At 39.6% G+C, this 143,194-nt stretch overlaps 7 protein-coding genes and 3 long non-coding RNA genes across 23 annotated transcripts in view; 6 read left to right on the forward strand and 4 right to left on the reverse strand.

The window, feature by feature from the left end:
• Nucleotides 1-1,601: 1,601 nt before the first annotated feature.
• Nucleotides 1,602-4,056, reverse strand: LOC129348234 (uncharacterized). The gene is made up of 3 exons (XR_008600699.1): nt 3,931-4,056; nt 2,882-2,977; nt 1,602-1,774 (listed from the first exon to the last, which is right to left on the reverse strand). It is a non-coding gene; the product is annotated as an uncharacterized LOC129348234 (long non-coding RNA).
• A 773-nt stretch (nt 4,057-4,829) lies between these two features.
• Nucleotides 4,830-45,420, forward strand: LOC111574163 (glutaminase kidney isoform, mitochondrial-like). 2 transcript variants are annotated; one of them, XM_023278715.3, is made up of 18 exons: nt 4,830-5,246; nt 18,490-18,580; nt 19,765-19,883; nt 25,200-25,329; nt 27,141-27,220; nt 28,228-28,391; nt 30,418-30,476; nt 35,534-35,566; nt 36,423-36,481; nt 36,677-36,743; nt 37,062-37,112; nt 37,439-37,615; nt 38,539-38,670; nt 39,726-39,818; nt 40,161-40,222; nt 40,351-40,427; nt 40,521-40,584; nt 41,490-45,420. In XM_023278715.3, exons 1-18 carry the CDS (start codon nt 4,984-4,986, stop codon nt 41,635-41,637), a joined length of 1,869 nt encoding a protein of 622 aa, XP_023134483.1. In that variant the 5' UTR covers nt 4,830-4,983; the 3' UTR covers nt 41,638-45,420. The 2 variants fall into 2 exon arrangements, with proteins under 2 accessions (XP_023134483.1, XP_023134402.1); XM_023278634.2 differs by having other exon boundaries at nt 4,831-5,246; nt 18,484-18,580.
• A 6,385-nt stretch (nt 45,421-51,805) lies between these two features.
• Nucleotides 51,806-63,368, forward strand: LOC118470957 (uncharacterized). 2 transcript variants are annotated; one of them, XM_035952656.2, is made up of 3 exons: nt 51,806-51,899; nt 52,051-52,084; nt 57,367-63,368. In XM_035952656.2, exon 3 carries the CDS (start codon nt 57,423-57,425, stop codon nt 63,360-63,362), a length of 5,940 nt encoding a protein of 1,979 aa, XP_035808549.2. In that variant the 5' UTR covers nt 51,806-51,899; nt 52,051-52,084; nt 57,367-57,422; the 3' UTR covers nt 63,363-63,368. The 2 variants fall into 2 exon arrangements, with proteins under 2 accessions (XP_035808549.2, XP_054864375.1); XM_055008400.1 differs by lacking the exon at nt 52,051-52,084 and having other exon boundaries at nt 51,876-51,899.
• A 25-nt stretch (nt 63,369-63,393) lies between these two features.
• On the forward strand, nt 63,394-68,581 carry LOC129348303 (uncharacterized). Its single transcript, XM_055008405.1, has 2 exons — nt 63,394-65,260; nt 66,117-68,581. The coding sequence occupies exon 1, from the start codon at nt 63,394-63,396 to the stop codon at nt 65,251-65,253; it is 1,860 nt and encodes a 619-aa protein (XP_054864380.1). The 3' UTR covers nt 65,254-65,260; nt 66,117-68,581.
• Nucleotides 68,582-69,528: 947 nt separating this feature from the next.
• On the forward strand, nt 69,529-79,387 carry LOC129348304 (uncharacterized). The gene is made up of 3 exons (XR_008600820.1): nt 69,529-69,677; nt 71,826-72,193; nt 79,250-79,387. It is a non-coding gene; the product is annotated as an uncharacterized LOC129348304 (long non-coding RNA).
• stat1a (signal transducer and activator of transcription 1a) lies at nt 71,421-95,796 on the reverse strand. 6 transcript variants are annotated; one of them, XM_055008404.1, is made up of 25 exons: nt 95,639-95,796; nt 91,623-91,753; nt 89,982-90,126; nt 89,805-89,900; nt 88,953-89,036; nt 88,799-88,877; nt 88,580-88,671; nt 86,261-86,412; nt 86,028-86,186; nt 84,068-84,160; nt 83,043-83,102; nt 82,943-82,963; nt 82,743-82,833; nt 82,460-82,501; nt 81,019-81,108; nt 79,467-79,565; nt 79,257-79,392; nt 77,144-77,199; nt 76,937-77,034; nt 76,728-76,867; nt 75,161-75,349; nt 74,998-75,073; nt 74,537-74,633; nt 73,778-73,816; nt 71,421-71,997 (listed from the first exon to the last, which is right to left on the reverse strand). In XM_055008404.1, exons 2-25 carry the CDS (start codon nt 91,748-91,750, stop codon nt 71,968-71,970), a joined length of 2,292 nt encoding a protein of 763 aa, XP_054864379.1. In that variant the 5' UTR covers nt 91,751-91,753; nt 95,639-95,796; the 3' UTR covers nt 71,421-71,967. The 6 variants fall into 6 exon arrangements, with proteins under 6 accessions (XP_054864379.1, XP_054864378.1, XP_054864376.1 ...); XM_055008403.1 differs by having other exon boundaries at nt 76,937-77,031; nt 88,953-89,039; XM_055008401.1 differs by having other exon boundaries at nt 88,953-89,039.
• Nucleotides 95,797-102,508: 6,712 nt separating this feature from the next.
• LOC111574834 (growth/differentiation factor 8-like) lies at nt 102,509-109,949 on the reverse strand. The gene is made up of 3 exons (XM_023279662.3): nt 109,574-109,949; nt 107,767-108,137; nt 102,509-105,536 (listed from the first exon to the last, which is right to left on the reverse strand). The coding sequence occupies exons 1-3, from the start codon at nt 109,899-109,901 to the stop codon at nt 105,156-105,158; spliced, it is 1,080 nt and encodes a 359-aa protein (XP_023135430.2). The 5' UTR covers nt 109,902-109,949; the 3' UTR covers nt 102,509-105,155.
• Nucleotides 109,950-110,839: 890 nt separating this feature from the next.
• LOC118470920 (uncharacterized) lies at nt 110,840-113,489 on the forward strand. The gene is made up of 2 exons (XR_004848100.2): nt 110,840-111,698; nt 112,024-113,489. It is a non-coding gene; the product is annotated as an uncharacterized LOC118470920 (long non-coding RNA).
• Nucleotide 113,490: 1 nt separating this feature from the next.
• LOC111574914 (mucin-22-like) lies at nt 113,491-116,125 on the reverse strand. The gene is made up of 4 exons (XM_023279773.3): nt 116,055-116,125; nt 115,370-115,441; nt 114,499-115,261; nt 113,491-113,681 (listed from the first exon to the last, which is right to left on the reverse strand). Exons 3-4 carry the CDS (start codon nt 115,241-115,243, stop codon nt 113,632-113,634), a joined length of 795 nt encoding a protein of 264 aa, XP_023135541.2. The 5' UTR covers nt 115,244-115,261; nt 115,370-115,441; nt 116,055-116,125; the 3' UTR covers nt 113,491-113,631.
• A 1,467-nt stretch (nt 116,126-117,592) lies between these two features.
• LOC111574756 (protein Shroom2-like) overlaps nt 117,593-143,194 on the forward strand; it is a 37,634-nt gene continuing 12,032 nt past the window's right edge. Inside the window, exons 1-7 of one of the 7 annotated variants that reach the window (XM_055008653.1) lie at nt 117,593-117,950; nt 118,727-118,953; nt 122,089-122,237; nt 138,637-138,654; nt 139,194-139,316; nt 139,405-141,730; nt 142,026-142,075. In XM_055008653.1, the coding sequence (XP_054864628.1) occupies nt 118,768-118,953; nt 122,089-122,237; nt 138,637-138,654; nt 139,194-139,316; nt 139,405-141,730; nt 142,026-142,075 (2,852 nt within the window). In that variant the 5' untranslated portion in view covers nt 117,593-117,950; nt 118,727-118,767. Of the gene's footprint in view, nt 117,951-118,726; nt 118,954-122,088; nt 122,238-125,979; nt 126,105-126,135; nt 126,260-128,251; nt 128,386-130,578; nt 130,621-138,217; nt 138,314-138,636; nt 138,655-139,193; nt 139,317-139,404; nt 141,731-142,025; nt 142,076-143,194 lie in introns of those variants that run through there. The other 6 variants (XM_055008654.1, XM_055008655.1, XM_055008656.1 and 3 more) reach the window with 6 other exon arrangements.

The following is a 143,194-nucleotide window of genomic DNA, read 5'->3' on the forward strand; positions in this document are numbered from 1 at the left end:
TTCGGCTCGATTTTTGAGGTTGTGTGATTTACGTTTGTTTATACCGTAAATCTTAATGCTGCTCTGCAGCTAGGTTAATGCTAACGTAGCATGTAGCTTCAGCCGGCTAGCGCGGCTATTTATGTGTATATTCTTTCAATTCTAGCCTTATTTGTTAATCTACTCCAGCCGAATCGTAGGCAACATTGTAAATACTTAAAGCGGTGCCTCACTTTCTGTTAGTTTAGACTTTTAGGTCACTTTTTGTTACTTTTGAAACCGGGTGCCCCCGCAGCCATCTTTGTTTTGAATGGATGCGGATGCATTCACATGAATGAGGTTTAGACCTGTTGCGCAACAATACTCCCAATACTTGAAATGAAGTAATTGTGTATTTAATACAATTTAACACAAGGCTCGAGGCCTATTTGAACTTAAAGTGCACTTTTATACATTTGACTTTACACCTTTGAAATTAATTCACATTTAGATATTAAACTTGTAATGAAGCTTCATATTAGATCAATGGATGTAATGTCTATTCACATTGAATAGAGTAACTAAATGCTGTGCATTATAGCATTTCAATGGTTTTGTTTATTTAAAACTGTATTTATTTTGGTTATTTATTTTGTAATTTACTTTTACTGATTTATTGTCTTGGTTTATTTTATTGCTTTACTAATTGGGATTTTTTCTCCTGACTCCTGTTTTAGGTCAGGTTTTTTTTTGTTGTTGTTTTTTACCCCCTTTCCTTCTGAATTAATTCTCCTTGATGGCGAGCTATCCCGTCCCCTACCTCCTGCTGAGGTAGGACACCTTTTGTTGTTTCATCGAACCTGGATCAAGGATTATTTTGTTCATGGACACTGAACTGAAAAAAAGACTTTGAATTCCGAACCTCTCAAAAGGAGGCTTTGAACTGAACTTTGAGCTGTAATTCCCGACCTGGTGATCTTTTGTTTGGTTTTGAACTTTCGAACTGTATTGGTTTTTGTTTTATAATTAATATACATAATATAATATTAATACCATAACTAATATTATATTATACTATATTAATTGATTATACCTGTTTATTATCTATATATTTATATTAAACATACCTCATACTATTTCACCCTTACTATTGTTATTGTTACCCTGGTTATTATACAATACCTTTTATTTATACGCAAATCCAATTACAAATTTGGAAAAAATGACTGACCGACCGAAAATTGTCCTCCAAATAAGACCTGGGTCATTTTAGGATTGTAAACTTATTACAGAAGTTGTGCAAATAATAGGTTCCTGTGTGCAAAATGAAATGCATCTTATTTGTTTCAATGCAGGAAAATTCTTTTGAAGTGCAGGTTGGTTTCAGCTGGAAGCCACACGAGGGCAGCACTTACACATTTTCTTTTCTAATCCAGCTCACATCCTCTAACAGCAGCATCAGAAATTGCTTTATGATTATTATATCCTTGTAAGCAAATTGTGGGTTTAAAAGCTACTGTAGAAAGTTTTCTGTAGCTTGAGTCAGACAGTCATGTTATTCTGTTTTATGGTGAATCATCTTAAAGAGCCAGAAGACATGTGCAGCTGTTGCATTTAAAAGCATTTATACAGCAGAGAAACAATTGTAGTCATGTGTTTGTTTTTTATTTTCGGGTGTGTAGCGGTGGAGAAGGAAGCAGCAGCTGAAGTGCGTTAGGGTTTCCTGCAGGAGAGAGGAGGGATGGTGGCATTGTCATCACAGCAGGCATTGTTGTTTGGCAGGTCCACCACCAATGCAGTGACAGCTGTGGATTACCTGAAACAGAACAGAGGTGAGCTTTATTGGACTGACTCAGGCCTTTGTCCACACGTAGCCGGGTATCTCACAAAACGAAGATATTTTTCTACGATTCGGCCTATCATCCACACGAAAACGCAGATTTACGTCATCAAAAACGATTCTTTTTAAAAACTCCGACCAAAGTGAAGATTTGCGAATTCTCCGTTTTATGCGTCTGCATGTGGACACCAGTAACCGGGGTTTTGCATTTCGAAACGTCACCGCCTGCGACAAAATATGTTCTTACGTCACATATGCGACCTGTGTTTACATTGGGTAACAGTATGGATGCTCTCACGAGGTTTTGGACGCTGTTTCTTGTACAGGCGCTTTTTACTTGCTTGTTTTTACAAGCCCAGATACTGCTCCACATTCAACAACACAGGCGAAGGACGACGTTAAGGACGGTTATTCTCCACCACCTTGCTAGGATTTGGGGAACTACTGCCACCTAAAGGTCCGGCATGCTTATGAATGTGCTGAAAAACGCACTTATGCGGTTAGGTGTGGATGAAGTTTTTTTCTAAAAACGAGGTGGTGTGTACGTACGTTTTTTTCTAGACGGAGGGGGAAGGATATTCGGTTTTACAAAAACCGTGCTACGTGTGGACAAGGCCTTAGACTGTGGTGGCGTGTGGGTTTATTGACTGGCCGACAGACTTTGGACTTAGACTATAGTAAGTTAGTAGACAGTTGGTTCAGAAAATTCAAACTGCTTAGTATAGAAATCTGTTAATTTTCCCGTGTCTGGTCATTCCTTTGCAGGACTCGAACCTGCAGCCTCTGAGTTGCTAACCGTTCCTCCATCTCACTGAGCTATTCCTCCACACCCCTGCACATTGACTTTTTGTGTCTGTGTCTCGTTGACCCCCACCGCAGTCCCTGTTGCAGTGGGTCCTTTCAGGCTCCTGGAATCGAACCCACATCCTCAGTGTGTGAAGCTATATCCGAGATGCATGTGCTATACTACTACACTACCAAGCCGTGTGACAATCGGAGCCTTTCCCATTGTGCTTTTGGTCAAACCTTTCAGTCCAGTTTCTTACTATAATAAGTTAGTAGAGAAAGTGTCTTTATAGTTACATCGGCTCTTGGGTCAGAAAATTCAAGTATGTGCAGGTAAAGATGTGTGAGGAGTTTAGAGATGGCAGGAGTCATCCTCACTAATTCAGCTTCCACCTAGAAATAGAAAGATCACAAACAAACACACTGATACTCTCAAACGTTCAACCTCACAACCTCAAAATATCTGTTTAGGAAGTGTTGTGTTTCTAAATTGTGCTGAAAGCATTGACAGACATTCTCTTACAAGGTTGTGTAAAAAGCAGCCTGTCCTCTGAGCTACTGAGAAATCTTCCTGAATAAAGTTTCTACGTGTAAATCAGCTCAACAAAAACTAAAGCCTCAGTCAGAGATAACAGGTATCGCAAATTATAAACAACTTTCTTTGTTAACTCAGACTTTCTGCTTCAACCTCACATAAAAAGGGGAGTTTAACTCATCAGGTGACTGAAAATGAACGGCTTGTGCAGTTCTAGATCCAAAAGTAGGATGTTTCATCTCATGTTTTACTACAAATACATGCAGTAATAAATAAATACAATGGCTGGTTGTTAGTTTATTCACTATTAAAGTCACTTTATATACTGGATTGAACTTGAGCAGTTGAAGAGAGAAGGAATTTAATGAAATTATGGAGATTCAGAGAGGTAATGTTGTTCAATGTTAAGTTAAACGTGGTTTAATTCAAACCAGCTGAATGTTAAACTTCAGTGCAGCTGAACGGGTTTCAGTTAACCTTAAAGTAAAATAACTTTTTTAAAAGCTAAAATACAAAGCAGAGAAATACAGGTTGAGACGTTCCTTCTAATAATGAGGACAGCTGCATCAGCAACTAACACAGGTGTTCAGCGGTAAGTTAGCCACCTGTGTTAATTAGCCCGCTAGCTAACTTAGCCGCTTAGCTAGCTAACTTAGCCGCTTAGCTAGCTAACTTAGCCGCTTAGCTAGCTAACTTAGCCGCTTAGCTAGCTAACGCGTCCGGACCAACTGCTCAAACACGACAAAACACAAGTCGCTGCCTTAACGTACAACAAAACAACGCTACTGGTTAGAAGTATTTATCTTCTTACCATGTTTTACTCCAAAAACAAGGTCAACAGCAGCCAGAGATGCTACCATACGTTCCGACCATAGATATATATAGAAGACTAGATCCGCTAGTGAGCTGTCTGACCAATCACTGGTCTCTGGCTCTCAGTCAGTCTGACCAATCACTGCTCTCTGGCTCCGCCCTCTGAGAATCTTGGTGTCGTTTGGCTCCACACTTGCTGATGACCACTTCCGGTCTCAGAAAATGAAAAACTGACCTTTTTTCGTTTCTGTCTCTTACTGATTTTATTTTTTTGTTATTCTAAATATAAAATGAAAATCAGAGCATTTTTTAAATTTCGTATATCCCTCTTGGATCATGAAAAGGGAAAACGCCTTGTATTTCAATTTTATTTAGTATTTTAAAACGAAAATCAAATCACCACTCCTTTTTTGTTTTTCATTACCCGTTTCAGAACAGAAAATCCAACTCCCAGATAAATACACGGACCAGATTCACATATCACTCTGTAAAAGGTCAGTTTACACAAATTTAAAAAACACCACATATAGTATTAAGCTAATTTTGACAGTATACATTCAAACTGTAGTATTGTGTAAATATGTCAGATATAATTTCCTTGGGTGAAGTTTTCAAGCTTTATTCCCCCTTTAAAATCTAATCTAATGGCTCTCCTGTGCCGTTTGTAAACTGTTGCGGAATATTTTAAAACATAAAAGTGAATTTATGCTCGCAGTTGCTGAAAATGAGGGTTAATTAGAGGAAACGATGGCGATAAACGATGAAAGCACGACCCGGACCCGGCCAAAACAGTGGGCGAGTGAGCTCCGGTGATTGACAGCTCTCCTGGCCAATTATACGTGCACGGATGGAGTAGTACTGTCCAATCAAAATTCAAGCGGCACGAAAGGTTGGTTGAGTTCCACTGAGGAAATTCTTCTGCTGTTGAGCCACCGGGAGGAAAACCGTTACTCGACCGAGAAATCTTACACTCTCATCGCGATCGACTAGACTTCTCAGCTCGGTGTTACAGTAGCTGTGCCGCCCGGACAGTCCTCTCCACGGAGTTGAAATGTTACATTTTCGGTCCACGGTAGCGCTCAAGGAGTTGTTTCACAGCCAGCTGAAGCGGCCGCTGACCGGGAGAGTCGGTGTGAAAGCGGCACCTGCAGCCGCCGCCTGTTTCAGCAGCGTCTGCTGGGATGGGAGGTCGCCGTGCAGAGGGAGGGCGTTTACCGGCTGGAGAGCCCCGCAGCACTTCGCCAGAAAGCACGGCTTGAGAGGCTTTTGCTCAAAGGGTGACAATGAAGCCGCCAAGGACTCCACGACAGAGAAGTGAGTAACGTTAACCAGCGGGCGGCCGGACTCTGTGGGGAAATCATGCATTTTAAACAGCGATAACTAGCGACGGCGGACTGTGAAGACTCATGGGAGCAATTACTTAAACTTTCTTATTTAAAAAAATTAATCTGTATCTACACACAAAATGGATGCCGAATTATAGAGCGATGCCTAACATCACCCTAAGACTGTAACATGATAGTTTGTGTTGCAGCTGTTTCATTTTAAAGCAAGGTCTATTTGAACTTGTGCGTTTTTACTACAATGTTCGGCACAGCGACTAGCTGTTAGCCAGCTAGCGCCGATGCTGTTCAGTCAGAATGACGAATTAGCCAGCCAACAAACGACTAGCCAGCCCAGTAGTTTGTGATTGCCAGACAACTTTAGGTGTCGGGGCAGTTGTTGAGAGGAAAGATGCCCACAAGTGACTGGTGACACCTCCGGGGTCTGTACGGAATGACCGGACAGCTCGGTGCGCACCGGTGATTAGCAACGGAGGCAGCTTAAAGCAACGGCATCCATAATCGGACAGGTTTGCTAGCTTTACCGCGGTACGGTCATTCCAAGATCACAAACACCCACGTTTTAATGATATTACCTGCCCGTAAAAGAATGCAATTCTCACACATTTTACAACAGTGAAAAAGCAAAATAAAGGGCTTTAAAATTAAGTCCTGTCCGGAAATGGAAACAGTTAACCAGGCATCGTGACCAGCAGCAACCAGGAGCTACAGCTGCCATCCTCCAGTGTCTTAATCAATGAGGCATTAACCTGTGAACAGGTTCTTATGCCCTGAAATTTTTTATATCACCGTAAACACAAAGGCTGTGTCTGTTTCACCTCATGCACCGTGTTCAGATCCCCCTAAATGAGACACACCAAACCTTAAGTCAATGTCTAATGAAGGTCAGTCAGGATTTCATCCAGCAGTGCAGCTAGCAGTTACCTTATCAGAGAACTGACTCAGTGTGGATCAACCATGATATGTAAATAATAGGACGAAAAGACAAGAGGCAGAGTCAGACTACTCTTTGTGTTCGTGAAGATGAAGACAGACGTTGTATTTAGACATGTTGAATGGTTTTATTTCCAAGTATAAAAATAAATGGACACACTTGAATTCTGATTGCATCACTCACGTGTGGTGAAGACATAGCTGCCATTAGCTGTGTTGTCTGACGGAGCTAATTGTTCAGCAGGTGAAATAAGTGAGTCCTGATGGAGAGGTGAGGATGAGAGGCTTTTTGGTACCTGACTGCATGCAGGTTGAAATCATTTCAAAATCAGCCCCACACACTGATAAGGACCTGTAATTCTGCTTGAAACCCCCTGACGTCAGCGATCCACTTTGTTGGATCTTTTTTAGCTTGAGAAATGCTTGTCCACGCAAGGTCGTAACAACAAAGTGCTGCGTCACATTGGCAGTGAAAGTTTCCTTAGGAAGAGAAGCACCTTTTTACTCAAACCTAAACTCTCTGGTGCTGTAGGGGCCATCGATCAGTTCCTGTGGGTGTAGAAATGGTCCAAGGGGTCTTTCATTACCACCAAAACCTCTTGTTTTAGCTTCATTTCACATGACTAGAACTACAGCTAAAATATATACAGAATATATCCCCTTTGCGCCTCACAAGTCGAGTCCTTTTCCACGTTGTAAACTGATCCGTTCCAGTGTTTGGAAATAGCATCCCCATCTTCCAAGCGTGGTATCCTGATTTTCCTAGCTGGAATTCTGAATGGACAGCTGGTTTTATTCCTTTGGGAATCAAGAGAAAGAAAGACCTGACTGGCTCTACAGGCAGCCAGAAAAGACACTGCAGCTGGTCAGTGTTCACGTCTGTCCTACATTTCCGTGTCTAACAATGATTTTCTTAATCACTTTGGCATTTATTCAAGCAGAAATGTCGAATATTTTACAGTTTCAGGTTTTCAAATGGGTGAAATGGCTGCTTTTTGTTGCCTTGAAGTACTTTATAGTAAGCTGATTTGGGTTTTGGATTGTTGGTCAGACACCAAACCATTTTAAGTGCTGATTATTGTCTCCTCTAGCCCCTGTTGGTGGGTTTAAATTGCCTGTCATGTGTGAGCATCAGCCAAAGTATGAGAATTTATTATATGAGGCCAAGAAAAACAGCAGAGCCTGATACATGAGAAGCTCGAAGCAGGAGGGCATCTTTACGTGAAGCCAAATATTCCATATTTAAGGAACGACTATTAGAGATCATTGATTAACTCTTGTTGACTGTAGTCTCGTCTGTTTGCCAGCAGCTTCCTGTCAGATGCGTTTTATTTTAATGAGCTGTAAAGCAGCCCTGAATGTGATGTGATGCACCTCCACTGCTGCTCCATGTTTTTCCTGCTGGACGTTTAACATCTCGGCCCAACAAACCCAGCTCTGTGGACTTTACGGCTAAAACAGATGATTATTGTCTGTTAAATCGATTTTGTAGTCTTTGTACATCAATCTTTTAGTCACAGTAAGTAGTGAACAATGTGTAGTTTGTCATCTGGACACATCTTGTTGTGTTTAACCCTTAGATGCTCCAATGATTGGACCTTAAGTGGGTCAGATCAATGTGTCTTTATGCCATTTTGGTCATTTTGATTAAGAATAATTATTTGTATTATATTTTTGTCCACACAAGAATGATTTCATTTTGGAAATATGTTTGTTTTTCACTTTATAACACATTTTGATAAGTGAAAAAGAAGAATATTACACAGAACACCAATAGAAGGATGTCCACGTCCATTTTGTTGACATTTTTCCACTTTTTTCCTCCAGCTTCTGCGGTTCTCCGTCCCTCCATCACCTCTTGTTTGATTTTTACCAGTGATAAAGAGCTTTGTGTAGTCCTACAAATATCACAATTTCTTTTATAGTGTAAAAGATAGCTTAAAAATTGAAATGGAATGATATCAAAGATGTGTTTTTTGAGGAATAGCTGAAATATGAAATGATAAAAACTTTTCATTGCAAAGATATTGAAAGAAAACAACCTCACCGGCTCATTTCTGACCCACTTATGCATCTAAGGGTTGAACAACAGTGTGATGAAGCAAATATGTGACATTTTTGCTAACTTTTGCAAAACATTCGCTGATAAATTTTGCACACATTTGGCCTATATTCGGGGCATCTATCATGATATGTTTGGATTAACTTTAGCTGCCAAACACAGAATCAGAGGCATCCGTGCCGTGTGTCCTAAATATATTTATGGAGTGATGAAGGCATTGCAGAAGTTGGCGGTTTGCTGTCGCGTTGCAAAATCCGTATTTGCAAGTGCAAATTTCAGCCACACAATAGTTGAATTCATCTTTTTTAGAGCAGCTGTGATGCCAGCCACCGGCACCAGCCTGTATCCTCTCTTCAGAGAGTTTCCATGCTAATAAAATGCCTCATTGCCCCTGCAGGACAGAGTTGCCCCATTTGTTTCCATTCACGGACAATTTGCTTAAACTGCCGGCCGTGTTCCAGCAGTCGCTTTGCTCAGCTGCCTGGTTGTCGCCGTCATCTCGTTCCCCTGGTGGCTAATGGGGGCTCCACTGCAGGCTGAGTAACCGGGTTCAGAAAAACACTTTGACCGCTGTTGAGTTTTCTGTTACCAGTTCTTGGAAAGCAGTTTCAAGGAGCATCGAGTCATGTGACCGTGTAGGTCCTGTGGTGGTTGCCAAGGCGCTGCATCACAACACATCCAAATAAAAAGGTCACAGGTGCTCTGAACATGACAAAATCCCACTCTGGCATTTAGGGTGATGGCTGGAATGAGAAAAGGCTGTTACTTAGCGTAGCGTTAATACTAGCAGAGAATTTAATCAATTTATTGTGCTCATCAACTAAACACTAAACATTCACTGATTCCAGCACCTCCAATGTGACGATTTGCTGCTTCTCTCTGTTTCACATTATCATAAAATGAAATTATTTATGGTTTGAACTGTTCGTAGTTAATCAATGGAACAGTATTTTGCCAGCTGTTTGGGCATTTATCGCGCAAAAAGACCAAATATTCCCAGATTGTGGAGTCCCTAAATGTTAGGATCTGCGGCTTTTGTTGTCGTCTAAATATCTTTGGCTAAAGCTGAAAGACATTTGTTAAAATAATAGAAGTTGAGCTGTAAAAACGGGTCGATTAATGGTTTAGTGTGATATGATGTTCATTAGTGTGTAAGTCGTTTTGGCAGTTGATTGATCAGAAAGAGACTCGGAAATTGCACTGAGAATTTACCTTTTCTTAAGCTTCATTTATTGATTAATTAAGCAGTTCCTCCAGGAATTCACGATGTTGCAATCACACCAATTCACGCGAATTCAACCAGTCTCCACAAATTCTGCACGACCTTGCAATTTTGTCCAATCACCGCAACTTTTCTGCAATTTTGGCCCACCTCTCGTGAGTTCTACCAATCATAGCAGTCCCCAGCACAAACGTAACGCACTTTCGTCACCGAATGCACTTCCTTGTTTTTGGTTTGAAGATGCAGACATGTCTTAAAGCCGAATGTCCACTAGATCTGTTTGTCCCACATGTAAACGCACTGCATCTGAAAATCACACGCATGGTGGGCGGTCACTAGTGGGCCACAACGTTATCACATGACAGTGCTTTCAGCTGGACAGTCCGGCAGATGCGTTGGACAAACGTAGCGGCTTGGCCGCAAATTTTCTCTTTTATTTCCAAAACACTTCAATGAAAAGTATTTTTGAAAGCATTTGAGGCGAGAAATAAGCTGTGCAGCAGCTGAATCTGTCGTCATTTTAGTTCACCGACGGCTAGTTTAGACGTTTGACGGAAGTTTTGTGACGGGTCGGATCTCCGCATCCCACACTGAGTTTGCATGAAGTAGAAGTCAAGTCTAGTTTATGCAAATGAGCAAAAAATGCAACTTTTTAGTAATTGTCACTGTTTCATTGTGACAAATACGCTTAAAATATTGCAACTTACATCGCAATTTTTTTTAGAAAAGCTGCCGCGAATTCAGGCGTTTTCAGCAACAAAGGCCTCAACAATCTCAAAAAACGCCCACGAAATCCTGGAGGGACTGATTAAGGAAATAATCTGTAGATTAATGGACAATGAGAGTAACTGGGAGCTGTGGCCTTATAAGATAAAATACAAATCAGTTTGAATGATCAAGCAGCAGGTAAGCATGGAGAAACTAAATAAAAATTTAATATACCAACATAAACAGGTATTAGACAAAAATAACATACCATGTGACTGTGCCATTAACCAAAAATGATAATTTTCAGATTAACCTGCAATGAAAATATTCATTAGCGGCTTCAGTGCTGCTGCTCTCTGACTCATTACACCACATGTGGAATACCAGCTTTAGAGGTCAGTGATTCAGTTCAACACAACATTAATGAACCTTTTTAATGTAATCTACCAGGCAGAGTGTTGGACATCCCAGAGGCCAGACAGGATTCGGCCTCATCTCCAGCCTGGTGATGCGGGTCCCGAGGCTGAGCGCTGGTTAGCAGGAGGTTAAACATGTCAGTAATGCAGGCCAGCTCGTCCCGCCTCCGTCATTTTTCCACAGTTTTTTGCACTAAAGCCTGCGAGCTGGCGTGCTGCCCAGCAGTTGTCACAGCCTCCAGGAGCAGATGAGTCAGTCACACAGATTGATTTTTTTCTTTTTGTGCAGCGCCGCCTCTCAACACTCCCGGTCTGACATCTGTGAGGCAGTGAAACCAGCGGCATCGATCAGAGTAGATAAATACAGCAGATACTACTGACAGCTCTATCAGCAGACCTCCACTGGGCAGTAGGAGCATCTCTGGCTGCCTCTTCAGGTGTCAGGTCACATTAGAACTGTTGAATTAATCGCCACCATCAGTGTAAATGTTAACCCATTATTTAATTACATGAGGGGGAAAAAAATTAAAAATTCTGGCTAATTTACATTTGAGTGATCAACATTTTCCAGATCTACACGACTAGTCAAAAGTTAGGACACAGCTTCTCATTTAATCTTTATTTTCATGACTATTTACATTGTAGATTCTCAATGAAGGCATCAAAACTATGAATGAACACATATGGAATTATGTAGTAAACAAAAAAGAGTGAAATAAATCAGAACATGTTTTATATTTTAGATTCTTCAAAATATCCACCCTTTGCTGTGGTTACTGCTTTGCACACTCTTGGCATTCTGTGGATGACCTGGGTACTTCCTAGATGGTTACTGGTAGGTTCCCATTTAGTTCCTAGATGGTTCCTAGTAGGTTCCTGGTTAGTTCCTAGATGGTTCTTCATAGGTTCCTGGGTTGTGCCTAGATGGTTCCCTGAGGATTCATTCAAAGTTCTTGAAATTTTCCAGACTGACTGACCTTCAGTTCTTAAAGTAATGATGGACTGTCGTTTCTCTTTAGCTGATTGGTTCTTGCCATAATATAGATTCTAACAGTTGTCAAATAGGGCTGTCAGCTGTGGACCAACCTGATGTCTGCACAACACAACTGATGGTCCCAACCCCATTAAGAAGGCAAGAAATTCCACAAATGAACCTTGACAAGGTGCACCTGTGAAGTGAAAACCATTTCAGGAGACGACCTCATGAAGCTCATCCAGAGAAGGTCAAGGGTTTGCAAAGCAGTGATCAAAGCAAAGGATTGCTATTTTGAGGAATCTAAAATATCAGTCTTGTTTTGACATATTTTCACAATTGTTTGTTTGCTACATAATTCCATATATCTTGCTTCATCGTTTTGATGTCTTCAGTGAGAATCTGCAATGTAGAAAGTAGTAAAAATAAAGAACAACTAACAACCATTTTGACTAAACAACCAATAGAATTAAGGAGAAATGACCTCTTTTAAACACCATGGAGGAGTGCTTAGGAAAACAAGGAGACACAAGGTGGAGGGCGATTCTATCATCGCCATTCATCGAATTCACCCATTGTGACTGAGGCCGTTGGATTGTGTCGGTGGAGATAAAACTGCGAAGGCTTCGTGTGTGGATTGAAAACGCATCCACAGCGCAGCACATTGTTTTCAGCTTCTGGACAAACTGAGCACATCGAATCACAGCTGACCTTTAAAAACACATAGATGGGGGGGGTACGGGATGAGGAAGCTCGAGCACTAATGAGAGCAGCTGAGGTGGATTAATGAGGCGATCCAGATGTTCCGGTGTCCACCTCTGTCCTGCTGCTGCTCCCAGAGGTGAAATCTCACGGGCCTCATTAACAAAACAAGGATATTATTTAAAGCCTCCTGTTTCACTGCTCTCCTGCTCCATTCTGATGATGATTTTACATGTTAGCAGGTGTTTAATGTGATCATTTAATGTGTTTTTCCTGCATTTTAATGTTCCTGCAGCGTCTTAGAGCAGTGATTCTAACCAACAAGTGCAAAAAGTGCTTATTGTGATAGTTTGAGTTCAAGTAATGTGGTGTTAGTCAGGTTTACAGAGCAACTTCACAACTTGAACTCATTTCGTTCATGCATTTCTTTTTTGTTGTCGTTAATTTCTTGCTCTGACAGAATTCTTCCAGTATTTCTGCGGTACTGAATAATCTGGAGATGTGTGTATGCGGCGCATCGTGTTCATACTGTTGCTGATGAGTGTACTGTAAATGCCATCAATGTCACTGTTACTAATTCACTATTATTCCCTCTGCACACTCTCTCCCTGTTGTTGGTCTGCTTGCTTTGCATTTGTAAGTATGTCTCTCTTTTTTATTTTAGTTTTAGTGATTATTTTTTGTCGTTTACCCCTAAAAGAATCAATTTCCCAGTAGAAGTAGAGGTTTTCTATGGAAAGCCCATAACTGCTTTTACCTCAAAATGACCTCACTTCCTCCCAGTGGCTGCGCTTAACTTCCCTCTACCTCCCCCCTCCATCCTCCCCTCTACCTCCCCCTTCCATCCTCCCCTCTACCTCCCCCTCCATCCTCCCCCGTCCATCCTCCCCTCTACCTCCCCCTCCGTCCTCCCCCGTCCATCCTCCCCTCTACCTCCCCCGTCCATCCTCCCCTCTACCTCCCCCTCCGTCCTCCCCCGTCCATCCTCCCCTCTACCTCCCCCGTCCATCCTCCCCTCTACCTCCCCCTTCCATCCTCCCCTCTACCTCCCCCTCCGTCCTCCCCCGTCCATCCTCCCCTCTACCTCCCCCGTCCATCCTCCCCTCTACCTCCCCCTTCCATCCTCCCCTCTACCTCCCCCTCCGTCCTCCCCCGTCCATCCTCCCCTCTACCTCCCCCGTCCATCCTCCCCTCTACCTCCCCCTCCATCCTCCCCTCTACCTCCCCCTTCCATCCTCCCCTCTACCTCCCCCTTCCATCCTCCCCTCTACCTCCCCCTCCGTCCTCCCCCGTCCATCCTCCCCTCTACCTCCCCCGTCCATCCTCCCCTCTACCTCCCCCTCCATCCTCCCCTCTACCTCCCCCTTCCATCCTCCCCTCTACCTCCCCCGTCCATCCTCCCCTCTACCTCCCCTTCCATCCTCCCCTCTACCTCCCCCTTCCATCCTCCCCTCTACCTCCCCCCATCCTCCCCGTCCATCCTCCCCTCTACCTCCCCCTTCCATCCTCCCCCCCTCCATCCTCCCCTCTACCTCCCCCTCCATCCTCCCCCCCTCCATCCTCCCCTCTACCTCCCCCTTCCATCCTTCCCCCCTCCATCCTCCCCTCTACCTCCCCCTCCATCCTCCCCCCCTCCATCCTCCCCTCTACCTCCCCCTTCCATCCTCCCCTCTACCTCCCCCGTCCATCCTCCCCTCTACCTCCCCCTTCCATCCTCCCCTCTACCTCCCCCTTCCATCCTCCCCTCTACCTCCCCCTCCATCCTCCCCTCTACCTCCCCCTCCATCCTCCCCTCTACCTCCCCCTTCCATCCTCCCCTCTACCTCCCCCTCCATCCTCCCCTCTACCTCCCCCTCCATCCTCCCCTCTACCTCCCCCTTCCATCCTCCCCTCTACCTCCCCCTTCCATCCTCCCCTCTACCTCCCCCTCCATCCTCCCCCTCCATCCTCCTCCCCTCCTCCCAGCCCACACACACTCTCTGATGTGTATTCCCTCCTCACCAGCAGGCATCAGCCTCCATTAGGGAGCTCAGAGACGGACCGGCAACACTGAAAAGACGCGACGACATGCTAATTCAGACGGCGTGTCAACTGTTTTTAGTGTCAATGCCGTGTTCCACGCACGTTGAAAAGTCAGAATCTCAGGAAAAAAGCCTCGCATACCAGATTAATAGGAGTTATTTCAACATTAGGTGACTTTTTGATCAATCGAAGCACCACATACTTTCTTCTTATTTCAGTTCTACAGCAAACACCATGTCGTCGCTCAGAGTTCTGACTTCCGACGCTGAGTGGAACTTGGCACAAAAAGCCCTGTGCTAAAAATCTGTCAGTCAGATACGATTAACTCTGGTCTGACTGGGTCCCAATGTTTCCTCTGTTGTTTTCTGCTGCCGTGGTCCTCAGGAAAACTCCTGATTCAGTTGCAAAGAGATGACATTAAAACAGAAGCAGATTTGTTTAGAGATAAAATCACTTTCTCACATAAAATAAATGCACAACATTTTTCTTATAGTATTTATTTAAAGGCTTTTGCAGCCAAGATGGCAAGAACAACATTCTGTATTTTCAGATGCATGTTAGTTGAATTTTTCCTGAAACATATTTATTTTTAAAGTTTTAGCATCAACCCTCTGAATCCCAAACAGTTTCTGTTTTGTGTTGTATAACAGTTCATTTATAAAAAACACAAAAACAAAAGTTGAGTTGTTTTATTTTTCCCAAAAAATACATTTAAGTCCTCACAAGTGTTAAAATATTTAGATATTTTAGTACTTGCATTTTTACAGCTTCATAAATTAGACCGTTTTGCCTCTACACTGTACAATAAAGTGTAGAAAAACGTTTCACCCTGCTGAATGTGTCTTCCAACAACTTGGTGACGGTTTGCTCCTTGGTTTACCATTTTTGAGCCATACTCTGTTTTAGTATAATAATAGCTTTATTTATATCGCACCCTTCAGAGCAGTTTTCACAAGGTGCTTTAACAGTTAAAACATGCAACACAAAGACAATCAAGCAAGACATGAGGAGACAAGGCAGAGCAGTCAAGGTAAATAGTAAAAATGATAATAAGGTAAATGAATAGTTAGCTAGATTAGCACACATATCAAACAAGAATGAGATTGAAGGTTAAGATTAAAAGTAAGAAATTAAAAACCTAAAAATTCGAGATGACATCACAACAAAGAACCAGACAGCTAAAATTCAAATAAAACAAGAGAGCATGTATAAAATAAACAGGACATGAAGCCAGAATAGAACACTAAAACTAATCAACACTACAAGTAAACTTCACATAAAAGCAAGTCTATAAAAGTTGGTTTTAAGAGGTGATTTAAAAGAACTCTGCAGGTCTGATCTCCTCAGGCAGGAAGTTCCAAAGTCGAGGGTCCTGATGGAGAAGGTTCAGTCGCCTTTAGATTTAAGCCTTGACTTTGGAATGACCAGAAGGATCCACCTGAGGATCAGAGACCCTGGCGAGCTTTAAAAGTGATCAGCAACATCTTCAAATCAATTCCAAAATGAACAGGGAGCCAGTGGAGGGAAGCTAATTGACAAAATAATTTCTGTTTTCCGAGTCACGACATGACTTTTCTTAGCATCTGGTGCAAATATTTTTTTTGTCATGTTTTTGAGCAGGAAATGTAGAATAAAGGGATATTTTTTTGCTCTAATTGTTTCGGTTTTCCAAAGGAAAGACAAAATTTCAAGCCCACCAACAGGTTTTGGGATTCAGAGGGTGGAAGTGATTTATTTCCTAATGTCTTTACTTTGGATGAGGATGTTTGCGTATCTCAGTTTTTCAGTGACGCAGGTTATATCTAATGCAGCGGCTGGTTTGAAACTTGAGTCACGTTCATCATTTGACGATTACAACCACAGACTATATTAACAGATCCGGCCTGTTAATATTCCATTTTGTCTAGTAAATGTCCTGATGGCCACTGCTGCGGATTAAACCCAGAGGAAACCCTGCTAAGGCTGAAATCACAAACTGCTAGATTTCTGCTGTTCTTTCGGTTTGGCTGCTGAGAGGAGCCACCTGCCAGCTCAAGCTTTACCTTCAGACATCCTCCTCCAGCGCGCAGGCCAAAGCCCCATCATGCATTGCAGGACAGCGTGAGCCTGGGCGCCCAGAGCTTTGCACAAATCCAATTTGGTGTTGATATGAATCATAGCAGAGAGCCTGCTGTGAGCTGGTCGCCCCGTCTGCCTCCTGACATGCTACTAACTTTCCTCCCAGAGTCGACGTGGTGTGGATTCACTGCTTAGAGTACCAGCCAGGCACTGAAGTGTATTTAATTAGGAAAGATTACAGCAGTGTGAAGACTGTGGATGACTGATATGATCTTTATATCGTCAGCAAACAGCCTTTTGTTGCACTGACGCATAGAAAACTGAATAGAGTCTGAAAATCATATGCAAAGTGCTCATCATGTCTGTTAAGAGGCCTGTAAGCGTGTTCATTTAAGACCTAAAGAGTTGAGTAATCAGTAGCCTTGTTTCCATAAATAGTATCCATAAGAAGTGAAATGGCACGTAAATTTTAAAGGTTCCTGAGGTGGTTTTCAGTGTGCTTTACGGGAGACGGAAGCCCCTTATTTTATTAGCTTTTATAGCTGGAAACATTCCAATACCAGTTAATATGACAGGATAATTACATGCTTACAAAAGCACTCGGAGAGCTCAGTACTCCTCCAAGGCTGCTCAGTCGTTGTATCATTTGCGATGGATGAAATCTTTATAAAATTTGTGGAGAAATCACAGCAAAATAGAATGTGACCAAATAATATAGACGTACCTACAAACAAAATTACCTTGTGCTGAGCACAGGCGTGTGTTACACACGTGTACGTTATTTATGGATACCGAATCACGTGACCTAAATATATAGACGGCGGGAATTGATGGGACTCGGAAACACCCCCACAATTTAATGAATTGTTCCTTGTATCATTTCCGATGGATAAGTCCCGATAAGATAATAGGATCACAATCATGTGATCGTCAGCAGGCAGCTGACGTAGCGTTCACTTGTTGTCATAGTTACAGTGATGCCATGCCGCTATCTCCCAATGATACAGAAGTCTTTAACAAATCCATGGATCCAGACTATGAGCTGCATCACTGCCAAAATCTAATTACTTGGTCCTTGTGTCATTTCTGAACTTCCCTGAAGATTTCATTGGATTTCTAATCAAATTTTTTTCCCTGTTCTATGCAATTTGGACCTTTTTTTAAATTATAATTTATCAGTGATTGATTGATGAATTACCTGTGCTTTGTTAAATGAAAAAAAAATCAACAAGACGTGGTGAGTAATTTGCTCAATTTATTATGTTTAACAAAACCCACAGATTCAGTTTGCTGGTTTACGAGATGAACCTGAATCAGTCATCAACACTTTTCTCTTTGGAGGGAATTAATAGAGCTCTGGTGTTGATGTGGCCTGATGACTGGCTTTTTTTAGCCGCCACGCTGCAGACTGTTAGGATTCTGGTGGTTGTTTTGCAGCCTGCTTCCAGTCCGGTCGTCACAATTCACAGATGGGGCTTTTATTCTGCTGAATTGCGCCAACAACGATGCCTGTAAGGCGGCATCATCGCATCTGTCAGACTGTCGTGAAATGTTTGGGATCTGAATGTTCTGTCCCCAAACTAGAACTGACAAAATGGAATTATCCATCCATTCATCTGTTATCTACACACTGCTTAAATGATAAATTCCCTGCTTGTTTCAAAGCTTTAGGGGTTGCATTCACTATGTGAGACTGCAGAGTGAATTATTTACTTAACTTGCATGTTAAGTAGCTTTCTAGGCACATTCCTGGCTGGTATTCAAGCAAGGTAGGAAATTAACAGATTGCTTTACTCTGGCCTTATTGCAGCACATAAACCTATGGAAAAGTGTTCTCAGGATGTAACTGAGTGTAAGAGCAGAGAGCTGCCAGGGTTTTCTGTTAGTACAAATCTTTTCCACGGGTTCTTGTACCAGAGTAAGGCCAGGGTAAGGTCATGTTTTCCAGTGCAGTATTCCAATGTTCACTCACTGCTTCTCCTTGCAGTATAAAAGCTTCTTGTCCTCCCTCTGCTGCAGCTCCCCTCCATGTTTCCATCTCAGCAGGCCTCACTGCAGAGTTGTTGTTCTCACTTTTCTGCCTGTGTGTTTGTGTATTTGTGTTTCCTGCAGGAGAAGGAAGGCAGGAATCCTGCCCAGCCTGGAGGACTTGCTCTTCTACACCATCGCAGAGGGACAAGAAAAAATCCCCGCACACAAATTCACCACAGTGAGTTCTTCCAACAGGGAGGATGTTTGAGAATCTACGTCTCAAATGTGTGTTTGATAACGACAGGAGCTACAACTGAAAAGATCTTGAAGACATTGTTGATAGAAAGCCAAGAGAGAAAATAACGTGTTTTTTTTGCGGTTTTTTAATCTTTATTCACATTTCGTGAAATTCATACAGTATACATAGTACAGGTTTCTGCTTTTTCCTATTTTTTCAGTTGCCCAATAGAACAGCAACATCAAATAAAGCAGAAAAAGAAGAAACAAGCAAAACCAAAAAAGAGGAAAAACTAAATAATAAAAATAAACAAGAATAGCACTCAGAGAGATCAGTACTCCGCCAAGGCTTCTCAGTTCTTGCATCTTTTCTGACGGCTGAAATCTTTACAAAATTCGTGGTTCGGAACGGTGGATTTGTAGTCGGATCGCAATCATGTGAGGGTCAGCAGGCAGCTGATGTAGTGTTCACTTGTTGTCATAGTTAGTGACACCATGCCACTGTCTCACAATGATACAGAAACCTTTAACAAATCCGTGGTTTCAGACTATAAGCCTCATCGCTGCCAAAATATAAGCACTTGGTCCTTGTGTCATTTCTGACCTTCCCTGAAAATTTCATCCAAATCCGTTGGTCCATCTTTGAGTAATGTTACTAACTGACAGACAGACAGAACTAGCTGTTTTACGAGTCCTAAACAAATAAAAACACTTATTATTAGATATTTACTTATGTTTTCTTCTCTGTCAGCATCGAATCTCTCCCTCTTTTAAAAGAAGCTCTCCAGAGACATTTGTTTTTTATTCATTTTGGCTGATTGATGGCTTCTGTTTTTTAGTAATCTCGCTAAGACAGCCAGACAAACATATGCCGATCGTCACATAACTCCATCCTGTTCATTGGGAGAGTAATAAAGTGGTAGAATAACAAACGAGCATTTCAAAGTCTGTACAATATAATTAAAACTGAAAGAGTGAACATATATGAGACTTGTGATAAATGATCCAGATGTTAGCAGTAAATCATTCTTGTTCCTTGTAAATCTCTCCCTCGTCCAATCGTGACCACAGTAACGCCTTTTGTTCAGCTCTTCGGGAGGCTCGCTTCACGGCTTGTAGCTCTATTGATTTGTTGTCAGGCCGCCTTAATCATGATGTTCCCCTTCCTCCTCCTTCTCTGTTCAGGCTCTTAAAGCCACCGGGCTTCGCACAGGAGACCCCCGGCTGAAAGAATGTATGGAGATGCTGAAGGTGACCTTGAAGACCACCTCAGATGGAGCGCTGGACCGACACCTCTTCAAAAAGTAGGCTTTTTATTTCTGTATTTGGTAAATAAACCACAAACATACATTTTGCTTTGAGAATGGCAACACAGTCAAATGTGAGTTTGTCTAACGTCCACGTAAGAAATATGAATCTGTAAAAAGAAGCAATCTGAGTGCCTTTCAATATATTGTAATATGATTCCCTAAACCAGTCTCTTCATCCTGCTTGCTGCTCCACCTTTTATTGTCAACATCAATGTTTTATCACCGTCTCGGTAAGAATTATTAATGCTGGTCGAGTCCTCTGCACGTCCCTGCAGCTGGAAAGGGTCACTGGGTGCCATTCATTATTCATCACCCTCGGTTTGCACGTCATCGGCATCCTGTTGAGGCTTTCACCCGGTTGGATTTAGTTCTGTTCTCCCTGAATGCTCCTGATCTCTGCCTCATTGTGCAGGTATGACAGAGAGAGTCCGTTCAGTGGCCTACATCACAGCCATGGTGAAATAATGTTGTTATAAAAGCACGACCTCCTGTGAGCCATAAAGCAAAAAGCTAAGAACATGCAGGTGTTTTTGATAAATTTGCTGCTTTGCTGAGACACCACAAAATCAGTTTTTGTCTTTTATGAAACCATAATTAAATTTATCAGTCATGTGACTGAAAACATTTTTTAGTAGTTTAGTAGTAATAGTTTGAACTGATATACATTAAAGATGATGTTTTAACAGCATGTCATAGCAGAGAAGCTGCCATTCATAACTAAACTTCTTCAGTAACAAGGGTGGCTATAACTGAATATGTTAAAGAGAAACATCAGTGATTAAATGATCTCTTCTGTTCATGTGGGATCGACTGATCAGTTTGTCTCAGTTTTTTTTAGTATTTCACTGTTCTATCACTTTCATTGCCCACTAAGGTTCAGATCTTAAATTAATAATGTTTTACAGACTCTGTTTCAGGTTAATCTGTGACTGCCTTTTAGCTTAGCCGCTAGCTGTTAGCATAGCGTTAGCCACTGTGAGAGAAGCTAATTTCCAGGTTTGTGGCGACAGCTTGTGCTTCTTGTTCAGTTTTTGCAGCTTGAGAGAAATGTCAAGTGCAGTACTCCGCCAAGGCTGCTCAGTCGTATTATTTCCGACAGATAAGTCCCGATAAGTCCACAGCGATGGATTTGTAGTAGGATCGCAATCATGTGATCGTCAGCAGGCAGCTGATGTAGCGTTCACTTGTTGTCATAGTTACAGTGATGCCGTGCCGCTTTCTCACAATGATGCAGAAATCTTTAACAAATCCATGGATCCAGACTATAAGCCGCATCACTGCCAAAATCTAATCACTTGGTCCTTGTGTTGCTTCTGACCTTCCCTGAAAATTTCATCCAAATCTGTGACTCCGTTTTTGAGTAATGTTGCTAACAGACAGACAGACAGACAGACGCCAATCGTTGCATAACTCCGCAGCGTTCCTTGGTGGAGTAATTATTGTTTTCCAGACTCTGCTTCAGGTGAATCTGTTGCTGCCTTTTAGCTTAGCCGCTAGCTGTTAGCATAGCATCTGTGAGAGAAGCTAACTTCCTGCTTTGTGACGACAGCTTGTGTTTCTTGTTTAATTTTTGCTGCTTGAGAGGACGCTGAAGTAGAGCATTCAATTTATCAATAACTGGCCAATGAAAATACTGATACAGATAATCGTAAGTAATTGGCCAGGCCTGTGATGCGTCTGTTCCTAATCAGAGAGAGTTTAGCCACACAAAATGGGATGTGTGTGGAATGAAACATGAACCACCCCCACCTTGCAGCCCTGCTGCTGTGTGACCCCCCCAGAGGAAACAGCACCGAGACAGAGCTGGGTGACGGCTTGGGAAGTGGCAGCGTAGTGAGTGTGGACATACGACGACTCCCCAGGGAGCTGAATCGTCACCGAGCAGACCCCAGCGCCAGCACTCCTGGCCGGGATCCATCACTTCCTCTCCCAGGGCTTATTTATAGAGCTCAGCCGCACAGAGGGAAGCACGTGAGCGGGGGTGGACTGTGTGTTTTCTCTGCAGGGATCTCATGCTACAGGGATTAGTCAGGGTTTGATGCAGTGAGATAGCTGCGCCACAAATCTCTCTGCTACCGGAGAGCTATGGCTTCTACCTCACTGCCTCGTTACATCTGTTTACTACGGTGTCTGTGCTGCCTGGTCGGCCATGTTTAAAGCACCGGGACAAGATCTGGAAGCAAAACTGATCCAAAATACATGCCAGGGTAGAAATGTGCAGATATGTTCAGGCCTTGTTAGTGTTTGTCTTCACTTGTTGCCGTGAGACAAAGGAAAGGGTTTGGTCAAAGAGACTGTTTTCTTTTCCTTTATAGAACTGCATCTTTGTACATGTACAAAGTTACAAAGCTGGAAGTTCACACCATAGGGCAGGTGTGTCAAACTCATTCTAGTTCAGATTAGTCCCACATGCAGCCCAGTTTGATCTCCATTAGTGGACCAGACGAGTAAAATCACAGCATAATAACCTATAAATAAGCACAACTCCAAATGTTTCCTTTGTTTTAGTGCAGAAAAGGTACATTCTGAAAATGTTCACATTTAAGGAATTATCTTTTTACAAAACATCATGAACATAAAACACAAGTGAGACAAAAAGGAAACACAAAACGACAAAAACATGAGACAAAACACCAAAAGTCGGACAAAAAAAGACAAAAACAACTGAAACAAGACAAAATATTACAAAAACGACACACAAAACAACAAAAGAACAATGAACAATCTAGTACTTTGCTTTATGATCAAAACAACTTGTCACAGTCTAGAAATTATTTAAAATTTATAGTTTTACAAATTTACAATTTGCATATATGTCTCCTCTGTAATTTTTACACTTTACAAAGTCGGGCCAGATTGGACCCTCTGGAGGGCCGGTTTTGGCCCACGGGCCACATGTTTGACACCTCTGCCGTACGGAGTTACACAAAAACACTGCTCCCTATCTGCCTGCTGAGTGGCTAGTTTGGCCGTCAAGCAAAGACTGTTTACATCGGTGTATTTTTATGTACATTTTTGAAGCACTGCCTAGAAAAAAATTAAGAAAAGTTTAAAAAAAAAAAAAAAAAAAAAAAGAATCAAATTAAAGACATGGTTGAGGTGCTTTTTACTTCATTAAAAAAGATTTCCTGCTGATGAAGTTCTGACGTAGCCAACATTTAACTCTGATCAGCTGTTTATCTTTGTTTTGTTGTTTTTGTCACCAGACAGCATAAAGTTTTCCCGAATTCCTCGATACATTTCCCCATTTTTCTCAAGCCAGACTTTTGTTTCTTTTCTTCTTCTTCTTCTTGGAGGTTTTTCAGTGTTTGGCAAACAGCTGGTTTTGTTTCCTTCTTCTTCTGTTTTGTTTATTACAGTCATGCATGTCACAGTTTACACCACCACGGAGCTGTTAATGGAAACAAGCTTCACTAATTTTTTTCTTTTGTGACACTGAAATCAATTCAAATGTTTTCTTCAAATTTACTGACAGTTATATAGAAACAAGGCCACTGTTTCCTTCTGGACATGTAAACCTGTTATAGGAGACTCTAAAAATGTGATCGTAAACCTGTTTATCTACAAGAGATGGGTCTTTAAACAAAGGAGCAGAAATCCTCTTAACATGCTCATCAGCTCAGTGTGCACTCGGAGTCTTAACAGTTAGTGGGAAGTTTTACCCTGGAAGCAGAGAACCACAAAAGCAAATAGTTAATATTACATTTTAACATTAGGATGTAGCTCATCTGACATTACTGCATTTGTGATCTTTGTTTTGAAGCTTTAACTGGCATTCTGTGCATGATATTTTACTCTAGTCGCAGTTCAAACAGCAAGATTTATGACACTGAGGAGTCTGAATATGTGACATAAAACTGTCTGAGGCTCTAAATCACGGGTGTCAAACTCATTTTAGTTCAGGTTAGTCCCACATTCAGCCCAATTTGATCTGAAGTGAACTGAACCAGTAAAATCATAACATAATAACCTATAAATAACCACCACTCCAAATATTTCCTTTGTTTTAGTGCAAAAAAGTACATTCTGAAAATGTTCACATTTAAGGAATTATCTTTGTTACAAAACATTATGATCAACTTGAAATTTCTAAAGAAAAATAAATTCTATTCCAACAATATTATGCCTCAGTTTGTCATGCACACATTATAACTTCCAGATCACAGAATGTCTACAGAGAAACAACATTTAGTCACAGGTATCTGGAACTGAATGATACAGTATTTTATCTTTTGGTCAAAATGACAAAAAAGACAAAAAACAACAAAAACAAGACAAAGTATTACAAAGAAAATGAGACACAAAGCAACAAAAAAACAAGACAAACAACACAAAACAAAAAAAGACAAAAAAGTTACAAAGCAGCAAAAAAATGGACAAACAACAAAAATAAGACAAAAAACACAAGCGAGACAAAAAGGAAGCGCAAAAGGACAAAAACGAGAAACAAAACAACAAAAAGACAAAATATTACAAAAGTGAGACACAAAATGACAAAAGTGAGATACAGAATGACAAAAAATGAGACAAACGACACAAAACAAAACAAAAGAAACAAAAAATTAGACAAAAAAGTTACAAAGCGGCAAAAAAATGGACAAACAACAAAAACGAGGAAAAAAGACAAAATGACAAAAACGAGACAAAAAAGACACAAAATGCAAAAATGACCCGCAAAACACAAGATGATAAAATAACACAAAAAACACAAGCAAGACAAAAACAAAACACGAGACAAACGACAAAATTCAGACAAAAAAGGCAAAAAAACAAGACAAAATATTACAAAAATGAGACACAAAATGACAGAAATGAGACCAACAGCAAAAATCTGACCAAAAAAAAGACAAAAAACAAGACAAAATATTACAAAAATGACAAAAGGGAAATTATTTTAAATTTATAGTTTCACAAATTTATAATTTACAGGTAATGACTTCTCCAGATTGGACCCTCTGGAGGAGCGGTTTTGGCCCGCGGGCCGCATGTTTGACACCTCTGCTCTAAATGTTAGGAGACATAGAAATTTTGTGTTCAGGGTAATAAAATGTTAAATATATTAGCATATGTGCTATAAAAAGCAGGAATGCCACCTCCAGGTAACTCACATCTGCAGCTACAGTTCTAACTTTCCAAATACATGTTTTTTTCCATTTGTTTGTCTGAACATTTAGGGGTTTTTTGTTTCAGTTTAATTTTCAGTCTGACTAGGGTAACACGAACACTATGTTTCCTCGCAAACTCCTTCAGTTTAGTTCATTTCCCCACAGGCTGCTGGAAACTTACATTTTTGTCTCCCTCCTGTCTTAGATGTGTCCAGAGCAACATTGTGCTGCTCACCCAGGCCTTCAGGAAGAAGTTTGTCATCCCGGACTTCCAGCCCTTCTGCGCCCACATCGACGAACTCTACGACAACGCTAAAAACCTGTCAGGAGGTCAGGTGAGCGAAGCCCGCAAGAAAACCTGCCGAAAAAACAAGAATCGCAAAGATTTCTTCCATAAGCAGAGATATTGTTCAGTTTTCACAGTGTAGGATTCAAACCTCCCTTGAATCATGATAAATTAGGTCACTTTAACTTCAGCTTATGTGACTGGACATGATGATGAAGCAGTCCTGCTGCTTTACCACAGCGTGAGATTCTTTAAATCAGTGTATTTTTACTGACAGAGGCAGAATGTGTAGTTCCCAGCAGCAGAGTGATGTTGGATGAATCCGGGCTGGATTTTGTTTTCCCAGCTGAACCGCAGATTCTAGAGCTATTAGATCTGTCTGCTGCTTTTGACACGGTTAACCACCAGATCCTCCTCTCCACACTCACTGAGCTTGGTATCTCATGATCAGCCCTCCGCTGGTTCATGTCCTTCCTCTCAGGAAGATACTTCAGAGTATCTTGTAGGGGAGAAGTGTCTGAGCTGCACGGTCTATCCACAGGGGTTCCTCAAGGGTCAGTGCTCAGTCCCCTCTTCTTCTTAATACAGAGGGTCCTTGGTTTCCGACATCCTCAACCTACGGCGTTTTGTCGTTAAATCAGAACTGGTTCCATGGAACTAGTTGGCAAGCCGAGCCGAGTGGACGAATACGTCGTCACATGGCGCTATAAGACAGCTTTGTTTACATTCGCCAGTTGGACACCACCTTGGATTGTGCTACATTCGCTAACTTTTTGCCCTTCATTATGTAAGTCAAGGACCCCCTGTACACACAACCTCACTTGGTGCAATAATCCACTACCATGGTTTCTCACACCGTCTCTATGCTGGTGATACCCATCTCTTCCTGTCTTTCCCCCCAGATGACCACACGGCTCTCATCATGCCTTGCAGATATCTGGGCGTTGATGAAAAAAACGCCACCTTCAACTCAACCTGTCCAAGACTGAGGTCCTTGTCATCCTAGCTAGTCCCTCTAGACAACAAAAAATCAGCATCCAGCTTGAATCAACTCAAACCCACAAAGTCTGCTAGAAACTTGGAAGTCATGATTTCATGATTGATGAGCAACTAACCTTCAAGGCTCATGTGTCGTGTCGATTCCGATCAGATCCTTCCAGTCTGAACATGCAGCACAACTCCTGGTCCAGGCTCTTTAATATCACGCATCAACTACTGCAAGTCCTTACTGGCAGATCTCCCTTCGTGCACGGTCAAACCTCTGGAGCTGATCCAGAATGCAGCAACACGTCTGGTTTTCAACCATCCGTATTACCCCGCTGTTCAGATCCCTTCATAAGAATTCAGAACTCTGACACTTGCATTCAAAACTAGAATGAAAACAGCTCCCTCCTACCTGAACTCTCTTATTCAGGTCTACACTCCCTCCCTCCAGCAAAAGATTCCGGATCCAACTACCACAACAGGGCTGGTTGATAGCTATACTCTTCTCCTCTGTGGTTCCCCAGCGGTGGAACAAAATTCTGTCCAATCTGCAGAGTCCCTCTCAGTCTTTAAAGAAGACTAAAAACCCAGCTCTTCACTGAACACAAAAAAGTCCTATTATGTCGGCACTTCCTGTCGACACCACGGTCCTGTTAGCACACTAGAACTTGTTTTATGGCTCTTCTCCAGGTTGTCTTCTCCTGATTAGACCCTTGCTTGTCAACCTTCAGATGAACGTTGCTTTGGATAAAAGCATCAGCTAAATGAAATTGCAGATTCAGACTGATCAGAGTATTTGTTGTTTGAGTATTTGTTGTTGTTTATAACTTGTGGAAGTGATCCTGAGACTGTGTTTCCTGCTGCTCCATGCTGCAGGTTGCGGACTACATTCCCCAGCTGGCCCGCTTCAGCCCAGACCTGTGGGCCGTCGCCCTGTGCACCGTGGATGGACAGAGGTACAGTTTCAGCGTTTACACACAGCTTTGTTTTTTATTTAATGTACAATGACAGAATATTTCACGGTTAATATTTTCTTCAGCACATTTGTAGACGTTTGATAGGTGGTTCTGTGCGTTTCATGTGGCTGTCAGGCATCAACAAGAGTCACAAAACTTCTTTTATTCCTAAGGTTTTAAGAAAAATACCAATCTGCAGCATATTTTTAATTTATTTTGTCCTTTTTCTGCCTCTTGCTCTGTGTTTAGCGCACTTTGTGTCATTAGCATTTCTGAAACACAGTGTACATTAGAAAGTGCTTTACAGAGCAAGAGAGTAACCAGAAAATAGGAGAGAAGATCACAATGCATCAGATGTGTTCTATTATTATTACACATCTTTGACTTACCACAATTAAATGATGCTGACTGACTGTGATATTGATGTTTAAAATGTTCACAGCTCCCCTGCTAATACAAGACATTTTTACTCCGCTCTTTCCTTGGAGTAAAAATTATCTCCTTTTTTTTTTAAAAGAGTCCTAAACACATTAAATTACTTGTTACTGCTAAATATTTACTTTTTCTTCTGTCAGCATCAAGTCTCTCTCTCTTTTCAAAGAAGTTCTCCAGAGACATTTGTTTTTTTTATAAATTTTGGCAGATTGTCGGCTTCATTTAACGTCAAGTGCGGGAAACAAGCACAGACAGAAGCGACGGGAAGACGACCTAGTCATTTTTCAAAATAAAACACCCCTCAGACTCCACCAGAAATAAAATATAAAACAAACGGTTTTTATTCTCTCTGTGCGGTTGGGGACCACTGCTCTGGAAGATGCGCTGAATTTATATTATTTTTAAGTGCAATAACAACCGTGATGAGTAATTTGGTTCTCGGTACAGATCAGAGTATTTCCTTCGTAAGGGTTAGAGAAATGTTTAAAGTGTGGTGAATGATCCCTTTAATGCTGGAAGTTGGTTGGTCAAAGAGCGACAACAAATATCTTCTTTCTTTGTCTCTTTCTCAGGCACACTGTGGGCGACACCAAAGTTCCCTTCTGTCTGCAGTCTTGTGTGAAGCCGCTGAAATACGCCATCGCCGTTCACGACCACGGCACCGAGTATGTGCACCGCTTCATCGGCAAGGAGCCCAGCGGCCTGCGATTCAACAAGCTCTTCCTGAACGAGGACGGTGAGGATGACGATGACGTCTCTCCACTTCAGTGTGTTTGCATCGTGATTCAGTCGGCCAGACTTTCACTCCAGACTCCCTGGAAGAGGATCTCGTGACCTGGTTGCCATGGAGCTTTGATAAATTGTTAATGAGAGGCTGCAGCTCAGTAGCTAAATAAAGCAGAGTGGCCGGTGTGTAAGAGACAGACCATAATAACCTGGAACACAGCGAGCTGCTGCATTTGGCTCTTTTATTTATGTACCTATTCTGTCTGTCCTGAAGCTTTAAATTAGCTATTAGTGGAGCTGCAAACGCTCTATTTAAATGAATAAATGATACAAGAATAAGCTTCAGTCGTATTAATATAAATCGATAAACTCCTCAGTGGGAAGTGAAGGGTTTTAGCATTAAGATATGGCTAACCACTCACGTTTCAGATAAAAACTCTGTTTATTTAAACACAAGACACTTGTGCTCCAAACAAGAAGGATAAAGGACCTAGTATCCCTGACCATCACTGTACACACCAGTGATTCCTAACACATCTCTGGGGATCATCAGGTGGAAACCTCCCTTCAACGGTGTTTCACCTATTTAGTCCCACAACACCTCCAGGAGACTAGGCGATTCACCCCCGTAGTGCCAGTTCACACTGCTGCTAAACAATCCAAGCAGCACTGCCACGTTCAGCTGATCCAGGCCTGTTTAGGAGATGCTCCAAGTAGTGAGCAGATGTTACCAGTTAGCTGGTGCAAGATGCTGAAGGCCTAGTGCCAGCTGCTAAAAAGTGACAAAGAAACTGTACTGATAAACTCTCCAAACCGCTCTAAATGCTAATGCTAGCTGCAAGACTACTACAATGTCCAAAGCAACCTTAACACTGACAAACTACACAAGCCAGCTCAGCAAACTTGCTAATGCTTTCCGCTAAATGCTAAAATACTTCCCTACTTCAGCCAAGCTCACCACAGACAGAGACTATACAAGCAGACTTCATCTAAGATGCAAGTACCAATTGCTAACTGCTAATTGCTAATGCTATCTAAAAAGAAAAAACAAAAGACACAGCCACTATCTTACAAGACAAACTTACCTCAGATGGTATCCTTATACACAAGAAAGCATTTTTCCAAGGCGGCGCTCATTTCATTTGTCCAGCTGTGCGATATCTGATCTGAAAAACATGTTTAGATGCCCTGACGATCGTTATTTTAGGATGTCATCTGTCTTTTCCTTAACTGACTGCCATAGGAGCAACTCCAGTTAGTGTTGAAAAAACAAAGAAATACACCAATTTCTAGATTTTTTATTTTTAATGTAGTTTTTATAGAGCGCCATTTTCATGAGGAGAAAAGCACTGCTTCAATAACCTAAATGGATTAATCCATTATTTTGGCGACTGGAAAAGCTCTGTGAACCAAATCTCACGTAGAGCACTAGATCTGTCTTATCAAACGTTAATTCATCAATCTGCATTTTGTTCACACGGAGGATGGAAAAGTCAGATGTAAACTGGTCCTCAAACACTTCCTGTTGTTAACTACAGCTCTAATAATGTGACGTAAGCTGTTGTTTTTCAGCCATTATTTGTACTTAAACAACTACAATAGAAATTATCCAGGTCTTCTAATCATTCCTTTGTGAACAAATCTAACACTTAAACTGTTGCGGATCTTTAATTTACATTCTGCAAAACCACAGGCAGAAATGAAATCCAGGTTCTGTAAAAGTTGTTTTTTGACTGGACTCTGGTGGGAGAGTTTCCGGGTTTCCTCTCTTTGTTGAACAGAGCAGAAACGTCCCTGCTGTTTGTTTTTATGTTTATTTTTTCAGACATTGTTCAGGTTGGTTGCATAAGGAGATTAAAACACGGAGGGGAAGTGGTGTAGCTGTGTCTATTAAGGGTGTTTAACACGATGTTGCACATTCAGTCTTCCTTTTTTTGTGTTTTACCTTACAGAGGTTAATGATACATTGAAGTTTATTTTTATTTCTAAGCATCTTGTTCGTCTGCTGATGTCAACCTTCGCTTTGTTTCCTACAGATAAACCCCACAACCCCATGGTGAATGCCGGTGCTATCGTCTGCACCTCCCTCATTAAGGTAGGCTGCGTTCACGTACCCCATCATAAATTATTTCTCTCTCATTTTGTGAATATCCTCTCTGTAAAAAAAAACATGAAATTGATTGTTTTCTACCTTCAAATGTAGACTTTCTGAGTGTGAGAGGTTTTAGTGAAACTAAAAACAGCTGAATTCTGAGCTGCAGCTGTGAAGTCCAGCAAAAAAAAGTGAAAGAGAATCTGTCAGCAGGATGCGTTTCCACCAGATTACTGTATACAGAGAGATTAAGGTTATAGATAATCATGCTGAAAGGGGATTTGCTTGAAAGCAGAATCACTCAGTGGGCGGAGATGGAGACATCCCAGCATCTCCCAGTTTTAATCACGGTTCTATTAGCCGAGTGTCTCTTTAAATATCCTCCTCCGACCTTCACATCCACACAGGGAGCTGGTTTCACCTTTGATGGAAACACCAGAGCACCACCTGCTGATTGAAGACTTTAAAAAAATCCCAGCTCCTTCCTCATGTGGCCAGCGAGGTTCAACAGGAGCAGTTTAATTACATTTATCTGGCTGCTCTCGGCCAGAAGCTCGAGCAGTCAGAGAACTCGTACGATCAGAAAGTTCTGAGACTGTGCCTGTAAAAGTACATTTAAAAATCCCCCGATAGAAATGTTCTCCCAGTGCTCCTGCAACGCTTGTAACCGCAGAGAGTATTCCATAATAAGCATTGTTTTCACTTTGATTTGGCCAAAAACTGAAGTGATTTCCACGCCTCCCTCATTTTGGGACAGTTTCAGGCTAAAAATGTTGAAATGATTCAAGTTTTAACAGCTCTAATGTGCAGCTGTAAGCTAAAAATGATTGAGTTTTCAGCATCACAAAGATGCTAAATCACAGTTTTAACTGGTGCTGCACAGCTAAACTCAGAGCTTTGGATTTAAACCAGTTTTAAGAAGCACCACAGTTCTCAGCTCAAGTTATATCTGCAAATAGGTTGAGTGACTGGATTGTCAACAAAGGAACACAACATTTAGTCACAGGTATCTGGAAATGAAGGATATAGTATTTTAGTTTATGATCAAAACGACAAAAGTCAGACAAAAAAAGACAATAAAACAACACAAACTATTACAAAAATGAGGCACAAATCTACCAAAAAATGGGCAAACGACACGAAACAAAACAAAAAAGAGACAACAAAGTTACAAAGTGACAAAAACATGGACACAAACGAGACAAAAAAGGGACAAAGCGACTAAAGATAGCCAAAAAAACCCAAGCGAGACAAAAAGAAAACACAAAACAACAAAAACAACACACAGAACAACAAATAAAGTGAAATACAAAATGACAAAATAAGACAAAACACAGAAGAGGGACAAAAAGGAAACACAAACGACAAAAACCAGAAACACAATGACAAAAGTCAGAACAAAAAAAGACAAAAAAATAACAAAAACAAGACAAAATATTACAAAAATGAGACACAAAATGACTAAAAACTGGACAAATGACACAAAACAAAGCAAAAAAGAGACAAAAAGTGACAAAAAAATAGCCAGAAAACGAGAGAAATAAAGGAAATTCAAAACGAGAAACAAAATGACAAAATGCTACAAAAACGAGACACAAAATGACAAAAAAACGGGCAATCTAGTATTTTTTACGTTATGATCTAAACAACTTGTCCTGGTCTAGAAATTATTTTAAATTTATAGTCTTAAAAATTCATAATCTGCAGTTAATGCTTTTTCTGGACTTTTTACACTGTACAAAGTTGGGCCAGACTGGACCCTCTGGAGGGCCAGTTTTGGCCCACGGGCCTCATGTTTGACACCCCTGCCCTAGGCGGAGCTGCAGATCCACCTCTGGTCATCAGTGCTGATCGTCCATATGCAGATGTTGACCCACCCACAGGAACAGTCTCTGGAAATGTTCTGATCAAACCACATAGAACCAAAAGCTGCACATGAAGCTCCTCTTAGTTTGATGTAGGAACGTGGCCTGGATGTGAAGGGAGAGATGTTTAAAAAGATTCGTAGACCTCCGTTAACTTGGTTTTACACATCTGGAAGCAATTTCTGAAAGGTTTATGTGAGAAACGTGGACAGAGCTGCTCACAGCTTGACCACTTTTATGTGAGGAACGTCTCACATCGTTTTGGTTCCTTGAAAATAATAATTTAGAGCTTTTGATTAAACCAAACAGTTGCCCCACAGTGGATAGTAATAACCTCACAAGATCTACTTCAGGTTGCATTTCCAGCACAAACTATTTAATGATCTTCCATTTAATGTTAGCAATTATTTAAAAACATACATTTTTTTTCACAGAATTGGCAGCTTGGTTTCCCCTTTAGTGATAAAAATATAGAAAAGTTCCAATACAGAGTCTCCACTGCTCAGATCTTTGTTTGTTTTATGTTTTCCAGATTGTATTTTTGACCAAAACCTCAGAATTATTTCTTTTCTTTTTCTTTTGGATGAGCACACCAATCATCCAGTGTCTTCTGCTGTCTAGACATTATATGGGGATGATGGTGTAAAAATACAACATTCGGTTAGTTATGGTTTTGGGGGTTTGACATCAGGGAAGAGAATCGATCATTCCCATATGATGTGAAAGCAGTTTTCCTGTCAGTCGATCCCTCTGAATCCCAACCGATCCCTGCTAGATTTGTGCAGATGAAGCTTGAATCATTGATCTGATGATGAAACCAGGGTGGACCCTCTGCATGCCTTCCCTCCCTCAGTTTAGATCAGATTCACTCATTTGCAATGTACCTTTTCAAGGCTCGTTGTGTGGTTTTATGTGTTGTTGCATATTTTCCAGCATTAGGATCTTTGGGAAATTATGACCACAGCAACAGGTCAATGACGTTGGTAATTTTTCCTTTTTTAATTATTTTCTCCCCTCTTTGGTCTGGATTTGTGACAAGCTTTAGCCTTCCCATGGCTGTTTATGAATGTTTAAATGTCGCTTTTTATACTTTTCACCTGCATTCTCCAACAAACACTGTTTATACTCCTGGATTATAAACAGTACGACACAAACACTGGTTTAATAACATACTCCATTCTTCTGTAGAGAAGGAGCTTTTTGCTTTTGTTTCAGTTTTTTATTTATGCTTTATATCCTCAGATTAAAGCTAATTTTGTTTGTCATTAGCCGTCAGTACAGATGCAACCTCTTAACTTTGTCGAAAATGCCAAGAAACATAGTTTTTTGTGTGATAAAACCCTCATTGTGTGTTCACACTGCAGCCACACAGCAAACAAGTCTGTATACGTCTGAACTTAGTTTTAGCATTTATCACTCCGCCAAGGAATACGGCAGAGTTGTGTGACGATCGGCGTATGTTTGTCCGTCTGTTTCTGTCTGTTAGCAACGTTACTCAGTCTCAGTCTCAGAAATGTCAATTTAGCAGCAGAATAGAACAGGAAACACAAGCTGTTGCCAAAAACCAGGGAATTAGCTTCTCTCACAGTGGCTAACGCTATGCTAAGGGCTAGCGGCTATGTTAGAAGGCAGCCAGAGATTAACCTGAAACAGTGTCTGGAAAACAATAATTACTCTGCCAAGGAATGTGGTGGAGTTACGTGACGATCGGCGTACGTTTGTCCATCTGTCTGTCTGTCTGTTAGCAATGTTACTCAAAAACGGATGAACAGCTTTAGCTGAAATTTTCAGGGAAGGTCAGAAATGACACAAGGACCAAGTGATTAGATTTTGGGAGTGATGCGGCTTATAGCCTGGATCCACAGATTTGTTAGAAATTTCTGTATCATTGCAAGACAGTGGCACGGCGTCACTGTAACCATGACAACCAGTGAACACTACATCAGCTGACTGTGATCCTACTACAAATCCACCACTGAGGACTTATCAGGACTTATCCATCAGAAATGATCCAAGGAACAAATGATTAAATTATGGGGGTGTTTCTGAGTCCCATCAATTCCCGCCGTCCGCTACATATTTAGGTCACGTGATGCAGTGTCCATATATAGCGTACACATGTATAACACACGCCTGGGCTCAGCGCAAGATAATTTTGTTTGTGGGTTCATCTATATTAAATATTAAATAGCCATATTCTGTGTTGCTGCGATTTCTGCCACAAACAGTTTTTTAAATTTCAGCTGTCGTAATAATACAACGACTGAGCAGCCTTGGACCAGCACTGTGCTCTCTGAGTGCTTTTCTTCTGACCTTTAGTGCAATTTTGTTGTAACGTGATCATGTTAACATCAAAATTAATTATTTTGTACCCAAACAATTTGGCGTTTACAGGTAGATAGCAAAAAACACCTGAAAGAAAACAGTGAAAATAAGGTGTGATTAGTTCAAAGCTGTGTTTTAATGTATGTCTGTAACTGTAAAATAGGAAGGCATGTCAGGCTGTAGCATCCTACATTTCCCATAATGCACCAACTCTCACCTTTTTTGCTAGACCTTCTCTGCCTCTTTTAAAAATCTTTCCACCTCCACTTCATCATAACTTCTAGTGTTTCTTTGCTGCTGATTAGTTAACTGACTTTAATGTGTTTAACTGGCGGAGTGTCACGTTATTGATCGATTATAGGAATCACCGACTTTGATTGTGTGGCTCGCAGTGTGATCACACCTTAGACTCTGCAGCTTCGTACAGTAAACGTTCCACAGAAGCACACCTTTGGCAGTAATCACCACGGTAATTCAAACAGTTAGAGCTCTGTAGTCTAACGTACGTGTTGTTAAAACAAGACTTTCTTTGGTACTTTTCATGGTAGCCATTTTTCTTTTATTTTCCAAAACCAGAACCCCCTGAGTGGATTAACGGTTTTATTTCACCTCCTCCATCTCCAGCTAGTCTCCCACCTCTAATCTGACTCCATCTGATGTCATGACTGAATGGCCTTTCTGACTGGTCACATGAGTAGTCGTGTAAACTTGCACTGTTTTCCTGTTGTAGCTTAATATCATAGAGATATTTATCTGATGTTGTAGTGCTAATATCGTAATATGGGTAACTCTTTCATGTCTTTTTATTATTAATTGTTTTTGCTAGCCTGGCTTCGTTAAGGAAAGTGATTGCTTCTGTTTGTGTTTCAGCAAGGGGCCAGCAACGCCGAGAAGTTTGATTATGTAAGTGTTCCTGCCTTGTTTAATGTCTTTATAAAACATGCACCTATTGTAAAAGTTTCCAAACTGAAAATTGTTTGAATTAAATCTGGACTGGAACCAGTCTATTTTGTTAATCGATGAATTGTTTGATGTATTAGGAGTCAGAAAATGAGTCTAAAAGTGGAAGTTATTCAGATATCTGTAGCCGTCTGGTTGTCAAAAAACAGCAAATAGTCATATCTTCCTGACTCTGAAGGTTCTGCACAGACAAATAAATGAAGTTAGTAATTCAGTGAAATGAACAGATTTAACACTTCTAGAGTGATTATTTACTGCCATTTCAAAATTCAACATTTGGGAGCAAAGTGTTGTTTCTGTCGGTGCCACCAGAAAGACAATAAAAACAATGAAATATGCAATAAAAATATACAAAAGTGCAGCAGCCGCAAACCTCGCACACAAAGTAGGCAGTAAATGTACTTTTGACAGATAAATAAGGGAATAAACAGAAGAGCATCACACAGAATGTATATAAATAATACAACTGAATTTCTAAATGGTGGTGTGGAAGTTCAGGCAGACTCAGAGACACACTGGAGACTCAGGGTGTGAATAATGTTTACTGATATCAGGAGAAGTGACACCAACAGAGCAGCAGCTGATGCCAGCATCAGTTCTGAGGATTCTCTCTGATCTGTGGGTTTATACTGTAGTTGGGAGAAGGTCAGGTTTAGATTACAGACCAACATGGACACAACTAGTCTGCTTAGTCACAGCAGAATAGACGATACAGGGGGTCCTCCACTTACGTTGGAGTTCCGTTCCTACGGATTGTTTTAAGTCGATGAAATTCTGAATCTGCTGCTCTGCTCTGCAGGTGATGAACTTCATGAACAAAATGGCGGGAAACGAGTACGTGGGCTTCAGCAACGCCACGTGAGTCCTGCAGAAACACACTGTCACCTTTCAGCTGCAGATGAAATCACATTCTGTCGCATCTTTTAAGTGCGAAGGGCTCAGAGTGTCGCGGTTAGATTCAACGTCACGCAGCAACTGATGAAATGGAGTTTATATAAGATGAGCTGAGTCATGGTGTTTAAAGCACAAACCTCCTCCTGCTCTCTGTCCCAGTTTCCAGTCGGAACGCGAGTCCGGAGACAGAAACTTTGCCATCGGCTACTATCTGAAGGAGAAGAAGGTGAGGTCAAACACCCAAGCAACAAAACATGCTGATGGTGAAGCAGCTGGTTAATGAGACTGTTTTAATGCTCACTCTTTCAAAATAAAAGTTACAAATATCACATCTATTGGTCATTTTTGCATGTGACTGTTTGGCTTTTTTAGTTCTACATGTTTTTGTTATTGTTAAGCACTGAACACATTTAATTGCAGCTAAATTGTTTCATCCTTTTTTAATATTTTCCTCCTTTTATTATCATGGTAATATTTGTTTTTGTCCCTTGAAGCTGTGAGATGTTTCGCTGCACAGTTTCTGAACATGTTTTTGTCCTTGTAGTGTTTCCCGGAGGGCACAGACATGACTTCCATCCTGGACTTCTACTTCCAGGTAAGTTGGTGTTAAATGTATACTTTAGTTGCTGATTAAATTTATATTGGATGAGTTGAACCCAGAAACTGGAACTCCGAAGGTAAAGCTGAAGAAGAAACTCACATTGGATGGATATTTTTGGATTAATGTGTTAATTTTTTCATGTATCTGTGAAATACTCTGATTTAACAGACTTTTTAACACTAATATTCTAGCTGTGCAGGCCATCAGAACTCTGAAATACCCCAACAAAGCCACCCTGAATGTCTGTTTGACCTCCAGTTCGTCTTGCAAGTGTGAAAGCAGCATCATAAGTCTTTTCTTTTCATGTTCTTCCACATCAGCTGTGCTCCATCGAGGTGACCTGTGAGAGCGCCAGCGTCATGGCGGCCACTCTGGCCAACGGCGGCTTCTGTCCAATCACAGGCGAGCGTGTGCTGAGCCCCGAGGCGGTGCGAAACACTCTGAGTCTGATGCACTCCTGCGGCATGTACGACTTCTCCGGGCAGTTCGCTTTCCATGTCAGTATCACATCACACACTGAACAAGTTGATAGATTTTCAGGGGTGTCGTCATATTAAAATACGATGAGTCTTTATCAGTCCCACAGTGGAGACATTTAGATGTTACATTAGATGAGGTGGATGGATGGATGGATGGATGGATGGATGTAAAGAAGATAGATGGATGGATGTAAAGAAGATAGATGATAAATAGACGGATGATAGATGGTTTTAAAGAAGATTAATGGGTGTAAAGAAGATGGATCTATCGATGGATATATAGATATTTGGGGAAATTCTAAGTATCCAGTAGCTCACACATGCTACATAGAAGATGGATAGAATAGATGGTAATCACGTTGGTTGATCAGGCATATGGGTTCTGTAAAGCGTCTTGAGACAGTTTGATCTGTAATTAGCGCTATATAAATAAAATTGAATTGAAGAAACAGCAGTACGATGGCTAAAAACGCTGCTATTTACAGAATTGTGCAACAATCATTAGTATTTACAAGAAGGTGCAAAATTAGAGTATTCTAAGAGTACAAAAGGCGCAATGTGAAAACAACAACTGCTAATAATGATCATATAGGAGGGGTGTGATGACTGGGTCTAGGTGGGACCAGTTATTGGTTTACTGCACAGTTGAGTCGAGATGTAATAATAAAAGCATCATATATAATGTATTTTCTAGTATATGTAGAACAATAGATGTTGCACAGGGTTTTTATATGTACAGAATATTCATCAAAAGACTTTACAAGATCCAAACAGGGTTAAAGTCAAACTACAACTTTAAGTGTCCTTGATTACTGGTGTTTAATTTGCTTTCTGAAGGAATCTCTCAGCGTCCTTTAAACATGGAGCTGCTTCAGGTGTCATGTGACGCTTGGTGTACTACATTCAGGATGCAGCTCATTCTCCTACTTCTTCTGTTTCAGGTGGGTCTGCCGGCTAAATCTGGTGTCGCTGGCGGCATCCTCCTGGTCGTTCCCAACGTGATGGGCATCATGTGTTGGTCTCCTCCTCTGGACAAGCTGGGCAACAGCGTCAGAGGCATCCAGTTCTGCACGGTACCCTCAGACTTTATACAGCTCTACTGCTAGCTCTTTATTCTGAATCCGGATGGATGGATGATAGATGGATGGATGGAGTAAGATCCATGAGTATTTGGACATTGACACATTTTTCAGCATTTCTTCTCTGTAAACCACAGTGGATTTGGAATTACAAACAGTCAAGATGTGAAGACTTTCAGCTTTAATTTGAGATAGATAGATAGATAGATAGATGGATGGATAGATGGATGGAATGGTGTTAAGAGGATGGATGGATGGATGGATGGATGGATGGATGGATGGATGGATGGATGGATGGATGGATGGATGGATGTAAAGAGGATGGATGGATGGATGGATATAAAGAGGATAGATAAATGGATGGATGGATGGGTGTGTGTAAAGATGATAGGTGGATGGGTGTAAAGGGGATGGATGGATAGAGGATAGATAGATGGATAGATGGATGGATGTAAAGAGGATAGATGGATATGGATGTAAAGAGGATGGATAGATGGATGGATGTAAAGAGGATGGATGGATGGATGTAAAGAGGATGGATGGATGGATGGATGGATGGGTATTATTCTGTTGTCTGATTAGCATGGAGCGCTGTGGTCTTCACATCGACTCGGTATGTTCTTGGGTTTAGCTGATCTGATATTAATCATTATTCCAATTAAAGGTATCTGGATTTTTCCAATAATGTTTAAAACACACCCTGAAAGTTTCTCAGCTCATCGCAGAACTTTCTGTTTTTATATATTTGAGGCCTGAATACCAAAATGAGCGTCACTTCCTGTCATGTTTTTCTTTCACTCTGTTTATATTTTAAAAGTTAATAACAAGAGTTCCTAAAATTAGTTTTAGTATGTGGTCTTTGCATTCATTTTATGTGACGAATTTATGAACAACTCATAGCAATTTTTTAAACGTCCTATAAATAATCACCATAATGCAGCTTTGTGTTTGATGATCTACCTGGTGAAGCTGTTGATGGTGAGTCAATGTTTAAAGCTTCTGTTTGGTGTGAAAATACGCAACTATTCCCGAATGTTTTCTCTCTCCAGGACCTGGTTTCACTCTGTAACTTTCACAACTATGATAATCTGAGGCACTTTGCCAAGAAGCTGGATCCTCGCAGGGAAGGAGGAGACCAGAGGGTGAGTCTTCATCGTCACCATCCTCTTCTTCACGAGTCTCAATGTCATAATTATCCAGTTCTGCGTTTTCTTGTGCAGCTTCCTGGTTCGTAAATTAAGATTTATTCAGATTTATTTTGACTATGAGGCGTCTCTTTAACAGGCAGTGGGATACATTTGTGTCAGTGGATGCTGTGTGTGGGAGTTTAATCCACAGTGCCACCTGCTGGACAAATGTTATATCGCCTCTGTTTATTGTTCAGAATATGTTCAGTTTTTCACTTATAAATTCTTGATTTTGTCACACTTCCTCCTCCTTATTGGTCAACACTCGGGACTAACCTGATGCTTGTCGTGTTTCAGGTGAAGTCTGTGATCAACCTGCTGTTTGCTGCCTACACAGGAGACGTCTCGGCCCTCAGGAGGTACGTTAGCGCTTCACTTTCTGCAGAAGGGTAGAAGATTAAAATCACCAACACCCTAAAGGAGCTCACAGCCTTTTTCTGGTTTCCCACTGAGTAAAACAGCCGTCGTCGCTCTTCCCTGTTTGCAGGTTTGCGTTGTCCTCCATGGACATGGAGCAGCGGGACTACGACTCCAGGACGGCGCTGCATGTGGCGGCTGCAGAGGGTGAAGAAGCACAGATGAGACGGCTGCTTGTGTGTCAATAAGTCGCTGTGTTTTGTGTTCACGGTGCTCATGTGACATTGGTGTGTGTTTCAGGACACGGCGAGGTGGTTCGCTTCCTGCTGGAGGCCTGTAAAGTCAACCCAGTGCCCAGAGACAGGTAACTGAAAGAACTAACTGCAGGGCCTGAAGGGAGTTTCACTCTTATACAATATTGCAGTTATGTTAGCACATGGATAAAAGTGGGAGTTTTCATGGAAAACATGGAATTGTCTGAGTGACCACAAACTTTTGAACGGTGGTGGAGGTCAACTTTAGCTAATATAGAGCAACTTTAGCTAATATAGAGCAACTTTAGCTAATACAGAGCAACTTTAGCTAATATAGAGCAACTTTAGCTGTTATAGAGCAACTTTAATTCATGTACACTACCGTTCAAAAGTTTAGGGACACTTAGAACTGTCCTTATTTTTGAAAGAAAAGCATTTTTTTCAATGAAGATAACATTAAATGAATGATAAATCCAGTCTAGACATTATTAATATGTAAATGACTATTCTAGATGGAAATTTCTGTCCACACAAGAGCAATTTCCTGTTTGAAATATGTAGATTTTTCACTTTATAATTGACATTTTGATTGAAAAAGCAATAGAATAATGTCAACATCCACTTTGTTTCCTCCAAGTTTGTGCATCACTTCTTGTAAGAAGTTATCAGTGATAAAGAGCTCGGGGTAGTCATACAAATATCACAATTTCTTTAAAAGTACAAAAGGTAGCTTCAAAATTTAAGTGGAATGATATCAAAAACATGTTTTTGAGGAATACTGCAAATATGAAATGATAAAAGCTTTTCATTACAAAGCTATTGCAAGAAAACGACCTCACTGGGCCATTTTTGATCCAATTATGCATCTAACGGTTAAAAGGTTTTTTTGAAGTTGTTTTGTTGACTAGCCACTGTTCATGGGTCGCAGGCTCAACCAGTTGAGCTGTCCGGACGCCTGTGGAAACGTTATTCAGTAATGACGTAAACTAAAGGCCGGTCGATGTGTTGGCTGCAGGTGGGGCAACACACCGATGGACGAGGCGGTGCACTTCGGCCACCACGACGTCGTGACCATCCTCCGTGATTACCACAACAAGTACAGCCCTCAGGACAGCAGCGACGACAAGCAGAACGCAGAGAAGAACCTGGACGGGATGCTCTGATGGAAGACGGGCATGTGAGGACGGTATGATCAGAGGGAGGAGAAAATATACACATAGAAACAGTTAAACAATAAACTGTAGAGAGAAAATAAAAACCTTTACAAACCAGTTTAGAAGAACAGAAATCCCTTAAATCCAGCAGCCGCTCCTCGTCATGTTGTTCTTAGATGTTGTTGGTTTTATATCACTGTCTGTACTCTGAGAGGGGGTGTTCTATTTCCTTCTCATTTCTCCTTCTGTATTTAACTGTTAGTTTGTAGGGAGTTCACAGCCGCCTGCTAAACTCCATCATGTGCTTGTTGCTGTAACAGCAGGTGTAACTTTGGAACCTTCCTCACTCGGTCATCACAGTGTGGTGGAATGTATCGTCCCCCAGACACCTCGGTGTGTGTGTGTGTGTGTGTGTGTGTGCTATTTATTGATCTCTGTAAGATAAACTGTACAGTCGTGTAGTGTGTGTTTGTGTGTGTGTGTGTGTGTGTGTGTGTGTGTTCCTGGGAGGAGATCAGTCGGTGTAAATACGTACAGGTGTATAGTTGTAGCTCTGTGGATTCAGCTTCGATCAGGAAATGTGACACAAACTCTGGAAACTGAAGCTGACCTGAATATTTCCATTATTGTTTCCTGCTTTAAACCGTTGAATAGAAGCTTTTTGTTGTCTGGAAGCCGAACACTGGACTTTAATTTTTCACTCCTCTGCTCTTTTTTTTTTTTTTTTTGAACTTTTATTTCATGTAAATTAAGGAAATCATGTTTGGCGTCTCCTGAAAGTTGAAAGAGTTCCTACATATCAGATGCGACACTGCCGACGCTCCTGCAGAGACACTGAATGACCATAAAGATCCACCAACGTTGGTTTTATTGTAGAACATTTCAGCGCACAATGAACTGCACTCAATGACAGAAATAATTTCAGTTATGAACCTGTTGGTGTTAGCTTTGGATTGACTGGAAGATTTTATACACAGATCGATTTACTTGTTTTATCTGCGTAGATATCACTGATTTTTCTGCTGCTCATAATAGTAAAAAATATTACTATTATTGCAAAAAGGTTTGAGCAAAACATCTTACTGCAAACCAGAGGTACCTGTAGAGATGATTTATCAACACCTAAACCTACAGACATGAAAAATAGCATCATCTGTAAGTGCACACACTTGTTGCTGCACATTTTTCACTGTAAAACTCTCACAATCAAGAAGCTTTAAGTCTTTTTTTTGTTGAAAAACTGCATAAACGTTGATGGGGTTAAAAGGAAATGGTGCATAAACTTTAATGGCTAAAAAGCTGCAGATACAAAGCTCAGAGTTGTGAATAGTGTGAAACTCAGCCAGGATATGCACAGTTTACCGAAGAAAAACTAAACTTTAATTTAATTTTTAACCAACATGCAGTTTAGAAACCACCAGCTGGTTGTCGCTGAAGCAGTATTACACTCCAAAAAGACAGTTTACCTCTGATCTGTGTCATTTTTTACAAAAAAAATCCTCAAATCTTGAAATGTTGATCGTGTTTTAGGCTTTAAATTCCGCCGTGTCAGAAGTGAACCTGAACACTTCATGTTTAATTGTTTAACGGAGGCCAAGAACATTGGAGGTGTTTTTCTTTTTCGTGTGTAGTTTCTGAAAAGATCCAATAGTTAACAAGAAAAGCACTCAGAGAGCTCAGTACTAAACAAAGGCTGCTCAGTCGTATCATTTCCAAAGGATGAAATCTTCAACCCCTTGATGCCGATTGTTGCAAATTTGCGACATACAGCTTTCATTCAGACTGCAGCAGAGATAATGTATCCATTCAGTGCCGGTCTGTGTATATTCAGTACGTACCTCGGAACCTTTTGCAAGCACCGGTTACTCGTTGTATCATTCGGAGTGGGACCTAAATTATTATATATCTGTTATTATTATATATCTGTTCTATGTGTAACAGACAAATTAACAGTCTCCACTTAATTTAGCATCAGGTGGAAAGCAAAAACACAAATAATTTTTTTTTTATAAAAGTGTAAATAAATTCAGGCATCAGGAGGTTAATATAATATGACCTTGCACTGAGCACAGGTGTGTGTTCTGCATGTGTACGTTATGTACAGATACCTAATCATGTGACCTAAATATGTAGCAGGTGGCAGGAATTGATGGGACTCAGAAACACCCCCACAATTTAATCAGTTGTTCCTTGGATCATTTCTGATGGAAAAGTCCTGATAAGTCCTCAGAGATGGATTTGTAGTAGGATCACAATCATGTGATCATCAACAGGCAGCTGATGTAGTGTTCACTGGTTGTCATGGTTACAGTGACGCCATGCAGTTATCTCTCAATGATACAGAAATCTTTAACAAATCCATGGATCCAGACTATAAGTCACATCACCACCAAAATCTAATCACTTGGTCCTTGTGTCATGTCTGACCTTCCCTGAAAATTTCATCCAAATCTGTTTTGCAAACAGACAGACAGACAAACCAACACCGATTGTCACATAACTCCAGTGCATTGCTTGGTGCAGCAATAAATGCTAAGAATAAGTTCAGACGTATACAGATTTGTTTGCCGTGTGGCTGCAGTGTGAACATGCAATTAAAGTTTCATCACACAAAAAAACTATTTTTTTGGCCAATTTTGACAAAGTTAAGAGGACGTATCTGTTCTGACGGCTATTGACAAACAAAATTAGCTTTAATCCGTGGATCCAGACTACAAGCTGCATCACTGCCAAAATCTAATCACTTGGTCCTTGAGTCATTTCTGACCTTTCCTGAAAATTTCATCCAAATCCAGTGGTCCATTTTTGAGTAATGTTGCTAACAGACAGACGGACAGACAGACAAACCAACGCCGATCGTCACATAACTCCACCGTGTTCCTTGGCGGAGTAAAAATTTAAAAATAATGAATTCATATTGCATTAAAAGTATGTACAGAGCCATTTGGGTCACTTAGAACACATGTGAATATGTTTTCTAGTTGCATTTTTTTGTGTGAAGTTATTGATTGTTGAAAATTTGAAAAAGTCAAGTGACCCTGCAGGGAACAAATAGAGACAATAAATGGCAATAAAATGACTAATCTGGACAGATAAGTGAGGATTCTGGCAGTAGACGGTGTTCATTTGTTCCAGGAGTCATTTTAAACACCTGAAATGTTTCCTTTGTTGAGTCTCTGTTCATTCTGACTGTAATGTTTTCTGATGGTTTGTATGTAAACGCTTGTTCCTGAGACTGAAGGAGAATTCTAATGCAGACAGATTATTGTGTTGTTGTTTTTTTAATCTGTAACGTGCAACAGAATCTGTCATACTTGAACAGTTGCGGAGACGTTTTCCTGATGTTTTGTTCCGTGTGTTGGACGAACTGAACCAATTTAAAAATGAAAACTTTCAGAAGCAGCAGGAAACCCTCCTCAGGCCGGGATCAGCTCGTCCAGTTTGGTTCAAACGTATCCATTTTCCAGTTAAAGAAACCACCAAAAGAAGCACAAAACTGCGTCTGAAGCCTGCAATATTTCAGCAATAGAAGCGTGATGATTGTAAGTCGAGGAGTCGGCGATTGCGGCTCTGGCTTTCCGTCGGATCAGCTGATCCCGGCCTGCGGCTCTGATCGCTCGGCTGCCGATGTTTGTGCCGCTGCGACTCGACTGTTCTGAATGGAACGTGTTTGGTGTCGTTCTCTTTCTTCTTCTCCATGTGTATTTATGCTGCTTCGGCTCACCGAGTGTCGCAGGCAGTCCGGATATTTATTCACAGATGAAAACATTTAATAAAAGTCAGAAAAACCAACCAGACGTCTGTGTTTGGGAGTGGAGGGGATTTAATATGAATAATTAGCAACATTTTACAGTTATTTTATGATCACACTGCAAAAACTCCAAATCTTACCAAGTCTGTTTGTCTCATTTTTAGTCAAAATGTTTAAGATAAATTCATTTAACCAGAGACATTTCAGCAGATGGAGGGACTTGTTTTAAGACGATGCATCTTAAATATCTTTTTAAATCAAACAATCTTGAAATTATCTTGTTTTGAGTTGAATTTTACAAGAAAACTCAAAATAAGTTTAACCCTCGTGTCGTCCTGCGGGTCAAATTTGACCCATTTAAAGTTTTCAACATTTTTGGGAAAACTTTGAACATTTTTTGGTGGGAAAAAAGAAATGTTAAAAATGTTTCTTTAAGAACATTCACAAAAAAAATCAACCAAAATCCAGCGAAATTCGCTGGATTTTGGTTGATTTTTATGTGAATGTTCTTAAAGAAAATATTAGAAGTTTTACTGATATATATGGAATCACTTTAGATATTTTTAGGATTTTTTTTGGAAGATTTTTACTAATTTTTTGAAAATATTTGCAAGAATTTTCTTGCCAAATTTGAGGGATTTTTTTTAAATAAAACTTTTAAGGGAAACTTTTAAGGAATTATTGGAATTTTCTTCCTGAAGGTTTTGCAAATTTTCAGAAATTTGTGGAATTTTTTTGCTGAATTTTTGGATTTTTTTCAAACAAGGAAGCAATATTTTTTGGTGCCCGTAAATGAGGACAACAGGAGGGTTAAAATAAGTTTTCCCAGCTAATTTTAAGATCTGAGTATTCCACATATTACATCTTATTTCAAGAAATCCTACCAAGTCATTTTTCACTTGTTCTACTGGCAGGTTTTTTCACTTATTTCAAGGTAAAAGTTTCTTGAAATAATTTTTTTTTTCTTGTTTTGAGAGGAGCATTTTTTCCAATGCAGAATGACATATTTATGGGAATAAATTGACTATTCCTCTCAGTTATTATTCCCTAAAAGGACTTTATTGAGACTCAGTCTTAATTTACAGCTGGATTGTAGAAATATGCTCATTGATTCAACGTTTGTTTGTTTTTTTAATTACAATAATAGTTTCTGATAATAATGGCCCAGAGCTGCATGCTGAGGTCAGGAGGTCCTTCCTCCCTGCAGGGCCTGACAGCCTCTGGGGTTTTTAACATTCTGAAAGCTTTACATTTCTGCCTTTACATGTGATTTATGACCAAACAGATGAAAGTAGCTGGATTACCCAATAATCACAGCGCTTGGATAAATCAGTCTGACTCAGTGTGAGCTGCTGGAGGCTGTTCATAGTTCTGTAAAACCACTAAATCACTGCAGGTGGGTGACTTCAAAGGCTGGATTTATTAATATTTTATGATAATGATGAGCAACAGCATTGTTTTACAGTTATTTTTTATGAGCATAAAGACAGATTTATAGGAATGTAAAGGTCAAATTAATGCTCCAACAACCTTAACTTTTATTGCAGTTATAAACCAGTACGTGTAAATGTAAAAAAAAAAGAGATAGATAGATAGATAGATAGATAGATAGATAGATAGATAGATACTTTATTAATCCTGAGGGAAATTCAAGTATATTATACTTTTTAGAAATCGACATTAGTCCTGATCATTACCACCAAATATTCATTCATTTTCTGCATTTTAACCCATTTAATGCCACTTTCTTGACATGTCATTATTTTTTTTACAAAAGGGGAGGAAAAAAGAACTATTTTCCATTCAAGTGTTAGGTTTTGGTCACCAACATTGATTCAGATGCATTGTGACATTTTCTTTTAAAAAAACACACTTGGGACCTTAAAGACAAAAATGTTCTCGTTAAAAAGCTACATACAGTGTCATTAATTTTCACTTTCAATTACTCATTTTTTCCCTGATTTCCAAAAATTTGCCTTTAAAATTCCTTGTTTACATGAAGGAAGAAAGGGAGGAAGAGGTTTTGCCGTTTTACAAGATAATGAACTAAGAAGTCGTCATTCAAACAGCCAAGTGTTGCATTTAAAGCAGCTAAATGTCAGGACTTTCCTCCTGTACGGATTTCCTTTCTTTACGCCAAGTGATATATGATGGTGGTCATAAAGGCAGCTGTTCTTTAAGCTACTGGGACATAATGACACTATTTTAGTTGATCACAGCTTGATTTAACCGCATGTGCGCTTGCCAGAAGTCATGAAGCCTGACAGAAGACTTTGTCATGGTGCCTCTTGATGAGACAAGAACACTGTGATACCAGAAGCAAACAATAACTAACCTTCTGAAACCCAGAACCTGCCAGCAAGTTCAAAAGGCACATCATCTTTTTAAAAATTAACAAAATAACCCAATTTATCAGAGTCAGAAGGTGTCAAAACTAAAAGAATTGTCATATTTTCGACTTTCCGACAGTCCTTCACCTACGTTGCTCCTTCGTGGGTTCAGAAAACATGAATATCTGAATATTTTAATACATGTGGGCTTGCCAGAAGTCATAAAGCATCACAGAAGACGTTGTCATGGTGCCCCTTGACAAGACACGAACACTATGATACAAGAAACCAACGGTGATTCAACACTGAAACCCAGAAGGTGTCAGCGGGTTTGAAAAGCTGCTAAGCTCTATGCCCAGTACATGTGAACTTAAATGATGCCAACCAATCAGAGTGTTCGTCCAATGGGATGTGGGAGTCTATCAAGCGTGATTTGAAGGTGGGACATCCTTTTCTGACACATGGTGTGAGCAGTAAGTCAAAATATTTGCCCTCGTGATCACATTCCAAATGACATAAACTGTAAAATAAGTGGTAGAGAGAGTTTTTGACAGGTTTTATGAAGTATTTTTGATTTGGCATGCTCAGAAATTTTGTTTTTGTTTTCTCTGGGACAACGTTGTGTGATAAGGGGTACAAGGTGTATGTTGAATATAATCACACATTATTTCATGTATTTGTGCACAAAACTAGTATGGGGGTCCTCAGTTTACCACGTCCTCGACCTACGGCGTTTTGTTGATACATCGGAACTGGTTACGTGGAACTAGTTGACGAGTGGCGCGGATGAATACATCGTCACACGACGCTATAAGACGGTTTTGTTTACATTCACCAGTTGTACGCCACACTGGATTGTGCTACATTCAATAACTTTTTGCACTTTGTTGTGGCTCCCTAGCTTAAGTCAGACTCTTCTGATGGCAGTGCTATGAAGAAAAGGAAAGCCATGTCCATGGAAGTGAAATCAGATATAATAAAATGCTCAAGTTGTAAAAACAGTGCAACATATTGTAGTAGTATGAAAGCAAAAATCGACTTATGTTGATCCATAGGGACGGAACTCCAATGTAAGTCAATGACCTCCTGTATTCTGACTCCTGTGTTCCTCACAATATGAGAATCAATCGGATGTGATGCTGGACAATACAATTTTCAAGTCTGTGTTTCACATTTTGTTGACATTTTTGGAAGATTTTCCATCGTTTTATCGCTCTCGAACAGTTGTCTTATCTATGAATTTTCTCTGTTATTTTCTGCCATTGTTGGACAACGTTGACCCGAGGCAATGAATAAATATCTTAGAGTGTGGGGGTCTGACATTTATAGAAGAAAAAACATGTTTTGGCAATAAAATGAATCGGTAAATGATGGCGAATAATTTTCAGCATGTTCCATCAAAATGTGTGCAGTAGAGGGTTTAAAATGTCCAAAATAACCCATTTATCAGCAACAGAAGGTGTAAAAACTGAAAGAATTGTCATATTTTCGACTTTCCAACAGTCCTTCATATATGTTGCTCCCACTTGAATTCAGAAAATGTGAATGTGTGAATGTCTGGGACCAGCTCCTGTGAAGTGCTTTTGAGTTTCAGTGGGAGGTTTAGTTCCTGTTGAGCGACAGTGGATGTCAACACCAATCTTTCATCCCTGACAGTCAAGCTGAATCTTGTTTAAATCTTCTGCAGAATCAGTCCTTTGTACTTTTTCCTGCGGCCACGAACGTTGCCAAGTCAGCGCAAAATAACCTGAATGTCTGTACAGCTGAAAAGTGTTGACTGCAAAATGTGTGAAGAGTTGACAGCTACACCTGTTGCATAAGTTTTACATAAGTCGCACAAATTCCCAAATACCTTAATGAAACACTGTGTACTATCAGATCAGTAGCAGCCGGCATTTCTACTTGCTTTTCCTTGGTTACTAAATAGAGTCATGCACGCTAATAGTGTGATACTAGCTTGGTTCAACCACGATGAAAACAAAATGTCTAGTTTTTGTCCTTCTAAATCTTGTCGTCAATGTGAAAGTTCTGAAGCAGATCGCTAACATGCAAAAGGAAGGAAAAGGTTCAGTTTTACAGGTTTCAACACCTTGTTTTGTGTGGAAAGGTAAATAAAGCTTCACAGTTAGTCCCAGTTTCATTTTACCTACCTACAGTGCTGTCCAAAAGTATTTGCCCCCCTACAGAAGACTTCTATTTTTGCATATTTCTCACACTTAAATGTTCCAGATCATCTAATTAACAGTTATATTTGTTGAATATTATTGAAAGATAACCCACAAAACATAAAATGCAGCTATTAAATTATGGTTTATTGAAGAATTATTGAAAACTTGTGAAAAAAGTAATTGCCCCCCTAAACCTATACCTGGTTAAATGTTTGTTCCAGCTTGTGATCAGTCTTTTACATGCATGGAGGAACTTTGGTTCACTCTTCTCTGCAGAATAGTTTGAATTTGGTCACATCAGATGGTTTTAGATCATGAACTGATCTTTTAATGTCATCTCACAGTATCTAAATTAGATTCAAGTCCAGACTTTTACTCCAAAACCTTCATGTAGTTCTTTTTGAGCCACTCGCTTGGACTTGATTGTGTTCTTTGGGTTCATTAATGTTGAGCTTCAGGTCTTGAACCGACGGTGGATTTTTTTTCCAGGAGGATTTTCTGATAGAGAGCAGAATTCATGATGAGTTGTCCAGGTCCTCCAACAATTTATGGACAAGTTTGGGTTTTTTTTCTCCTTTGAAACATGTTTTTGTCATTTTCAACATGTTTTTGTCATATCTGACATGTTTCTAGTCATTTTGAACATGTTTTTGTCATTTTGAACATGTTTGTAGTCATTTTGAACTTGTTTTTGTCATTTTGGACAAGTTTCTAGTCATTCTGAGATTGTTTCTAATCATTTGAACATTGTCATTTTCAACATGTTTCAAGTCATTTTGAACATCTTTTTGTCATTTTGGTCATGTTTCTAGTCCTTTGGACATATTTCTAGTCATTTTGAACACATTTTTGTCATTTTCAACTTGTTTCTAGTCATTTTGAACATCAGCGATGACAAGTCGTCCAGGTCCTCCAACTATCTCACTACCACCACCATGTTTCACTGCTGGTATCATGTTCTTCTTGTGGAATGCAGTATTAGCTTTACACCAGATGTAATGGACCCATGTCTTCCAGAAAGTTCCACCTTTGACTCTTCAGTCCACAGGATGTTATCCCAAAAGTCTTGGAGCTCATCCAGATATTATTTTGTAAATGAACCGTTATGTTCTTTTTGGTCTGTAGTGGTTTGATCTTTTAACTCTCCCATGGATCCATTTCCTCCCAGAGTCTTCCTTATTGTGAAATCATGTAGACGGACCTTAACTGAGGCCAGCGAGGCCTGCAGATCTTTAGATGCTCGTCTGGATTAGATGTTGACGTTCTCTTGGAGAAATGTTGGTCTTGGTCCACTCCTGAAGGTTCACCACTGTTCCATCTTTCTCCATTTGTGGATAATGTCTCTCACTGTGGTTCTCTGGAGTCCCAGAGCCTCAGCAATGGCTTTGTAACCGTCCAGACTGATGAATGTCAATGACTTCATCTGTTCTTGAGTCTCATTAGATCATGGCATCATGTGCTGCTTTTTCAGACCCTTTAGCTGCTTCACAATGAAGACAGATTCTATTTAGTGATGTTTAGGTTCAACAAGCCTGGCAGTGATCATATGTGAGTGTGGATGGTGAAACTGAACCCAACTGATGAATGAATTTGGTCATTTGGTAGATTGGTAGCTAAGGGGGGCAATTACTTTTCCACATACGGCAAGATGGCTGGACAGAATTTGTCCTTCTCCATTTTGTGTTTTCTTGGGTTATCTTTGTCTTACATTAAAATTAGTTTGATGATCTTCAACATTCACGTGTGACAAATATGCAGAAGAGTTCGTTTGGGGGCAAATACTTTTTCATGCACTGTATATCTTCATATATGCTGATTTAATATGACTGCATTGTCATCAGTGTCCATTTGTCAGAATATTCCTGACACTATTATGTAACAGTGTTACCTCAAACTTTTTAACCAACCATTTTCTTCTTTTAGACCTCTGATATTTGACACCCTCCCACCCCTCCAAGTATTTTCTGCTTAAATTTGAGCTTCCCGTGACAGTTTTGGTGCACAATCCGGCGCCACATGCAGGTGAGTGACAAACTTTAGTTTTGTTTTCCTCCCACTTTTCAACACAAGCTGCTGTGGGGTTCAGATAAAACTGCTGCCTTGGTCATTTCTTCACTATCACAGCTTTTATTCACACATATATATATATATATATATATCTGTATATCTGCAGTGTGCAGACAGCAGGGAGGAGTCTTCAGAGGACGGTAAGAAGCTTTTTATTATCTAATTAAAGATGTAAATATGCAACTGTGTCACTAAATGAACTGTCAGAGCTCCAAACTCTGCACCAGTGAGAAGTTTTGTTGGTTCTTTATATTAATGATATTAATGATTTTAATTAGATTACATATTTTAAAAGAGGAGTGATGCACAGATGAGACAAAAAATATGAAGGGAGACCATTAAAACAAGAGGTAAAAAAAACAGAGAATACAGTAAAAGGTGTAAAATGCAATGCAGTGGAAGAGAAGTGCAACAGGTTTTTGATTGAAACTAATTGATTTATTAATCCTTCAGGATGAAACGATCCATACTATGAGGCAGATTAGAGAGTGCTACATTGCACTCTCTAATCTGCACTCTACATTATTTCCACAAGTTGATGAACTTATGAAATGTTATCTGGTCCAGACACACGGAGCTAAAAGATGAATCATCGATTACACAATGACCAAAATCTGTACTATATATAAAACTATATATATATTGTTTTATATATTTTTTTATTCACCTGTATATTCCTCCATAAATAAAGGTTAAGTAAAAATTTAAATAAATTAATAAATAAATAAAAAATAAAATCATATAAATAATAAATAATTTATTTATTTTTATATATATATATATATATATATATATATATATATATATATATATATATATATATATATATATATATATATATATATATATATATATATATATATAAAAATCAAGAGTCAGAAATCTGCGTGAGGTGCCCCATGGAATGACTCGTAACTAAATCAATGCAACAAACACCAGTGAAAATGAATACAATAATTTGAAAATAACCAAAAATCCCATCTTACATTAAAGAAAACGGATAGAGTAAAAGAACCCATAAAAATGGGCAAAATGATTTTAAAAAAATAATCCAAAAAGCATTGAAGAGAATAAAATAGATATATTTAGTATTTAGTATATAAGTAATAAAAGAAAAAGAGCCCAAGACATGCCAGAAAATGTGCTCATAATCATTATTATTTCCTAAAAGGGCTTTATTGAGACTGTCAGTCCTACATTCCAGCTGGACTGTAGAAAAGCGCTTGTTGAGGCAACGTTTTTTTTAATGGGGTTTGAATTATGGTGACATTTTATAGCTCTGCCTTAAGGGGAAATTAGAATAATGACACTAATAGTTTACGATAATGATGATGGCCCTCCCTGCAGGGCCTGACAGCCTCTGGGGGTTTAAACATTCTGAAAGCTTTACATTTCTGCCTTTACATGTGATTCATGACAAGCCAAAGTAGCTGGATTACCCGGTTTTCACAGAGCTTGAAAAAAACAGTCAGACTCAGTGTGAGCTGCTGGAGGCTGTTCATAGTTCTGTTAAATAACTAAATCACTGCAGGTTTGTGACTTCAAAGGCTGGATGGATCGTTCCAAAACTGGAGGACATCTAACATCTAATGTCAAATAATCCACGTACAAAGCACTAAAACATGCAGTTGTTGTGTAAATTTACTTGTCCTGAGAGCAAATCTGAAAAATTAGGAGAAAAGAATATATGAAAATATTTTTAAAATACCAATTAAGTCTGGAGTTCCCCTAAAATGTTATTTTTCTCTTGTCCCACCCCGCTGATGACCAAACTGAATCTCTAATAAAACAGTTAAAATGAAATGTAAACCTCCTCTTCAGGTATTATGTTTTCATTGATGTCTCTTGTAATTGTGAGAAAAATTTTTTAATCAACATAATATTTGAAATAATAATTATTATACATGGAACACATGTGTCCCACAAAAACCGTGTTAGCAGAACCTTATAGCTGGTAGAAGAAGAAGAAAACAGTGAACCACATGAAACGCTGGAATTAGCATCATCAAACAGTTTTCCTAAAGAACGAGTAGAGCAAAGCTATGTCTCTTCTATTGTTCATATATTCTCATTTCTGTCGTTTTGTGTCTTATTTTCTTGTTTTCTGTGTTGTTTTTGTCATTTTATATCTTGCTTTTGTCTTTTGTGTCTTATTTTTTCATTTTGTGTATTGTTTTTGTCATTTTATGTCTTGTTTTTGTCGTTTTCTGTTTCGTTTTTGTTGTTTTGTGTCTCATTTCTGTCATTTTGTGTCTTGCTTTTGTCTTTTGTGTCTTGTTTTGGTCATTTTGTGTCTTGCTTTTGTCTTTTGTGTCTTATTTCCGTCATTTTGCGTCTCATTTCTGTAGTTTTGTGTCGTTTTTGTCATTTTGTGTCTTGTTTTTGACATTTTGTGTTTCGTTTCTGTTGTTTCTGTCGTTTTGTCTCATTTTTGTTGCTTTCTGTCTTGTTTTTGTCATTTTATGTCTTGTTTTTGTCTTTTGTGTCTTGTTTTTGTCATCTTGTCTTGTTTTTGTTGTTTTATGTCTTATTTTTGTCTTTTGTGTCTTGTTTTTGTCACTTTGTGTTTCGTTTCTGTTGTTTTCTGTCTCATTTCTGTGGTTTCGTGCCTTGGTTTTGTCTTTTGTGTCTTATTTTTGTCATTTTGTGTCTTGTTTTTGTCTTTTTATGTCTCGTTTTTGTCATTTTTGTCTTATTTTTTTCATTTTACATCTTATTTTTGTCATTTTATGTCTTGTTTTTGTCCTTTTAAGTCGTTTTTGTTATTTTGTGTGTCGTTTCTGTCGTTTGTGCCTTGTTTTTGTCATTTTGTGTCTTGTTTCTGTCGCAGTTTCCCCAAGAATGTGTAGAGCAAAGCTATGTCCTCTCTTCTATTTTTCATATTTCCATCAAATTGTCAGCCTTGATTGAATGTCTCACTCTACCTCATATTATCAGGATCAGACTAATTCTTTGGACTGTTTTCCATCAGTCAGTTTGTCCTCTTGGTCAGCAGTAACAGCAGTTAAATATCTAGCTTCTACTGCTGAGAAAAAGATCACATTAGCATGGATTAGCAACCCTGTTACTGTGATTAGAGTAGGGTTAGCAAACAACACAGAAAACATGGAATAAAAATGCTACCATTGATGTGTAAGCTGAGCCAATCAAGCCTTTGATAGTTTTTTTAACCTATTATTATGAATATGGAGCAGAAAATTGTAAAAGAGGAGGTTTATTTTTCAAAAGCGTTGAAGGCCAAATGTCCTCCAATTCTGGAAGGACCCAGACATGTCCTACAGGTGTGTTTGTCAATGCAGTGTCATTACAAAAAGACTGAATTCATTAAAATTTAATTCAGCATTACTGCACATTTGAATCCTTAACATAACCATCTACAGACCTGCTCAAGTTATCCTGGGAATGCTATTTGTTAGCCTGGAGATGCTAGGGACTAGCATAAGAAGGCCAGTTGTTAGCTTTAGAATTCTAATTGCTAGTCCAGGAATGCTAATTGCTAGCCTAGTAATTGTAGCAGTTGTCAGTGCAGGAATTTTAGCTTTGGAATTCTAGTCACTAGCCCAGGACTGCTAGTTGCTATTCTAGGAATGACAGTTTTTAGCCCATTAATGCTACTTGCTGGCAATGGACTGCTAATAGCTAGCCATGGACTATTTATAACCAGCCTAGAAATGTTAGTTGTTAGCCTATGAAGGCTAGTTATTAGTTATAAAATGCCGTTTGCTAGCCTAAGAATTGTAGTTTCTAAGCTAGGAATGCTAGTTTGTAACACAGGAACTTTGCTTGCTAGCCTAGGAATGCCCATTTTAAACAAATGAATGCTAATTGCTAGCCTGGAAATGAATTACATAAAAGTTACAAGCTCTGGCCACTAGATGGTGATGTGACACTACAGTTTACCAGTGTTCCCTAAACGCCCCACAAGGCAGCGGTAGATGCAGTGATCAGACAGGTGTGTGACCAAAAACTACTTTGAAAAGAGTTAAATTAATTTAATTTGAGTGATATTTTTTTAAACGCGCTTTTTACTATGAATGGAAAAAATAGTTGATGTAGCTCATTTATAATTTTTTTTCTTTTACTTGTGGCCTTAGTTATAATACATTCAGTTGTTTTTTCGTGCTGAAATAACTTAAAAGAACCTGTTCAACTCAAATAATGCAGTTTTGCATTTACATTGTGACTGAAGTGACTGATTTTGTTACGATTTGGAGATAATAGCTTATAGAATAATTGCAAAAAGAACCATTTCTTCATTTTAGATATCAAAGGGAGAAATCATTTTAATTACAGTCTAGAAATTATCTCACACACCATAGCTTTAGACATCTGAAATGTCAGGCCTGATTACACTATAAACTGATAAAACAAGTTGCACAGAAGACACGCTTTTGCTACGGCCGCAAAAATAACATTATGGGTATTTAAACATTATGGCTGCTTGATTCAGGTAAGAGCAGAAGTCTACTTACATGAAACAGCACAAAACAGTTTTACAGTCACTTTTTTGGCACAATAAGTCAATAAATTATGACGGGATTTTAACTTGAACGGGACACTTCTATTTTAACCTAGGCAACTTTTCTAGTGTTTAAGGCTAGCCAACTAATTCAGTGTGAAATGAAGGTTTTAGACTGGTCTCAATAAAGTCCTGACTTAAAGCCACCAAGAGCCTGTGGACTTGTTAAAACAAGTCAACAAGTTTAATTGAACTGCACCAATTCTGTCCTGGAGTCAAAGATAAACCAGAAGCTTGTGGGCAGCTACTAAAAGTGCCTAGTTGAAAATGGCTACTGGGACTGGGATGGTTCCACAAGACCACTGGAGATGTCCTGTCCTGAATTTCATTACAGCGCTAAAAATAATCATTTGTTCACTGGCCTACCAGAACCCAGAGATCAGCCAGGACATCAAGACATCCCCACAGGTCATGTGCTACCATCCCAGTGTCACAGGACCTCTGGATGGCAGTGACTTCTGTGGGTCCTGTTGGATGCAGGGTGGGACCTACCTAGATCAGGTTTATCCTGGTACATCCCCCAGATGCTCAATAAGATCTGGATCTGGGGAGTGTGGAACCCGGGTGAACACCTTAGCTATGTTGCGTTGGGGTGCATTGTCCTGCTGAGGGTGGCAACTGGCATCAAGGACTGCTGTTTCCATGGGGGGTTGGGGGGTTGTTTGAACTGCAATGTTTAGGTGGGTGGTACATGTAAAACATCCACATAAATGTCAGGACTCAGGGTTTCCCAGCAGAACGTTGCATTATAGCAAGATAATCGATGTTATTTACTTCACATGTCAGTGGTCATGATGTTGTGACTGATTGGTGTAGATCAAGAATCGAGGCAGCAAAACTTCCTGTTTGGAGCTGGTTGTGATGCCATAAAATCATTGAAATTTATATTCCTTTATTTCTTAGGAAAACACTTTCTGCACATGAAAACCAGCACATAGCAGCTGAACAGATCATTAAAAATGGGGAACAAAGTACCAAAGGAGGCTAAAATGGGCAACAGCCTGAAATGTTGCAAGTGTGATAAAGTCCTGCCGCCGTGTACGAGCTTCAACAATTTAACACAAAGTTCCGTTCAGGGGCGGTACGTGCACGTGTTCAATGGAGGTGAATACTACCGACCAGTTGGCAACAACAACTGGTACGAGTGCAATTATTGCTTCCATAAGCCGATGAGAGATCGAGAGGAGAGGAGGAGAGAAGAGGAGAGGAGGCGAGAAGAGGAGCGACGGAGGAGAATGGAGGAGAAAAGAGAAGAAGAACGACAAGAACGACTAAATCAAAGGCTACAAGAGTCACAAAAGCAAGCCCAACAGCAGCATGAGAAACAAAAAAGCATTTCCGAAGAATACCGGCCCAAGCGAGACGTCCTCATCAGGCACCTGGATGAGTTTGAGGCCGACGATGAATCACGCAGCGACGACTTTATAGAAATCCTCTCGCTGAAATTAGGCATCCCGGTTTCAAATGTCAATCTCTCTGAGCTGACTTCTGATGAGCTGAGAAAGATCCTGCCAGTGCTGGACGAGCTTCTGTTCGATGAATGGCTCAGCGCTCCTCCATCCGTCAGCACTCTGCAGCACAGCCAGGTGTTCATCACGGAGCTGTGTGCTCTGTCTCTGCACATGTCTGACGGAGTTTCCCTGCAAAGCATCTCCGATCAGGTGCAGACCCTGGTGGGGTCCATCAGCCAGTCAGCTCATGGTGTTTCTGAGAATTTCCTGTTGACTCAAGCCCTGTATCTGACCCTCATTCACTTTCTCACTGACAGCAGCAGCCCTGACACTGATGCGGCCCTCGTAGCCAAACAATGGGCTGAAGATGAGCTTTCCACCGAGCAGCTCTTTCCTATAGAGTTCCTGAGCGCTCTTGCATCGTCACTGCAGACTACAGTCGAAGGAACCTCTGTGTTCATTTTAAAGATGGAGATCCAGTGCTTGAGACTTCTCTTATCCACACTCACACCTCTGAATGGTGAGGAAACCCACTCAGAACCCACTGAGATGCTCCTCAGACTTGTGCAAACAAACCAGTGGACCCCAGCAGAGGCAGTGACTCTGCTCAAAGCGCTGTCACAGAAATATTCAGAAGATGCTTCCATAATCGAAGTCCTTACGTTGATGCAAGTGTACGACATCTCACCAGAATGGATGGATGAGTCCGGACGCTCTCTCATACAAACTCTTGACGATGTTGGCCCTGAGAAATTCCAGCAGGATTTCCAAAAGACTCTCAGAAGACAAGATGAGAGCACTCTGGTTGAAGCTCTAGCAGAATTAAAAACATTAAGGGACTTGGATGATTCTGAGATTGATATGATAAAAAACATTACCACTGGCGTCCTTCGATACTCAGAAAATGCACCAAGAGATGCAGCCTTTCAGAGAGATTCCTTTAAATGTGGAAGCTTAAATGCAGACGACATACAGGAGTCTCTGTCTCAGCTCTGCAGAGCAGTTTTTGACACAAAAGGCTGGTGGCCCACAGTGAAGCAGATGCTGCGCTGGTGTGCCTTGATGCTGACTGAGAAGAGTCCAGTGCTACAGCTGGTCGGTCTGGAAGAAGACGAATGTGTCACAGCCATGTTTGCAGCTGCACGGGTCTGCACAGGAAGCAAAGTGGACATTGTGTTGAGCTCTGATGGTCACTCTCAGGAGCGAACTAAGAACTGGTTTGATTTCTATGAGCACCTTAAAATTTCTGTCAACACAAACATGGAGAAAACAAATGCATCCTACAGCGATGTCTACGAAGCAGACATTGTGCACGGGACCATAGATGACTTTGTGTCTGATTACTTTAAAGGCAGCATAGAAGCGATGGAAGCAGACAGCCCTCAGTTCAGTCGTGGATTCCTCATTGAACAACAAAGTCCCAGTGCATTCAGGAATCTGGAACTTTCCACACTCAAGGAGAATGATTCGCTTGTGTTTGCTGCGGAGGTCCTGCAAAACCTCATGGGTAAATTTCAAAGTGAAGATATGGAAGTGAGACACAAGTTTGTTAAGGCTCTTTTCCAGGTGCTTCACACCAACCTGAACAAAGACCCCAACCCTGACAACAAACTCATCACCATCTTAGAAAAGATTGCTGGAAAGAGTTTGTCTTCTCATGAGGCCTTCATTCTGACTTTTCTTGAGAGTGTCCTGAGGGCAATGACTAGAGAAACAGGTGAAAACATGACATCTCCTGCAGGGAAATGTTTGGAGATTATATTTGCCTGTGTAGAGCGATTCCAAGCCTCAAAAGAACAAACCGCAGAAATCTTCCAGATGGTTTCAAATCTTGGAGCAAAAACCCTTTGGTCACCAGCGGAAACCTTGGACCTCCTCGGAGCACTAACTGACCGCCATCACGATGAAGACTGTGTTTCTATCATGAGAATTTTACATCTGATGGCCACATATCAGGTTTCCAGCAAGTGGACAGATGAGAACAACCAGTCTCTCCTTATGCTCCTAGGTTCTTATGAAGCTGAGAATCTATTCCAGCATTTAGAAACCAGCCTCAGAGAGGAGAACATAAAAAGCATTGACACACTTTTTGAGGAAATACGGCAGATGAAAGACATTGATGAGCAAACACTGAGTAAATCATACAGTGTGGTAAGACATGTAGCAAACCTAATTGAAAGCGGTGAAATTAAAAAGCACACAGATGCACAGCGAGCGAGGAATCTCAGTCACAGTCTGGATACTGAGGACCTTCAGGAGTTGCTGGCTGTCTTATGCAACGCTGTTCACTTGTACATTGCTAAAGAGAAATGGTTTCCTCGAGCCACTCAGATGATAAGCTGGTGCCTCTTGGCCTTGTCGGACACTGGGAAGCTCCTGGAGATGGGCACTGGAGAAGGGAAGTCTTGTGTCATCGCAATGTTTGCAGTCTTGCGTGCGCTCAGGGGTGAAAAAGTAGATGTGGTGTCCAGCTCTTCTGTGCTGTGTCAGAGAGATGCAGAGGAATGGGCCGAATTCTACAAGTACTTTGGCATTACAGTTGACACAAACACAAACAAAACAGAGGATAAAGATCGGAAAGAATGCTACCAGAAGGACATAGTCTACGGGACTATCGAAACCTTTGCTGCAGATCACCTTCGCCAGATTTTTGAGATGAAGGATGTGAGGCCTGATCGCGGCTTTCAGTGCATCATAATCGATGAAGTCGACTCACTGCTGCTGGATCAGGGTGTGCAGCTAACCTACCTGTCCAGCGCCATGGTCTCCATGCAGCATCTGAACATTATTCTGGCCATGATCTGGAGCCACGTCAACCAGTATGGCTTCCTGTCTGCTGGACAGCAGATGTTTGTACAGGCTCCTCCTGCCTCATTCTTCAAGGCCATCTTTGACTCAATAGACACAGAAGAAGGTGAAATCAGTGACCCAATGGACATTTTACGTATCGCTGAAGAAACCAACACTGTGCCAACAGGATTCACAGAGGATTTCTACAAAAGTGAGAAGGATGAACTTCTTCAAAAGCTGAAAACTGTCAGTCAGGATGCAATGGTGAATTTTTTCCAAGAAATGGAGGACTATGTCCCCTATGGCTTTAGCGTTTACACTTTGGACGATGAGGGACTGCTCTGTCTTCGAAAGCGCAGTCCGTACAACAACCGGGACATTCCAGAGCTTAAATTTCTTGTCTTGGAGGAAGGCTTGTGTTGTGTTCTCTATGATTCAGAGGAAATTCTCATCAAGCCTATCGTGGAGCTAATCTCGGAGAAGATTCAGTACACTCCATGTGCAAACAATAAGGACAAAATCAGCATCCCTGGATTCTTGAGTCACCTCATAGAGAGGAAAATGTCAGTGTGGGTTCAGAATGCCTTTCTGGCAAAGCAACTGAGGCAAGGACGAGAATATGTCGTAGAAAACGACAACGTCTGTCCCGTGGACTTCAAATCCACCGGTATTGTGGAAATGAATAAGAAATGGGGTGATGGTTTGCAGCAGTTTGTTGAGATTAAACACCAAATCAAACTGAGCACAATTTCAACAGTGACGAACTACATTTCTAACACATCCCTCTTTGAAAAGTACAATGGGAAAATATATGGTACAACCGGGACACTTGGGAGCCAAATAGACATGATGTTTTTGCAGGACTTATATCCAAGTCTATCTGCCTGCAAAATGCCAACATTCAACAGGAGGAAGTTATTCGAAGTCAAAGGTTCTGTGAAAACCTCAGCTGAAGAGTGGAAATCTGAAATAAAACGAACGGTTATGTGTCAGATTTCCCCAAATTCATACAGAGGTGGAAGAGCAGCCCTGGTGATCTGTGAAACTATCAACAAAGCCAAAGAGATCCATGAAGAGCTGAAGAGCAGCATCCCAGGTGAGATCATACTCTACTGCCGAAGTGACAAAGACAGTTTAAGCAAAATAGACAAGGAACTGCTTCCTGGTGATGTCATTGTTGCTACAAACCTTGCCGGGCGTGGCACCAACATTAAAGTGTCCAAAGAGGTAAACAACAATGGAGGATTATTTGTGGTTCTGTCCTACCTCTCTGAGAACACAAGAGTTGAACTCCAGGCTTTTGGTCGAACTGCACGTAAAGGTAGACCTGGATCTGCTCAGATCATCATGTCAGTCACTGAATCCCTGCAGCACTCCTTCTCGACAGTGTCGTCTCTGGAGGAAGCTAAGAACACCAGGGATAGACTTGCAGCAGTGAAATTAGAACAAACGATGGAGGACGTTGCTGAGATGAAACTACGGGAGGACCTGTTTTCAGAGTACTGTGAAACTCTTCAAGATATTTACAAGAACACAGATGAAGATGAGAGAAGAGCTGTTGTTGCTATCTTGAATGAGTTCTGGGGAATATGGTTGCAAACGAAATCGGAAGACATTGAACAGTTGAAGAGAGATGAATTACAAAGAGACTTGGAAACAGATTTGTCACTGGCAAAAAAGCAATCTGAAAGTGAGACTTCACCATGTTCCAGCATTTATCACTACATCAAGTTTGGAAATGTCGCAATGAATGACAAAGAATGGAACGTCAGCGCTAAGCTCTTTGAAAAGGCCATGAAACAGGATCCAAGTTGGGCAGCCATTGCTTTTTACAGTCATTCGTACTGCACCATAAAGCAGAAGAGTGCAGATTACCTCAGCAAGGCCAAAGATGATCTGATAAAGGCACAGGATTCTCTGAAGTATCTCAGTGAGGAGTCCATGGTCTGTCTGCAGTTTGTAAAAATATCCTCTGCAAACTCAAACATCAATAACCCAACCAGCCTTGAGAAACAACTCACAACCAAATGCAGCATGTTAAGCTACTTTGACAAAAACATTAGCGAGGCCATCCAAAAACTGGATGAAATAAAGAATAAAGGAAGGGATGCACTGGTCAAAAAGTCACCAGTTTTCTTGCTGGTGTCGAGTGCGGACGAAGCTCTCCAAGAGGAAGCCTACAACCTCTACAGTCGAGGTCTGAAATATGTATTTTCTGTAGAAGAGGAGCCTCGTTTTCCATGGGAAGCTTTGCTGGTGTTCTGTCTTGGAGTTTTACAGATTGTTGGAGGAGCACTGCTCACTGCGTTTACATGCGGGACTTTAGCTCAAGTCGGCATGGGTCTCATCGTTGAGGGAATATCAGACTGCATCACTGGCATAGAGTCCATGGTGACTGGAAAATTCAGCTGGAAGTCATGGGCTATAGAAAAAGCTATTTCTATTGGTGTGTCTCTCATCGGGTTTGGAGTTGGAAAGCTGCTTGCCAAGGGTGTCAAAGGTTCCAAAATGTTAATTAAAGGATTGGGCAAAAATCTGAAGTCAATGCCAAAGTTTCTCTCCAAACAGGCTAAAGATGGTTTGAGTGTTGTCACAAAGGCAAATATGAAGAATACAGTAAAACACACTGCGAAAAAAAATGGCAGAAGAAATCATTAATTATGGACTTGGGAAGGCAGAGGGTGAAATAATGACCCAAATACTAAAAGGCCTCAAAAATGAGGTGAAAAACGGAATTGTTGATGAAGTGAAATCCAACATGGAAAAAGAGCCCTTAAATTCACTAGTGGACTTCATTATCCTCTCACATATTGAGGATAAAAACCAACTTGATGATCTCCTGGAGGACAAGAACAAAAAGAGCAAACTGCTGAGTACTTTCAAAACGTTAAGCAAAGCCGCAGCACAGACGTTCTATGCAGACCTCGGTTGGCAGAACAAGGTGAACTCATCATTAGCCAGTGTGATTGATGAAGCTAGAGCAGAAGCCAAAGGAAAAGTTCGAGGAATTCTGATTCTTATCCAAACTGCCCACGTCGCGGCTCTGGCAGAAGACGCCATCAGTGCAATGCTCTCAATGTCCGGCAAGTTTTTCTCAAACCTTCAAGAAGAGTTGGAAACATTTAAAAAATCCAAAGATTCTGCAGAAAAAGTGAAGGTAAATGAGCTGTCCGCTTCAGATGTTGAGATGCTGGAAGAATTCAAGCAAGATGTAGAGGAAGCCATCAGCGCTCAGTTGGCTGATGCTTTTGTGGAAGTGTTCCACCAGAAGTTCTCGAGTCACGTCGTTTCTCATGTTCAGAACCAGGTCAACGGTGTCATTGGGAATTATGTCAGAACTGGCTTAAAAAGTGACAGCACAGATGAGAAACTCCTAGCTGGACAGAATAACAGTTACATCTCATACATGCCAGTAAACACCAGTGCTCAGCAGAAAGGGGCGAGTAAACGCTCACAGTTTCGTGCCGAGAAGATCAAGGATCCCAAGACTGCCGGCACCATTCTTGATATCAGAGTCCTGGCAGAAGCCAATGGCACCAAGGTTGTCATCCTAACAGAAGATAGTCGTGGCAAACTAACCAAACTGCAGGAGCTGAGCCCAAGCACTAAACCCACCAGTCAAACTGTGACGCTGGTCTACAGACCGAAGAGCGACCAACACCCTGACGGCCATTATGATGTGCGCATCAATAACGAGACAGTGAAAATAGATAGCAAGGGCGAGAGCAGCCTGTTTCCTGCTTTGGCACGAGGCATGAAACCCAAGGCCAGCGAATCAGAGGTTCGTTCGGAAGCAGACCGCCTGCGATCAGTGGAGGCCGACACTCTCCTCAAACACCCCGGTCAATGGGACTCTTTCATCAAGCGTGAAGAGATGACTGGATCAGTCAGTGGACAGGACTGGTTTTCAACAGCGGGAGCCGCATCAAAGGTAAAAGAAAGCAAAATGGCTATTCAGAACGAGGCTGGGAAAGTACAAATGTACAAAAAATGGCAAAAATCTGCCAAGCAAAATCCAGAAGTAGGAAAGTTCATCAAAGCCGATCACCAACCTCCAGTCAAAAGTATGTTGGAAGCTCGAAAGTTAACCCAGGAGAGCAAATTAGCTAAAGCTATGCTTGATGTGGGAACAAAGACGTCTCCTCTGACTGCCAGTCTGACCAAGCATCAAGAGCTTTCATCTGTTTACGCATCTCGGAAGACACGTTTTGAGCTTCCTAATACTAAATTAAAAGCCTTCGCAACCCGTATAGCCACCGCCATAAGCAAGGATGATGTCGTGGGCGCCTTCAAGCTGACGATCCTCGGCGCCACAAAGAGATTCACTGAGAACTTCAGTAACAGCAAGAAGAGTCTAACCAGACTCAACATGTTTGACAGCAGTTTCCAGCAGCACTGCTTAAATCTGGTGCAACAATGGTTCGACCTGCTTAAAGACAAGAATGTCATGATGAAAAACCATCTCACCGAAATAACTGCATGGATCAAAAACAAGGGCTACAAGAATCGCAACGATCCACTCAGGAAACAAGTCTCCAACCTCCTCTAATGAAAAGGTAACAACACATTTAACACCACTGTCACATTTTTACTCACTGTGGGCTAATTTTTCAATGCAATATAAAGTCCTGTGGAAACAGAACAACCATGGCTCAAATGTTTGAACAGTTATGATGCCATAAATCATAAAATAAAGGTAAAATTAATGTTGAATTTTAAAATGTATTTATAGAATCGAAAAATCCTGTAATCAACATCAGTTTTGTGTCTAAATATTACTGATGTTTTACATTTTTCCTTGTCTTCATTCTACTCTGTGTAAACACAGCCTGCAGTTCAACCAAAAACTCTCAGAATTTTTGTCCCGCAACTCTAATGGCCTCGAATTTTATTTTACTTTTACAGAATGTGGTTGCTACTTAAATGAAATTAATTTAAGGTTGAATTCTGTTGAAAATCAAATGGTCATTTTGTTTTTGCAGTTTGTGGCTCTCATAAATGCTTTAATTTTGGTATTTGTCAAACCCACCGGCAGGTTTTGAGGTTCAGAGACTCCATATGTTATTACACATATACAGTATTCATATGTGAGTGTATCTAGTGGTAAAACAATTAGCAGAGGCCAAGAGTTTCTTCTTCTTTTTACGCCACTTTGAATTCTATAGTGGAAATAATATACTCACTGTTGACTATGTTTGGAAATTGAAAAATGCATATCTATATTTTACAGACGCCTGATATTGGTCTTGTTACTGAGATTGGACATCTTTAAAATCTGTTAACGAGACCAAAACAATCGTCGGGAAATCAGATAATTGCAGAAAGATGGGAAGAGGAGGCAACTGTTTAAACTATTGCATTAAAGAAACCCAATTCAAGTTGTGTTCTTCCTTCTGCATCTAATCTATCCAGGTGTTTCTGAGCAACAGCTGATCCTCTCTGTCATGTGACCATCCTCCAGCCAACCAGGACAGATCAGGAAGTGCTCGAGTGCCACAAATCGGATCCAACGTGGATCGGCTTCGCACCAGCTGAGGCCGTGACGTCCTGCAGCAACAGCAGCACAAGTTTCCTGCTCCTTTGGGTGTTTTGCCTGAAATTATCAGCGTTCTTCTGCTACTTTTCATCGAAAACTGTGGATATTTGTAATGTTGTCCATGAAATTTTAGATTCATATACAGAAGGCTTTCCAAAAAACCCTTTTACCCACTTTCAGCACTTTTTTTTTAATCCCTTTACATATATTTAATATTAGTCTGACCAACACAACTGTTCAAAAGTTTGGGATCACTCAGACAACTTCATGTTTTCCATGAAAACTCACACTTTTATCCATGTGCTAACATAACTGTACAAGGGTTTTCTAATCATCAATGAGCCTTTCAACACCATTAACTAACACAATGTAGCATTAGAACACAGGAGTGATGGTTGCTGGAAATGTTCCTCTGTACCCCTATGGAGATATTCCATTAAAAATCAGCTGTTTCCAGCTACAATAGTCATTTACCACATTAACAATGTCCATACTGGATTTATCATTCATTTAATGTGATCTTCATTGGAAAAAAAACACTTTTCTGTCAAAGATAAGGACATTTCTAAGTGACCCCAAACTTTTAAATGGTATTGTACGACTAAGCAATGTTGATTTCTTTCATATTTCTACTCACTGCTTTGATCTACTTGTCAAATATTCCATATTCTGAATTGACATGATGAGAAATAATGGTGAAAATTTCAGGTATTTATCATCCACAGCTCCTGAGATATTTTCACTTAAATGAAAAAAACCTGCTGAAAGTGGGTTAACATGGGAATTTAAAAAAAAAAAAAAAAAGATATATCAATCTGAAATTTCACAGGTATCTTTACAGTTTTGAGACCCCTTCACCATGGGATTACCAAAAGAGTTAAAGTTTTGATGTTTTTAAAAAGATTTGTGTTATTTGCTGCAGATTAAAGCAAATTCCTGAATCGTTTTAGAGACACAGTTATTTAGGTGTAAATGAAAAGCCAGGTTGTCGGAAGGTGTGCATCTATTTTACCATCTAGTCTGAATTGATGCAGCTCAAATGTCTCTCATCTCCATGAAAAAATCCAAGTTTGTCTTCCTTCAAAGCTTCGACATGGTTTAAAAAGCTGCTCTAATGAAAGTGCACATCGTTAATGATTTACTTTCACATAAAAACGGAAGATTTGATGGTAAATCCTGCTGAGTTCTTTGTTATTTCACCTTTATTTTCTTTTGTTTTGTTGTTGCTGTGCAGCGTTTCTGCCTCATCATGGTTTTATTATTCGTAACTGTAAGATGCTGTTTGTACTTTAGCAGTTTGGGGTTATTTTTTAATCTATAGTTCATGTTTCATGTTAACTTTGTGTGTTTTAGTTAAGTTTTCCTTGCGTGTGATCAAATGAAATTATAATCTGACAGAACGAAACCCGAAAAAATTCAAATCTGGACTTTTATCTAAATGTGAAAACATGAATTCTTATTTTCTTCTGCGTGTTTAGTAAGATTCTCAGAAGAATAATGATACTTATGTTAGAGGGAGATTGAATTTTGCTCATTCTTTGTTCTTTTCCATAACAAAGGGAATGTTTGAGTGCTAGTTTTAAGTCAATAATGGAAAATTTTCGTGTTAAATGTGACATTTTAATTGAAAAAAAAAACAATACAAGGACATTTTTAAATGATGGTAATGCTTTTAATCAGGATGTTTAAGTTGATTTTGGGTACAGTAACTTCTAATAAGGTAAATGAGGGAAAAATTTTTTATTGATATTTGGTAAAATTAGCAAAAACAAACTCAAGTTATATATCATAATAGTTCATTTAACTTTTGTTTTTCTGTCATTTAGATGCTCGATATAATAGTTATGTGGGTGTGACTGGATTTTACATTTTTAAAAAATCGCAAAATTATTCTCAATTTTTTGTAACTTGGTCAACTAATATACAGTTAAATTTAAAAAGTTGTAAAGTATTTTGACCTGAAAGTTCTTTCAGATTTTTTTATTCACTTTTACGGCTAAAATTGCTCATGCTAAATATTTTTAAAAACACATTTTAGCTAATTTTATTGCTCATCAATATTCGGCTTAAGTGCATTTTACTCAATATTCACATAAATGGATACAGTGTTAATAAAGAAGAATTAATCAGTGAAACAATTGAAATACAAGAAATTGAATGATTTGATGAACCTGATTTACATGAGAATAATTTAGACTTTTTTTTGACACATTGTTTGCTTAAATTCAATCTGTGTTCATGAGTCGGTGTGTTTTCTGATGATCATTTTCTGTAATCGATGTGTTTTTGTTAAAGTGGTGGGTATTTTTCTATTAAAAAAAGCTGATTTAATCTGAATAAAGGTTCAACTGTGTCATTATGTCCCAGTAGCTTATAGAACAGCTGCCTTTATGACCACAATCATGCATGCCTTGGCTAAAGGAAGGAAATCTGTACAGGATGGAAGTCTGGACTTTTAGCTGCTTTAAATGCAACACCTGTTTGAATGACGACTTCTTAGTTCATCTTTCTTAACAACAGCAGATTCTTCCTCCCTTTCTGCCATCATGTAAGCAAACAAGGATTTTAATGGCAGATTTTTTTGATATCAGGACAGATAAAGATTGGAAATGGAAAGTGGAAATTAATGGCATTATATATAATTTTTGGATGAGAACCTCTTTGTCTTTAAGGTTTCAAATGTGTTTAAAAAAAACTGACACCAGGTTAAAAATAGTAATAATGCATCAGAAGCAAAACCTAACACTTTCACGGAAAACTATGTCTAAACTTATGTCAAGAATATGGCATGATACCATTGTATCTGTGTTCTTGTCTCATCAAGGGGCACCATGACGAAGTCTTCTGTGATGTTTCATGACTTCTGGCAAGCACACGTGGTTAAATCAAGCTGAGATCAACTAAAACAGTGTCATTATGTCCTGGTAGCTTATAAAACAGCTGCCTTTATGACAGTAGCATTTATCCTTGGCTTAAAACAGCAATATCAGTACCTGATGAAAGTCTGGTTAGTCTAGTAAATAATTTATTTATTGACAATTCTGCATATATATATATACTACCGTTCAAAAGTTTGGGTTCATCCAGACATTTTCAAGTCTTCCATGAAAACTCACACTTTTATCCATGTACTAACATTGTCAATTCAAACTGGGAGAAGCTGAAACCTCATAGAAAGAAGAAGCTGAAGTCTGATAGAAATAAGAAGCTGAAATCTGATAGAAAGAAGAAGCATTCACACAGGTGCTCCACTCAGCTGGGGCGGAACCAATCTGCGGCTGCAGGTTTCCTACCTGTGGCATAAAAAGGGACACACGCAGCACTGAGGAGGAAGGAGAATGAATGAGCTCCTCAAATAAATAAAGTGGCTGTGAGCGTGAAGATCTGCGGCAAACTGTGCAGGACTGCTTCATCTACAAAAATCCAGGTAGCAGCAGGTAAGAGCAGAACCATGAAAGATCTGGGAGACTGTTTAACCTGCAGAACGTGTTAGCATTAGCATTAGCCACGGAGCGGCTGGTTGCTAACTTTCTTATGTCTGTATGCCATTTATTGCTGTGTGTTTGTAATTGCTCAGTTGAAAATAAGACTGCAGGCTAATTGGTACTAATTAGAGGTTTTCCAGCTAAGGTTAAAGACCAGTTAATTCATTCTGTTTGTAATGGTGGGTTTGTACTATGCACTTTATTCTATTTGTTTATTTATTGGATCTGGAACGGAATGCACTTTAAAAGTCACTTTATGCACTTTAAATAATTTTAAAAATATGAATTAAAAAGTATAAAAATAGTTTAAAAAGTCTGATAGAAATGTTAAGAGTAAAATTTGTTAAAATGTGATTAAAATCAACTCTTTAAAATGCAGATAAATTCATATGCAGCATAGGATTTGTTTGAAAATTGGTCATGCCATGGTTTGTTGCTTCAGTTATTTGATGTTGAGGTTAACAAACATAAATTGAGCAGCATTTACTAATGAGGTGAAATTGTACGAGGGGAATGGCTGTTACTATCTGCTGAATGCAATATTGTGAACATTGTTCTTTTGAGTTTTGTTTAAAGGTTTTTCACCTAAACCTATCAACTAAATCTATCAACTAAGTTGCCATCATTGTATTCCATGACCTTGCAATCATTGCAAAATAAAAGAGGAAGCAAAGAAAGCAACTGTTTGACTCATGAGTGGAGTCCAGCTCATAACCTGGGTAGATGAAACATCCTTTTTCAAGTGGGGAAACTGCACACTAACCCTCAAAATCATCAATGATATTCACGTGTCATTGAAAGTGGGAGAACACTTGACAAACATAATTACACAAAGGTTTTCTAATCATCAATGAGTCTTTCAACACCATTAGCTAACACAATGTAGCATTAGAACACAGGAGTGATGGTTGCTGGAAATGTTCCTCTGTACCTCTATGGAGATATTCCATTAAAAATCTGCTGTTTCCAGCTACAATAGTCATTTACCACATTAACAATGTCTACACTGGATTTATCATTCATTTGATGCTATCTTAATTGAAAAAAAATGCTTTCAAAAATAAGGACATTTCTGACCCTAAACTTTTGAATGGTAGTGTATATTTTTTAAATGTTGTGTAAATTTCCAACATCTGTGTGACGTCTGTTGGGCTTCGGTTCAGCTGATCGACATCACTAATGTTTTGGGATTTGTTATCCGTGTTGGATTCAAAACTGACAATATTTCTGCCGATGGGAAGATTTGACCACAAAGTCATTTTACAGTTGCTGTTCTGGACATTTAAAATGAAAAAATTGACTTTGAACCACAGATTTCAAGTCAACATAGAGGAAAAGTCCTTAAAATGTCATTTTGAACAGTTACAATGTGAAGACAACTGTACAGTCTGCTTGATAATAAAGATCCACATGAAAAGCTGCAGCACTGGTATGTATGGGGAGAAATTACATTCTGCTTTCCTACGTTTAGCTCGTTTTTAGACACTCAATAAATATACCTTTCAATTATTATCTTCATCGTTGGAGCAATAACAATTATTGTCATAGAAGATGAGGAACATCGACTAAATCTTTGAAATAAAATCGATTCCTACCTTAAAATGTTTTCAGCTTTACCAGCTCCTAATTTTGTGGATAATATCTAGAAGTTCTTCGCATGAAAGTAGAATCCGGAATGACTGAATAACGTGTCCATTTGAATTTTCTCCAGATTTATTCCAAACCCAGCACAATTATAATTAAACATACACATTTTCAGATTTTGCTGACAACAGTTTTATGTGGTGCTCTATTGGACTGCATCATGTTGACAAATCGTAGCAGAAAATGGTCAATGATGATAATTAGTTCAGTTGAAACTGTCATGTAGTCAGTTTCTTAAATAAATTCTTTTTTTCCCCTCAGAAACAACTCAAACTTTCCTATAAATCATGGTGTTTTCATAGTATCTTTGCTACACACATATGCAGAATCACATTATTATATTGTACGGTTTGACAGCAGGAGTTACTATGGAGGTTAAATTCACATTTAATAAAAAGAAATTTAATGTATGTACAAAAAAAAGGCATATCCCATCTCAGAAGGAAAACTCCTTAGTTTCTTTACAGTTCCTGCAAGGTGATCGCGGAGCTGAAGCCATGAAGTCCTCTAACCTCGTAGCCTGAGAGTGAAGTACATGATGTGAAGACCTCGGAGAAAAAGTACGGTACAAGAAGCTGGATGAAGGTAAGACGACGACTCAGTGTTCGTCTTGGAACTCTGAACTCATCTGAAACGCAAGAAGAACCAAATGTTTATTCAATGTTTGTCTTTTTTGTAGAGAATAAGAACACAAAGACACAAAAGGGTAAAAGCAAACAACAAAAGCACATGAGATGGATGCTGGTTCACATGCAGCACTTCTGATGTTTACATTCATCTCCATGCAACAACTACACATGGAGGACATGGAAAGACAGATGATGGTGAGACAGTCACACTTTAACTCTCCAGGAGGCTGTAAAACCTGTAAAAACCAGTCTGATACCGGACCAGGAACTATTTCAAATTCAACCCAACACCTCAACCAAAAAAAGTCTAAAACTGGTGTCCAGGTCATGAAGGAAGCCGGAGTGAAACCGGTTTAAACCACAGGAAAACCAATAGAGTCTAATGCCAGGTATAAAATCGGACTAAATAGTCTAAACCAGTCCTCAACTAGCCCAAAACCAATCCAGAAACCAGTGAAAAACCACTCCCGAATCGTTCTAAAACCAAGTCAACCATCAGGTCCAGAAGCAGTCTAACACTAGTGTCCAGGTCATAAAAGAAACCAGAGTGAAACCAGTTTAAACCACAGGAAAACCAATAGAGTCTAATGCCAGGTATAAAATCGGACTAAATAGTCTAAACCAGTCCTCAACTAGCCCAAAACCAATCCAGAAACCAGTGAAAAACCACTCCCGAATCGTTCTAAAACCAAGTCAACCATCAGGTCCAGAAGCAGTCTAACACTAGTGTCCAGGTCATAAAAGAAACCAGAGCGAAACCAGTTTAAACCACGGGAAAACCAATGGAAACCAAGTCAAACGCCAGGTCCAAAACTAGTCTAAAAGCAGACAATAGAGTCTAAACTAGTTTTAAACTAGCCCAAAACCAATCCAGAAAAACCAATGGAAACAAAGTCTGACCCCAGGTTTAAAAGCAGACTAAATAGAGTCTAAACCGGTCTTAAACTAACCCAAAACCAATCCAGAAACCAATGAAAAGCCACTGCCAAACCATTCTAAAACCAAGTCTTCCAAAAATAAGGGCAAAACCAGTTTAAATCCAAAATCGCCAAAAGCAGGCTAAATCCAGAGAAAAACCAGTGTGAAACCAAGTGCGACACATGTTGCAAAAGCAGTCTTAAAGAGTCTAAAACCACAGCAAAACCAGTCTAAACCTAGACTAACAAAGTTAATCAAACAGCAGTTCAAATCCAGCCTAAAACCAAGTCCAAAACTAGACCAGAAACCAGGTTCAAAATCAATGTAAAACTTATCCAAAAGTAGGTCCAAAACCAAATCAAGTGCAAAATCTGTTCGGAACTAATCTAAACTTGTCCAAAACCAGTTTGAAACCAAGTCAGCGAAGACACCATGTCCAAAAACTGTCTAAAAAGAAGGTAAAAGCTGTTGAAAACCAATTTAAAAGCTGTCCAAAGCAGTCTGAAAACAGGGTTTAACCCCAGTCAGAACTTACAGCAAAACCAGTTCAACACCAATTCCAACACCTGGTCCAAACCCAGTCTAAAACCAGTCTAAAACCAGTCCTAGAGCAGAGTGCGAACACAGTGTGTGTGATTACACCAAGAGACATGACACTACATGTTACATACATGATGTTATACTGTGTTGCTGTTCTGTCTGTGCAAAAAAAAAACTTCCCAGAGTATACATACAACATAGCACACTACGTACTACTAGAGGCCACATAGCTGCAGTGCATGCTGGGTAAATAAGTGCAGTGTTGGGAGCTTTAGTGTTTACAGAAGTGTCGACACAACGTGCCATTAGAGCTGCATCTACCTGATCGTCAAACTGTCCAAATTCCATCAGATTGTTGGTCTGAAAGCAGAGCAAGAAGAAACACAGACAGACAGACAGACAGACAGACAGACAGACAGACAGACAGACAGACAGACAGACAGACAGACAGACAGACAGACAGACAGACAGACAGACAGACAGACAGACAGATGGCAGCGTTTATAGCTGGACAGACATCAGAGTGGATTTCTGTTTTCGTAATCCTCTCAGAAGAAATCGCCTTTGATCAGACAGCGAAACCTGCATGCTTATGAGTCTATTTTAATTATTCTGACATCCAGTGGTGCCACAGCAATTACGCAAATATCCAAATTACTGGAACTTTCGATTATTACTTCCATTATTTAGTCCAATTTTCACAAAATTTGGAATGCACCTCATTTTGAGGATGCCAGAACCACTAGTAACATCTGCTTTATTACGTATATTATGTTGTTGGAGCCAAACAGGCATTGATTTTGTGTTGACTGTAGAAATCAGGTCAAAATTTTCACTTAAACTGTGTATTTGATAGATAGATTAAACCTTTATTGATCCCACAGCGGGGAAATTTCTAGTAACAGTTTGCTCACGCTGGCTTCAAATGTAGTTTTTTTTGCTCTAGATGTATGAAGTTTAGTACATTTGGGTTGTAAAGGTTAAAATTTGGTGTCTTGGTTTCATTTCGAGCTCAATGCAGGTATCAGGTAAATGATCAGGATTGAAAGCAGCAGGTTCAGGCAGTAATCTGAGTCTCACCACAGCGTCGATGTCTCTGGGGCTGACGTACTGCTCCAGAGCCTTGTAGTCATCAGGAGACATCGGCATCATGTTGTCCTGCAGCCTGGACGGATGTCTGGACCAGGAGAACATTTGTTCATCTCTCATCAATAAAACACATCACTCTATTTATCTGTTCAAACGGACGGACAAAAAGTTGAGTAGAAACTCTGCAAACAGCAGATCCAAAATGGCTGATCATCTAAAAACAGCTAACTTGCTGTACTACTGGAAATCTAGCAAAAACGCAACTAAACTATGGCCTGATTCACCTCTTTCTATCAAAACTAAAGTCTGTATCACACAAACACAGGCCTACAAAGTATCGTAAGATCCTGTCAACACGTCGACCTTTTCACAACTTTAAATTGCTAATTTGAACCACATGAAAAAAGTCCATTCTGTTCAAATGGACGGACAAAAAGTGGCAGTTTTCTTACACTTCTGAAACTGATATGAGCTCTGTCTTCATGTAGCCGCTCTTCTCTGTGTTCTCCACATCCATTGGCTCTGGAGCTGGAAGATCATTGAAACTTCGATCAGGTTCTGATTCACATATTTTTGACTGTGTGAACGAAGCTCGTCACCGGCGGAGGCTCTTACTCTCTGAGGGTTTGGGGTAGTACTTCCCGAACGCCTTGTCTTTGGGGATGCTGGGGTAGAGGAAGCGGAGCGGGTTCTCTGGGATGTTTTCGGCCGCCATCACCTTGTAGGTTCGGATGATGTCGGGCAGAGAAACGGCGGTCAACTCCTTCTTTGTGTACGGCTCCACGGAGTGATAAACCGGCTTTTCTGATTGGACAGAGAGACAAATGTGAAACTCAAGCCTCCTGCGGTCGTTGATCTACAGGCTGGTGGTGTTCATTAAAGCTATTTTGACCAGAACGTCTCCAGAAATGCATGATGTTGCACATTGTAACAGACAGGAGAGAAATAAGCTACACATGCCCATATTTACAGCTTAAAAACACATAAATAATGTTCTTCACTTCAACTCAAAACCAATCCGAAACAGACCAGAAACTAGTTCAAAACCAGTTTAAAAACCAAGCCCAACACCTCAACCAAAACCAGTCTAAAACTAGTGTCCAGGTCATAAAAGAAACCAGTTTAAACCACTGGAAAACCAATTTAAACCAAGTCCGACGTTGGGTCCAGAAGCACTCTAAAAGCAGACTAGAAAGAGTCTAAATCAGTCTTCAACTAGTCCAAAATCAATCCAGAAATCAGTGAAAAACCGCTGCCAAACCATTCTAAAACCAAGTCTGACACCAGGTCCAGAAGCAGTCTAAAAGCAGACTAGGAAGAGTCTAAACTAGTCTCAAACTAGCCCAAAACCAATCCAGAAACCAGTGAAAAACCAGTACAACACAGTCAAAAATCCCTTTGATAACTAGTGGCTTGTCGTCATAATGTGTAATTGTGTTTAATTTTAGGTATTTGCACCTATTCTTCAGGGACACTGCAGACATTTGGCTGGAAATGTAATAAAAACTTAAGTAAACTAAAGTCTTTACCACACAAATACAGGTCTAGAAAGTTTTATGAGCTACAGATAAATCAAAGTAGAAGCTAGTGTGTGCTGCTGTTTTGCACTAAGTGAAAGTATCTAAACTTTGGATAGGTTTTTAAGATGACGTGGAAGCAGCTCTGAAGTAACTGAAACTACGTCTAAGAAGTCGTCGCTGTGGCTTGATTTGGTGTAAACACACAGACAAAAAGTTGAGTGTAAACACTGCAAACAACAGATCCAAAATGGCCGATCATCAAAGTAAGTAATCAGGTAAACAATGGCCTGATTCACCTTTTTGTACAGTTTGTTTGCTCATTACTCAAAGGAATCAAATTAAAGTATCTAAACTTGGTTCTGTGGTGCATATTGAGTTTTTTTAAGATGAGATGGAAGCAGTTTTAAACTAAGTGAAATCTTGACTAAGAAGTTGTGGCTCTATTTGGGAGCCCAAGCAGCAGATCCAAAATGGCCGACCATCTAAAAACAATTTGCTACACTCCTCTAAAAATAACCAAAACACAACTAAACAATGGCCTGATTCACTTCTTTCCACTGTTGCACTCAACTAAAGTATCTAAATGTGATTGTGGGATGTTTATAAACGTTAAAAGGATGTTTTTAAGATGCAGCTTTGTGTTGACGTTGCCTCTTCTTTACCGTGGACGTCGTATTCGATCCAGGTGAAGGTGATTGCTCCCTCTTTGCTGCTTTCACTGAACCTGAGCAGGAAGGTTCCCGGACACTTGTCGCTCAGCAGACCCTTCTCCCTCTCCTTGCTGATGAAGCCCATGATGGAGCTGCACAAAGAAGGCAAACTGAGCTTCAATCCTTCTTCTATGACCGAGTACAGCAGCAGCACTACTCACCCGTCGTTCCACAGGGAGAGAAGGTGTCTCTTAATCAGATCCAGGATTCCTTCGATCCACAGCCAGAACGGGAAAGCTTTCTCGTTGGCACTCTGCTGCTGGACACACAAGAAGACTCCGGTGTCATTAAACCCCACAGCGACAAATGAAAGCACCGTGAACTGTTTAGAGGAGTTTAAAAAACCCTGCAGATGGCCTGAAACTCACCTTGCAGAACTTGGTCCAGGGGATTTGTCCTTCTGGGTTCCTCTGAGCTTTGGCTCCTGCAGAGACACATTCAGATTTCACATTTTCACTCGATTCTGGAGACTTTAGAGGAATGTGTGTGAGGTTGTAGCTACACAACGGCATCGACCTGTCACTTGGTCGAGACTGAAGTATCACTTCAAATATTTGACAATTTGTAGGAAAACTGTCGTGCTCCCACAGTATTTTAACTACATCTGATTCATTAGATCTTCTTCATCATCGGTTTCCTACTTGATCATCTGTTCTAAGCCATCATTTGAGATCTGAAAGTTCTATTTTTGCCTGATGATGGTCTTACTGACTTTTCTTTCATCCACGTATTCTGTTTTTTTTCCCTGTTCTTCAGAGGATGAATTCTCCTGACTGTGTTGATCCTCTGACTTTTTATCATCAGGTCAACACTCAGATGAAGTTCCCATTCATTCCAGCTGTATTTCCTTCAGAACTAATACATGAACGCGCTGCTTTTAAATAGGATAATTATTGTCCTTTTGCACAGTCCAGGTTCTTGTCTGACTTCTAACTGCTTCTTATTTATCTCGTACATTTAAAACTGACCTGTGCAACTGTCAACACTTTGAATCTACACGCTAACACTGTTTAACTGTTATTTTTGCAGCAAAAACTCTAATTCCTTAATCAATCGGTTTCTGATTCTGATAACATGATGAATTAGGATTTCTGAGCCTGGCGACTCCATTAAACTTCAGGATGTTAGCATGTTGACGTTAGCATGTAGCACAAAGACTCGACATGCAAACTACAGCTAATTTAAAACTAGAAAAGCTCAGTCTGGCTGTTCAGTTGTATGATTTCCGACAGATGAAATCTTTAAACAATTGGTAGTCCTCAGCGGTGGATTTGTAGCAGGATCACAATCATGTGATCGTCAACGGACAGTTGAGTGTTCACTTGTTGTCATAGTGACGCTGTGAAGCTATCTCGCAATGATCCAGAAATCTTTAACAAATCCGTGGATCCAGACTATAAGCCGCATCACTGCCAAAATCTAATCACTTGGTCCTTGTGTTTCTTCTGAGCTTCCCTGAAAATTTCATCCAAATCTGTGAGTCCATTTTTCAGAAATCTTGCAAACAGACAAACAGACGGAAGGACAAACGTACCCTAATCACCACATAACTCCACCGTGTTCCTCGTCAGAGTAGTTAGGATCTCTGTGCCTGGTAAATGTATTAAACTTTAGGATGTTAGCATGTTAGCACGCTGACGTTATCATGTAGCACGAAGGCTCAAACTACTGCAAATTTAAAAAAATAAATGATCTCAACATAAACCTTAACAGTAAACATTTTAACCAATCTCAATATGTAGCGCTGCTTAAAAAAAATGCTAAATCACATTTAAAGTAAGAATAATAATAATCTGAATGGTTAACGCAATAAACCGTGACTTCATTTGGTAGTTTAAGTACAGCTTGCTATAAAAATGAGCAGAAATGTAAGTTTTGTGGTTAAAGTCACAGAGATCTTTTGGCCTTAGCCTTTTATGGAGCAAGTGATCATATTTGGTAACTTCCACACACGTTAAATATCTGCCTCTCAGTGAGGTCAAGAAGCATGTGGTTTTCACTGAGCCAATCAGTGAAGATCACTCTACATGACATTACAGAACATGGCATTGTGGCATTTGACCAATCAGCAGAGGCCTGTAACGTATCAAAGTTTCTCTTTTCTCCGAAGTTGGAAAAAGTTGACGAAAGTCACACATTTTATGGTTGAGTAGTTGTACTAAGTGATGACATATACATCTCTTGGAATGTTTTTTTCACCACTAACGGGCAAGGAATCATACATGGTAACTTAATTGACGCTCAATTTCAACATGAAAATTAAAAATGTTGAAAAATGTCACAAAAGTAAAAAGGTCTTACATCCTCCAATAACACTATAGGGTTGAAATTTTGAATTTCAAAGTACTTCAATGAGTGCCCTTTAAAGGGTTGAGTTTGAAAAGTCTTACTGTAGACTTTAAGGACTTTAGGATACTCTGATTTCTGTTAATACCAGCTGTCAATGTGTCACTAGTCTTGTGAATGTGCTGCAGTTCTGACCGAGCAGCTTGTCGGCGAGCATGTTGAGCTGCTCCTGGTTCAGGCCTCGCTTGGTGACGGAGGAGAACTGCCAGCTGAGAACCTCGGACAGCTGACACCACTTGGCCGGAGGCGGGGAGAGGAAGAACTTCAGGTTCTGGAAAACAGAAAAGTCTGTCAACTCCGAAGCATCTGTAGCGCAGAGTCGCTGAAGAATGGAAGAGTTCTTACTTTGGGCTCCGTGGTCAGCATGTTGTACCAGAGGATGGAGGCCCAGCCGCTGGGCAGCTGGCAGACGTTGGAGATGACGACGACCGGCAGAGACATGGCCTGTAAGAGACGACAAGAAACAGGCAGCAACACACAAGTAAGTAACAATAGATTATTAAAATTCATTTCTAGATATTTCATTCGGTTTGTGCTCATAAGTTTACATATCCTGGCAGAATTTGTGAAGTTTTGTCAATTTTTTCAGAAAATACAGTACTGTTCAAAAGTTTCAGATCACCCAGACAATTTCATGTTTTCCATGAAAACTCCCACTTTATCCATGTGCTAACATAACTGCACAAGGGTTTTCTAATCATCAATGAGCCTTTCAACACCATTAGCTAACACAATGTAGCATTAGAACACAGGAGTGATGGTTGCTGGAAATGTTCCTCTGTACCCCTATGGAGATATTCCATTAAAAATCAGCTGTTTCCAGCTAAAATAGTCATTTACCACATTAACAATGTCTAGGGCTGGCCCGAATAGCAATCTCTGGGCTCCGGATATTCGGCCCCGATTAATGACAAATACCCGAACATTTGGATCGGTTCGTAACGTCCGACAGGGGGGTGGAATCTGAATATTCGGATCTCAAAATAAATATTCGGATACTACCATAACGACTGAATATTTGGATATTCAGGTCCAGCCCTAACAATGTCTAGATTGGATTTATCATTTATTTAATGTTCTCTTCATTGAAAAAAAACTGCTCTTCTTTCAAAAATAAGGACATTTCTGAAAATTTCCCTGCCATGGGATCAATAAAGGTTTAATCTATCTATTTCTAAGTGACCCCAAACTTTTGAACAGTAGTGTATGTTTGATCATGCGACTGCACAGTGGCTCGGTGGTTAGTACTGTTGCCTCACAGCTAGAAGATCCCCAGTTCGTGTCCTGGTGTGGGATCTTTCTGCATGGAGTCTGCATGTTCTCCCTGTGGGTTTTCTCCAGGTTCTCCAACTTCCTCCCACAGTTCAAAAACACTGGTAGCTCTGAATTGGGAGGTTGTCCGTAGGTGTGAATGTGATTGTTTGTCTCTATATGTAGTCCTGTGATAGACTGTTACCTGTCCAGGGTGTCCCCTGCCTTTTCTAAGTCAGCTGGGATAGACTCCAGCCGCCTGCGACCCTAATGACGATAAAGCCGTGTATAGATGATGGATGGATGGATTTGCTCTACTCTAGGATGACCAAAGGTCTAGTTTTCACGTCCTGTCCTGTCCTGGCCATCCCTGGTTGTTTTTTTTATAAAGGAATATAACAATTTTCTATCCATACCGAGGAAGCATACTTTAAATGTATTTAAATTATAAGGCATCTTTGAGTAAACTTCGAGTATCATTTGAGTGTCCTGGTTTTCGGTAATCAAAGTGGTCACCCTACTGTACTCACTCACGTTTTCAGTAAAAAAAATGGTACATAGTTTACTAACTCTGCTAGGGTACGTAAACTTAAGAGCACAACTTTACGTAGCACAATGCAGAAGTCGTGTTTGTGTCGCGTCTCACCTCCAGCTTGATGTTGACTCCGGACTGGTTGAGCTGCAGTTCGGACTCGAAGCTGAGCGAGTGAAGTTCCTCGGTGACGATCAGAGGCCCCTGAACAAACAGACACACACTCAGCTCGCACAAAACTACAACGAAAACAATGACACAACCCAGAACCACAACACAGCAGGAGGTGTTGTGGCCATCACCACCCTCACCCCGACAGGTCGAGGCAGATGGTCGCCTTCCCTGAGCCTGGTTCTGTCGCAGGTTTGTTCCCCTACTTATTCTCTGGGTTTTTTCATTCCTGTTGGGTTTTCTGTTCTCTTTTTACAATTCATAATGTCTCTACCTGCCTATGCTAAGCCCTCTGAGATGACGTATGTTGTGAATTTGTGAATAACACAATAGAAAAGTCCCACAACTCTGCAAAAAACAAGCAATGCTCCAAAAGCAGTTCAGTTCTAAGTATATGTTTAATTTAGTTTCAGGACTTATGCAGGTTCATCGAGCTGAATTTAACACCTTTATTAAATGTAACTGAACACCTGCAACCATCTGCATATAAAATATGATAAAAAAATCAGCAATTATTTGTTGTGACATCACATTTCTTAGAGATGCAATTAATGATTTTAATGCAGACCCTGAGAAGCAGCTACAAAGTGGTATATTATCTATTAAAGATTAAATTAGAACAATAATTTTAGAAGCTAGATTTTAGTAATTACTCAAACAAATATGCTAATATTTTGCTGTTTTTAGCATCACAATCTAGAGATTTTTATCATATATGATGGCAAACTTCAAGTACAATATTTAATTTTTTACAATATCTATGAAGGCCTTTTAGAAGACGAAAAATGCAAGAATTAGAATTCTTTTAGGCTAATTCTTTAAAACTAACATACTGCAAATAACTTCTGTCACTTTCAGTCTTTTTTTATTTCATTAAATATGCCAAAATAACCTCTTACAGTTGCTATTTGCAGACCTTTCATGTGTCATTATAGCATTTTTTAAGGGTTTTTCTTGTGACATGATGCGTTTCTGTCACTGGTATTATTCTTAATTTCTCCACCAGATGTCACCGAAGTGTAACTAATGGACTGAAACAGGAAGTTGATTTTCACATTCCTGATAAACTGCAGCCTTTACACTTGGGGAAAACCATTTGCTTTCAGAGTTTATGTATTTATTTAAATGGTCAGTTTTAATATTATATTTTCTACAAATAAACTCATCCATAAATGTCTAAATAACACATCAACATATAATTACCCTCAGAACTAAATACAGATCTGTGATTATTTCAGGCTGCATCAGTTATGTTTTTGCTGTTTATTATGTTTTCTAAGGTATTTTTTTGTTCAAATCTTTACTGTAGCATAAGTACATGGAACAGCATGCGGCGTTAAAATAAACATGACTTCATATTAGACAGGCTACGAGAGGCTCTTACCTCGTTTGTTCTGTTTCCGGCTACTTTCTGCTCTTTCAGTTGCTGCGTTAAGAAGACGATGAGGTTAAAAAAACAACAGGAATCAACAAGGGCGGTCAAAGATTTCATTATTTTCCGCCTATCTATGTAAAGAATTCATGCAACTTTACTCAACTTTGAATAAAATGCTCCTTTTCTTTTTGCAAGTTGTCAAATCTACTGCAAAACTACCACAACAGCACAACAAATGTTTGAATCAAAACCTATCAGTGCTAAAGCTGCTAAAAGCAAACCTTCAGCTTACCAAATGTCTGAACTCCGCCGCCAGGCTGCCGTTCGACTCCTCCATGTTCATGACTTTGGTGTTCGTTCCCAAAATGTTGAACTTCCGAAACCTGATTTCAACAAATCGTTTTTTTACTTAGCAGTGGAAGCAGATGTTGTGTTAGCACTACTTTTATATCGTAAAACACATGAATATGTGGATATATTTTAGAGATGTACCCTTTCTTCTCTGTAACATCCCTGAAAGAGAGAAGAAAAGTGTGTTATGGGTTTGAAAACATGCAGGTTTTCAGATTTAAAGCAGGATAAACAAACTCACTTATCGAACACAGCTTTGACTTTGATTTGGTAGTTGAACTCCTGCAGCTTCACCAGGAACCTGAACAAAAAGGAAGCAAGAAACTATTGGTCTGTAATCTTAATCTGACCTTCTCCCAACTACAATATAAACCCAAAGATCAGACAGAATCCTGAGAACTGATGCTGGCATGAACTGCTGCTCTGTCGGTGTCACTTCTCCTGATTAAATCCCCAATCAAGCTAAAAAACGTAACAGTGAAAGTACAAAGCTTAGTTAAAGTCAAAGTCAGCTTCATTGTCAATTCTTCAATATGGACACGACATACCAAGCATCGAAATTACCTTACTTTCTCCTCATGTTACAGTGGACATTAAACACTTAGAAGGTTCTGAGATAGAAAAATAATAATAATAATATAAATTTAGAAATATAATTTAAAAAAAATAAGTTTTAAAAACACAAAAACTAGGTAAATTAGGAGCTAGAAAGGAAAAATCAGGTAAACTAAGAACAAAGGAAGCAAAACTAGAACTAAGCAACAACTAAGAACAAACACTACTGACCCTTTGTGAATGAAAAAAAATATAACAGAATGTGAACAAAAACATCATTCCAGTGAAAATTAAAGTATAAATACAGCTGTGTCTTTAGTTTTTAGCTTAGAAGATTCAAAACATCTTCATGCAGCTGGGACAAGAAATAATAATAATATTTAATAATTATCACCCGATTAGCTAAAGAATTGATTTTATCACTTCGATGATAAAACGGCAAAAAGTGTTTCCAATAAAGGCCATCATAAGGTGTCAGTTTGTTGGAAAATTCCATTTAGAATCATGTAAAACGGACAAAAGCAACAAATTCTCACAATTTGGGTAATTTAAACCATTAAATGCTTGACCTTTTTGTTATCTAAATTTTTTTTTTTGCATTACATATTTCTATATTACTAGAAAGAGCCTGAATTGATGCTCCTGTAACTTCTCATGTTTCACCTGGATCGTTCATGTGTGCAGTTTAATCCTGGTTTGCTTGTTTCTTACCGGAGTTTCACCGTAAACTGGACGCCCGTTTTCAGCACCAGCGGCCTCTGAGGGTGGGTTGGCATGCAGGGCTGCCTCTCTACGACCAGAGAGCTGCACAGACAGACAACAATCACCACCGGTCGTCAACGATGAGGCGAAAAGACAATAAGTTGTGATTGAGGGGTGTGTAGCAACCAATAACGTAATAACTTGCCAGAAATGTAATAAGTTATTACGTTATTGGTTGGTAATAATCAACTGCTGGACCCAACAGTGGTCTAAGTTTAAACATAAAACAGTTATTTGGTGAGGACAACTGATGGATGAAAGCCTGGATTCTGGCAGTACAAAGCTAAGGACATTTACTGGAAGAAGTTGTGAAGGAAGGTCATAATGGTCTTTAGACAGGCAGACGCTGCAGGAGGTTAGATATCGTCTATTCTGACATGACTAAACAGACTAGTGTCTCCACATTGGTCTGTAATGTAAATCTGACCTTCTCCCAACTACGATATAAACCCAAAGATCAGCGAGAATCCTCAGAACTGATGCTGGCGTTGCTTGCATGAACTGCTGCTCTGTTGGTGTCACTTCTCCTGATATCAGTAAACATTACTGTCAGCCTAAAGGCCACAATAAACTGTGCAATTTTCGGCCACCGCAGACGAAAAATAACAACCGTGAGAGAAGTGTGGCGATATCTTTGGTCTTGGCTCTAAATCGCTGGTCCTACGTTGCACCGTGAGACAGGTTCAAGGACAGCCGTTGTCATGGTCTTACGACCAAAGACAAGGTGCGATAAAATTCTGACTGTCAGAAATTTGGGGTGATCATCTCACAGTGTGATGCTGCTGGACCTACATCATCTAACTAACCAATAGAAAAGCAGGATGAAATGATGTCCTGATCAGCAGGACGCTGGAGCTAAACCCAAATAGATGATTTGCGGCGACAAAACGCATCAAAAAAGTATGTGGGATTTAAACAAAGAAGACAGTCTTGTAGAGTTGTGGCAGCAGAAGCCTTTTGACGTGTCCTCCAGCTCGTACCACAACCGCACAAAAAAGGACGAAGCATGGAAGGATATAGCAGTAGAATTGCAGCTCCCAGGTTAGTAATCTAGCATTAGCGGCTAGCAAACACACACAAACACAGCTGTAAATAGTGGCCACAGCACTTAGTTTATGTTATTAAATCAATAAAAATTAAATCTGTTCATGTTTCATTAGTTTCCCTGTGATTGTAGGAGCTCCGTTTATGCTTAGGTTGTTTATTTTTCATGGATGGACGGCGCACACTTTTTGCACGTTCACGTCAACTCACGTACATCGTAGGCTGAGATTCAGCTGCGTTTTCATCGTACAATCTGCACACAGCAAACTTCACGTTGTGGCCAAAGATTATTAGATTCATGTCATACAGTGTAGCAAGCTGTGAACTTATAAGATTGTTAAAATCGCACAGTGTGTAGAGGCCTTAAGTCCTCTGATCTCCAGTGTTTCTCTCCGAGTCTGCTTCTTCATCCTCTCTCGACCTCGCTGAACTTCCACAACAGAAGTAATGTCAATTTTATGTTGATGTTTTCCCCTTCGTTCAATATGTACATGATACTCTTAAGTTTTTTGGAGTTAAGTGCCATTATAGCACCAATCCAGTTATCTAAAGATAGGTTTAAGTGAGGACTGAATTCATTTGACAATGCAACATCCAACAGAAACATGGAATTATGAATTTACATATCAAAGCAAACAAACAATATTCTAAGTAAAGATTTTGTCCAACAAATAATTCTCAAATTGGCAGAGAGTGAGAGCTACACGATGGATGAACATGACGACTATGCCGTCCACTATACCTGTTTTTGATGAGCAAACTGCGCAGGATTTCACAGGATTTTTGAAAAGACTTATTAATGCTAGGCCATAAACGTAATTACATTATTGGTGACTATGTTATTGGTTGCTACAGGGCGTCTTACTTGGAGAGGAGGTTCTTGAGAAGCTCCAGAGCCCGGGCCTCCAGGAAAGCTTTCTTCTGCGTGATGGGGTCGCTGTCGTAGGTGAACTTCTGCTCCAGCTCCTGCAGCTTCTTCAGGTGCTGACGGACCTGCTGGAGACTCTCTGCCACGGCGGTGAACCTGCAGGAAGAGGAGGAGGTCATGGAGGAGGAAGGAGGAGGTAGAAGTGGAGGACGGAGGAGAGCGGGAGTCACCAGTTCTGCAGCTGGTCCACACAGGCGTTGGGCGGACCGCCGATGCAGGCGATCTGCTGCCGCTGCTTCCACTCGGGCAGCTCCTCGGAGATCAGGTCTGCCAGCAGCGCCTGGGTGACGTTCAGGAGGTCGGTCAGCTGGTTCACCACGTCCTGGCAGACAGCAAAGGTCACGTCATGGTCTATGGAAGCGCTCATTCATTTGTTAGTCTACTATAAATCTGATGTTTAAGCATTATTTTAGACCTGTTCTGGGGGGGCTAAGGAAAGTCGGAGATTTTTATAATCTAAAAACCATCATAAAGCAGCACTGTTATCTGACAATTTAAGCATGTTTATAAGAAGAAAGGAAAAGGTGAGATGTACCACCCAAAGCTACAAATTTCTCTGAAAAAGCCAGATTTTTAGATGAATCAGAAATCACTGGCTAATTCTGTGGACGTTTATAGAAAATGATGCGACTTCTCACTTGATTTGCTACTTCAGTGAATATTTCCCTACAAAGTTTATGGTCTCAGTCATTAGTTTCAAGTCTCCTTTAACACAGCAGGGTGTTGTTATTACGACTTATGGTTCAATTTAGAGTAAAATAGACACTAAAGCAGTGTATGTTTTACACAAAACTCTTCCAAATTCAAGGTTTCACAGCAGCAGTCCACTAACCAATGGATGCCATCGTGGTTGCTACATGTTCCGTTACAGTTTATGCTCTAAAACACTCCTCAAGAACTACTTCCCAGAGACTATTACCTGGATCTGACAGTTCCCAAAATGTCCCATTATCTCTGACATACATCAATCTGCTTAGAAACCATAAAAACCTCAGAATCCGCCTGATAATTGTCAGGTTTTTTAAAGTTTTTTTAATCAAAAAATTAGCTGCTGATTTCTAATTTGGCTACTTTTACTGGTGCCAGTGAAGTAAAATGTAAACAAATCTACAAAAATGGGGTCAATCCAACTTAATGTGATAAAGCTCACTGAACCAGCTGGTAAATAAACATAATTATGTTGTTAATTGAAGCAAAGACACAACAGTGTGAAGTGTGCAGTTTTAAGTAGTCCTAAGAAAGAAATTGATCAGAATACCGGGGGTCCCAGTTTACGACGTCCTGCAGCATTTCGTCATTACGTTGAAACTGGTTACACTGCGTGGAACTAGTTGGCGAGTGCAGCGGATGAATATGTCGTCACGCGGCGCTATAAGAGGAAGACGCCTTTGTTTACATTCACTGGTTGTATACCACATTGGATTGTGCTACATTCACTAACTTTTTGCCTTTCATTATGATTCCCAAGTGTAAGTCCGAATCTATTGCGATTGCGTCATGTGAGTTCCAACTTATGGCGAAAATCGACTTACTTAATTTCCAGACTATAAGCTGCTACTTTTTTCACACGCTTTGAACCCTGTGGCTTAAACAATGACGCGGCTAATGAATAGATTTTTACAGGCTAACGAGCTTCATGCCACCAATATGTTTTGCCTCGTCATATCAGACCAATGAAATTACCGAACAGGTCACAGTGGACCAATGAAACTGTTTCAGTTAAATCAAATGCACTCCCACTAAATTCTTCAGATCCTGCATTTTCTGCCGTGTTACTGCCGTGTTACTGCCACGTCACTGCCGTGTTACTGCCATGTCACTGCCACGTCACTGCCGTGTTACTGCCATGTTACTGCCACGTGACTGCCGTATTACTGCCACGTCACTGCCATTTTACTGCTGTGTTACTGACGTATTACTGCCATGTTACTGCCACGTCACTGCCGTATTACTGCCATTTTACTGCGGTGTTACTGCCGTATTACTGCCATTTTACTGCCGTATTACTGCCGTGTCACTGCCCTGTTACTTCCATGTTACTGCCACGTCACTGCCGTATTACTGCCATGTTACTGCCACGTCACTGCCGTATTACTGCCATTTTACTGCCGTGTTACTGCCGTATTACTGCCATTTTACTGCCGTATTACTGCCGTGTCACTGCCACGTCACTGCCATTTTAATTACAAGTTTGAAAAAATATTTCTGTGTAAATATCACGTTACAACGTGGAGACCTGCAGCTTATAGACAAGTGTGGCTTATATATTTACAAAATTTGTTTTCTTTTTAAATTTAGTGGCTGCGGCTTATATTCAGGTGCGCTCAATAGTCCGAACATTACAGTACATCGCACTGTAGGAATGGAACTTCAACGTAAGTCGAGGACCCCCATAATAACCTAGAGGAAGAGGGATCCAAACCCAGACTTAAGGGATAAATAGTGTCACTATGGTTAACATCAGGTTTATTTGGTTATTCAGGGATCACCTGACGTTTAGCCTTCAGCTCAGTGCACATCCTCAAGATCGTCAGCTTCTCTTTCTCCAGCTCCTTTGGTGTCATGCCATTCATTTCATTCTCTATGGAACAGGAGAAACGCTAATTAAACCTGAAATCGGCTTCAAAAAGTAAAGTATGAGCATCGGGGAATCATCGCAATCTCAGACAAAAGATAAGAAAAAGTTAGGAAACGTGCGACGTTCTCACCCCTGTTCTTCAGCGTGTTGATCCTGAAGTCGTACTCGTCCTGCAGGTCCTCCAGGTTCTTGATGTTCTGATCCACCACCTGGGAACACAAACGCAGTTTAATGCGACTCCAAGACATCAACCTGTAACTGACAGAACACCTGCTGGGTCTCACCTGGACTCTGTCTTTCATCTCTTTCACGTTGTTGTCCAGCTTCTGCTTCTCCACCACCATGGCCGACACCGTCCCCTCGCCCTCCTGCTGCACAAGCAGAGCATCAGTCTTTATAAATATATTTAGAATAATCACGTTTTCTAAATTACTCACACGCAGTAACTTTTTACTTTGGTGTGATTCCTCGACAGAGAAATGGTTTGACTGTAAAACAATATTTAAGATACAGATTTGGAATCAGTTACCAGAAAATCTTTTTGTTGTCAGCGAGTAGAAACCTGAATATTATGTTAGATTTGAAGCAATGAAAAATACTCTTATTTTACTCCATTATATTGCTCTGGACTCTAATAATAGTCTATTATATTCTCATATACTCTATTTCATTGCTCAGTACTCTTATAATACTCTATTTTATTGCTGTGTACTCTTATAATGCTCTATTTTATTGCTCTGTACTCTTATAATACTTTATTTTATTGCTCAATACTCTTATAATACTCTATTTTTTTTGCTCTATACTTTTATAATACTCTATTTTATTGCTCCATATTCTTAATAATTCTCTATTTTATTGCTCAGTAGTCTTACAATACTCTTTTTATTCTTATGTACTCTTATAATACTCCATTTTATTGTTTTTTGTACTCTCATAATGCATTTTTTTATTGTAAATAGCACCAGTTTGCACCTTAGTGTAAACACAAACATTTTTTTGCACATTTCTGTAAATACCAGCATTCAAGGCACCTTATTGCTATCTCTACTTCTTCAACCAGCACAGTTTGATGCTCTTTTGTGCACTCTTCCTTTATCTATCTTGTATGTAACACGTGTGTGCTAGGTTTTTACCTCGGCGCTCTGGGCATTGGCCAGGATCTTCTGCTCCTCCTTCAGGTTCCTGGAGATGATCATGGCCATGTGGACGGGATCTTCCTGGAAGCGATCCTGGAAAGAGAGAGTCGCTCTGCGTTTAGAATCCGTCACTAAAACCTAGAACGGAGAGAAACGAGCACCTAGGCGTCTGACCTGCAGGTTCCTCTTGATCTTGCGGATGTTGTGCTGCAGCAGGAAGTTGTTCTCCAGGGCGAAGCGGCTGTGCTGGTCGTCGAGCTGAGCGAGGAGGTCGTGGAAGCGAACGGTGGCCAGCGAGTCCTGAAACGCCACCGTGTCCCTGGGGAGGCCGACAGGAGACAACCAGTGAATACTTCCATCACTCGGTAAATTGTTTAGTCACAAATAGGTTCACAGAGCTCAAAGCAGCACAAATCAAAACCTTAATGGGACATTTTCCGTGATATAAAGCACAGGAAGTACAGAAACGAGACGAGATTTGGCAGCTTTCCTGACTAGTACAGCACTCAGAAAGCTCAGGACTCTGCCATGGCTGCTCAGTCGTATCATTTCTGACGGATGAAATCTTGAAAAAATTGGTGGCAGAAATCACGGCAACATAGAATGTGTCCATTTAATATAGATGTACCCTCAAACAAAATGACCTTGTGCTGAGCACAGGCGTGTTCTGCATGTGTACGTTATGTACGGATACTGAATCACGTGACCTAAATATGTAGCAGGCGGCAGGAATTGATGGGACTCAGCAGGCAGCTGACGTAGTGTTCACTGGTTGTCATGGTTACAGTGACGCCGTACTGCTATCTGGCAATGATACAGAAATCTTTAACAAGTCCGTGGCTCAAGACTATAAGCTGCATCACTGATAAAATCTAATCACTTGGTCCTTCTGTCATTTCTGACCTTCCCTGAAAATTTTATCCAAATCTGTTAGTCCGTTGTTGAGTAACGTTGCTAACAGAAAGACAAACAGACAGATGGACAAACGTACACCGATCGTCACATAACTCCACCGTTCCTTGGTTAGGTAACAACAGTAAATCTGTGTTAGCGAAAACATCAATCAAATAACGCAGCGGTCCCCAACCACCACGCCACACTGAAAGAACGAAACATTTTATTATTTTTTTATTTAAGGTGGAGTTTGCAGGGTGTTTTATTTTGAAAAATGACTTAATTGTCTTCCGGTCACTTCCGTCTGTGCTTGTTTCTCCACGCCAAATTTATATGAAGCTGTCAATCTGCCACAATGAATTTAAAAAAACAAAACAATTGTCTCTAGAGGGCAATAAAAAAAACTTTTATAAAATGAAAAACCATTATTATCTGTTACGTTCATGACGACTGGTTTGTGAAAAACCTTGAAATCAACCTTGAATTTTAAAGCCACTGAAAACTATGAAACGTGTCATTTTCATAAAATGTTTAAATAATGACGACATAGTACAACACTTTAATTTGTTAATATGTTTTCAATGGACATGAAGACGCTCCCTTCAAAAAAATACTGTTAAAATGTTCTGAAATGTGTGTTTTCCACTTTCAATTTTAGTTAGACCTGTGGCAGTTAATTTTTGATGTATTTGGAGTAGAGCAAACAAGATTCCATGTTTTTTTTTTTTTATTCCATGCCAACTCACTGAGGGCCTCCTGCTTGATTTCCTTGGAAAAAAAAAATCCTCTCAAAGTTTTGCCCGATTTTTTTTTTTTTTTTTTTTTTTTTTCCCAAGAAAATCAACTGGGAGGCCCTCGGAGAGTTGGCATGGAATTAAAAATATTACTAATAAAAATGACCGTTTAACGGCCGCCTCTCACCAGTCGATGCTCTCGATCCACTTGCTCAGATACTGGCGGATGTCCATGGGGAAGGAGTCGTCGTACAGCTGGTCCACCTGCTCCAGGTATTTGCAGTCCAGCATCTGAAGCTGGCACCACTGCGCCATCTTCTGGACAACGAGAAGGGAGCAAACTGACCTGGTGATGATCTTAAATATGCTTTTCACACATTTTAGATCAGGGGTGTCAAACTCATTTTAGTTCAGGTTATTTCCACATTCAGCCCAATTTGATCTCAAGTGGACCAGATCAGTAAAATCAGAGCAATAACTTATAAATAACCACAACTCCAAACATTATAAACAACCTCAAATTTCAGAAGAAAAATAAGTTAAATTTCAGCAACATTCAGCCTCATTTTATCATTTAAACATTACAACTGAAACAAATGACAAGTCAAACAAAAAAGGCAAAAAAATAACAAAAACAAGACAGAATATTACAAAAGTGAGGCACAAAATGACAAAAATAGAAAAAAACACAAGTGAGGCAAAAAATGATACACAAAGCAATGACTAAAGCGAAATACAAAAGGACAAAAATAAGACAAAAAACACAAGCCTGGCAAAAAGGAAACACAAAAAGAAACAACAAAATGACAAAAACATGAGACAAATGACAAAAGTCTGACAAAAAAAGAGACAAAAACAACAAACAGGAGACAAAATATTGCAAAAAAGGGGACACAAAATAACAAAAGTGAGAAATGGACGAACAACACAAGCGAGCCAAAAAAAGACACAAAATGCCAAAAACGAGATGAAAAGGTACATAAATCACATAAAAGAGACAAAAAAATTACACAAATGGCATGAATGAGAGAAAAAATGACAAAAGCGAAAAAAAACGACAAAAACATGACACAAATGACAAGTCAGACAAAAAAGACAAAAAACAACAAAAACTAGACAAAATATTACAAACACGAGACACAAAATGACAAAAAAATGAGACAAACGACACGAAACAAAAAAAGAGAAAAAATTAGACAAAAGCAGCAAAAAATGGACAAACAACACAAGCAAGACAAAAAGACACAAAACGCCAAAAGTGAGACAAAAAATTCACAAATGACACAAAGGAGACAAAAAATGACAAAAACGAGAAACAAAATGACACAAATTACAAAAATCTGACAAAAAAGACAAAAAACAACAAAAACCAGACAAAATATTACAAAAATGAGACACAGAATCACAAAAAATGAGACAAACGACACAAAACAAAAGAGACAAAATATTAGACAAAAAAGTTACAAAACGACAAAAAAATGGACAAAAAACACAGACAAAAACAATACACAAAACAACGAATAAAGTAAAACACAAAATGACAAAAAGACCACAAAAAACACAAGCGAGACAAATAACATTTGTCTACAACAAATGGACAAATGACAAAAACAAGAAAGGAACAGAATAACAAAAAAAATAGACAAAAATAAAAAATAGACAAAAATGAGACGCAAAATGACAAAAGAACAATCTAGTATTTTACTTTATGATCAAAACAACTTGTCAAGATCTAGAAATTATTTTAAATTTATAGTTTTACTAATTTCCAATCTGCAGTTAATGTCTTGTCTGGAATTTTTACACTTTACAAAGTCGGGCCAGAGTGGACCCTCCGGAGGACCGGCTTTGGGCCGCAGGCTGCATGTTTGACACCCCTGCTTTAGATGTTTTACAGTTGATAAATAAACACGTCAAAGTTCACCAAGCCACATTTAAGACTGTTTTAATACATTTTGTGCTGGCAAATCCGTTAAAGACGACATAAACACTGCTTTGATGCCTTTTCGCTGCAACTCGTCTTGTTTCCAGTTCCAGAAATAAGGAATCAGAATTCTGACTCAAACATTACCCCACATCCTCCCTGACTCATGGTGCTGTGTAATATTTAAAGCAGAAACTAACAGCTACAAAAGTTGTAACTGAGAGATTTCTAATCTGTGATCTTAGTCCAGGTTTAGTCAGACGTTTTCGCTGTCGTCAGGAAAATCAGTTTGTGCTTCACTGACGAGAAAACAGACTCATGATTTCATTTAAAACCTCAGTTACACAGATTAACTATGACTGGATAACATAACGTGATTCTTCAGCCAGGCTTATTTTTATTGATTACTCTTCTTAGAACTCGTTTTATTTGTTGATTTTTTTTCATTTATTTACCTATTTTAGTCTATTTCATGTAAGTAAAATTTATTTATATAGCACCTTTCACAGACATAAAATCACAAAGTGCTTTACAACAATAATAAAAAAAGGACAAAACAAAAATGATGGTAGCTACAGTACAGTGCATCAAAAGCAATAAATAAAATTTTAAATAAATTTTAAAAATAAATAAAATGACAAAATAAAATAAATAAAACAACAAAAAATAAATAAATATGTAAAATAACAATAAATAAAAATAAATAAATAAAATAACAAAAATACAATAAAATAAATAGAACAATTAATACATAAAATAACAATAAATAAAAAAATAAAATAAATTAAAAACTAAACTAAACAAAATAACAATAAATAAAAATAAAATAAAAATAAATAAATACATAAAATAATAAATAAAAATAAATGAATAAATAAAATAAGTAAAAATATAATAAATAAATAAAATAACAATAACAAAAATAAAACAAATAAAATAACAATAAATCAAATAAAATAAATGAATAAATTTAAAAACCAAAAAATAAACAAAATAACAAAAAAATAAATAAATACATAAATAACAATACAAATAAATAAAATACATAATATAACAATAAATAAAAAACAACAATAATTAAATAAATAAAATTAAATAAATAAATAACAAAATAAATAAAATAACAATAAATAAAAATGAAATAAACTAAATAACCAATAATTTTTTTTAAAAAATCAATAAAATAAAATGGAGTTTATTACTTCATTTGTATTAATCATTATTATTCTGTTCTACACACACACACACACACACACACACACACACACACACATATATATATTTATTTCATTTATTTTAATTCATCTCACCTATTTCACCTCATTTTATTTCATTTTATCTCCCACATTGCATGTGTTAAATAGGATAGGTGTTTTAGAGTCCTTTACTGATATTTTAACTATGGGGTTGAGGTGTTTGTGCTGTTTCATTGCATTTTTTAAAATCATTTTTTTGTCTGTAAAGCACTTTGTGTTGCATTTTTTGCTTGCATGGAAAGCCTTGTACATAATAAAGCCTGACTGATTGATTGATTAAGCTGTTTTTTATTATTATAAGCTGCCAGAATTAATGTAGAAGGCAGGATAGGTTTCATTTTACCCACTCTGCCTCCACCATCAGCCCAATTACAGCCTTCAACAGGAGAATTTCCTGAAAAAAACCTCAACTGGATGCACTGAAGAGTGTCTAAAACACATTATATTCAGTGCTGCGTGCACACGGGTGTGTATAACGGCTTTATTATGCATTTATGACACATTTCCTACTTTTATTTTGGGAGATTAAGCCCCCTACAGCCCACCTGCTAGTTCTCCTCAACCAAACTATGCTCAGAAATATGGCTTTTTAAGGTTTTCTCGTAAAACGTGACACTTTATTGTTATTATTATGAGCTTCAACACATTCATTTTAATGCTGGAGCTTCCCTGAAGAGGTCGGTGTGTATTTAATTCACCTGATGTCACATTTTAGGTCATATTTACACATTTACTGTCTAATTTTAGACGTTTGGTAGTAGGCGATGACGACCATGTAATTCTGTAAAAGGTAGATTTTATGGTCGAAATGTGGCAGCTAGAAGTAAACCAAGAATACAAGGGGAAGCTAGAGTTGCATTTACTTCCTTTACTGGTTTTCTATAACTTGTTTTTTCCCTTTAACTTTATCGACTAGCAAGTTCAACAACTGCTCCGTTTTGTTGATTATCTCAATGTGGCGACAAAGAGCAGAATCGGGCTGAATAACACCTCGACGTGGAGAAATAAATCACTCAAACTTACCTTCTAGTGCTCAGAGGACGTTTTTAATCTCTCACAGAAATGCTGCAGCGTTGTCGAAAAAGGTTTATTTCCTAAATTGTGCAACGCATTTGCCAGGTAGCCTATTTCTACTGTACGGAAACGCATTCAGCTAATCACCGCTCAGAATACTCGGACAGGTCCCGCCCCCTTGCTTGTGACGGCCAATGACAATGAAGAAAATCCGGCTGTTCTGCCATTTAGCAGGTATACCCACATTAGCAAAAATATTAATGGCGTTTTTCATATAAATCATCTTGCATACGCACAAAATCAAACGTGAAGATGTATTTAGTGTTTTTTAAACTTTCAGAGTGCCATAATATCTCTTAAACATGTTTCACATTTTTAAAAACACTAATGTTTGGCTTTTGTGGAGGGGGGAGCCAGTAAACAGAACAGCTGAGAGTAAACCACGTGTTTTTCAAGAAAGAGAAAGTAAGCAGGACTCCAAAAACTCTGAAACTGAAACCTAACCCACTGCACAGGCAAGTTTCTGCACCTAGATGTTCAATTTGTCCAAAAATAAGATTAAAAAAAAAGTATTAAAATATAAAAAATAAAACTTTAATAGTAAACTCTGATCAGTGCTTCAGAAACTGTTTTTTTTTTCTCTTTTTTGGGATCACCGCTGTGTCTGATTTCAACCTAAAGACTGAAAAAGAAGAGATAAGGATATGATATTTAAAATAGAACAGGGGTGTCAAACTCATTTTAGTTCAGGAGCACATTCAGCCCAATTTGATCTCCTGTAACCTATAATAATAACCTTTAAATAATAATAACCTATAAGTAACCACAGCTCGAAATCTTTCCTTTGTTTTAGTGCAAAAAAAGTTGACATTTAAGGAATTATCTTTTAACAAAACATTATGAACAACCTGAAGTTTCTTAAGAAAAAGAAATTCAATTTCTACAACATTCAGCTTCAGTTTATCATTTCCATATTACAACTTCCAGATGACAGTTTATCTACAAAGGAACACAACATTTAGTCACAGCTGTCTGGAACTGAATGATTTAGTATTTTACTTTATGATCAAAACAACAAAAGTCTGAAAAAAGACAAAAAAAAAAACACGAAAAATGAGACAAAACATTACAAAAAGGAGACAAAAAATGACAAAAGCGAGAAACAAAATGGCAAAAAATTAGACAAGCGTCATGAAACCAAACAAAAAAAAGAGACAAAAATTAGACAAATGACACAAACAAGACAAATGACAAAAGCGAGAAATAAAATGACAAAAAAATTCACAAACACAAGCGAGACAAAAAAAACACAAAACGACAAAAACAATACACAAAACAACAAATAAAGCGAAGCACAAAATGACAAAAATAAAACAACACGAGAAAAAAAACAAAATGAGAAAAATGAGAAACAAATCGACAAACAACAGTAGACAAACAACACAAGCGAGACAAAAAACACAAATCGACAAAACAATACACAAAACAACAAATAAAGCGAAGCACAAAATGACAAAAATAAAACAAAAAACACAAGACAAAAAAACACAAAACGAGAAAAATGAGAAACAAATCGACAAACAACAGTAGACAAACAACACAAGCGAGATTTAAAAGAACACAATGACAAAAATGATACACAAAACAACGAATAAAGCAAAACAACACAATAAAAACGAGAAACAAAATGACAAAACCAGGAGCTCAGGTAGAAAATTCATACAAAAAAGACATACAAAAAAAAGACAAAAAACGAGAAATAAAATGAAAATAAATTAGACAAACGTCATGAAACAAAACAAAAGATTACACAAAAAAGTGACAAAAACACAAAAACAATACACAAAACAATGAAAAAAGCAAAACAAAACAAAATATTACAAAAATGAGGCACAAAACGACAAAAAATAGAAAAAAACACAAGTGAGACAAAAATGATACACAAAACAATGAATAAAGTGAAACACAAAATGACAAAAATAAGACAAAAAACACAAGTGAGACAAAAAGGAAATACAAAACAACAAAAACATGAGACAATCGACAAAAATCTGACAAAAAAATGACAAAATCAAGACAAAATATTACAAAAACGAAACACAAAATGACAAAAGAGCAATGAACAATCTAGTATTTATTATAGTAATTATTTTATAATTGAAGCAACTTGTCATGGTCTAGAAATTATTTTAAATTTATAGTTTTACTAATTTCCAATCTGCAGTTAATATCTTCTCTGGAATTTTTACACTTTACAAAATCGGGCCAGAATGGACCCTCTGGAGGGCCGGTTGTGGCCCGCGGGCCGCATATTGGACACCCCTGAAACAGAAAGTACAAGGCAATTGTCTTCTAAGCATCTTGTGTACTTTTAATGATTCTCGTAATGATCATTAATGGGATATAAATAAGAATAACACGGATCTGCTGCAGTCTTTTCAGTGTTTTTCATGTGTTACATTTTCTCTTTTCACTGAAAGTTTTACCTCCAACGTGTACTCAAATCTCAGTATTTGTAGAACAGATTCTGTCTTCTCTGGTATTTGTTGAGAGGGAAACGTTTACAGAACATTGATCTGCCATTTAAAGTGGTTCTTGTAGTTTGGTGAACTTTGGCGCAGCCGTGTGGCACAAACTGAGAACTACATTTAGAATCCAGGGAGCTCCAACAGTGTTTTAAAGATAAAGATAAAGTTCTTTATTTCTCCCCACGCCAGGGGAAATTTACATTGCTACAGCAGCTTATGTAACAGTAGACAGTGTTGGGGGCTTATTGACAAAAAACCCTTAAAATGTTTACTTATGTGGAATATTTGGCTTTTCGGGGGTCTTTGTTTTGGTTTTGTGTCTGTTTGTGGTGATTTTGTGCATCTTTGTCACAATTCTGTGACCTTTTTAGTGTTTTTGTCTCACAAAATGACTCTTTGTACTGTTTTTGTGTCACTTGTTTGTTATTTTTGTCATTTGTTGGTGGTTTTTTGTCACTTTTGGGGACTTTGTTGTCTTTTTGTGACAGTTTTCTGCTTCTTTGTGGTGGTTTTTTTGTCTCTTTGTGGTGGTTTTGCGTTTCTTTGTTGTGATTCTGTGACTTTTTTAGGGTTTTGTCTTACTTGTTGGTGGTTTAGTGCATTTGTGGTGATTTAGTGTGTCTTTGTACTGTTTTTTGTCACTTGCTAGTGGTTTTATGTCACTTTTTTTGTTCTGTTTTGTCTTTTTGTGATGATTTGATGCTTATCTGGTGTTTTTTGTCTCTTTGTAGAGGTTTTGTGCCTGTTTGTGGTGCTCTTGTGACTCTTGTGTTTTTGTCTTGCTTGTTGCTATTATGTGTAACTTTTTGGTGTCTTTTGTCTTTTTATGGTGTTTTTTTTTCTCTTTGTGGTGGTTTTGAGTCACTTATTGATTGTTTTGCATCACTTGGCATTTTATTGCCTCATTGTGGTGTTTTATTGTCTCTTCGTGGTGGTTTTGTGTCACTTGTTGATTGTTTTGTGTCCCTCATTGCTGCTTGTTGGTGTTTTTGTTTTGCTTGTTAGGCATTTTTTGTCTCTTTATAGTGGTTTTGTTTGTCTTAATGGTGGTTTCCGTTTTCTTTTGGTGGCCTTGAGTCACTTTGTTGATGTTTTTGAGTCACTTGTTGATGGTTTTGAGTCACTTGATGTTTTTGCCTCATTGTGGTGGTTTTTTGTCTCTTTGTAGTGATGATGTGACTTTTAGTGTTTTGTGTCACTTGTTGGTGATACTTTTTTTGTTTTGTTGTGCTCATTTTGTGTGTTCTTGTGGTAGTTGTCATCTCCTTGTTGTGGTCTCGAGTCACTTGTTGATTTTTTTAGTGTTACTTGGTGCTTGTCTCTGTAGTGATTTTTTTTTTAAACCACTTTATGGTGGTTGTGACTTTTTTTAGTGTTTTGTGTCACTTGGTAGGGGCTTTATGTCACTTTTTGTCATTTTTTTGTCTCTTTGTGGTGGATTTGTGATTCTTTTTAGAGTTTTATGTTTCTTTCCTAAAAAATCTTTTCTAAAAACATGTCATTTAAAATTGGCCTGAAGTACGAGGAAGTTCTTTCTATCAGTAATTTACCTCAAAGTTTTTTCATTTGATGTGTCAGGTATGATTTTAAAACTGTAAACCTTTACCTGCCATTTGTTGAGTTTTGTCGAGTTTTTTTTTTTTTTTTTAATTGAATTCAATGTTGTATTTTTAGACAGAAATCGTGAAAAATGAGTGAAAATCACCTTATGATGCTTTGTTTTGCAAGAGAAAAAAATCCAAACCCGTCAAGATGGACATTTTACAGCAATGTGACCAAACAAACAAAAAAAAGGAGTGAACTGGAGTTCCCTGCAGCATCACCGATGTGGAACTTGTGGACGTTCTGTTCCAGCAGCAGAACAAAGAGTTTTGGGTCAGACTGCCCGTGAAGCACAACAACAGCCAGGACATCTGCACTCGGCTTCAAATCAAGCTGAAGCCTCCCTCTGAGATCAACTTTCTGCTCTCACACTGTAATTGTGGCCGGTGGAGTCCAAGCAGCCGCTTCTCCGCCATCATATCAGTCGGAGGGGATTTCTACATCTCACACCGTCTGCACAAAACACTCGGTTCTCTAGAGGTTTCATTGCAGGACGGTCGGGGTTAAAGTTCCTCCACTGGCTTGAAGAAATCCACTTTTCATTGCTTCCTAGTTCCATTAGTTTCTAACAAGTGAAAACCAGCGCGACCCACAACGACACAGCTGAGGACGCCTTTAAGTTCTGCTGCAGTTCCTCTGTTGTCCACTAGATGCTGCTCAACTTTCACTAAAGCAGAAGAAATCCAGACTAACATGAACAAAATCTATACATGTAACTAATTCCTCCATGCCTCATTCATAGCTGTTGGTTTTTTACCTTTTTTCTCTGGAATAATGTGCACTTCAGGCTGCAGATGAAAACGAGCCCCTCAGTTATTTACTCTGTTAATCGTTATGCAGGATTTTGTTCTGCTGTGGTGGTTGAGTGTGTCTTTGTGGTGATTTTGTGTCACTTGTTGATCATTTTGTGTCACTGATTAGTTCTTGTTGTCTCTTTGTAGTGATATTTTACCTCTTAATGGTGGTTTTGTGTCTGTTTTTGTTGATTTTTGGTTTTGTGACTCTTGTTGATGGTTTTATGTCACTTTTTGGTGTTTTTTGTCTCTTTGTAGAGATTTTGTTCCTGTCTGTGGTGATTTTGTGACTTTTATTCATGTTTTGTTGTGCTTTTTGGTTGTTTTATGTCAGTTTTTTTGACTCTGTAGTGATTTTGTGCCTCTTTGCCGTGTTTTGTCTCTTTGTGGTGGTTTTGTGTTTCTTTGTGGTAATTTTATGCCTGTTTTTGTGCATTTTTGTCTCTTTCTTTTGATTTTTTGACTCTTTGTGGTGCTTTTATGTCACTTGTTGATCATTTTGTGTCCCTGATTAGTTCTTGTTGTCTCTTTGTAGTGATATTTGACCTCTTAATGGTGGTTTTGTGTCTCTTTGTGGTGATTATGTGCCTGTTTTTGTTGATTTTTTTGTCTTTCTTTGGGTTTTGTGACTTTATGGTGGTTTTGTGTCACTTGTTGATCATTTTGTGTGCCTCTTTAGTGCTTGTTGTCTCTTTGTAGGGATGTTTTACCTCTTATTTATGGTTTTGTGTCTTTTTGTGGTGATTTTGTGAGTCTTTGTAGTGTTTTTGTGTCACTTGTTAGTGGTTTTATGTAATTTTTTTGGCGTTTTGTGTCTCTTTGTAGAGGTTTTGTGCCCGCTTGTGGTGCTTTTGTGACTGTTATTTGTGTTTTTGTCTTGCTTTTTGGTTGCTATGTGTCACTTTATGGTGTTTTTGTCTCTTTGTGGTGGTTTTGGGATTCTTTAAAGAGGTTTTCTCTTTCTGATTCTGTGATTTTTTGTGTGTTTTTGTGTCACTTGTTGGTGAGTTTTTACATTTTTTTTACCCTGTTCATTGTTATGCAGAACAAAATGGTTGAATTTCTTGTAAAAATAAATAGTTTTTAAAATCTCCTCCTGTTCTACGGCCTCTATTCTAAGAACATTAACAATAATTCACTAAAACTATTACTTCCTCTCATATTTTATGCAATAGTCCACTCTCTCACACTCATATTATGTGTTTGTGTGTTTTTCATTGCAGTTTACTTTCATTCCATCAGGAAATCATGCAGCTGTAAGTTTTCACCAGTTTTGACTCTTGAAACTTACAGTAGATCTCTTCAGTGGGGATAAAGGTTACTGTATATTTGAATGTGGTGTTTTTCTGAACAAGTGGACATTCTTTATTTTCAGCATTGTTTTTGTCTGTTTGTGTTCATTTTGCTTCTCTTGCTGGTTCTTTAGCATTTTTGTTTGTTTTTGTTTAGTTTCTCTTCTTGGTGGTTTGCCTCTTTGGGGTTGTTTCTGCTTCTTTGCACTCATTTTCCATCTCTTAGTGGGTTTTATCTTTTGGTGGCTGCTTTATCTTTTGATAGTTTGTCTCTTGGAAGCTGCATGAATCTCTGTCTCTTCATCTTTTTGCATCTCTTTCTAGCAGTTTTGTGTCATTGTCGCTAAACTTTCCACCAAGGATTGATGCAGTCGTAATAATCCTTCCACGTTCTACTTGCACATACATATTGATGCATGTTTATTTACTTGCCATGTACAAGATTAAGCATAAACGTTTCTATTTGATATAACTGAACACCATCGGAAATCTTGTTTTTGCAGACCTCCAGTGGTTTAAGTTCTCTCCTGTGAAGCTCTTTGGTTCTTTCTTGAAGCTAATGTATAGTGCATGGTAGTATTAAGAGGACCAATAGCAGAGAGATTTCTTGGTTGCACCACACAAAGAAATGTGCAGAAAAAAAGAAGGAACAAACTCGTTAAATCAGCTGTGGCACATTTTATGAGGCAGCAGATGCATTCAATGTTTGAGCCCCAAGAACAGCAGAAAGACAACGCTTGAGCTTCGAGGAAAACATCACCCCAGATCCACCCAAAGGAGCGTTTTCTGGCTCCAGGGAGGACATGTCAGTTAAAACACGACACCCTGTCAGTCTTCTCATGCTTAACGACATGCAACACAACCCATCACAGCGGAAACACGACAACAGAATGAAAACTGCAGCGCTGTCCTCAAGAGAAGCATCTCTGCTCTTGAGAACTGATCACAGCGAGGAGTTTGCAAACAAGCGGCAGGACGGGGAGGATCCATGTGTCGGCTCCGAGTCACTCAGTTCATGTTTACCAGAAGAAAGACGCCCTGCAGGGTTTGCTCTGGTCAAGGCTCAAATCAGGGCACGGCTGCATAAAACAGGAGGACAATAAGCAGCAGGAGTCTATCAAATCCTAAAGTCTTGCTCCATGTGAAGGTATCTGGAGTCAAAGTACAACATGCAAATTAAAGTTGAAGCAAAGTTGGAGTTATTTACATCCATATAGGACATTTAACAAGTAAAATATAAGTAAGAAGACATAAATTTTGCCTACTTCAGGTTTATCTCGTGTTAGACTTGTGATATATTCACTTTAACGTGCAACATAAGGGACGCTGCTGTGTATTTTGTGTGTCCTCTTGGAATTTGTGTCCACTAGGTGGCAGAACAGAGCAAAAACAACAACGATCTCTGTTGAAAATTGGACACAATTTTGCCCATTTTAGTGCAACTCACAAGCATGAGCTAATTTCCATCGTTATGAGTGGAGCAGATTGGGCAAACCATCGTGCATAGGTCACCTTTTCAGAAAAAGTGCTAGCCACGGAAAAAATTCAATATGGCAGCCATTTTTCAAGATGGCCACCAAACGGACCTCTGTTACATGGTTTTGCTCAAAAACCCGAGTGCAAATTGTGATACAAACATGGAATTTGTCAGGAGTGTTCCTAGTTGGTCACTTTTTTAGATAAAAGCGCTAGCGGCAAAAAAAAAAAATTCAACATGACAGCCTATAAGCAGGGTGGATAATCACGTGACTTATTTCATTTTATCGTACGACAATGGGGCTATTCAGTGAAATGACTTCTTTGTGACTGAATCAGTCAACAATGAACAGCCCTTGGAGCTAAAGCAGTCCATTCAACAAAACAAGATCGGGGAGATATCTCAAAAAAGCATAAAAACGAAGGATTTCACGTGATTATCCGCCATGGGGAATGAAAATTACAAATATTTCACCAAATTTAACTTGTACATTGATATCAGAGCAAAACCGTATAACAGAGACCCATTTAGCGGCCATTGTTCAAAATGTTGAATTTTTTCATTGCTCGCACTTTTTCCTGAGAAGGTGACTTGCAAGAAACACTCGTACCAAATTTCATGCTCATATCACAATTACCACCATGGTTTCTGAGCAAAACGACACAGCAGAGACCCATCTGGTGGCCATCTTGAAAAATGGCCGCCATATTGAATTTTTTTCATGGCTAGCACTATTTTTCCAGAAAACTGACCACTAAGTAATGCTCGTGCCAGATTTCATGCTTATAGCACAAAGTGCACGATTCAACCCCAAATCCACATTTGCCTGCTCCACTATGTTGTTTCCATGCTGAAACGCTGCCCCCCGCTGTTCGTTTACTGAATTGCATCTTTTGGTGGACATGAAAGTTTTTTGTTTTTTTAAAGTGACTATATCACAAGCCTTAAAGCTGAAACTGAAAACAATACCGTAATTTTAACAATGGACCAAATGACTTGAACATTAACAGTTTGCTCGTAGCAACACTGCAGTTACCTTCAGCTCTGTGGAACATTCTAGTGTCTTTTCGTTTATTGTTTTGGTTCCCAACTTCAGCTTTATTTATTTTTTTTTTAACAACTCTAGTTGCAACTTGAAGCCGCTTTCAGAGGAAAAAGCTCCTGTACATGACCCCCTCCGTAGCAAACAGACACAGTTAGACAAGCTAGTCGAACACTTAGCAGCTAAAGAACCACATATTTACCTCAAGAGCTGGTGGAGACCAAAAACAGAGCTAAAAGTTTTTGACTTGCATTCACTGAGCAGACACAACTCCAAAAGAGCGATCATGTTGCTTTGTATCTACTGGATGTGTAAATAAGCTGCTATTTGCTAACAAGTTTACAGCTCTGTAAGGTGTTGGTTTCACAGCCAGTTTCTGCTGCTCCCAAGTGGCTCAAGTTGTTACTACCGGTCTAAAAATGAAAGGGAAGGCTGCTACTTTCACACAACGTAAGTTATGATTGTTTTTTGGGGGTTTTTTGCCACGTTTTGTTGAAGATCTGTGCCATCGCTGTTGTGTCTTTACAACATTTAATTGGTCCCTCAGAACAATCATCTGTTTCCATCATGTTTCGTTCTTACTTCCTGGTTTAAATCAACTTTTTGGGTTGCGATAAAAATGCAGATTAGTAGTTCATTCCCTGGAATTTTTTTTTTTAATTTCTGTTGCGAATGATATTTTAACATTCTCAAAGCTTATTTATTGTCTGTTTCAACTGTTTCAAATTAGATTTTTTTGCATCACTTTGTCTGAAGACCGAGCCTCTATGACTGTCCTGCAGGATGCTTCCTCAGGAGCAGCCACAGTGGTCGACCACCATGGACGGGATCTTTCCGTAGATGATCTGCTCCTTGCGGTTGAAGTAGAGCATGTTGATGGGCGACATCTTGGTGGGCGTGCAGCAGGGCCCCGCGGTGCCCCGGGGGTTGGCCTTGTTCACCAGGTGTGCGTGGGGATACTGCTGCAGGTGCATGAACTCGCACTCCCCCGAGCAGTAGTTGGCCCGGTAGCGTTTGGGCGCGATGATCCAGTCCCAGCCGAACTCCTCGAAGTCGACGGTGAGCGGATAGCGACAGCAGCGAGTCTCTGCAGACTCCTCGTCGCAGTTGAGGCCCGAGTCACGACGGGACCTTTTGGGGCTGTCGAGGATCTTCACCACGATGAACGGTTGCTGGAGAGGAATTAAAAAATTAAGATCATTTACTGGCAACTTTATTGACATGACAATGTTGAATTTGGAGCACAATGAGAAACAACAAGAAGTAGCCCAGCCTTGATGACTGACGATGGGTAAAGCTTATTTTAAGCTTGCTGCGTCCGGGAGGCCCATGTGGACAAATTTACGTCATTTTAGCAGCTACGCCTCCTCACGCAGCCCGTCTCAAGCGGAAAATTTCTGCATCACGCACCTCCAAATTTTTCTAACTACACGGATGGAGACATACGGAAAGTTGGCGGAAGAACAGGAGATCCTAACAGCAGAAGTTCAGAAATACAGGCATTTATATGACTCATCACACAGAAATCACCGTGGTAACCGGGATATGTACAATTCATGGCGTGAAATTAAAACTAACTGCTGAAATGAAGCTATTCGGTAAAATGCTATGTTGTAAGTGGTGTAAACAATGGCAAACTTCTTCTACTCTAGTTTAGTACTAGAGTAGACTAGGTAGATGCGTGTTTGCGATATACTGCCCCCTGTAGTTTGGGAGCAGACACTGCATGCAGTTTAAAGCCCCACACATTCTCTCCAGCAGATTTCCAAGTGTCTCATTTCCACGCGGCTCGTTTGTGTGGAAAGCATAATTCAGTCTTAAAAAGGATCCAGTGCGTTGATTGAAACTAAACTTTTGCACCAAAACTCCACCTAAAGCTGCGTGTCTACTAGGTGCGTTTTTCCCGCATATAAACGCGTCACACCTGAAAATCGCCACATCTGCCGGACCTTCAAGCAGAAAACGCTGTCATGTGACCACTTAGTGATCTGCTGAATCTCAAGCGCTGTCATGTGACAATGTTGTGGCTTGCTAGTGACCGCCCACCATGTGTGCGATTTTCAGATGTGGCACGTTTACATGCAGGAAAACGCATCTACTGGACACGCACCTTAAGAGCCAACCAGATTTGTCGGGTGTAGTTTGAACTCTTTTGATTTAACCCTGTAGAGCTCAGCGTAGCGCCGGCGATACGACTGCATATTCATTTTTGGTTGGCGTTTACATTTGAAACCAGATAAGATCGATGGATCATTCTTTTCACATAAGAAATCTGGGCAGTTAGACTAACATTTCACACATTCACCAGGCATTTGTAAAAATACACAATAAAGCGCACATAACAAAACTCTTTATAAACCTGACCAAATCAGGATGTCGTGCAACTTTTTTACAAATTGAGGGATACAGCTGTGCTATTTCTGTATTTTGAAATACAACCCCAACACTAACACCAATGCCCTTGTGAAAAAGGCACAGCAGCGTCATTGAAGGAGGTCAACCTGTCCCAAGAACTGCTGTTGTCCTCCTACAGATGTTCTGTAGAACGCATCCTCATCTACAACATCTTAGTGTGGTACAAGAGCAGCTCTCAGGCTGACAAGAAGGCTCTGGAAGAGTCATGAAGTCGGAACAGAGCATCATCGGAGCACAGCTGTCCTCTCTGTCAGACATCTAGAACACCAGATGTCTGGCCAGAAGCATCACCTCTGACAGTTCACACCCAGGACACAGCCTGTTCTCACTGCTGCCCTCAGGACAGATACAGATCCATCCAGGCCTGCAGATTCACACCATGTTTAACCCGAGTACTGAGCACATAATGGCTTCAGTGCTGCCATTTGTTGTCGTACTCGTTCTTCTCAATATCTTATCGGCTCCTTTTGCACATATATTTATACTTTTTATCTATTTGTCTTATTTGTACTTTGCACCACAAGAGTTGTCTTTTAATTTGGTTGTACATTGTGTGTGTATAATGACAATAAAAGCATTGTATTGCATTGTATGCTATTCTGTTCTATTCTATTCTGTTCTATTCTATTCTGCATGTGATAAAAAAAAGATTTTTTTTTTTAGGTTTATTGCACTTTTAAGCAATTTCTTGCAGTAGTTAAGACAAAAGTCAATATGTATTATTAAAACTTGAGATATAAGGAGATGGATTGTGTTCATTTGGGGAAATAAAGGTTATATTGATGTAAAGCAAATATAAATATTCCAAAAAAGGCTTTGCTCTTGCTTCAATTTAGCCATTAAAAGCTGCTCTGTCTGCTCAGTAAACCAATCATCTTTGGCCTGTGTCTAGTTGTACAAATGCTTGGACCAGGTAATAAAGTTCATCATACTTATGGAGCAAATGTCAGAGAACATGAGGCTGAATGTTGGATTTGTTGCTCTCACCAGTCCTTCCTCTCCAGGCTCTGCCGAGGTGACGGCCAGATCTTCTCCTTTGGAGTCGTAGGCGTTGATTTCTATGCCGTAGTTGGTTTCCGGTTGACGCAGCCAAGCCTGCAGCAGAGACTTGATGTCGATGCTCTGCCACGAACCGGCGCCGGCGTCCGTGTCGATCTTCAGGGAACGGACTCGGACACGCGTGTTGTTTCCCTCCTTCCCGGGTTTGAGGCGGGAGATCTGCAGGAAGACGGTGGTGACCATGTCGGCCGGCCGCAGGTGGACCCACAGCTGAGCGCTCAGGAGGTTTTTGGGCTGAATCTTCGGGCTGAGGCTGAACAGACAACAGGAGGACAACTCGTCCTCGTCCACTGGATTGGCTGGAAGAAGTAATTCACACAAAAAGTTTCATTATCTGGTTGAACACTCTAGCTTCTTCCAGGTGTTTGTGGCATCTCTCCAACAACTTTCTCAGAGCTGCAAAGATGTCTATGAATAAACAGCAGTAATACTTGAGAAATTTGTGACCCCAGATGATTAATTGTCACAATGCCCTCCTAACATTTTCTTTAGCAACACTTTCAGGACAAATGTAGGCCTTTTCTAGGATTAGATGACTCAAGAACAAAAAGTATTTGTTAATTTCATTTTTATATTCCCCAGATGATGAATCCTAATGCTCTTAGTGACCATCAGGGCACAAACTAAGGCAGAAAGTCAGGGCATTTTTGAACATTACACTTAGGAATGTTTCTTTTCTTTCACAACAAAAATATGCTGGTCAAGGCTCAAATCAGGGTACGGCTGCATAAAACAGGAGGACAATAAGCAGCAGGAGTCTATCAAATCCTAAAGTCTTGCTCCATGTGAAGGTATCTGGAGTTAAAGTACAACATGCAAATTAAAGTTGAAGCAAAGTTGACGTTGTTTACGTCCATAGAGGACATTTAACAAGTAAAATATAAGTAAGAATACATGAATTTTGCCTACTTCAGATTTATCTCGTATTAAACTTGTGATATATTCACTTTAACGTCTTTAACATAAACATCCCAACTTCAATGATTTTTAAATGGGTGTATCTGCAAAAAAAATGTATATATTGGATATAGATATTAGATCTCTGGATAAAATATATACACTACTGTTCAAAGGTTTGGGGTCATCCAGACAATTTCATGTTTTCCATGAAAACTCCCACTTAAGTGCACAAGGGTTTTCTAATCATCAGTGAGCCTTTCAACACCATTAGCTAACACAATGTAGCATTAGAACACAGGAGTGATGGTTGCTGGAAATGTTCCTCTGTACCTCTATGGAGATATTCCATTAAAAATCAGCTGTTTCCAGCTAGAATAGTCATTTACCACATTAACGTCTACACTGGATTTATCATTCATTTAATGTTATCTTCATTGAAAAAACTGCTTTTCTTTCAAAAATAAGTGACCCCAAACATTTGAACGGTAGTGTATGTGGATATATTATGTAATATAGTGTTGTAATTTTCAGATGCAGCTTTCCAAAACTATCCAAAATCAGACCGTTTCTGTTCTGGATTGAAGCCACACTGGTATAAACCTTTAGAAATAAAAATCAAACATGATATATTCTTTAGGTAGTGCTATTAAAAACATAATATATGGGGTCTATATGGTCGTTTGCGCCTGTTAAATCCACAGCTGTTCAGAAACGATCTTTACGCACAGGATTTACGCACGGACTTCGCTTTTACGCACAGCGCTGTGAAAAGCCCCACGGCAGAAAACAGCAAAAATAAAGTGTGAAACATTTCTTATTTTTTCTGTTTAGTTACGCTTGGTGGCCATAGTGATGATGGTCTCCGTGGTTGCGTGGTCCTCGTCCTCCACCCGCGGGTCGTACTGGTCCAGGAGCTGCGTCAGAGGGGGCGCTTTGGGCAGCAGCTGGCGGATCATGTCCCGGCTGATGTTCGGCGCCTGCTCCAGCCGCAGGATGCTGAGGATCTGCGACTTGATGCTGTGCAGCCTCATCTGCTTGCTGTGCTCCCGGAAGTCGCAGGCCGAGCACTGCTCCCCGCTCTCCGCCAGCAGCTTGGAGGTCTGGTTCATCTCCGAGGCGAAACCCGCGGAGGAGAAGACGGCGACGCAGAGCAGGAGGAGCATCCTGGAGAGGAGAACGAGTCGGTGTGGTGACGCTGTCTGGTATGAGTCTGTCCCCGGGCAGCACCACTTTATGATTGGCTCCAAATCACATTTTTTTTTTTTTTTAATATATAGAAGTGAGATTTAAAGAGGTAGCAGGACTTTTAAGACATTATGATTTTTAGTTTTAATGTGTTAAAAAGACGTTTGATAAAAGATTAGACTCGTTGTTTTGCCTACAGCTGCGTTCTCGGACACTTTTAAAGCTTTTGCACATTTTCCTAAAACACAAAATGCATTTTCCATCCTCCTTAAGGTCGTTTTTGTTGCCACCAGATGGCGCCTCTCTCACTGTATAAACTCCCGCTCTGTGGAAGGACCCTGAACGCGCCATCACCTTTTGACCTCCAGTTGACCCACTTTGTTTCTTAGAGCAACTTTAGAGGCACAAATGTGACCAACAAGGTTTGAACCCGCCGTCATTCACAGACTAACAGACACAGGTTTTAATCTGGACAATAAATCAAAATTTTTCATGTTTTCTGATGCAAATACGCCTGTTAGAAACCAACAGTTCGAATTCAAATGACAGCAATGAAGCAAGAAAGTATATAGTTCCAATTGTGGGGTTGCTTTTATTGACGCATCCAAATACTTTAAAGTCTCAGTTTCAGGAAACATGAACCCCTGAATAAATCCTAAAAGCAGGCAAAAACCTAAGAGAACTCTTAATCTATACCGTTAGATAACAGTTTCGACTGTTTATTTATTTAGCTAACCAGATCCATTTATGTATCAACACTGTCAGCTAGCTATTTTAGCTGTTTACAAACGTTTAGGTTCTAGTTTCAACTTCTAATCCACACTTTTAGCTAACCATTTCCAGTGTTTTTTCATGCTTTCAGCGAGCTGTTTTAGCTGTGTGTCCACTTTTTGTTAATTATTTTAACAGTTAATCTAAGCTGTTAGCTAACCAACAGCTCGTCACCAGTTTATTTCCAATTTTAAACGAATTACTTCAAGTGTTCGTCAACATGTTTAGCTAACATTTTCCGTTGTTCATCTATGGCTAACAATTTTAAATTTTTATGCATATTTGTAGCTCACAATTTCAATTCTTTAGCAATAGTTTTAGGCAGCTATGTAGCTCTTTATCCACCTAAACTTGTCTTAACTGTTAATCCATACTGTTAGCTAATAATTTCTGCTGTTTATTTACTTAGCTAACGATTCCCAATTATTTATCCATACTCTTAGCTAGCTAATTTAGCTGTTAAGCCATACTGTTAGCAAACAATTTCTATAGTTTTTATTGAAGCATCCAAATACTTTAAAGTCTCAGTTTAAGGAAATAATCCAGGAGTCACTGTGGATCATTTTCTTCACATGAACCCCTGAATAAATCTAGAAATCAGTCCAAAACCTAAGAGAATTAGGACTCAGTAAATGATATTTATCTCCAATATATATTTATTTCTCTTTACTTGTATCTAAAGCTGTTCAGATGATGACCCTGGATGATCTGATTGATTAAAAAAACCCACACAAATCTCCAAAAGTTTAAAGAAATCACCACTAAAACCTCAACAAGATCAACTGACACGGTGTTTTTAAGCAAACCTCATATTCAAATGACTAATTTCTCTTCATCTAGTAATGCAGTTGGGACCTTTAGGTGCTCTAACTGGGTGGTTTTGGGTGACTAGCTCCTCCCACCGACCAGCAGCAGGGGAACTGGTTCAGCTGCAGGTTTACCAGCAGCTCTGGAGGTCGGAAACCTGAAATTAACCAGAGAGGAGCTGCAGCACAGTGCACGAGGTAAAGCCTGAAATGTTATTGAACTATATTATATTATATTAGATTATATTATATATGCAGATGACTTATTCAGACTATTCTTAACTGGTCCCTGAATCCTTCAAATGTTCTTCCATTGACTGATACTGTTTACTGTAAAGCTAAGACTCAGACTCTACTGTCTGTATCTCCCTGTATGTTTCTCTTCCATGCTTTAAAGACTGTTAGAACACAGATGACCTTAACTTTACTGTTATTGGATAAACAGAAGCTGCCAGTGATGAGATCTGCCTCTTGTTTAGGAGGCTACACCTGAGATTAAGCGAGTATTTCTGTGTTTCTGCAGACGTGGAAGTAATAAAATGGGACTAAACAGTGAACTCTGGTGTCTGTGAGATGGGATGTAACGAGTCCAGATGCTGGTCTTTGTCTCATTCGGACAAATCGAAGGAGACCGAGCACAGAGACGATGAAACGGAGGAGTTTCTGAAGCATATAAAGGAGGATCGATGTGTCTCCAGGTCAGTGGATCCTCCTCTGGTCAGCATCCAGACGCTGGACTTTGCCAGCAGGATGTCGGAGGATATCGTGGCTCAGGCTCTGCAGCTCTGCTGGCAGGTGGAGCATCAACACCAAGAGCTGCCTTTTATCGACAGCGACTCTGATTATATCATCTGAAACAACAGAGTTTTCCCATGGAGTCGGACTGAACTTGCTGAAAATGTGGCAGGAATCTGTGTCATTTCACAACTTTACCACACATGTGAGTCACTGTTTGTGTGACTGTTGTGACATTTTGCATTAAAAACTGGAATCAGCTTTTTTCCCAACAAAATACAGGTAATTTATCACTGACAACTGGACACCTTCTTCCAGTTTTTGTTGTACTTTGCAGCTGAGCAGTATGCAGATAATCGTTTCTTCTATTTTTATCCAGCATTTGCAACGAATATAAGATTGTTAACTGTTAACTTTTCTGCTCCAAACTGTTCAGTACATTTCAAAAATATAATTGTAAATTCTGTTGTCAGATGAGTTTAACTAATCTTTGCAATATTGATTAGTTTTATTAGCCCTAAACCCAAATACCACTGGTATACATAATGTTATATTAATAATAATGTCATTCCTATAATTAGTAAATGGGTATATCTTGGTTTATTTTGGTTATTTTGTAGTACATTTCCTAAATGTTTGCACTATCTTTCCTGCAGGAACAATGCAAATTCCCCCACTGTGGGAATAATCAGTCTGTCAGTCTGGCATCAAATCAGATGATCTGCCCTGCTGGAGGCGGAGCTAAACCACACCTGTTACCTGAACTGACTTTGCGTCTCTGCCCTGAGGTGTATGCTGCAGCGTCACGCTCAGGGCAGAGGGCAAAATAAGAGGTTCTGGCTTCTATGTTTACTCCCTGGGAACCAAGCATGAAAGGTTCCACCCAGAACTCTATGTGCTCTTAGATGCTTCCTCATAATATGAACCAAAACACTACACCTGTCTTGTTTCTCCTCTAAGTCAACATGAATTATTCTTTAAATATGTCAGACATGTAAGACCCGTCTTAGTGTTTTTAAAATTTAGCATTTTATTCATGTGAAGTCATTATCTTGAATAATTAAGTTATACTTTTATGAAATTTGTGTATTTTTTATGTGGTAATTAATGGGCAAAAAAAGAGAAAAAAAAATCATTAAAAGTCACTTTGGCTCTGACATGAATTGAAAGATTGTGTCACAGTAAATTGTAAAGCTGCTAAAAACATAGAACACTGCATTCAGTGTGGAAATAAAAAAAGAGAGAAACATTTCAGTTTGTCTTCAGAGTATTTTATTTCATTTAACCATTTTCTTTGTACTTTCTGCACCATTGCCAATGCAGTGCAGTGGGTTAATTATTTCATTTCTGGTAGTTATTTTCCCTGCAGCGTCTTCTCAGCTGCTTTGGCTGAAGTTCAAAGCTGAAGACAGGTTGACACACCAGTTTTCGTCATTAAAGTGGTTCCTATGGAGATAAAAATACTGAAAATGAACGGAAGCAACAGTGGGCATAATGCCATCACAATGCAAAATGTGATTAACTAGCTTTGGTTAAGATTTTCTTTTTAATAGGACAAAAAGACGTTTCCTTATTACCACAGTAAACTATGCATGTACAGTAAATCCTGAAATACTGACTTATCATATCTTAGACCAAGTTTCAAATCATGCATTGTGTGATTTCCCAGTACTTTAACTTGACTTAAGGTCTTCTGATTTATTTGAAGGGTTTGGATGCAGAGTGGTCTAACCCAATTTGTGTAGTTTTTGAGAAAAATGGTTTCAGAGTTTTGTATTTTCCAGAATCGTCTAACACTGGAAGCACCACTGTAACACTATATTTGGGTTGTGGGTTAGACAACTTTTCCACTAAAATCTAGACCATAAAATATTCCAGAAATTATATAAGACTGTTTATAAGATGTTTTGTGGGTTAGACCACTCTGCTTCAACCCCTCTAATGTTGCAATCAGAGTTGGAAAAGCATCTTCTACGAATAATTTGTTAAAGGTTTAACACTCAAAGGGTTCCTCAGACTTGTGTGGGTGTGGTTTGACCAGATTTGATTGACAGCATTGAACCGTCCTCAGATTCAAATGCTGATTGGTGCACAGAAGTCGGTGACATCATGTTTGTTCCAGCTGAGCCCCGCCCACTTCAAACCAGTGAGAGGAGCTGAGAGGAAACTACGCTAACAGAAATTTATGATTTGAAATAACTTTTGTAACTTTGGCAGAATATGTTTGTGTATGTAAAGATTTGAAATGAACTTTGGGTCTCACCTGGGTTCACCTCTCCTCTAGCAGCCGTGACCATGGCCATGACCGTGGCCATGCTTTTTGCCATGACCACGGCCATGCTTGCGGCCATGTTTGTGCCTGTGTTTGCGGCCATGTTTTCCCGGGTGGCCATCGTCCTCACTACCGGTGCCACTGCCACTGCCAGTGCCGCTATCACTGCCGCCACTGCCACCATCGTGACCAGGGCTTCCACCACCACTCCCACGACGGCGCCGATGATCACGGTCAGGGCTGCCTCGGTCCCTTCGGTCACGGTCAGGGCTACGGCGGTCCCTGCTGCCACATCGGTCACGGTCAGGGCTTCCTCGGTCCCTTCGGTCACGGTCAGGGCTACGGCGGTCCCTTCGGTCACGGTCAGGGCTTCCTCGGTCCCTTCGGTCACGGTCAGGGCTTCCTCGGTCCCTTCGGTCACGGTCAGGGCTCCCTCGGTCCCTTCGGTCAGGGTCAGGGCTCCCTCGGTCCCTTCGGTCACGGTCAGGGCTCCCTCGGTCCCTTCGGTCACGGTCAGGGCTTCCTCGGTCCCTTCGGTCACGGTCAGGGCTCCCTCGGTCCCTTCGGTCACGGTCAGGGCTTCCTCGGTCCCTTCGGTCACGGTCAGGGCTGCCTTGGTCCTTGCGGTCATGGTCAGAGCTGTGTCTCTTCCCTCCTGCATCCTTTTGATGATCGTCTTTATCGCCATGACCTCCACCATGATGCCCCTGGTCCCCCGGCTGGGGCCCGAGGTCATACCCTGAGGGGTGGCCGTCTGTAGGAGCACCAGTCAGATGGTAAAAAGCTATTTTCTTTGCACAATTTATCCTAGACTTTGCAAAAATGTGAGCTGTTTAAAGAAAACATGAGCCGTGCGTCTTACCTGAACAGCTGCTGAACATTTCTGTTGCTACTGATCTTTGTGACGGGTGAGTCTTTGATGATCGAGAATGATCTGAATAAAAGCAGAACAGGAGGGGCCCAATTACTTGTCAGTTAAACCAGTTTGACAAGATGAATGAGAATGTAAGACTTTGCAGTTTGGTACATGATCCAAACTAAACAAAAGTCAGGCTTTTAGAAATCAATAGGCTGGTTTGCTTTTTGCATTTCTAAGTTATGTCTTTAATCCTTTGATGCGCATCATGGGTCAAAAGTGACCCAAATCCAATGGAAAATGGGTATCTCCTGACCCACAATGCGCATCAAAGGGTTATGTTTGGAAAAGGCTTTCAGAGCCTGCAGAACGTTTCCAATCACATTTAGTTTTTTTAGTTTAGTGTTAAATATCAAACTCGTTTTTTTCAATGACTACAAGTTGTACAGCTTTCAGAAAAAATTAAACACAGTCATGTAAATTCTGACAAATCGTTGCATTGAATTCACTGTTTTATTCAACTGGTTGCTTACAGGCAGCTAAAATGAAAAATAGTCCTTCCTAAAAACATGTAAACTTGCTTGATTTAATCCGATCTCAAACTCTGCTAAATAATTTTCCATGTTTGACAAAGTTTAGAATCTTATTTCCCATGTTTGTCTAATGTCAGAAAATAAAATCTTGTACTTACGTGGTCTGAGCGGCAGTCAACAACCGCAGGTTCTGTCAGAGTGCAGAGGATGCGCTGTAATTTATAAGCTGTATCTGGCACAGCTGCATTCTTCTCTTCCTGTGTCAGCGTACTTGGAAGCTGCAGTGGAAGGCGTTGTCTTTTATCTGAGAAATTTTATTTATGTTAAAAAGCCATCCAGCAGCTTTGTTTGTGTTCAGGTTTGTTGTAGCAGGAAGCCTTTGGGAGGACATTAAACTCTAAGAGACTTTGATTCTGGAAGCATTTTAGCAGATTTAGCTGGTAAACTATGGCAACTTAGCTGACATGTGATGCAGTCAACTAAGGTCCAAGAGATTATGTCTTCTACACCTGTACTAGGCTAATAGTAACTAAATGAAACATCCTTTTCGGCGGTCAGAGTTCATTCACTGACCCTCAGCTGGAGGAGAACTTCAGGAAATATCCAGAGATGAGGAGCAGGATCATTTCCTACATGAAGACATTCTTAAGTCTCCACACAATGTGCCACATCCTGGTCTTTTCCTCAGAAAAACATCATTACAATGAGCTGAGGATGTAAACTTTGCTCTTTGTTCTCCGCTACGCAGACGACACCCTGCTTTACCTATCAAAGAAGTCAGATGGACCATATCATCTACTCCAGCTACAAACACGCCTGGAGGATCTGTGATTTTCTTCTTCTGAATTTGTCCCTGAACCCCCTAGAAACACACTGTCAGACCAGAAAGGTCTTTTGAATGGTATTGCCTTGGCCTCCATCTCTACTGCGAGTAACCTCATTTATTTTCCACCAGCATATGTCCTTTAGCTCCCACATAAAACTAGGCCAAATCAGAACATCCCATCTCACAGTGATGCTGAGAAACTAGCCCATGGATATGTGACTTTGAGGCTGGATTGTTGTAATTCCTTATCATCAAGCTGTCTTTATAACTCTCTAAAAACTGCAGCCAATCCAAAAATTTGCAGTGAGAAGAAAAACAGGAACTAGCCAGAGACGTGACTTCCTCTTTATTGGCTGCCAACATACAAAGCATAGATAGATGCTTTCCCATGATGCACTGAACACCTGAAAGAAAGAAAGACAAGAAGAAAACTAAGATAAATAAGAAAAAGAAAGATAATGAGATAGATAGATAGATAGATAGATAGATAGATAGATAGATAGATAGATAGATAGATAGATAGATAGATAGATAGATAGATAGATAGAAAATGGAAGATAACAAAAGAACAAGAAAGAAAGAAAAAAGAACAAGGAAGATAAAGAAAATTAAAGATAAATAATGACAAAGAAAGAAAGAAAGAAAAGGGAAGATAATAAAAGAACAAGAAAGGAAGGAAGAAAAAAGAAAATGGAAGATGAAGAAAGAAAGAAAAAAATCAAGATAAAAAAGAAATAAGAGAGAAAGAAAAAAGAAAGGCAAATAGATAGATGGATAGATAGATAGATAGATAGATAGATAGATAGATAGATAGATAGATAGATAGATAGATAGATAGATAGATAGATAGATAGATAGATAGAGGAACGGTGAAGTTTACGGAAGCACCTGAAGGCAACAATCACGCCGGTGACGCAGCACGTCGCCGCCAGGTGGCGCGGTGACATCATCAACCGCTCAGGTGAGGACGGAAGAAACGTGAGAGCAGCGGAAGATAACGGAGAGCTGCGGTGATGAGACGGCAGAAGGTCCTCAGAGAGAGTCCGAGGAGGAAGAAAGTTCTGTGGAACAGCGCTAAGAAAGACAAGAAATTCTTATTAATATTAGGATTAAATGAAAACATGAAGTCGGAGTGACGCAGAGCTGCTCACCTGTCGGAGCAGAGACCACGTCTGCTTTTCTTCTGGGAGGTTTGTCGAGAGCTTTTGCCCGAAGAACAGCCTTTAAAGTAAGTTAAACTTGCTAAAATTAGTCACACATGACGTTAACTGGATTCAGGTCCGTTGTTGGTGCTTTAAATCATAGATAGCTTCATTATAATTAACTTCATCTGCTGTTTTATTGTGTTGTTGTGACTACACATTGTCGTATATTTAGTAAAAAATAATATATTTTTTAAATTGATAGCTCATTTTTCTGAGCTGTAAGTATTTCAACAGTGTCGTACTTATTCCTAATGCTGCAACCCATGGTTGTTTTTGTTGTTGATCAGTCTTAGTTATTTTCCCAATCATCCAGTGACTTGTTCTATAAAATGTTGGTTTTGTGTGACAAACATTTTAAAACCCGGATTTATTCACTCAGTACGACAGTCGACAAGCAAATATGCACATTTCAGAGGCTGAAACAGATAAATGTTTGACAAAAATGTCTTTTTTATTCATTAAATAACACACTTATCCCCATTTTAGCAGGATGTTTCTGTGGCAATCAAACCTCCTGTTGTCACTAATGTTTCTTGTACATTGCTAATGTATTTGTGTAGAAAGAGACAAAAGATGATCACTACGAAGCTGAAAATGACCCCCAAGTATTTGAGAATGATTATAAATTTACAAGAAACACCTACAAACATACCCAGGATGACTAGAGAAATGACTACTAATAGACTAAAAATGACCTCAAATAGACTAGAAATAGCTACAAACAGACTAGAATGTACTAGAATTTACTGAAACTCATCAGCAGTGAATAAAAGTCGTACGAATCGCTCCATGTCTCCAGGGTGAGCCGATGTTGATGGATCCCGCCGGTCCGGAGGCGTCATGGATGCCGTGGACGACCACCTGAGGATGAGGTGGTTGATGGAGGAGGACGGGTGGAGAGGGAGGCAGCAGGAGGAAGAGGAGGATGAGGAGGAGCTGGTGGAGGTGCTGCTGCGAGGCAAAGCCCCCTGGGGCTTCACCCTGAGGGGGGGCACCGAGCACCGAGAACCCCTGCTCATCACCAAGGTAACGCCCCACACCGGATAGAAAACATCAGTTCATAATCACACTATTGATGAACCTGCTGATTATTGTCGTTTTAGTCCTGTAAAAGTTCAGGAAATAGTCAGATAGCTTGTATTATCTGACGCTGACTTATTTAGTATCAAAAAATATGCTTTGAAAGTTACTGGATAAGAGTTTGTTATTCACTGTTGCCAAGTTTTAGTAGACCGATGGTCTCTTTGTGGCTATTTCTACGCTCTTTGTGGTCATTTTTAGTCTATTTGTAGTCATTCCTCGTCTCCATCTATGGTTGTTTTCAGTTTGTTTTGTCAGTTCTAGTCTGTTGTGGTAATTTCTAATCTGTTTGTAGTGATTTTCAGTCTCTTTGTAGTAGTTTCTAATAAATGTATTGTTCTATCGGTGTCTTTGTGACCAGTTTTAGTCTCTTAGTGGTCATTTTCAGTTTCTTTGTGGTCATTTTTAGTCTATTTGTAGTCATTCCTCGTCTGTCTATAGCTGTCTTCAGTTTCTTTGGTCTGTTCTAGTCTTTTTGTTGTCATTTTTAGTCTATTTGTAGTAATTTCTCATCTGTCTTCAGTAATTCCTGGTTTCTTTGGTCAGTTTTAGTCTCCTTGTGGTCAATTTTAGTCTATTTGTCGTAATTTCTCACTCGCTTGTGGTTGTTTTCAGTTTCTTTGGTCGGTTCTAGTCTGTTTGTGGTCATTTTCAGACTCCTTGTAGTAATTTTCAATCTCTGGTAGTTTCTTGTATAATTGTTGTTATTTCAGTTTCTTTTTGGCCAGTTCTAGTCTCTTTGTGGTCATAATCAGGCTCTTTATGGTCATTTTTAGTGTGTTTATAGTCATTCCTCATCTCTCTATGGCTGTTTTCAGTTTATTTAGTTGGTTCTAGTCTCTTTGTGGTCATTTTTGGTCTATTTGTTGTAATTTTCAGTGTCTTTGTGGTGGTTTCTAGCATATTTGTTGTTGAATGAGTCTCTTTGGGGCCATTTTAGTCTACTTGTAGTAATTTTTGGTCAAATTGTAGTCATGTCTACTCTCTTTGCGGTTGTTTCTAGTATCTTGTTGTCACTTCTCACCTCTTTGTAGTTATTTCATTCTCTTTGTGATTAATTCTAGTCGTTTAGTGGAGATACTGAATGCAAAGGGTGGACAGCCTGCAGGGAAGCACAAACTTTAATTCCAGTCACACTCATGGTGCAGAATTTAAAGCCTCTCTGAGTTTGAATTATTGAGCTTTAATTATAGCAGCAGAGGGCAACGTATGTTTTCTGATCCAAACACCAGCACAGTGTGAGATGTTACACCTGAGGTGAACATTTGGACCTCTAATGGAATAATGAGTGGTCGTGGTAGAGTTTTATTTAACACCGTAGCTATGATTTGAATGAGCATTTGGAGATTATTTTTTTGAGGAATTGAACCTGTAACCCTCATAGTTTTGATGCTTTTCTTTGCCTGGTAATTTTTAAAGACATTTGTCCATCTGCCGTCGATGCTGGTGTGAACTGCAGCTAACATGGAGTGGTGCACCTCCAGATACCTCAGATTACAGGTGGTAGAGGGTTTAAATATTCATCAGAGCTCTCAGGTTGCAGCCACCACAAGGTCAGGAGGGACAAGTTTCCAAACCTTAAAAATGACAGATTTTTGTGTAGTTAGTGTTGTTTTTATTTCTAACTCCTTTCCTGTTTTATCAGCCGGCTTAAATTCTTGATCCAGGCATGTTACATGAACATTTATCCCCTGTACATTGGTTTTTTTAGCACATCTAAAGCTCTGCAAAACCCCAGCTGTGCCCACCATCAACACCAACATTAGCGATCGCAGCTAGCACGTTTAATGTGATTGTGAGACGATGTTAGCAGGATCTAATCTGTTTGTGGTCATTTTCAGTCTGTTGGTGGTAGTTTCTAGTATATTTTGTTGTTATTTCAGTGCCTTTGTGGCCATTTTTAGTCTCTTTATGGTCATTTCTAGTCTATTTGTAGTAACTTCTCATCTGTATTTGGTCGGTTTCAGTTTCTTTGGTTGGTTCTAGTCTTTTTGTGGTCATTTCTTGTCACTTTGTGGTCATTTTTAGTCTATTTTTTAGTAATTTCTCATCTCTCTTCAGTAATTCCTGCTTTCTTTGGTCAGTTTTAGTCACCTTGTGGTCAGTTTTAGTTTATGTCATATCATGTCTTGTCTACTCTCTTTTCAGTTTCTTTGTGGTCATTTTTAGTCTATTTGTAGTCATTCCTTGTCTGTCACAAAGACAGACAAGGAATGTGTGGCTTTGTTGTTATTTTCAGTTTCTTGAGTTGGTTCTAGTCTCTTTGTGGTCTTTTCAGTCTCTTGTGGTAGCTTCTAATATATTTGTTGTTATTTCAGACTCTTTGTGTCCAGTTCTAGTGTCTTTGTGGTCATTTCTCATCTGTCTTTGGTCATTTTCAGTTTCTTTGGTCGGTTCTTGTCTCTTTGTGGTCACTTATAGTCTATTTATTGACACCTGTACTCTCTTAATGATAGTATTTGGTCTTTTGGCAGTCATGTCTACTCTCCTCTTGATCATTTTAATCTCATCATGGATATTTCTACCCTCTTTGTGGTCATTATCAGTCTCTTTGTGGTAGTTTCTAGTCTGTTTGTGGTCATTTCTCATCTCTTTGTGGTCATTATCAGTTTCTTCATTGTCATTTATAGTCTATTTGTAGTATTTCTCACCTGTCTTTGTTCGTTTTCAGTTTCTTTGGTCAGGTTCAGGTCTTTTTGTGGTGACTTTTGGTCTATTTGTAGTAAGTTTTGGTGTCTTTTTGGTAGCTTCTATTACATTTGTAGTTATTCAAATCTCTTTGTGGCCAATTGTAGTCGTTCTGTAGTCATTGCTCATCTGTCTGTTGTTGTTTTAGTTTCTTTGGTCAGTTCTAGTCTCTTTCTGGTCATTTTTAGGCTATTTGTAGTGATTTTCCGTGTCTTTGTGGTCATTTTAATCTATTTGAAGTAATGTCTACTCTATTTGTGGTCTTTTCAGTCCCTTTGTGGCCATTTTCTGTCTATTTGTAGTCATTCCTCGTCTGTCTGTGGTAATTTTCAGATTCTTTGGTTGGAGCTAACGTGTTTAATGAGACGATGTTAACAGGATCTTGTTGTCCAGGTGGAGGAGGGCAGTGTGGCAGCGGCGGTCCGTCTCCAGGCCGGTGATGAGATGGTGAGAGTGAATGCTGTTCCCCTCAGCGGCTCTCGTCAGGAGGCCATCTGCCTGGTGAAGAGCTCCCACAAGACCCTGACGCTGGTGGTTCGAAGGTTTGGACTTCTTTTGATACCTTTAGTTTGAGAAAAGATGCGTTTGTCTTCTTGTCTCACAAAGTAGGTCACGGTTCTGCGGTGTTGGCTCAACAAACCAGCGTTGTCATGGTTTGTTGGGCGTCAGAGGAAATAACAACCTCCTCAGTCATCAGGAGGTCAGAGGTCAAATCCATGAACTCTGCAACGCGTCTTCTTAACTTGAGTCTAACGACGAGTGACAGAAAGGAACCTGAACAGCTGTAGAGAGAAGAAGCATTGTGCTCATAAGTGACTAAAAAAAGACACCGACTCCAGCAATCAATACAAATAGAGTGAACGTGACCAGAAAGAGACTGAAAATGACAACAATAGACTGAAAATGACCCCAAAAAGAATCAGACAAAACCACAAAGAGTCTGACAGTGACAACAAATGAACAAAATCAACCACAGTCAGAGCGAAAATGGTAACAATAGACTAAAAATGACCTCAAAGAAACTGAAAATGACCAGCGACATACAAGGCGTGACTGTAAATAGACCAAAAATAGCCACTAAAAGAACGAAAATGACGACATTGTGGCCAAAATTAATCACAAAGAATCTATTTGTGGTTGTTTTTGGTCCATTTGTGGTCATTTTTGGTCTGTTTGTTGTCATTTCTCATCTATTGTTGTTTTTTCAGTCTTTGTGTGATAATTTCTAGTCATTTTGTCATCATTTTTGGTCTATTTGCCATTATTTTTAGACCAAATCTGGTTATTTGAAGTTTATTTACAATCTGCTAGTCATTTTTGGTGTCTTTGAGGCTGTTTGCCGTCAATGTACAGTCATTTTCAGTCTGTTTGTGGTCAGTTTTAGTCCTTTTGTGGTAATTTTTTAATGTGTTTCAAGCCATTCCTTGTCTGTTTATGGTCGTTTTCAGTTTCCTTGGACTTCTTTGTGGTCATTTTTAGTCTCTTTTTGGTCGTTTCTAGTCTCTCTATGGTAGTTTCTGGTTTATTTGTGGTCATTTTAGTTTGTCATTATTGGATTCAAGCTTTACGAGTCTGCCACTATACCCATGATATTTGTGTTATTTTAGTCTCAATCAGGTTATTTAAAATATATTTACAATTTACTCATCTTTTTTAGTTTCTTTACGGCTGTTTTCCATCAATTTGCAGTCATTTTCTGTCATTTTCAGTCTTTGTTGTCAATTTTAATCTCTTTGTGGTCATTTGTGGTGTATTTATAGTCATTCTTTGTCTGTCTATGGTAATTTTCAGTTTTTTTCGTCAGTTCTAGTCACATTGTAGCCACATTTAGTCTATTTGTCATTATTTTTAATTTCAGTTGGGTTATTTCAAGTCTATTTGCTATTTGATAGTCATTTTTGCTGTCTTTGTGGCTGTTTTCCATGAATTTACAGTTATTCTCCATCTCTCTGTGGTTCTTTTTAGTCTCTTTGTGGTCATTTTTTAATGTATTTGAAGCCATTCCTCGTCTGTTTATGGTTGTTTTCAGTTTCTTTGGTTGGTTCTGTTCTCTTTGTGGTAATTTTTAGTCTCTTTTTGGTTGTATCTAGTCTCTCTGTGGTAGTTTCTATTGTATTTGTGGTCATTTTTAGTCTGTTTGTCATTGTTGGATTGAAGCTTTAAGAGTCTGCCACCATAACCATGATATTTGTGTTATTATAATCTCAATCAGGTCATTTCAAGTCTATTTACTTGTCATTTTTGCTGTCTTTGTGGCTGTTTTCCATGAATTCCATGAATTTTTTAATTTATTTTTTTAGTCTATTTGAAGCCATTCCTTGTGTGTTTGTGATAGTTTTCAGTTTCTTTGGTCGGTTCGAGTCTCTGTGTCGTCATTTTTAGTCTCTGTGTGGTTGTTTCGAGTTTATTTGTGGTCATTTTTAGTCTTTTTGCTGTTACTGGATTCAAGCTTTAAGACTCTGCCACTTTGCCCATGATAAAATACATGGACCAGAATCAAACTAGGACAATAAAAGTACAAATTAGCAAAAATGGAATTCAAAAAGAGACTGAAAATAACCACAGATAGAATGAAAACGACCAGACAGACTAGAAGCAACCATGACTTCGGGGTGTCGGCTGAAGCAGACCCAGACTGACTCATGGGCCTCTTGCTGCTTGTTTGCTCCTGAGGCTAAAACAAAAGGCTTTATTGTGGAGGCAGCTGAGCTCAGGCCAACGCCGTTATTTCAGAGTGCAGATAATGATTCGTAAATTAGAGTGAGAGGAGTCCCACCTCAGACCAGCTACTGGGAGAGTCCACTAACCTCCAGCAGGTGCACATCCTCACGACTTTTATGGATCCTGATGGAGCTGAAACATGATGTATTTAGTCCCTTTACCCTTTTGCCTGTGGATGTTCTTACATCTTTGTCTTTTCTCTGTTTAATGACATCACTATCGAAGTATCTTTAGATTTTTGCTGGAAAAACAAACCTTTGGTGTTATAAATGACTATAAATAGGCTAAAAGTGGCCACAGAGCAACTAGAATCGATCACAAAGATACTGAAAAAACAACAAATGGATGAGAAGTGACAAAAAATATGCTAGAAACTTACAAATATTACCTCAAAAATCATAAAAATGATAACAAATCCACTGAAAAGGATTACAAATAGACTAAAAAGGACCACTGAGAAACTAAAAATGATCACAAAGAGAGTAGATATGACTACAAACACACCATAAATGACCACAGAAAGGCTAAAAACAACCACAAAAAGACTAAAAAGGACAACAAAACAACTATTAATGACCACAAAAGACTACAAATGACCACAAAAAGACTATTAATAGCCACATAAAGACTAAAAACAACCACAAAAAGACTAAAAACTGCCACAAAAAGACTACAAATGACCACAAAAAGACTACAAAGACTTTTAATGACCATAAAAAGACTACAAAGGACCACAGAAGACTAAAGATTACCACAAAAAGACTATTAATGACCACAAAAATACTCAAAACCACTACAAAAAGACTAAAGACGGACACAAAAAGACTACAAATGACCACAAAAAGACTACAAAGACATTTATTGACCACAAAAAGACTACAAATGACCACAAAAAGACTATTAATAGCCACATAAAGACTAAAAACAACCACAAAAAGACTAAAAACTGCCACAAAAAGACTACAAATGACCACAAAAAGACTACAAAGACTTTTAATGACCATAAAAAGACTACAAAGGACCACAGAAGACTAAAGATTACCACAAAAAGACTATTAATGACCACAAAAAGACTACAAATGACCACAAAGACACCAGAATGGGCCACAAATAGACTGTAAATGACTATAAATTGATGAAAAACAGTCACAAAGAGACTAGAACTGACAAAAGAAATTGTAAAAAATGCCCACAGACATTACTTGTATTTATTTTGGTTCTTGTCTGTGTCTGTCTATCATGTTCATGGTGGCTTTTGGTGCCTTCCAACGTGAAATAAGTGCAGCTATTCTTCTTCTTCTTGTAGTTTTCTGCAGGCCTTTCTGTCAGAATATCCTTTTACTACATGTGTCACTGATGTCCTGTCAGAATTATATACTCGTCTCCTAACTGGCAGCAGAGTCTTAAGGCTTGAATCCAATTACTGGTTGCAAAGCCACAGGCGTGGGCTCAGGGTTTTGCTGAGCGGGTCGAGTCAACGGCAGGGAAAGGTGGACCGACGGTCGGCAAACGGCTTCTGCTGAGGAAACGCTCGTTCTGAGGGGTTTGGAAGGCGAACGCCGGCCTCCAGTCGAGACGAGGAGTTTAAAAAGTCGCCTTGAGAGGCCGTTGAGTCGCCCTCAGAGCCGCTGCAGCCCGGGCGTCCTCCCCCGCTTTGCAGGAAGAGTGGTACAGTCCATGTTGCCTAGGTGAGTCGACTCTGCTTAGTGGGATAGGCCATATCAGCAGAGCCCATTGTTTTCAGGGGCTTTGGCCAACAAGCTCAGAGTGGGCGCCGCTATCTGTTTGTCTTCCCTCTCCCTGGACATGTTTGGCTTTTAGGACTCACACAGAAGACCTCCAGGTACTTCCTCTTCTACCGTGTCTGGTGTTTCTCTTTGAATTTCTCACCCTCTGATTGAGTCGTTCGGTTCCCTGACAAGTGGGATTAGATCAGGAAGCCGTGGATGAGGTTGAGATAACGGCAGGGTTTTAAATGTTTAGAGAGTCGGCTGCAAACTCATTTAAAAGTCGTGTTTTGTTTGTTTTTAATATCCTAAAGATTCATCTTGAGCGGATGACATAAGTGCAGGTAAACTGATGTTGTGAGTTTAAATCTGTGCATATAATGTGTTTAAATGTGTGTTAAGTCTTAGCATCACAACAAATCAAACAAAACTGACCACAATGAGACTGAGACTGACTATAAATTGATGAAAAACAGCCACAAAGAGACCAAACGTGACTAGAAATGACCTGATTTTTTTGTTTTATGGCTCTTATCCAGGTTGTTTTCTCCTGACTAGATCCTTACTTGTGTTGTATCTACTCTCAGGCGTACGTCACTTTGGATAATAATGTCTGCTAAATGACACTGTAGAATATTAGAATGAGTTTGACAATGTGGACAAATAGACTAAAAATGACCACAAACAGACTACAACTTGTCAGACAAGCTAAAAAATGACCAAAGACAGATGAGAAATTACTACAAATAGACTAAAAATGACCACAAGAATAACTGTAAATTGACAAAAGGCATGAAGAGACCAAAAATGACTTGAAATGACCAGAATGAGATTGAAAAAAAAATTGGTAAATGGACCAAAAATGACCACAAAGAGACTAGAACTGACAGACGAAACTGAAAATTACCATAGACAGAGAAGGAATGACTACAAATAGACCAAAAATGACCACAAAGTGACTAGAAATGATCATGAAGAGATTGAGAATAACTATAAATTGATGAAAAACATTTACAACTAGACCCCAAACAGCTGGGAAATAGTAAATAGACTGTAAATGGTTAGACTGAGATTGAAAATGACAACAAATAGCCTAAATTTGTCCCTGAACTTACTAGAAATGACCACAAAGAGACTAAAATAACAACACATAGATGAGACCTGACAAAAAATATCCAAGAAACTGAGAAAAATTGCCACAGAAATCCTGAAAACGACATTTAAGACTTTCATTGGAAGCTGTTCAGAGGAAATCTTGTAATTTTTAGTCTTAAAACAAAAAAAGATGCACGTTCTCACTAAATACGGGTGCACAGATAATCTTTTTTAATATTTCCACAACCTCACAAAGTTTGATAAATCCTTTAAAACTCATAAATCTGTACTATAAACACATTAACTGGCATTAATGTCATTAAAGATCAGCTTATGTGGAGATTTACAGCCTCGTATTTAACATAAACATTCACTTCCCTCAGTTTTTCCTTACTTTTCTAACTTTTTTTACACTCCTCTATATTGCAAATTGCCATTCTTTATCTTATTCTTGGCTGAGTACTAAAAAAAATACACAAAATGCGACCACAATAAGACCAGAAACAACCACAGAGAGACCTAAAATAACCACAAATTGACAAAAAATGACCACGAAGAGACTAGAACTGACCAAAAAAACTGTAAATTACCATAAAAAGGCAAAGAATGTCCATAAATACATTAAAAAAATGACCAGAAAGAAACTGAAAATGACCATAAACACAGACGTCTATTTCTTTGGACCATTTCAGAAGCAAAAATGTTGCTTGTGCTTGACAAAAACTAAACCCCAAATTTAAAAAAATGGGCTAAGAAATAAATATTTTTGTCGTTTTGATGATTTTTAGTCATTTTTTTTGTTGAAATAAAATGTTGTGGTAAAGTAGCGGTGCAAAGCCAGATGTTCCAGATGTGGATCATGTTCATGCTAGTTTGTACTTTTCTCTGCACCTCTTTTTTCTTTTCTTTTTTTTTTTGTTGGTGACACGCTGATAAGCCCAGCTGTGATGACGCTGGCACTTTCTATTGTGTGTTTAGAGCTCGGTGGGGCGAGATCGGCCCACTGAGCTGCTGCTGCTGTTTGGGCTTCTGCAAGCTGGTGAATCAGCAACATGACGGAGGAAGTGGAACAGAGTGATGTGTAATCAGCTAAACGTCCACCAGAATAAAATCAAGCATTATCCAAATGTGCCCTGAAAATATAAGCGTAAGTAGAAATATATGTCCTAAAAATCTAAACTATAAAAATATGTCCTATAAATAGAAAAATATGTCCGAAAAATAGACGTAAATAGAAACTGCATCAACATAAGTGTGGAATGTGCTTTTGCTTCCAAGATGAATCCATGATTGAAGGCAGCAGAGTTCTGAACTACAGAGCAAGATTAGTGGGTTAGCGAGATGTTCAGCCTAAACTCTGAGTTTTTCTCCAGAAAAACTCAGTAACTGGTAACTGATGCTGCGAAGCTAGATCTCCATGGTAACTGATGCTGCAGAGCTAGATCTCCATGGTAACTGATGCTGCGAAGCTAGATCTCCATGGTAACTGATGCTGCGAAGCTAGATCTCCATGGTAACTGATGCTGCGAAGCTAGATCTCCATGGTAGCTGATGCTGCGGAGCTAGATCTCCATGGTAACTGATGCTGCGGAGCTAGATCTCCATGGTAACTGATGCTGCGAAGCTAGATCTCCATGGTAGCTGATGCTGTGGAGCTAGATCTCCATGGTAACTGATGCTGTGGAGCGAGATCTCCATGGTAACTGATGCTGTGGAGCTATATCTCCATGGTAACTGATGCTGTGGAGCTAGATCTCCATGGTAACTGATGCTGTGGAGCTAGATCTCCATGGTAACTGATGCTGTGGAGCTATATCTCCATGGTAACTGATGCTGTGGAGCTAGATTTCCATGGTAACTGATGCTGCGAAGCTAGATCTCCATGGTAACTGATGCTGCGGAGCTAGATCTCCATGGTAACTGATGCTGTGCAGCTATATCTCCATGGTAACTGATGCTGTGGAGCTAGATTTCCATGGTAACTGATGCTACAGAGCTAGATCTCCATGGTAACTGATGCTGCAGAGCTATATCTCCATGGTAACTGATGCTGCGGAGCTGGATCTCCATGGTAACTGATGCTGTGGAGCTAGATCTCCATGGTAACTGATGCTCCACAGCTAGATCTCCGTGGTAACTGATGCTGCAGAGCTAGATCTCTGTGGTAACTGATGCTGCAGAGCTAGATCTCCATGGTAACTGATGCTCAATTTTTGTCATTTCAAATCTCTTTGGGTGTTTTTATTCTAATTTTTTGTCACTTTCAATGTGTTTTTGTTGTGTTTTGCCTATTTTTCTTGTAATTTTTCAATTACTTTTTGTTGCTTTTTGTCTCAGTTTTTGTCATTTTCAATCTTTGTTGCTTTGTGTCTCAATTTTTGTCATTTTCAAGCTTTTTGTTGCTTTGTGTCTCATTTTTTGTCATTTTCAAGCTTTTTGGTGTTTTTTGTCGAATTTTTGTAATTTTCAATCTCTTCTTGTGTTTTGTGTATTTTTTGTCATTTTCAATCTCTTTTTGTTGTTTCTATGTCTAATTTTTATCATTTTCAATTTTTTTGTTGTGTTTTGGGAATTTTTTTTGTAATTTTCAGTGTCTTTTTGTTGTGTTTTGCCCATTTTTTGGAATTTTTCAGTCTCTTTTCACTGTGTTTTATCTAATTTTTGTCACTTTCAATCATTTTTGGTTGTTTTTTGTCTAATTTTTTTGTCATTTTCAATCTTTTTACGTGTATCAGGTGTCAGACGTACAAAATAAGAATCTGAGTCAAAAACTTGAACCACTTGTTGGTCAAACGGTGTTTATATATATATAAGTTAAGCCTTTATTAATCCCACAGCAGGGAAATTTTCAGTTCATAGATGACGATGCAAACATTTCAAATGAAGATAAACCAAAATATACACGAGTTCTAGTTTTAAAGAGTCCTATTATGGCACAGAGTGGATGTAGGAGCTTGTGAAATGCTATTAGAAACCATTTTAAATAATGTTTTGGCAACCAAAAAAAAGGTTTCTGTTGCATTTTATGACCTGAATCTTTTAATCTCTTTTCCCTCTCGTGACGGTGTTTACGCAGCAGCCACTTACAGCCCAAACACTAGATTACAGCAAGGACGGGACAATAACTCCTCCCCCTCGATTCAAATCCGCCTTTATAATCCCCGAGGAAATCTCCTGCAGCACAAGGTGGAGTGTTTGTTCGTCCTGGGTGGACGAGGAGGAGGAGGAGGAGGAGGAGGAGGAGGAATTACCAGATTCCTCAGAGTTTTCTCTGCTGTCAGACTGATGGGAGTACCGATATAACACTGCAGCTTTCCTTTTCTTTTTGTTTGTTCTTGAAGGAGGCTGCTGAGGAGAAGCAGCCAACTGTTTCAGATAGTTGGTAAGTTAGCACGCTTTGCTCGTTTAGCCTTGAATTTTCTTCGATAAAATCCGCCATTGCAGCGCCACTGTTTCAACCTGTCCTTACTGGAACTAGAACTAGACTGAGTAATGTTGATTTGGAGTGAAAAGAGCTTTAAATAGTTGTAAATACTGCTTTTTTCTGTGTTTGTCAAGTAAAGGGTGTTTTAGGTAGAGATATCTCCTCGTGAGCTGCTTTAAGTTTATCTCTTTACTAAAAGTATAGCAGTTTCTTTATATCTAATTCTTTGTTTCTGCATTGGAAAACATAACAATGCTGAGAAGATTGCTTTTTTTGTGCTGTCTATGAGTTTCTTAATGTCAGAAAGAGTCCTCTTTTGGCAAATGTACTTTTCTTATTTTGTTGCAGCCACAAAAAGTGTAGACGTGACTACAAGTAAACCAAAAATGATCACAAACAGTTTGAGAATAGCTATAAATTGACGAACACCAGTAAAAAATAGCTAACAAAATACTGAACACACTTGAAATGACAACATTAGATTAAAAATTATCGCAAAGAGACTGAAATGACAACAAATAGATGAGAATTGACAACAAATATAGTAGAAATGACAACAAACAGACTGAATACGACTATAAATAAACTAAAAATGGCCACCAAGTAACTAGAACTGGCCAAAGAAACAAAAAATAGCCATAGACAGATGAAGAAGTACTATAAATAGACTAAAAATGACTATAAAGAGACTGAAAATTACTATATATAGACTAAAAATGACCACAAATAGACCAAAAACGACCACAAACAGACTACCAATGGCCACAAAGTTACTAGAACTGGCCAAAGAAACTAAAAAATGACCATAGACAGACAAGGAATTACTATAAATAGACTAGAAATGACCACAGAGTGACTAGAAATGATTGCAAAGAGACTGAAATGACAACAAATAGATGAGAAATTACAACAAATATCCTAGAAACAACAACAAATTGACCAAAAATGACCATAAATAGACTAAAAATGGCCACAAAGTAACTACAACTGGCCAAAGAAAATGAATAATTACCATCAACAGACGAGGAATTGCTAAAAAAGACTATAAAGAGACTGAGAATAACTATATACAGATTAAAAATGATTAAAAATGGTCAGAGAAACAAAAAATAGTCATAGACAGATGAAGAATAACTAGAAACGACCACAAATGACCACAAATAGATTAAAACTGGCCATAGAAACCACAGTTGCCATAGACAGACGATGAATTGCTATAAATAGACTAAAAATTACTATAGAGACTTAGAATGACTACATATAGACTAAAAACAGCCACAAAGAAACTGAAATGACTACTGATAGATGAGAAGTGACAACAAATCTACTAGAAACAACCACAATTTGACCAAAAATGACCACAAATAGGCTAATAATTGCCACAAAATAGCTAAAATTGACCAACGGAGCAAAAAATTGGCATAGACAGGCGAGGAATTACGATAAATAGACTAGAAATGACCACAAAGAGACTGAAATGACAACAAATAGATGAGAAATGGCAACAAATTGACCAAAAATGACAACAAATACACTAAAAATGGCTACAAAGTCACTAGAACTGGCTGAAGAAACTAAAAAAATTGCTATAGAAAGACGAGTAATTACTGCAAATAGAGTAGAAATGATCACAAAGAGACTGAAATGACAATAAATATACTAGAAACGACCACAAATTGACCAAAAATGAGTTCAAATAGTCTAAAAGTGACTCTAAAATAACCTAGAATGACTGTATATAGAATAAAAACAGCCACAAATAGACTTTAAGCAACTGAAAGACATTATGAACAACTGGAAACAGACCAAATACGACCGCAAGAAGAATAATTCTAATTTATATTACACTAAAATACTAATAATATGTTGAATTTCATCATTGTTTACATTTATTTTGTGGCTCCGGCGTGCTTACTTTGTCATGTACACGGTAACTTTCAGTAATCAGTCCTGGGATAAGTGTGTATTTCTTGTTTTACTGCATGACGGACGCCAGCTGGGTCAGCTGTGTGTTCAGTTTCATGCGTCCGGCTCACGTTTCCTGGGAGCAAACAGTGGAATATCTGTGACAGACCAGCTGTATCCCCTGACAATAGACCCCTCAGCGCTTTACAAAAACACACATTTGCATTTCCATTGTGTTGTGAGGCGACGCAACTCTCACTTTTTGTGTCGTGGTTGAACAGCGGGAGGGGAAGGAGGTCGACCACTTTGTGCTGCGTCGTGTTGTCGTTTTTAGCTCGTTTAGGGCAAATACTGTGTATTTGAGGGATGATGTGGGACATCCAAGGTGGATTTCAACTTCAAAGATGGGAATATCTACCGAGGAAAGCTTCTCAGTGGGCTGAAAACAAAGAGCAGAGACTCAAAGCAAACCCTGAGGTTCAATAGTTGAAACTACTCTTTAACTGCATGCATACATGAGGTCTTGCCATTAAAAAAAAAAAAACTTTTAAAGGAACTAGAACTGGCCAAAGAAACGAAAAAAATTGGGAGGAATTACTATAAATAGACTAGAAATGGTTATAAAGACACTGAGAATGACTATATATAGGCTAAAAACTGCCACAAACAGACTGAAAACGACCACAAATTGACCACAAATAGACTGAAAATGAAGACAAATAGTATAAAAATGACCACAAATAGACTAAAATTGGCCAAAGAAACCAAAAATTACCATAGACAGACGAGTAATTACTGCAAATAGATTAAAAATGATTATAAAGAGGCTGAGAGTGACTATATATGGACTAAAAACTGTCACAAATAGACTAAAAATGAACACAAATAGACTAAAAATGACCCAATAAACCAAAAATTGCCATAGGCAGATAAGGAGTTACTACAAATGGACTAAAGATGACTATAAAGAGGCTGAGAGTGACTATATATAAACAAAAAATTATCACAAAGGAACTAGAACTGGCCAAAGAAACTAAAGAAATTGCGAGGAATTACTATAAATAGACTAGAAATGACTACAGAGTGACTAGAATAATCGCCGAGACTGAAATGACAACAAATAGATGAGAAATGACAACAGATATACTAGAAACAACCACAATTTGACCAAAAATGACTACAAATAGACTGAAAACAACTACAAATAGTATAAAAATGACCACAAATAGACGAAAATTGGCCAAAGAAGCCAAAAATTGCCATAGACAGATGAGGAGTTACTACAAATACACTAAAAATGACTACAAAGAGACTGAGAATGACTATATATAGACTAAAAACAGCCACAAAGAGACTAGAAATGACCACAAATAGACTGAAAACGACTACAAATACAATAAAAATGGCCCCTAAGTCACTTCAGTTGGCAAAGAAGCAAAAAATAGCCATAGACAGACTAGGAATTACTTTAAATAGACTAAAAATTACTATAAAGAGACTGAAAATGACCATATATAGACTAGAAACACCCACAAATAGACTGAAAATGACCACAAAGTAAACTAAAACTGGCCAATTTTTAAAGATTTTTTTCATTTTGAAATGGGTCAGTTTGGCCCACAACATAACAGGAGGGTTAAATGCTTTATTATTAGAAAATCCTGGATTGACGTTGACGCTGTATTTAGGATTAGTGGGGAAGTTTTGTCGTTTCCTTTAAAGACCAAAAGAGGAGCTGATGCAGAGCTGAAAGTTCATGGGAAAAAAAATCCCAGAAAGCACTGCCTGCCTTGACACTAACCTTAAGGTAAAATAGTAAGACTGCAAAATCTGGATTTTTAATTGTTTTTAGTGCAGGCAAGCAAAAAAAAATCCATGCATTTCAGGTTTAATTGATTTCCAGCAGTTTATTTCCACATTCAAAGTTCTTGTCTAAACTCTACTGACCTAGAAAGCATTAAAAAGCCCCAAAAGCACCAAAGAAGAAGAACAAACTTTGAATAACTATGTCACATTTTTAGCTCTTTGACTTTCTTTTCTTATTTCTGCAACTCAAAAACAAACATTAGAACATCTAGACACTGTTTGTATTAGAATATCTTCCCTTCCTTTGTTATTTCTTAGCTGCATGCCTTACTTTGGAATTAACCCTGACATACTGTTGACCCGTTTTGACATCAGACAGCAGTAAAAACACCTTAAACGTCTTTCTTTTAGCCTGAAATCTGATGAACTTTCCAAAAATGACCCAAAATACACAAGAATTTTACAAAATTATTGAGGCTGTTTTGGCTTGAGATGGATTTTACATCTACCAGTGTGGCTCAAATGGAGGAAAACAGTGGTTTTAGGGAATCTTGAAACTGTGAAATAAGCGTTTTATTATTTATTGTTTGGTGTTCTAAGTGGTTAATGTTGAATTAACACAGCAGGTCCTCGGTTTACGACGTCCTCGACCTACGGCGTTTCGTGGTTACGTCGCCATCTCCCATAAAGTTATTAAGGAAGTCTTGTTCCGTCATTCCGATGTACGTCGTTTGCGACGTTAAAACAAATTATGCACAGAAACTAGTTGGCGAGCGAAGCGGACCTTATGTCCTAGATTATGATTTTACCACTGAGTTAGCGTAGGTGAGTGACACAGGTACTGATGTGAGTTCCGACTTACGGCAAACATCGCGTTACGTTGCGCCGTAGGAATGGATGTCCGAAGTCGAGACCCCCGCATATTCATAATTATGATTTGTTATGATATAGCAGCATTTAATGGTGGCAATGATTAAACATGGTTGTATTATGAATTCCAACAGTTCCAAAATGTTCATGCCATTTTCAAATTTAGTACAATATATTTAAATCATTATGGCTTCTCCTAAAATGATTGTTGTAAAACTTGTGAAACATTTATTAAGGATTAGCCATATATTTACTGCGGTGGAGTTATGTGACAATCAGCATACGTTTGTGAATCTGTGAATCTGTCTGTCTGTCTGTTAGCAACATTACTCAAAAACGGACCAACGGATTTGGATGAAACTTTCAGGGAAGGTCAGAAATGACACAAGGACCAAGTGATTAGATTTTGGCAGTGATGCGGCTTATAGTCTGGATCCACGGATTTGTTAAAGATTCCTGTATCATTGTGAGATAACGGCTGGCATGGTGTCACTGTAACCATGACAACAAGTGAACACTGCATCAGCTGTCTGCTGACGATCACGATTGCGATTCTACTACTGACTTATTGGGACTTATCCATCAGAAATGACACAAGAAACAATTGATTAAATTGTGGGGGTGTTTCTGAGTTTTCCTTTGATACTTACATGAATTTTCTGACTTTTCGCATGCTCTTCTTCATGTCAAGAAACCGCATCTTAGATAAACACTTCCTGTGCTGTGAGAATGGTGCCAAAAATAAAGTCCCATAACGTTAAAAAAAAAACAAAAAAACCTTCAAAATAAAAGCATGGAGGGAGCAGTTCTTTTAACACGAACAAAACAAAGCCTTGCAAAAAATGATTAACTGATCAGCAGACCTTTATAAGAGTAATTTACACATTTGTAGGTCACGCAATTCAGTATCCGTACATAACGTACACATGCATAACACACGCCTGTGCTCAGGTAATTTTTTTTTGTGTGTACATCTATATCAAATGGAAACATTCTATAGTGCCATGGTTTCTGATTATCGGTAGTAACAATAATAATGAAATGCTGCATTTCTATCCGAAAAAATATGCTGCATTTCTGACAATGCCATATGGGGGAATGAACAGCCTTGGCGGAGCACTACGCTCACTGAGAGCTTTCTTGTTATTATTGTGACATTGGGCTATTTAAACCTTCTAAATAGATCTGTAGTCTAAAATTTGGTGTAGACGCTTACTATGAGGGAATTCTTCTAAAATATGAACAGTATGTAAAGGTTAAAGACAATGAGATTAACACTCTGTTAACATGAAAAACAAGTCGGAAGGAAGGAGCTACGTATTTCTACTGTCGACACCAGATGACAGAAGGCGTCAGACTTCCTTTATTCCATCACAGTGACTGCAGACGTTGGGAGATGGCCAAATAAAGATGTCCTAGTTGAAGCGAGGGTACGGCAGGGAGGGGAAATACCTCCCTGCATTCCTTGGCTGAAAGAATGCAGCGTCTCCACCGTGGCCTGGCAGGGTTAAAGTTTCAATTAGGGCAGGTGAACTCTCATCTGGGCGAGGTATTTCACTTCTGACTGGCATTTGAACTTGAGAAACTTCCATCTAGTTCATCAAACATTAAAGCTTCTGGGGTTGCAGCTATTGATTACTTTAGTAATCGAGTATTCTATTGATTATTCTGGCGATCAATCCAGTAATCGGATTCTGTGCTTGCCGTTACAGCAATACTGGGGTATTGTACATATACGATATAGTACATGGGTATTGTACATATATAGTATAGTACAGGTGTATAGTACATATATATAGTATAGTACAGGGGTATAGTACATATATAGTATAGTACAGGGGTATAGTACATATATAGTATAGTACAGGGGTATAGTACATATATATAGTATAGTACAGGGGTATTGTACATATATAGTATAGTACAGGGGTATAGTACATATATAGTATAGTACAGGGGTATAGTACATATATAGTATAGTACAGGGGTATAGTACATATATAGTATAGTACAGGGGTATAGTACATATATATAGTATAGTACAGGGGTATTGTACATATATAGTATAGTACAGGGGTATAGTACATATATAGTATAGTACAGGGGTATAGTACATATATAGTATAGTACATGGGTATTGTACATATATAGTATAGTACAGGTGTATAGTACATATATATAGTATAGTACAGGGGTATTGTACATATATAGTATAGTACAGGGGTATAGTACATATATAGTATAGTACAGGGGTATAGTACATATATAGTATAGTACAGGGGTATAGTACATATATAGTATAGTACAGGGGTATTGTACACTAGAAATAAAATAGAAGTTAGGCTAAAATAGAAGTGTCCCGTCAAATTTAAACTTATAATTTATGGTATTATAGGCCTGGATCCCTATAGGATGAAATCTCGGTCTGGATTCAGAATTTTAGTAATGGAATACCTCGAATTATCGTTTCAGCACTGAAAGCTTCTGTGTCTTTGAGGGGAATAAATGAATCAGCCGGACGTCGAGCAGCGTTTTGGTATTTGGGGTGAGATTTCGCTTCACTCCGGGCATCCGAAAGCTAAGCAGCTCAGCTCTGCTCGAGGCCATATGGTGGTGACAGAGCTGCCTCCGTCTTCTTGTGAAAGCCCTTCACAGTCGAGGCATCAGATCCAGCAGCCAGTGAAATGTGTTCCTTCATCACTAAACGCCTGTCTGCTAGACCCGTTAGACGTTTTGGTTGGTCATCCTAACAAAGCAGGTGAACCAAACACCTACATCCTGGTTGTAAAGTTAAAGTTCAGACGTCATCTGGGAGCACACTGATTGGTTTTTATTTGGTGCCCAACTTCTCTGGTTTCTGCTTCTGATTCAACAGCTAAACTATTTGTATAATTCTTTGATTGTTATAATTTAATACCAACATGTTCTCCTGCTCCTTTTCCCTTTTTTTCATCCTTCAATCGCCGCCTATTAGAGCTAAAATGGTTGACGTTGTGTCGCCACGTACAATGCCGTCAGAAACCGATGTGGCGAGGAGCTTTCTCACCAAGATTTTGCGAAGCTCCATGAGGTACCGTTCCTCTAGCTTGCCTCGTCCAGTCATCCTTCCTGGTAGTTTATGGTGAACCCAAGTGATTTGTGTTTTGTTGTCGTACTTTGCGGTGTATGTGGCGTTCGTGGTTCAAACTGAATATTCATTAGTTGTGTTTTGCACATTTTGTGTTGCTGTAATCAGTCCTGTGATATTCTGTTGATTGGTTTTGTCATGTGTTGTGAAGTTCACCCTATATGTGATTTATTTCTCCAATTGTAGTATGTTGTGCAGAACCAGTATAGCGTGTATTCTCTCGAGTGATTCTGTGTAATTCTTTTCCTTTTCAACACGCTCTCCAGGAAGAACCGCTTCAAGGGGTATGTGCAAGTTTGATGCAGACACAATAATACAGAAATGTTATTAGTTTACCTTTGTGAGGTTCTTACCAAATATGACCAGAAGAAACGTGTATGAAAAATGCTTATTAGGTCTTCGTGTGTCCATAACTGTAACAATAGTTATCAATGAAGTCTTATTATTTATTAATACTGGCATCAAATGCAAGAATATTAAAAGCTTTTCATATGTAAATCTTTCTTTGGTTGTTTGGTGCCAAAACCTCCAGGACAAACCCAGTCAACTAAATATCTGTGCTTTTCACTGTAATAAATAAGAGTGAAGGTTTTGTTTTTTGTTTTTTTACTGTAAAAGTGTCTGTGGACTTAGTGGGAATATTTATCGTATTTATAGAGTGCACAGTGTGCCCCTAGAGGACCGGGGTATTGGTGCTTGGTACTGCTGAAGTCTGCAAAATCCTGTCATCTGTCTTCTCCTGAAAGGGTTTGGAAAATGCCAAAGAAGCAGAGATGTCAACTACTCATTGTGTAAAGTGTTCTGTTGCCTCTCTGCCTTGCAGGAAGAATGATCCAGGCTCGCGGCCCCATTCCTGGCACTCCTCCAAGCTGACAGAAGAGGACTCTGAGCCAGCCGGGAGAGAGGCCACCCCAGCACCAGTCTGGCAGCCAAAACATGAAGCAAGGTGAGCTTTTCACCCTGCATTAAACAGAGCAGGAAACACAGTCATCAAACTCAAAGATTAATTTAGTTTCTCTGATGATCCACTCCAGGCCCAAAGAGTCAGCCACTCAAGGGGACCAGAACACCCAGCATCAGCTAACCAATCAGTTCAGCTCAGTGAAAAACATGGAGAGACTGGAGCGTCCCTCCTATCCCTACCCACCAGGTCGTCTTTCCCCAACTAAATACATCAGCAGTGCTGAGCCGCTCTCTGGACCAGTAGGCAAAAGAGACGCTGGGTTCAGCTGTTTCTCCAGCGGCTCCAGCCCTCCTGTTCTTGACCCCAGCACACCTGGTCGGAAGGGAACCAGCACTGAGAACATTTTTTTCAAAGGGCTTCAGAGTGAAGGACCTCTGCAGACTGAGCGACCCAGGTACCTGCAGCCAACACTGGGGAACGGAGGCTGGGAGGGGTCAAGGGCAGAGGATCAGCCTGCTTCTCGGGTTTCCTTTGCAGGGAGGCCAAGCATTGGTCCAGTGTGGCAGGTACCGGAGAAAAAAAAGTCCCAGTCGCCTCCTCCTCCACCTCCTCCCCTACACAGTGACAGTTTTGCGGCCACAAAGGTGTTCCCTTACTCTGAAGGGCTCAGTGGTCCAGCAAAGAGCCATGGCAGATCAGCTGAAAAACTGACAGATACCAACAACCACAATGGTCTCAGGTCTCACCAGGATAAAACCTCAGAGGCCAGACGTAGCTTCAACCCTTTGCCCACCAAAGACATCCACCATCCCAACACGGCAGCTGATCACAACCATAACCAGCTGCACCCCAACAAGCTCTTCTCTTTATCCAGCAACGACGTCAGGCAGTCTCATTACACCCAACTACCTGCCCACCAGAGGCAATACAGTGACGAAAGCCCCTTCTACTTGCAGACAAGAACAGCTCCTCCCACTAAGACTCAAAGCGTAGGAAGCTACTACCGCAGCCTCCAGGATCTGCCCACTAATGCTTTCAGTCGCAAACAGATACGAAACTCTACAGCATCCATGACGAGTTTTGCTGCAAACCCAAACCTGGAGAGTGGGAGGCACAACAGATACTGGCAAGGCCTAAGTAAGCATTCGGTTCAGACTGCTGAGCACAAAGCCTGGCCGGGCAAATCAGAGGGCTGGAGGGGGGAAACAGAGAAACCCCTTTGGGTAAACAGCAACGAAGCAGGCTTTCCAAATTCCATGAAGACAAACGTTAAGGCAAAGTACTGTCTACCTCAGTCCCAGATGCCTTACTGTGAAAATAAGGAGCGCAATGGTCATTCTCATTTGGGGAATGGTCTACAGTACGACCACCAGACTTCTGAACGATCTGTTCAAAGCCGAAGCCCGGAGGACACTGTGAAGAGAGGTGAAGGACACTCTAATGACATGAAAAAACACTACTCAGCACATCAAAGTAATGATCATAAGATTAATACTTCAAGGCACCAGGACCCCTGGGTACCTCAAGAAGATAACAGAATATCCCCCCTGAAGACTCCACTTCTTCACTCTCTGGCCCAAGAAAGTAGGAGTCTGGCAGAGAGGCAACCAGCAGCCTCTACCACAAGTGTGATGCCCACCCAGGACCCCGGTGACACCATGGCTGCCAGCAATGGAAAAGCAAGTCGCCGCAGTGACCGCTATGCCACCACCCTCCGCAAGGAGATCCAGCAGAAGCGAGCCCAGCTGCAGAAGAGCCGCAGTGCTGCAACCCTGACTTGTGATGCAGAGGATGAAGAAGCAGAGGAGTGGAGATCCATGGAGACATCTACGTGTTCTGGTGTCTCCTTCTCAAATACTTACAAGGACCACTTAAAAGAAGCACAAGCCAGGGTCCTCCAGGCCACCTCCTTCCAGAGACGGGACTTGGAGCCCCTGGGACCAGAGGCGCCGGTACTTAAAACCAACGGACGCATCAGAGGACGTAAGCGGTTCCACCTGGCAAAGAGGACGCACTCCTTTTCAGAGCCTGACAAGATAGACAAAGTGGGAGTGGAGGGGGAATCCCAGACAGGCTCATTTGGAGAACGGAGGAAGTTCTTTGAGGCCAAACCGGCCTTCTCAAGGCCTGTGCTGAAGTTGGGTCAGAATTTGAACACGGATCTTGATGAGACAGGCAAACCCAAAGACAGATCTCCTCCTAGAGAGCCAGAGGAGACCGACCCATCCACAGACCCCAGCCGCCTCAGTCCTGGACAAGTGTTACTAGAGCAGCAGAGGCTTGAGACCTTCGCTGAGTATCAGGCCACATGGAACAAGCAGAAGAAGTCATCGGAAGCCAAGACGCAAGGGAGGTATCACTCAGCGGAGAACATCTTAGATGCAGGTGCTGAGGAGAAGGCCATCTGCGTCCATGAGAGATCCAGATCTTCTCCTTCTGCTGACTTCTATACACAGGTATGTGGGTTTCTATATTTCCCAATCCTAAGGTTTAAGGCATAAACTTAAACCACAATGTTTGTGGCTGTTTTGTAACCTGCTGCCTTTAGTTAAAATTCTGACATGTGTGGACAACTATAACTTCCTCTTTATTTTCAGGTAAAACTCGGGATTCATTTCCTTTAGATAACATCAAGATCAAAGTTTAAATGCTAGTTGTTTTATTGTTTGAACAGAAACTAATTCTGGCATTATTTGTTGAGGACACACTGTGTTTAGCAATGAAACCCTTAACTTTGCTTTTCTCTTGCAGAATATTCCTTCTCCATGGAGAGACCCTCAAGCCCAGCAGAGCAGTTTAACCTCCAGGTGAGTCTAAGATTTAACACTTAAAATTGCATGAAAATAATGAAACTAAATATAGCGTTTTCTTCATTCTGTCTTCATTATATTGAGTTTATTGCTCCTAAGGGTTCAGTGAAATAAATACCCAAATGACCCCGGTCAAAGAAAGGTCAAACAGGTGATCGCTGCACTTTCTAAATGTGTTGGAACGAAATGCCGGATGCCTCCTGGCTCACTCCAACTTGTCAATTTCTCTGGAACATCTGGCAAAAAGAAAAGTTTCATGTAAATGTGGAATGTAGTTGGTCTGTGAGATCTTCGTGCAGAAAGAGAACAGGTCTCAGTTTCTCCTTTCAGGATTCCTGAGCTGAAAGGAAGTGATCATTTTCCGACATACTAGATCCTTTTTACAACTTTATCTTCTGCTGTCGGGGCTCATGTTGAGGTGAACAGTATCTCCTGGAATCCAGTCATCAACAACACCCAAGTTTACAAAAGTGTGTGTCCAGTTTGAGGAGATTCACGGCGGGTGGGGAGTGTATCAGTTCATCCTTAAGCCGCTGTTGACAAAGAAAACTTATCTTCTGCGTATGTGATCAGTGTCTTTGGTAAATGTCGAAGCAGTCGCTCCTTTTGTTGGTGCGACATAAACACCTTTCAGGAAAAACTAAATTCAGCCTCATCTTTCCGCATACCTTTCTCTAAGAGGCGTCAGCTTAAGTGCTTTTCAAATTCTTTCTTTCTAGTGTTACACCATGAACCTTTTTAATGGGCAGCATTATCCAGAATATCATTTCAAAAACTGAACTCTAAGGTGATTTTGAGAAATGAATTTAATCCTAAAACGTCAAAATATAAGCCTGTAGTGTGCCTTCTGTTAATCAGTCTGCCAGTAATAATGATTAGCTGTTTTAAACAGTTAATGAGGGAATATTTCAAGCGTTTAGATATTTGGGAAATCTTTCACGTCTAACTCGTTTGGTTTGGACTTTTCAGTTGAATTTTTTTCCTCCTTGTACCACAGTCCAGACCAAACAGCCCAACCTTGGTCCAATGAAGAGGTGGATAAAACTGAACCATGGCTTATTTAGTTTCTAGCATAAACATGTTTTCTGGATGGTTCGGACTTTCAGGTTA

Source organism: Amphiprion ocellaris, chromosome 24 (genome assembly GCF_022539595.1).
Source record: "Amphiprion ocellaris isolate individual 3 ecotype Okinawa chromosome 24, ASM2253959v1, whole genome shotgun sequence".
Lineage (NCBI taxonomy): Eukaryota > Metazoa > Chordata > Actinopteri > Pomacentridae > Amphiprion > Amphiprion ocellaris.

What these genes read in the sequence shown, in the direction of transcription:
- LOC129348303 (XM_055008405.1), top strand. Translation starts at nt 63,394, where the DNA reads ATGACCCAAATACTAAAAGGCCTCAAAAATGAGGTGAAAAACGGAATT.
- LOC111574914 (XM_023279773.3), bottom strand. Translation starts at nt 115,243, where the DNA reads ATGACCTCGGGCCCCAGCCGGGGGACCAGGGGCATCATGGTGGAGGTC. An exon ending in TAGAGGAGAGGTGAACCCAG is followed by an intron (nt 113,682 to 114,498) that starts GTGAGACCCAAA and finishes TTATCTCCATAG; the next exon opens with GAACCACTTTAATGACGAAA.
- LOC111574163 (XM_023278634.2), top strand. Translation starts at nt 4,984, where the DNA reads ATGTTACATTTTCGGTCCACGGTAGCGCTCAAGGAGTTGTTTCACAGC. An exon ending in CCGCACACAAATTCACCACA is followed by an intron (nt 18,581 to 19,764) that starts GTGAGTTCTTCC and finishes TTCTCTGTTCAG; the next exon opens with GCTCTTAAAGCCACCGGGCT. An exon ending in GGGAAGGAGGAGACCAGAGG is followed by an intron (nt 39,819 to 40,160) that starts GTGAGTCTTCAT and finishes GTCGTGTTTCAG; the next exon opens with GTGAAGTCTGTGATCAACCT.
- stat1a (XM_055008401.1), bottom strand. Translation starts at nt 91,750, where the DNA reads ATGGCGCAGTGGTGCCAGCTTCAGATGCTGGACTGCAAATACCTGGAG. An exon ending in AGATGAAAGACAGAGTCCAG is followed by an intron (nt 88,878 to 88,952) that starts GTGAGACCCAGC and finishes TTGTGTTCCCAG; the next exon opens with GTGGTGGATCAGAACATCAA. An exon ending in TTGGACAGTTTGACGATCAG is followed by an intron (nt 71,998 to 73,777) that starts GTAGATGCAGCT and finishes CTTGCGTTTCAG; the next exon opens with ATGAGTTCAGAGTTCCAAGA.
- LOC111574834 (XM_023279662.3), bottom strand. Translation starts at nt 109,901, where the DNA reads ATGCTCCTCCTGCTCTGCGTCGCCGTCTTCTCCTCCGCGGGTTTCGCC. An exon ending in CATCACTATGGCCACCAAGC is followed by an intron (nt 108,138 to 109,573) that starts GTAACTAAACAG and finishes TACTTCTTCCAG; the next exon opens with CCAATCCAGTGGACGAGGAC. An exon ending in AGCCTGGAGAGGAAGGACTG is followed by an intron (nt 105,537 to 107,766) that starts GTGAGAGCAACA and finishes ATTCCTCTCCAG; the next exon opens with CAACCGTTCATCGTGGTGAA.
- LOC118470957 (XM_035952656.2), top strand. Translation starts at nt 57,423, where the DNA reads ATGGGGAACAAAGTACCAAAGGAGGCTAAAATGGGCAACAGCCTGAAA.